At 34.3% G+C, this 121,896-nt stretch overlaps 18 protein-coding genes and 5 pseudogenes across 27 annotated transcripts; 12 read left to right on the forward strand and 11 right to left on the reverse strand.

The window, feature by feature from the left end:
- Positions 1-9,264: 9,264 nt before the first annotated feature.
- On the reverse strand, positions 9,265-13,371 carry LOC142556315 (ethylene receptor 2-like). Of its 4 annotated transcripts, none has more exons than XM_075667752.1 (3): positions 13,042-13,371; positions 10,719-12,598; positions 9,265-9,984 (listed from the first exon to the last, which is right to left on the reverse strand). In XM_075667752.1, exons 2-3 carry the CDS (start codon positions 12,459-12,461, stop codon positions 9,442-9,444), a joined length of 2,286 nt encoding a protein of 761 aa, XP_075523867.1. In that variant the 5' UTR covers positions 12,462-12,598; positions 13,042-13,371; the 3' UTR covers positions 9,265-9,441. The 4 variants fall into 4 exon arrangements, with proteins under 4 accessions (XP_075523867.1, XP_075523868.1, XP_075523866.1 ...); XM_075667753.1 differs by having other exon boundaries at positions 10,719-12,566; positions 13,028-13,371; XM_075667751.1 differs by having other exon boundaries at positions 13,028-13,371.
- A 5,596-nt stretch (positions 13,372-18,967) lies between these two features.
- LOC142504524 (transcriptional regulator SUPERMAN-like) lies at positions 18,968-19,681 on the reverse strand. Its single transcript, XM_075617372.1, has one exon. It carries the CDS (start codon positions 19,679-19,681, stop codon positions 18,968-18,970), a length of 714 nt encoding a protein of 237 aa, XP_075473487.1.
- Positions 19,682-21,889: 2,208 nt separating this feature from the next.
- On the reverse strand, positions 21,890-23,701 carry LOC142556316 (serine/threonine-protein kinase BLUS1). Its single transcript, XM_075667756.1, has one exon. The coding sequence runs from the start codon at positions 23,592-23,594 to the stop codon at positions 22,125-22,127; it is 1,470 nt and encodes a 489-aa protein (XP_075523871.1). The 5' UTR covers positions 23,595-23,701; the 3' UTR covers positions 21,890-22,124.
- Positions 23,702-24,345: 644 nt separating this feature from the next.
- On the reverse strand, positions 24,346-31,450 carry LOC142556317 (uncharacterized). Of its 2 annotated transcripts, XM_075667757.1 has the most exons (7): positions 31,257-31,450; positions 28,981-29,100; positions 27,771-27,840; positions 27,104-27,360; positions 26,765-26,878; positions 26,105-26,156; positions 24,347-24,820 (listed from the first exon to the last, which is right to left on the reverse strand). In XM_075667757.1, the coding sequence occupies exons 2-7, from the start codon at positions 29,074-29,076 to the stop codon at positions 24,405-24,407; spliced, it is 1,005 nt and encodes a 334-aa protein (XP_075523872.1). In that variant the 5' UTR covers positions 29,077-29,100; positions 31,257-31,450; the 3' UTR covers positions 24,347-24,404. The 2 variants fall into 2 exon arrangements, with proteins under 2 accessions (XP_075523873.1, XP_075523872.1); XM_075667758.1 differs by lacking the exons at positions 28,981-29,100; positions 31,257-31,450 and having other exon boundaries at positions 24,346-24,820; positions 27,104-27,536.
- A 5,970-nt stretch (positions 31,451-37,420) lies between these two features.
- Positions 37,421-39,244, forward strand: LOC142556318 (small ribosomal subunit protein uS19-like). Its single transcript, XM_075667759.1, has 4 exons — positions 37,421-37,557; positions 37,647-37,792; positions 38,321-38,378; positions 38,712-39,244. Exons 1-4 carry the CDS (start codon positions 37,555-37,557, stop codon positions 38,958-38,960), a joined length of 456 nt encoding a protein of 151 aa, XP_075523874.1. The 5' UTR covers positions 37,421-37,554; the 3' UTR covers positions 38,961-39,244.
- A 1,464-nt stretch (positions 39,245-40,708) lies between these two features.
- LOC142556319 (pentatricopeptide repeat-containing protein At5g66631) lies at positions 40,709-43,801 on the forward strand. 2 transcript variants are annotated; one of them, XM_075667761.1, is made up of 2 exons: positions 40,709-40,927; positions 41,406-43,801. In XM_075667761.1, the coding sequence occupies exon 2, from the start codon at positions 41,458-41,460 to the stop codon at positions 43,411-43,413; it is 1,956 nt and encodes a 651-aa protein (XP_075523876.1). In that variant the 5' UTR covers positions 40,709-40,927; positions 41,406-41,457; the 3' UTR covers positions 43,414-43,801. The 2 variants fall into 2 exon arrangements, with proteins under 2 accessions (XP_075523876.1, XP_075523875.1); XM_075667760.1 differs by having other exon boundaries at positions 40,709-40,882.
- Positions 43,802-45,191: 1,390 nt separating this feature from the next.
- Positions 45,192-45,805, forward strand: LOC142556322 (DNA-directed RNA polymerase V subunit 7-like; annotated as a pseudogene).
- Positions 45,806-46,101: 296 nt separating this feature from the next.
- Positions 46,102-51,447, forward strand: LOC142556320 (phosphatidate cytidylyltransferase 1-like; annotated as a pseudogene).
- Positions 51,448-51,743: 296 nt separating this feature from the next.
- LOC142556321 (PRA1 family protein D-like) lies at positions 51,744-54,191 on the forward strand (annotated as a pseudogene).
- A 529-nt stretch (positions 54,192-54,720) lies between these two features.
- LOC142556323 (small ribosomal subunit protein uS8z/uS8w-like) lies at positions 54,721-56,637 on the reverse strand. The gene is made up of 4 exons (XM_075667763.1): positions 56,505-56,637; positions 55,659-55,809; positions 55,412-55,572; positions 54,721-54,976 (listed from the first exon to the last, which is right to left on the reverse strand). The coding sequence occupies exons 2-4, from the start codon at positions 55,789-55,791 to the stop codon at positions 54,878-54,880; spliced, it is 393 nt and encodes a 130-aa protein (XP_075523878.1). The 5' UTR covers positions 55,792-55,809; positions 56,505-56,637; the 3' UTR covers positions 54,721-54,877.
- Positions 56,638-56,913: 276 nt separating this feature from the next.
- On the forward strand, positions 56,914-65,394 carry LOC142556324 (acylamino-acid-releasing enzyme 1). The gene is made up of 18 exons (XM_075667764.1): positions 56,914-57,073; positions 58,342-58,517; positions 58,644-58,950; positions 59,574-59,795; positions 60,025-60,234; positions 60,356-60,427; positions 60,583-60,721; positions 61,342-61,493; positions 61,564-61,646; positions 61,740-61,861; positions 61,953-62,031; positions 62,181-62,358; positions 63,582-63,636; positions 63,741-63,863; positions 64,084-64,281; positions 64,370-64,438; positions 64,994-65,070; positions 65,187-65,394. The coding sequence occupies exons 1-18, from the start codon at positions 56,961-56,963 to the stop codon at positions 65,248-65,250; spliced, it is 2,439 nt and encodes an 812-aa protein (XP_075523879.1). The 5' UTR covers positions 56,914-56,960; the 3' UTR covers positions 65,251-65,394.
- Positions 65,395-66,090: 696 nt separating this feature from the next.
- Positions 66,091-67,768, forward strand: LOC142504525 (uncharacterized; annotated as a pseudogene).
- Positions 67,769-71,417: 3,649 nt separating this feature from the next.
- Positions 71,418-73,781, forward strand: LOC142556325 (uncharacterized). 2 transcript variants are annotated; one of them, XM_075667765.1, is made up of 3 exons: positions 71,418-71,560; positions 71,671-71,869; positions 73,237-73,781. In XM_075667765.1, the coding sequence occupies exons 2-3, from the start codon at positions 71,678-71,680 to the stop codon at positions 73,594-73,596; spliced, it is 552 nt and encodes a 183-aa protein (XP_075523880.1). In that variant the 5' UTR covers positions 71,418-71,560; positions 71,671-71,677; the 3' UTR covers positions 73,597-73,781. The 2 variants fall into 2 exon arrangements, with proteins under 2 accessions (XP_075523880.1, XP_075523881.1); XM_075667766.1 differs by lacking the exon at positions 71,418-71,560 and having other exon boundaries at positions 71,568-71,869.
- A 326-nt stretch (positions 73,782-74,107) lies between these two features.
- Positions 74,108-77,933, reverse strand: LOC142556326 (guanine nucleotide-binding protein subunit gamma 2-like). The gene is made up of 4 exons (XM_075667767.1): positions 77,612-77,933; positions 74,979-75,031; positions 74,849-74,893; positions 74,108-74,493 (listed from the first exon to the last, which is right to left on the reverse strand). The coding sequence occupies exons 1-4, from the start codon at positions 77,726-77,728 to the stop codon at positions 74,409-74,411; spliced, it is 300 nt and encodes a 99-aa protein (XP_075523882.1). The 5' UTR covers positions 77,729-77,933; the 3' UTR covers positions 74,108-74,408.
- A 1,575-nt stretch (positions 77,934-79,508) lies between these two features.
- On the forward strand, positions 79,509-80,584 carry LOC142556786 (calmodulin-1). Its single transcript, XM_075668279.1, has 4 exons — positions 79,509-79,592; positions 79,714-79,871; positions 79,936-80,016; positions 80,281-80,584. The coding sequence occupies exons 1-4, from the start codon at positions 79,514-79,516 to the stop codon at positions 80,416-80,418; spliced, it is 456 nt and encodes a 151-aa protein (XP_075524394.1). The 5' UTR covers positions 79,509-79,513; the 3' UTR covers positions 80,419-80,584.
- A 240-nt stretch (positions 80,585-80,824) lies between these two features.
- Positions 80,825-83,848, reverse strand: LOC142556327 (small ribosomal subunit protein eS1-like). Its single transcript, XM_075667769.1, has 7 exons — positions 83,709-83,848; positions 83,548-83,595; positions 83,365-83,470; positions 82,018-82,155; positions 81,746-81,931; positions 81,396-81,596; positions 80,825-81,122 (listed from the first exon to the last, which is right to left on the reverse strand). Exons 1-7 carry the CDS (start codon positions 83,717-83,719, stop codon positions 81,030-81,032), a joined length of 783 nt encoding a protein of 260 aa, XP_075523884.1. The 5' UTR covers positions 83,720-83,848; the 3' UTR covers positions 80,825-81,029.
- A 1,249-nt stretch (positions 83,849-85,097) lies between these two features.
- On the reverse strand, positions 85,098-90,706 carry LOC142556328 (RNA-binding motif protein 25-like; annotated as a pseudogene).
- A 740-nt stretch (positions 90,707-91,446) lies between these two features.
- On the reverse strand, positions 91,447-93,557 carry LOC142556329 (2-methylene-furan-3-one reductase-like). The gene is made up of 4 exons (XM_075667770.1): positions 93,087-93,557; positions 92,416-92,739; positions 92,001-92,160; positions 91,447-91,911 (listed from the first exon to the last, which is right to left on the reverse strand). The coding sequence occupies exons 1-4, from the start codon at positions 93,498-93,500 to the stop codon at positions 91,646-91,648; spliced, it is 1,164 nt and encodes a 387-aa protein (XP_075523885.1). The 5' UTR covers positions 93,501-93,557; the 3' UTR covers positions 91,447-91,645.
- Positions 93,558-94,131: 574 nt separating this feature from the next.
- Positions 94,132-97,071, reverse strand: LOC142556330 (uncharacterized). Of its 2 annotated transcripts, none has more exons than XM_075667772.1 (6): positions 96,967-97,071; positions 95,857-95,997; positions 95,613-95,771; positions 95,344-95,466; positions 95,031-95,174; positions 94,132-94,810 (listed from the first exon to the last, which is right to left on the reverse strand). In XM_075667772.1, exons 2-6 carry the CDS (start codon positions 95,989-95,991, stop codon positions 94,370-94,372), a joined length of 1,002 nt encoding a protein of 333 aa, XP_075523887.1. In that variant the 5' UTR covers positions 95,992-95,997; positions 96,967-97,071; the 3' UTR covers positions 94,132-94,369. The 2 variants fall into 2 exon arrangements, with proteins under 2 accessions (XP_075523887.1, XP_075523886.1); XM_075667771.1 differs by lacking the exon at positions 96,967-97,071 and adding an exon at positions 96,795-96,944.
- A 4,003-nt stretch (positions 97,072-101,074) lies between these two features.
- Positions 101,075-101,827, forward strand: LOC142504526 (uncharacterized). The gene has a single exon (XM_075617373.1). It carries the CDS (start codon positions 101,075-101,077, stop codon positions 101,825-101,827), a length of 753 nt encoding a protein of 250 aa, XP_075473488.1.
- A 1,807-nt stretch (positions 101,828-103,634) lies between these two features.
- LOC142556332 (CRS2-associated factor 2, chloroplastic) lies at positions 103,635-107,180 on the forward strand. 2 transcript variants are annotated; one of them, XR_012822591.1, is made up of 7 exons: positions 103,635-104,453; positions 104,735-104,862; positions 104,991-105,216; positions 105,337-105,464; positions 105,547-105,691; positions 105,929-106,441; positions 107,043-107,180. XR_012822591.1 is itself a non-coding variant. In XM_075667774.1 (6 exons), the coding sequence occupies exons 1-6, from the start codon at positions 103,790-103,792 to the stop codon at positions 106,267-106,269; spliced, it is 1,632 nt and encodes a 543-aa protein (XP_075523889.1). In that variant the 5' UTR covers positions 103,635-103,789; the 3' UTR covers positions 106,270-106,466. The 2 variants fall into 2 exon arrangements, 1 of the variants encoding a protein (XP_075523889.1); XM_075667774.1 differs by lacking the exon at positions 107,043-107,180 and having other exon boundaries at positions 105,929-106,466.
- On the reverse strand, positions 106,642-108,396 carry LOC142556333 (patatin-like protein 2). The gene is made up of 6 exons (XM_075667776.1): positions 108,192-108,396; positions 107,917-108,098; positions 107,641-107,827; positions 107,400-107,561; positions 107,010-107,312; positions 106,642-106,937 (listed from the first exon to the last, which is right to left on the reverse strand). The coding sequence occupies exons 1-6, from the start codon at positions 108,327-108,329 to the stop codon at positions 106,740-106,742; spliced, it is 1,170 nt and encodes a 389-aa protein (XP_075523891.1). The 5' UTR covers positions 108,330-108,396; the 3' UTR covers positions 106,642-106,739.
- Positions 108,397-109,399: 1,003 nt separating this feature from the next.
- On the forward strand, positions 109,400-117,811 carry LOC142556331 (putative serine/threonine protein kinase IRE). 2 transcript variants are annotated; one of them, XM_075667773.1, is made up of 17 exons: positions 109,401-110,081; positions 110,446-110,513; positions 110,637-110,804; positions 110,909-112,153; positions 112,605-112,777; positions 113,414-113,663; positions 113,779-113,871; positions 113,967-114,107; positions 114,193-114,285; positions 114,612-114,807; positions 114,914-114,999; positions 115,522-115,610; positions 116,205-116,256; positions 116,337-116,393; positions 116,502-116,666; positions 117,168-117,248; positions 117,363-117,811. In XM_075667773.1, exons 1-17 carry the CDS (start codon positions 109,715-109,717, stop codon positions 117,450-117,452), a joined length of 3,414 nt encoding a protein of 1,137 aa, XP_075523888.1. In that variant the 5' UTR covers positions 109,401-109,714; the 3' UTR covers positions 117,453-117,811. The 2 variants fall into 2 exon arrangements, 1 of the variants encoding a protein (XP_075523888.1); XR_012822590.1 differs by lacking the exons at positions 115,522-115,610; positions 117,363-117,811 and having other exon boundaries at positions 109,400-110,081; positions 117,168-117,194.
- The last annotated feature ends 4,085 nt before the right edge of the window (positions 117,812-121,896 follow it).

Raw genomic sequence — 121,896 nt, forward strand, 5'->3', positions numbered from 1 at the left:
TAGCTCGTGAACATGTTCGTTGGTAAGTTCATGAGTAATCTTTTAGATGAAAAAATAATAGTTTTGATATTTCATTTATTGATTTTGCATAGAAAAATCTATTAAATTTATTTATTATAATAAATTTACAATTTTAATAAGAATAATATAGTTTTCTTTAAATATATAATTTATTTTTAATTAATTTAATAAAAATTTAAATGTATAATTCATATTTATTAAGCTTATTTAGACTCGATAAAGGCTTGAATAAACTCGTGAGTCATGCATATATTCGTTAAATAAAGCTCGAGCTCGGCTCGATTATAAACGAGCCGAGCTCAAACATTCAAGAGTTCGGCTCGACTCGACTCGATTACATCCCTAATTAGACACATATATTGTTAATGAGATCCTACCTATGTGGGCACTACCCTCACTTCATTTCAACGGGTAAGATCTTGCCACACATATAATTTCAAAAAAAAAAGTGGGTCCTACATATGCATGGGTAAATCTTGGTCATCCATCCTATCATGGGGGCAATGCCCACATATGACTGATACAAAGACATAAACTAATTGACACCTACGCAATTAAACTATAAGTCAGTCTGAATATAATCTGAAAAAGTGAAAATATTTCATGAGTAATATCTCATAACCTAAATGATTAATAATTAACTCCTCCTTTTGGCTAATAAACTTCGATCACAAACTTTATATGTGTATATATATATATATATATATATATATATATATATAGTACTGAAATACGTATGTTTATAAATAAGAATGAATATTATATTATAATTAGTAAAGGAATGGTAATTTAATCAAAGGTGACAATAAGGGCCATGGTCACATGAATTCACGTGTTATGCTTTCTTAATCTTAAATAAACAATGTTTAACAACAATATGGGCATAACGTTCCAATGCTTAAGTCCAATTCAGATATGCCCTTTCACAGCAATAATTAGTATTTTCCCCCATTAAATTAATAGTTGTTGTGAAAAAGTAAAAATTTATGGTAAAAAATAAAAATCTCAAACTCTCAAAATTTACCAAACTACACACTTTATAATATTTTTCTCTCTACTCAATTGTGATTTTCTTCACAAATGAGAGATCTATTTATAGGAAATCTTTACAAATAATCCAAAAATAAAATACATTATTACCTACATCATCACACACTAATTTTCAATATTTACAACTCTTATTTTCAACATTCAAATATTCAACATTCAAATATTCAATACACACATTTTAAATATATTTTTCAACACTCCCCCTTGTGATGATGATCATAATGATTGTCTTCATTACGTGTTTTTATACTGCCTCGTTAAAAACCTTACTAGAAAAAACACATTGGGATGAAAACCATAGCAAGGGAAAAAGATTGCAGTCACATAAACTCCCCCTCATGTTGACACGAACAATTCTTCACAAATTTCGTAGATTGCGCATCCCAATATTATATATATGCTTTCTGAATATTGACGTAGGAAGCGCCTTTGTGAAGAGATCTGATGAATTTTCACTTGATTGAATGTGACGAACATCAATACATTTATTCTTCTCAAGCTCCTTGGTGAATGCGAAGAACTTAGGAGGAATATGTTTAGTTCTGTCGCTTTTTATGTATCCTTCTTTCATTTGAGCAACACATGCAGCATTATCTTCATATAGTATCACAGGCTTCTCGTCGAATGATAATCCGCATGAGATTTGGATATGTTGGGTCATTGATTTTAACCACACACATTCACGACTTGCTTCATGTAGTGCAATAATCTCGGCATGATTTGATGAAGTTGTTACGAGCGTTTGTTTCTGTGAACGCCAAGAAATTGCAGTGCCTCCACGAGTAAAAACATATCCAGTTTGGGAACGTGCCTTGTGTGGATCAGATAAGTATCCAGCATCGGCATAACCAATTATACTTGGATTAGCATCTTTTGAATACAAAAGTCCCAAGTCTGTCGTTCCTCGTAGATAACGGAATATATGTTTAATTCCCGTTTCAGTGTCTCTTTGTTGGATATGTGCTAAATCTTGCCAACAAATTTACGGCAAAAGATATATCAGGCCTTGTACAATTTGTAAGATACATAAGGGCACCGATAGCGCTTAGATATGATACTTCTGGACCAAGAATATCTTCATCTTCTTCACATGGTCGGAATGGATCATTTTCTATGTTTAATGATCTAACAACCATTGGAGTACTTAAAGAATTTGATTTATCAATATTAAAACGTTTAAGGATCTTTTCTGTATAATTTGTCTGGTGAACAAACATTCCACATTCTTTTTGTTCAATTTGTAAACCCAGACAATACTTGGTTTTTCCAAGATCCTTCATTTCAAATTCTTCCTTCAAGTATGACACAACTTCTTGAATTTCCTTATTCGTTCCAATGATGTTTAAATCATCAACATATACAGCAATAATTACGCATCCGGATATTGTTTTCTTAATGAAAACACAAGGGCATATTGAATTATTTACATATCCCCTTTTTCATCAAGTGATCACTTAGTCGATTATACCACATTCGACCAGATTGCTTTAACCCATATAATGATCTTTGTAATTTCACAGAATAACATTCTCTGGGTTTTGAACTTTGTGCTTCAGGCATCTTAAATCCTTCAGGGATTTTCATATATATATTACTATCAAGTGATCCATATAAGTAAGCTGTAACAACATCCATAAGACGCATTTCTAAATTTTCAGATACCGCCAAGCTAATCAAATACCGAAACGTAATTGCATCCATCACGGGAGAATACGTTTCTTCATAATCAATTCCAGGCCTTTGAGAAAAACCTTGTGCAACAAGTCGAGCTTTATATCTCACTATTTCATTTTTCTCATTTCGCTTTTGAATAAAAACCCATTTGTATCCAACAGGTTTTACACCTTCAGGTGTAAGGACTATAGGTCCAAAAACATTACGTTTATTTAGCGAATCCAATTCAACCTGGATGACTTCTTTCCATTTTATCCAATACTGCCGATTTTTACATTCACCAAAAGATTTTGGTTCATGATCTTCATTATCATTTATGATGTCGATTGCCACATTATAAGAAAATATATCATCAATTTCTTCTATATCTTTTCGGTTCCATATTTTTCCAGTATTAATGTAATTGATAGAGATTTCATGATTCTCGTCAGTTTGTGGTTCTGACAGAATATTTTCATCATCATGTGTTTCTTCAGGAACACCATTCTCTATTTTGTGATCATCATGTGTTTCTTCAGGAACATCATTCTTTATTTTGTGATCATCGTGTTTCTCTATAAATTTTCTTTTTCGAGGATTTTATCCTTGAACCGACTGGCCTCCACGCTCAGGCGTTTAATGACATCATGAGTATCTTCAATTTGTTTCTTTGGAATTTCAATTCGAGCAGGGGCATTTGCAGCATGTATATATGATTTAGTTACCCCTTTTGTGTCAGCAAATGCATCTGGTATTTGATTGGCTATTCTTTGCAAGTGTACAATTTGTTGTACATCTTTTTCACATTGTTTTGTTCTTGGATCCAGATGTAACAATGATGATACATGCCATGTAATTTCCTTTTCGGTATGTTTCTGTTCTCCCCCTAACATTGAGAAGATTTCCTCATTAAAATGACAATCAGCAAAACGTACTGTGAACACGTCGCCTGTCTGAGGTTCAAGATATCGAGTGATTGATGGACTATCATAACCGATATAAATTCCAACCTTTCTTTGAGGTCCCATTTTCTTTCGTTGCGGTGGTGCAATAGGCACATACACCATACATCCAAAAATTCTCAGATGAGAAATGTCTGGTTCTTTACCAAATGCAAGCTGCAATGGGGAGTATTTATGATATGCACTTGGTCTGATGCGAATTAATGAAGCAACGTGTAAAATTGCATGTCCCCATATAGAAATAGGGAGCTTTGTTTTCATAATCATTGGTCTAGCAATCATTTGCAGACGTTTAATCAATGATTCAGCCAATCCATTCTGTGTATGTACATGAGCAACATGATGCTCAACAATGATTCCCATAGACATACAATAATCATTGAAAGTTTGGGAAGTAAATTCACCAGCATTATCAAATCTAATTTTCTTGATTGTATAATCGGGAAATTGATTCCTCAATTTTATTATTTGAGCAAGTAATCTTGCAAATGCAACATTTCGAGTTGACAATAAACATACATGTGACCATCTGCTGGAGACATCAATCAATACCATAAAGTATCTGAATGGTCCACATGGTGGATGGATTGGTCCACAAATATCACCCTGAATACGTTCAAGAAACATTGGTGCTTCAGTTTGGATTTTGGCTGGTGATGGTCTTATAATAAGTTTTTCAAGAGAACATGCTTTACATTGAAACTTATTATTCTGAAAGATCTTCTGGTCTTTCAGCGGATGACCATGTGTATTTTCTATAATTCTTCGCATCATTGTTGAACCAGGATGTCCCAATCGATCATGCCAATTGGTTAATATCGAAGAATTATCAACTACCATGTTTGATTCAATCGGACTTATATGTGTATAATGCAATCCAGTAGGGAGCATTGGTAGTTTTTCAATCACATATTTCTTTCCTGATTTATATGTGATAAGACACATATATTTCTTATTCTCTTCATTCATTGTTTGAGTATCATACCCATGGAAATATATATCATTAAAACTCAACAAATTTCTTTTCGATTGTGGTGAATATAAAGCATCATTGATAAAAAATTTTGTACCATTAGGTAACAAAAATTGTGCTTTACCACATCCTTTAATCAAGTCTACAGGACCTGATATTGTATTCACCGTTGTTTTTGTTGGATTTTAGTTCCAAGAAATATCTTTTATCTCGGAGGATAGTGTGCGTTGCACCACTATCGGGTATGCAAACTTCAGCTTTGCTCATAGCATTTTCCATTTTTTGAACTTCAAAAAAATATGCAATGAAATAAAATTACTGGCAATATATATTTAAATATAACACATATCATAATAAAACATTATATGGATACATGAAAAATAAATTATTGTACATTTATATTCTACCACTATATTGTTCATTTTCAGAGAAATCATTGAGAAAATCTGCAGCATCAATATTGTTCATTTCTATCCCACCAACATATTGTTCATTTCCAGATAAATCATTCATAAAATCACCAGCATCAAAATGAGTTGAATCACTCAAATGGTCACTGCGTTCAGTGAAGTTGGTCTCCTTTTCTTTCCCCTTTAATGATTCTTTATAAAGTTTACAAAGGTGTTCAGGGGCTCGACAAATTTTGGACCAATGTCCTGGAGTACCACATCTGAAACAAGAACTTTCATATCTTTTTGAGTGATTCTCATTAACACTTGTATTCTCATGATGTCTTTTCTGTGGATGGTTTGGGACGCTCTTTTGAGATAAATTATAAAAATAACTATCTCTATTGTTTTCAAAACCACGGCCTCGACCACGGCCAATTCCACGTCCACGTCCACGTCCATGTCCACGACCTCGACCTCGACCAAAACCTTGTCTTTGAATTTGATTTTGGTTTCCAGGTTTAAATTCACTTTTACTTACAGCATTTACTTCTGGAAATGTTGTTGATCCAGTGGGTCGGGACTGATGATTTCTCATTAATAGCTCGTTGTTTTTTTCCGCCACAAGAAGACAGGCGATGAGTTCAGAATATCTCGCAAATCCACGTACTCTATATCGTTGCTGTAGAGTAATATTTGATGCATGAAACGTGGAAAATGTTTTTTCAAGCATTTCCGATTCTGTGACCTCATGTCCACAAAATTTTAGCTGCGAGATTATTCGATACATCGCTGAATTATAATCGCTGACTTTCTTAAAATCTTGGAATCTTAACATATTCCATTCATCACGGGCGGTCGGAAGTATAACTTCCCTTATATGTTCAAATCTTTCTTTCAATCCTTTCCACAAAGCCATGTGATCTTTTTCAATTAAATATTCACATTTCAATCCCTCGTCGAGATGTCGACGCAAAAATATAATGGCTTTTGCCTTTTCTTGTGATGTCGATATGCCATTTTCTTTTATTGTCCCACTTAGACCCAATGACTCAAGATGCATTTCTACATCGAGAGTCCATGGCATATAATTTTTTCCCGTGATGTCGAGCGCAACAAATTCGAGCTTTGTCAAATTTGACATGGTGGTACTAAAAAAAATTACGATGCATTTTATTAGTTAATGAATATTGCAATACAAAGTAATGGATAAACAACAAGTACAAGCATTTGTAAAAATAAAGAAAACACACGAGGAGGATATTCTCCGATAAATAAAAGACTCGTGAGTATGATAACCAAAATAATTAAAAATAACCTTGAGAAAGCCATCTTCTTTTTTCTTCGAAAATTTAGTGAAGAATAATTTTTAGAGAAGAAGAGAAAGTTGGAGTGATTGAATGTGTTTATGAGATCATATTTATATGGCAAAAATTAGCCGTTTTGTTACCGTTTATGACCGTTGGTGTATAAAAAAAATAAAGGTATGTATTTGTATAATTTTATGGTAATAATATGGTGTATATAATATTAGACATATTTAAATAATTATGTATATCATATCATATTATTATAATGATGTGTCATAAGATATTTTATTTAAAAATCTTATAAGCTTTTATACTTGTCGTATCCCTTACCGGGAGTGTGGGATGTCGTCTTAACATCATCCCAGGATTTATAACAAGTTTTTGAAAAATTTATTTTTATTATTAATAATAACATTATATTATATATTAAATATATACACAATAAATAAATAACAGTAAAATAAATATTATTACTTTTGTTACCTTTTTCTTCTGTTTGGAGCTTGGAAAAGGATGGAGGACTTTTAGAGCTTCGTGCTGATAACGTGTTGTGAAAAGTAAAAATTTATGGTAAAAAGTAAAAATCTCAAACTCTCAAAATTTACCAAACTACACACTTTATAATATTTTTCTCTCTACTCAATTGTGATTTTCTTTACAAATGAGAGATCTATTTATAGGAAATCTTTACAAATAATTCAAAAATAAAATACATCATTACCTACATCATCACACACTAATTTTCAATATTTACAACTCTTATTTTCAACATTCAAATATTCAACATTCAAATATTCAATACACACATTTTAAATATATTTTTCAACAATAGTGATGCTATGTGATACATCATTTTTTTACGTCAAATATTACATCCATCTCTAATGTGACAAAATTATCATGTAGAAAATCAATAGGTGAATGTCATCTCATTAATAAACATAAAAGTGAACACGGTTAGCGTGCAATATAGCAAAACTATGTCTATATATATATACACACACACACATTATCAGAGTTTTTCAAGTTCAACAATCAAAAATAAAATCCAAATGTTATTTTATTTGGACATCTTGTTTGGGCTACTGGATTTATCCTCTCTTCTCGAGAATCCATACATCGCTTATCAGTGTATGAACAGCTATCTCTCGAGCATAAGTTCGGCTTCAAGAAGAAAAGAAAATGAAGTACCTAACAACGCATCTCTTCAGACCAAGAACTACGAGATCGATCACCTTCTAGGGTACCATTGCACAAGAATTCTATAAATATGTATCTATATGCTAGAGAAATTAACCAAAACGGTCATGTAAGTTTACCCATTTTATTTGTAAGTTAGGTTATGTACATTTTGACTTTTGGTTTTTCTCTAAAAGAGTTCAATGTCAGAAAAAACTCACGTGATATCATAAAATATTGACATGACATCGAGAAGTTTTGACGTGTTTGGTGTTATGTCAGCAATTTGTATAAAAATAACTAAATACCAACTATATAAAGTTAAACCTCATACATTAAACACTTTGGTGTGTTGGTAAAATCTTCTATAAATATCCATATAATATCCGATTTTTTCCATCACTTTCAGTCTCCCTAATTTTCTTTCATCGATCCCTCAAGTATAATTTATTTATTTAACATATTTATTGATATTTATATATTGATATTATTTTCCTTTCATTTTAAATTAAACTAATTGTATACGATTAAAATTTTATAATAAAAAATATAATTTTTTTATATATATAATTATTATGTTCATGTAACACGTGTGCATTGACAACTAATTAAAATAATATTTGAGAAGAGGGTTAAAGACAAAATTTGGTCCGTCGTATGACATATATATAGAAATAACAAATTACGAAAAAATATACAAATTACACGTCCCGAGCTCAAGCCCTTACAAGCTCAGCCTATTTGGAAATATGATTAAAAACCCCCTCCAATAATAATAATAATAATAATAATAATAATCCCTTTATATTTATAGAAAATATACAAATAAGTATTACCCTAAAAATAACACGTTTTGGAAAAAAAATGTATTTTATATCTTTTAACTTCCAACTACTACATTTTTTATATAATATAAAAACAGGGCAACGCGATTCCTCACGTCATTCTTCGTGTCGACAATATTTTTTAATCAACTTTTATATGTACAAAGTTGCATGTAAAATAATCTAGATTGATTTTCATAAATTTAATTACTGTTATTAATTGACGAATAAGGTATGTACGTGGTAGAAATTAATCTTGAACAGCACAATAGACTAGCCATAATATTTAAATATTACTTAAAATGTATTATTATTTTTATTATTTATGCCAACTTGGGAACAAATTTCTGCGGTTTTTGTATGGTTTTTTCCCCTTCATTGAGGTGTTCAATGTAAATTTACTTTCAAACACAGGTTTCAATTCAAAATACCCCATTTTTTTGAGATTTCAAGCCTGTCAATCTCATGTTGGTTTAATTTAAAAGCTAATGCGAATTCCAAAGGGAGTTATTTTGATTTAAAAGTCATCCTCTAGCTAGGCCATGAAAATACTGCAATCATCATGATTTTAATTTCAGAACATTCAGATCCCTTTGCACAAGAAGTTTTTTCAACCTCAAGTGGATATTTGTTAACCATTATATAATTAATTTTAGATTCGATGGTCCATGAGTTATAGTTTTCAACTTATGCCCGTTGCTCCCCAGTCCCCACACTCGACAAAATCAATGCATCCGGCCTAAAGCTCGAATCACGCTCAACTAGTGGCAAAGTGGCTTATCAAGTAACCAAACAAAAGATGTCTCAGATTAAGGCCAGAAAATTCAAAGATTTTATGTGCTATTCTAATTATAGGCATGATAACTTAGATTAGCTTGGAAACGTAAAGACAATGGAAAGTGAAAAGAAGATGAACTTGGTATAGGAAATCGCTATGGACTATCATTGCTGTGTGTGTGACATCTTTGTGCTGAATGACCGATACCATGAGGCATCAGCTATATGAATAGCAAAACATCTCTTATATATTATTCTGTCAAGGCAACGATACCATATGGATTCGCCTGCACCAGAACTGACTCACAAACTTCTATTAGCCTGCACCAAAATATGTTTAAGCTCGTTCGCGATCTCTTGAAACGAGCCTGGTTTTTGAATAACACCGTTCATTCCAATCTGGCCACATTTATCCTTTGTTTCTCCGTCATCACTTGCTGTCAAGGCGATGACCAATGGCCAGCTACGGCTACGAAATTTACGAATCCTTGTAGTAACTTCAAAGCCATTTAAATCGGGTAGCTCCAGATCAAGGAGCACTATTTGACAGGAAGATATAGAAGGACCAAGAGCACTGAGGCATTCATATCCCGATGAAACAGCAGAAACCGTGCATCCCAATTTCTCCAGCAATTTACGTGTCACTGCTCGATTTACATCATCCGCATCAGCTACAAGAACTTTCAATCCTCTAAAAAGGGTGTTCGAATGGACTCGATCCGAAGATTCACCATGTTCTAATAGGCTTGTAACAGCGGAGGACCGGACTTGAAACCGTAAGCCAAGAGCCATGCATTCATCAAAACCTTCAGGATTTGATATAACCCTGATGTCTCCTTGCATCAACTGCCGATAAACAAGTAGGCAAAGTCAGTTGCCAAACTTTTAGAAACAGCTCAAATATATCCGAAACTATTTAACTTGAGCTTGAACATTTTTTCATACATCTGAGCTGAATTTGGTATTGACTCGTTTTTTTCGATCTAAAACTAATCGTGATTATCAGCTTGAGTTGAGCCATACTTCGAGCAAATTTTGATCATTAAACTCAAAAAAAATAAATTGAACTCAACTTCAAACAGAACTCAAGTCCAGAAAAGTTAGTTTTTAAAGTTTCCAGTTGAATTTCAGGCCAGTTTAATAAACTTCGAGTTCATACTCGAGGTCGAATATAAAAAAAATGAATTTGTACCATAACTATGATGTTAACTCTGGTTCTTGTCCGTGTACTCACAAACTGTAGTTGATCGATAACAAATATTTTATAAACATGGTATATATTCTTGCCTTTGCAACACAAAGACAAATTAGTTTGTGGAAACAAAACTGTCAAATTTATATTAGAAGCTAATTACCCTGGTGCCTAATTACAAACAGATCAAAATAAAATTTCAACAATAGGAAACGGCAGTTTCCATCATACATTAGAAAAAAAAACTATATCATGAAATTACCTAACAAAATTGCCGTTTCCATCATACATTAGAAAAAAAAACTATATCATGAAATTACCTAACAAAATCATATTTATGCAATGGGCAGCTTCATAAATCAATAAATAACACGGTTAATGCACACACCTGAACTAGTTTCCTGCAAGCGCTAAAGCTCATTCCTCCCTCCACTCCATTATAGTATCTCTGGAAACCATGTGGAATCACGGGATGTGTGTTGTCTTCTGTCTGGGAGCTGATACGACGAATCCCAACTTCAAGCCTTATATAAACATAGCCATCAGACGAGTTTGTTCGCCCCTGGCCTCTTTTTCGCTCCTTCCATCCCTGACTACCACTGACTAGAAATACCCTTAATGTAAGTGAACCCCCTTGTTTACTTCCCTTCAACAGACTCCCAACCATATGCAAAATGACCTGAAATACTCGACGCTCATCTCCCAATACTTGATTTGGCAATGACTTATCGATTTCGATCACAAATTCATAACCCCTATAAACACAAAGGCACTTGGAGAGGCAAGAAGCTTCTTTCATCATAGAATGCAATGGAAAAGACCTCATTTGCAAAGGGAATTTTCCATTATCTTTGGTCGAAGTATCCACCACATCAGTTATCAAGGCTGAAAGAACATTGCTTGTCTTAATCATGGTGTTGACAAGAAGCTGTTGTTCGGTACTTAATTTTTCGTCTTGTAAAATGGAAAGAAGTCCAAGCATTGAATGCATTGGACTTCTTAATCCTTTACTCATTACCATTTGAAATGCATTTCGGGCTTGACTTGCCATTAATGCATCTTGTTTCGCTTGTTGTAGTGCTCGATTTTGTTGCACTAATTTGTCTCTCATAAGTTGAGATTCTTCGAGAATTGAAGCATGAGAAAGAGCAACAGCAACCTGGTCAGCTACGACCTCGACTATCTCAAGTTCCTCATCGCCCCAAGATATACCCTGCCCATCCGGAAGAACCAAAACAAGAATTGCATAGCATGCCGGAATCATCTCCGGGGTGCCACCTTTGAAATCGGAAACCTTAAGCATAGGCATTCGAATTGCAGCCACAGCACCAGGCTCACCAGTTCCTCCACTGCTTGCCACAGCAAGAACCGACTTAGGATTTAGTACTTTCACTCCATCACTTCTCTTGATCTCTCTCACATCTGGATCGCTAGTTGGGATTGGAGAGTTTCCCGTATTTGAAAAGCTCCCTCCTTTCAATTCATGTGTAAGATTCACTTCCGTTCTACCTGCATTTGGCATCCAAATAGCACAATTCTGCAAATCCAATGTCTTTGACAGCTCAACCAAAGTCGAATACAATATCGTGTGCCGGTCAAGGGATTTTCGAATTTCTTGAGTTAACATCCTAACATGCCAACTAGCTTCTTTCTGCTTCTTAATAATTCCTACCTCCCGATCAAGATCCCATGTCTTCTTCTTCAACATATGTTCTCTCACCTTGATTTTGAGTAACAAGGGGATAAGTGTGATAAGGGTTATGGCAGTGGCAAACGAAACTAAAGCTGTCAGGAATTTGAAAATTGTCAGAGCGAGCATCAACTGAAACGGGTGCGGACCGTAAGTCCATCCGTTTAGCAAATGTGTCATGCCACAGAGGACAATGAAGGATATGAACTGGAAAAGTACCCATTTAAATGGGACATTCGAACAACTAACAAAACAAAGTAGCTCGATCGGAATGGAAAAATAGGCCACTGCGATGAAAAAATCACTAACTTTTTGGCACTCCAAAAGAGTCTCGATGCTCCAAAATCCCTCCTCATCGCAATTGCAACGGGAGAATCCATTTTCAGCAGCAGCTACCAAAATAAATATGGATAAAATCAAGAAACAAGATGTCTTTAACATGGCAGCCGATGCATAGATAAGCTAATCTATTTTTTCCAGTCCATTGAATTTTATCCAGTTTAGCCTCCAATGCAGCTCAATTCACAGGTGCAAGATTGGCCAATTCTATCACGAAAGAACAGCTAGCATTCATTTTCCTGCCGGTAGATGTTTAATCAAATAAAAACCCATCAAATAGCAAATATAAAATATATTTGCTTCAAAATATAAAATTTGGCGTTCGTTAAGTCAAACATCATACAAAAGAATGAAAAAGCATATGATACTTAGGTACATGTTAGGAAGAAAGGAACCTCAGACCCAACAAAGATCTGACCCACAACCTTGCCAGAAACGCAAAAAAAAAAAAATCCATATAAATATATTCAATTTGGTGCTTTTCACAGCTGTGGTAGAGTTAATTATGCAACAAATTCCCACTATGTTTAATTTAACGATATAAAACAGAAAAACTTGCCAAAAACAAGACTTTAAACACAAAAGATGAACCAGTAAAATCAAAACCACGCCATTAAAATCTGAACATCGAAAAAGAACCAATAAAATAAAAAGAAGAATTTTTTTACCTGATGAAATGCACCTATAAATACAACTTGAATCCTTAGACAGCTTTTTACAACCAAGAATTCGAATGGGCTCTATCGAAACAGTATCTTTGCCTATTTTCCATAAAAATCATTTCCCACCAAACCATTCGTGATACAGTTTGTTAAACAGGAAGAAGAGGAATAAAGTTTGAATCTCGGAAAGTTTTACAGAAGGAATATTTGTGTGTGTAGATAGAAAGAGAAGAGAGATCAGCGATTGCTGCTGCTTGCATTGCCAAATAAGAGAACAAGGCAGATTCAATGGTTGAAGAAGAGAGGGTAGAGAAATTATTATCAATTGTATGTATAATGTAATGGAGAGAGAGAGAGAGAGAGAGAGAGAAGCAGAAGAATTCTCAGAGTGGGGTTGGTGAAGAGAACTTGGACACACTTTTGCTAGAAAACGTCTGCCAATCAAAACCTCAATAAAAAAAGAATATTTATTTGCATTTATTTTTTTATTTATTGCAATTACTCATATCCACGTATGACATAATTTTTGGTGTTTAATTAAAATAAAATTAAGAATCTAAAAACAGTGAGTTTTTCATGAATAAATTGAAAACAAAATTTAATTGTTTAAGACATTTGGAAAAATCAGGACTGATTTAATGTCAGATATATACCATTTCTGCTTGTATATGAGTCCTAGATAAAATAAGATGCATATATCACGATTCGTTTTATATATATATATAAATAGATAGCAGCTGATCTTTTTATTTTGGGAAATAAATTGATTTACCTAGCTTGCCCCCATAAATAAATAAATAATAATAAAAACAGTATCATGTACGGTAAAATTCAGCGATACAAAAATTTCTACACAAAAACGAAATCTTATCGCTAATCAATTTTGTGATAATAATTCGAATCCGAATCGATTTATAAAAAATTATTATTTTTTATATATAAAAATATTACTCTGCATTACGAATATTGACCGAATCAAATCATATCACATGATACATTCTCAGATTTTTAACCTTTCAAAAACAGTATATTGTAATAGAGTTTAACCGGATTTTATTCAATAATAATTAATGTAGTATTAAAGATGTTCAAATGGGGAAATATTTTATATTTGACTTTGGAAATATCCCTCTTTCTACAAAGTAATGAATCCAGACTTTAAAGACCATCTCTTTCGCAGTTTGTCTTGATTTATATTTTTTCGAGAGATAGCAAAGTTTTATATTATGATGATAATAATAATATATATATATAATAATAATTATTATTATTTATTTTACTGAATGCAAACTATTTTTTTAGTCAAATATTTTTTTATAATAAATTGGCCAAGGAAATAAAAAAAAGAGTGGCCCTACAAGGTGAAGACCCTGACCCCCTTAAAACGAAGATATACTTTTTTATTCACTTGTCAAATAATTTGACTCACGAATTTATGTATTTTGATTACAGGATTGAGCATTCTCGTACGGGTCGCTGCTTCGGTTCGAATTATGTATACATATTATTATTTTTTTCCATATTATTGACTTAAATATTTTAATGTCTATTCCTTCGAAAATTATAAATTTTTATTGTTAATTTAATATAATCAAGCTTAAGTAGTGAATGACGTAATCAAGTTAATTAAGCTCGAGTATTCAAGATTCAAGAAGGATAAATTAAGGTAGGACATGTGTATTATATATATATCGATGGGTTAGTGCTTTGCAAGCATATATTTTTTAAAACCACGATGTAATCCATAATTGTTATTTTCAATATAATACGTAGTGGGTGAAGTTAGAATTGACACAGCTAATTTACATGCATCCTTATTCCAACAATGTGCAGTGGCGGCATGCATAACAATCTCTTGACCACCAAAAGAATTGGAGCAATCAAATAAATAATATAATTCAAATCCCTTTTTAATCACCCAAACAATAAATAGTACACGGGTTTTTCAAAATGTCATATATGGGTCATTACTGACCAATTGATGGAATTACACATGAGATGAGTGAAAAATGAGACGAACATGAGATGAAAACACGTCCATCGAGTGTATCAAACGGCAAGGATTCGGACATTTTTTGGTCAAGAATTCATATCTCATGCACGGGTGGACGGACTTGACCCCATGAATTTTCGAGGAAATACATAAATTAACTTTTATTATATTTAAGATCAAAACTCGAATATTACTATATATAAAAAAAGTATTAATTAAAAGGTATATTCATATCATTAACTCCTTGTAAATTGTAATGTAATTGTCTGTCGAAGATGCATGCACGGTACAGATGCATTGGTATAGCGATAGGCTGTCGGTCTCCCGAAAGCATAATCAAATTCGTCGTCATGATGTACTGATTGGCCTATGTATTAGTTCCATTGATTCCGCTTGACAACGAATTATCAATTATATTTATATATGAACTTCCTTTTCAACAAGAAATTGCCATGGTTCTGAGAATTACTGTTGACTGGTCCGTATAATATGTTCGCTTAATAAAACTTTTAAAAGCATTGGGATTGAGTTGCTCTTGGACCAGCCCATTAACTTTAACGCGTTAATTTGGGATCAGTCGTTGTTTGTTATTAATGTTGCATGATACCGACCAATCATGACTTGTTCTCCACTCATCAATTCAATGGTCGGTCTTTGTTTTCAAAGTTAGCCGTTGGAATTTCTATATACATTAACATGATACGAAAGTTGTTCGATTAATTCTTGGGTAATATAATGTTTCAAAAAAATGATTATAGATTAATTTTCGTTTACAAATTTGCAAAACTTTGTCAAGTAAAAATCTTTAACGACTGTTCTATCCCAGTGAGATTGGAATCGTATAACATTCAAATTAGTAAAACGAGAATTTGTGGAATTTTTTGTTTTGTTAACCATGTTGTATCTAGGTATCATCCCAGATGGCGATTGAGGTTGGGCGCTTGGAAGAAAGAAATATATATAGGTTATATATGTGGGAAACAATATTCTTGGGAGCTAGGGTTGCGAATATGGAGATAAATTAAACTCAAGACTAAACTCTTGATCTTGACTCTTGTGCTATCTATTTTGTTGTAAAAGTTATTATTTAATTTATTTTCTGTGATATATTTCTTGGTTTTATTGTTTTAGCCGGCTTCGAATGTCTGGTGATTATTATCCTTCATCATCAAAACAGATAGAGGCGTGAAGTTAGTCTTTTTGAATTTATGCTTATTAATGTCGAACTGTCACCTTTCATTCATATATATATATATATATATATATATATATATATATATATATATTTATGTAAACAATTATTTTTAGAACTTTATGATGCAATAGTACTATTTATACTAGATATTAGTGTAACTAATCTCTTCGGCATCTTTAATTACCAAAATGTCTTTTTTCTTATTTATCGATATACCATATATTAAGGCAAGAAAGACTCGAGACCAAATATGTATATAAGTCATGCATCTCTTAGTAAAAGAATAATTAAATAGAAGCAACACATGGGATTTTTTCAACTTCAATTCTCGATCGGCTTTAAACATTAATTGTCACCTTTGTTAAGACAGAAAAACCAATAGACGGCCAAATCACGCGTTTAGCTTAACTAGCGACATGATTATCAACTTTTTTGACCATTTCTTGTATTAAAAAAATTATTAATTATGAAATTTTTAGCTCTTATTAAAATTATGTTAGTTGGAAAGTGCACGTTATATTGTATAATTTAAGTAAATCATAAACGTAAACTTCGCGTGTAAGCTTATTGAATTTCGCAAGACCCCATCACATTATCGAATCATGTGCATAATTGAATTTAATTTTTTTAATAATATTTAAAATATTTAATTTTCGTATTGATCGAGTGGGTTTCCAAGCGCCCAACCTCAATTTTTTTTTGCTATTACTTCATAATAATTTTACCATTTGCAAAAATTATAAATATGTAAATAATAAATAATCTTCAAATTAAAAAAAATATTTGAATTCTGTTTAAAATGATACATGCGATGACTCGTACTGATCACAATGAGAAATTAGCAAAAGAAAATCCATTGGTATAATCCACATAATACACACACACACACACACACACACACACACACACACACACACACATCTGGCTCAACGTGGGCTTTTATATATATTAACGATTGGGGTACATAACGTGATGTCGATTCTTCGATTGATCGACACTATTCTTGTACTTGAAGACCAACTTTTCCCTATCGTCTTTGGTCAAAGCTGCTATATATATATCTGAGTTGAAGGGCTAGTGTGTGACAAGACGTAAGCCCTATATTATGCAATCCTCTGATTTGGCATCTCGCAGAGAATGCAATACATCATTCATTTGCCTGTATGTATTAATGAATTAGATTTAGTGATCTCAAAATAAATACCTCCTGCAACGTCAAAATTAATTATTATTTGTTTCTAAGCTATATCTACAACCTAACCATATACGGCTGTCGTAATGTCAAGATTTTGTCCCAACAAAAATAAAACTCCAGGCAGCCATGTTTCATGGATTAATGAGTAACTTAAATGGTGGTATATGTATATTACCTCATTATCCATACATGATATGTTAAAAGAAGAAATTCAGATGATCATTTTGTTTAGAAGATGCAAACAATACCTTAAAATTGCATTTGGGTGGATAAATTTAAAATTCATGGATTTCGATTATAGTTTTATTGTTAATAACGAAACAATATATTAAATATTAAATTCATATGTTACTTATTTACATCTTATTTACACAAAGTAGAATGAATTTTTTAATGCTCGATTATTGGATGAACTTAAAATTCACACTCATTAACATGAAACACTATATGAATTAACATGCAAGCAGTGAATTTGAAGTGTATATCGATCTTACTTTTCTAAAAACTACAAAAATACATTTAAAATTCATCCATCCAAATGCAACATAATATTGTCAATCAAATTTGAAAAACAGAACAATTACATTTTTATATATAATACACATATACACACACTAATTTAATTATAATTATTCTTTAAATCTTCGTCCATTTGAATGATGGGGTTTAAATATAATTAAATGATCAATAGAGAATAAATTTTGAATCATTAAGCCTCGTTTGGAAGTATTCAAATGAGGTGCTTGATTCCTAAATTGGGAAAGAATGAAGACAGTTCTTTCTCTTTCAATTCTCTGTACATGCTTTTGAAACTGACCAAAATATTTCATTTCATTCTCTTCCATTTTAGGAAATGTCATCATGCCATTTGACACCAAGAACTTGTCGGGAACATGCATACCATCCCATTTTGGGGATGTCATCAATCCACTGGCCCATAATGTGTATTAAAATCACCTAGACTACCAAATAATTAGTTCTAATACTGAATGTTTTTCTTTTTTAGAGAGAAAATTTGAACTTTTATTTGAATTCTTTTAAGGTTGTGTTTGGAAAGATGAATTTGAAATAAATAGATTCAACTATAGTTTTATTGTTTATGATTAAATAATAAAACAAATATTAAATATACATCTTACGTTCTTACACGTGTATTTGAAATTTATGATCTTATTTATCTAAACAATAAAAATACATTTTGAATATATTCTTCGATCTAAACACAACTTAAATCAATTTTCAGGAACACGATAGAGTTTTGAGTGCCTCCTGGAGACTCAGCCTCCAAAGTTCAGGGTGGTCAGAAAAGTTTCATATAGGGCGTAACAATAATTGAGTGAGACCAGGCCAGGTACATAGATAGACATGGCATCGATGGACCTCAGGCACGCTTGCAATTCTTGTGTTTTTAGATATATTAATGAGATATATATATATACGTACACCCAAAAGAACTTGGCTTGGCAAATCTTCGTGTTTCTTTAGATTCGTAAAAGAAAAGCAATCATACACCTAAAAATATAATATGCTCAAGAGAAATCATGATATATCAGAGAATTTTTTTTAAGTGTACCCTAGTCGAAGTTCCAAATCCAGTTCCGCATGAGAGTACTGACTAATCAAGCCAATCTCCAGGTCCAATCTCACCAAATCTTTCTTCACATTTTCACACCCTTTTTCACAAACAAATGAACCAAACTTTTCGACACTGTTAAAGGCTTTCTGACTCTCCATCTTCATCAAATCCCCTGCGCTCGGCTTCATCAAGTTCTCAAACAAAACACCTTCCTCCCTCGATCTCTCAATACTAGCATGATTACTGTCTAAACATGAAGAGAAACGGGAATGTGAAGAAGGGAAGAATGGAGGTAATGGAGAAGTGTAATGAGGGAACCTTGTCCAGTGAGACGACATCAAACTAGGGTTTGGATTCAAGCTAGGGTTAGGATCTAGATTTTGGATAATCTTCAGCGGAGAAAATTGCCTCAATCTTGCTCGGTCCCTTCTGTGAACGTTCATGTGTCCCCCTAGAGCTTGAGCAGATCTAAATTCCCTTCTGCAGAAATTGCATGAATAACATCTTGGAGGCCATGAAAATCCATCTCCAACTGAGTTATCCTCAGCATTTTTATGGTTCTTGAACTCGTGGCAAAAATCCCATTTTCCCTTGAACTTGTAAACGTTCATTTCTTGGATTCTTTGTGTAGTGCTATTGTTGATATTGTTTCTTTGTTGCTGCTTCGTATTTCTGCCCATACAGATTCTTGATCGCTCCATTATCTGTGTATGTAGAATTGTGAATGTGCGAAGTGTCAAAAGGCTACACAGACAGAAGGAAGAATCACTCGGCAATAATTTGTAGTGATGATCGTGATATAAATAGAGAAAGGTAGCGGGTCAGTGTGGGTATATACTGGTTGAGAGATATTATAACATTGTTAGCACCGGACACTTAATTAAGAAATACAAGGAAAATATTTTTTTCCCTAAAACATACTAGGAAAACCTAAATTGTAATTTTTTTTTTCAATTTAATCTGCTATAATAAATCATAGCCAGTAAAGCTTTCTTTTTTTTTAAAAAAAAAAAAGGGCTGACAATCTTTTAATTTTTTTTGGATTTCTTAACTACGTACCTCTAACTCTTCAGTAACTTATTTTTAGAGTGACCCTTGCGCCACATTGAAAGCAATATCATAATTATGTATGTAAATATAGGCTGGAATATTCTTTAAAATTAAATATCATTATTTTAGAGGGCTTGTAACAGTACCGATCAGATGGTGTGATGAGTAATTTACAGAGCGCATCAAATTCTAAACCAGCAAACGAGAATGTGATTGGATGGAATTAGGCAGTGCATGTTCCCTATGTTTGGCCACTACTGATCACTAATTGTAGAACCTCGTCCTCCCAAGTTATGCCATTTCGGGAAACACATATAGTGTATGTCCTTATTCCTCGTTACATTTTGCTTAGTTTTTATCCATAGCATGGACTTTTAGGCAACGAATCTCATGCTTAATTAGAATGTCAAACATAGTTGTTTAACATTTTAAATTGCAACACTTTTTTGGATAGCGAAGGAAAAAACTTCAAACGCCGTTGCTAAAGTTTAACAGTGGATTGAAGATACATAAGTCTTGAAAAAGTATATAAACTTCAGATGGGAAACTCCATCGTTAACCGAAGCATGTTACGGTCTGAATTTATTACCATCTTGTGTATATATATAAATAGACTTGACATAATTTATTGAATGTGTTGAGTGGAATGGTCCCCGCCTTAATTAGATGATAGAAATAATTAAAGGCATGGTGCTTGTTATGTATGTTCTCAGCTAGCTCAGAGCTTTTTTGCCTGTCAATTTGTATGTTATCAGGATTGTCATTTCAAAAAGAAGCATTTATTTCTTTTGGGATATGTGTGTGTGTTAGATTTGAGGGTTTTAGGCGCATGGTTCAATTCTAGTCAAGATATATTTATATCTTATGTTGAGGAGGATACTTGACAACTTTATTATGATGAATGCAAGCCAAAACTGCAAATTATATGAATCGCAATGATTACTAATAAGTAGATATTCACGTTGTTCCCTGACACCCAAAATTCATTCAAAAATCTTTGTCGTTTGGAGAATATTTGTAATACAAACACCTTGGCTAGATCACAAGAGAAAAGTATATCTCAGTGACCAAGATTTGCTTACCATTTTTTCACTCAAAAGAGAGTAAGCTTTTCTCAGAACCCACGAACATACAAAAGATTGTGCCCTATTTAGCTCAGATTTAGTGAATGACTGGTGGCCAATGGAGTGACTCCATCCTAGGCTACTTCTACTTTCACTTTTTTAAGGTAATACTGCCCATATTGCAGGTATTGCCTTCATGGTTTTAAATTTTTTTTTTTTAAATAAAACATATGAATTTAAACTTTTTTAAAAAAGATTTCTGTATGCATAAAATCATTCACAATTTATCTGGCAACCACAAAGAATAATTATGTCAGAGAAAGATTTTATGTGGGTAGTTAATATTACATATAAGTTGACGTTTCGATGATTGAAAACAATTCTTAAAATGTATATATAATTTCATAAGTATATATTATGAGCTTAGTCGATCCCCTTTATTAAATATAATTTCCTTGCACCTAATTCTTCTGACTTTGATTTATAGCATGATATATTGTCATAACTAATGCTTTCCGCTGTCTCATTGTTAAAATTTCCATTTTCCTTTCCTTTTTCTTTCTCAGGAAAGAACTTAGGTAGGCTATAGTAAATAGTAACTACATTTGCAAATAGCAAAACATAAATAAAAACAAAGGCACAATTAATTAATTAGCTTGAAAGCTCATTTGCTCTCTTTTTTAATTAAAGAAAAAGGCAAAACACAGAAATATTTCCCTCTCCATTGGAAAAGAATCGTTCCCTAGCTAGCTTGCTTTAATTGATCAGAGTTTATTTAATAATAATAATAATAATAATAATAATAATATGAAGTGGCATAGGAATGATACTCTGGTATAATAGCATGGGCTAAGCTGAAGAATAAGGCCCATTTATATCCAAATCATAGGGCTATCTCAATGAAGAAACAGACATTAACGATGATAAACCATCAAGTGAAGTCACTGCAACTAAAGGTAAACTATCCTTTCTTACATTCACCAAAATATATCATATCCCAAACTATCTAAGATTTACACCATATGTTTAACTACTTCCTTAGGAGCTGCAATTTCAGAAACTCCAATTCCATCTCGAATGCAAACCTCTTCTTCTTCTCATTCTCCACCTCCATTCTCAACTCCTCAATCTCCTGCATCATCTGCTCTTCCCTGCTGACCCCCATCATCTCTACACTCTCTTCCCCACACATCAATGCCATCATCTGCACAACCTCTTGCATTTGACAATCCAAATTCTTCTTCAAAAGAAGCAAACTGTCCATAACAACTCCCTTGTCGACACCGCCATCATTTCGGCCCCCATCGAAATTCGATCTATTTTCTTGAAGCATTGTTTCTACTTCAAAACTCACCTGTTTCACATCTCTTTGATCACCTTCTATACAGTTCTTGAAAACAGGCTCCAATTCAAACCCTTCTTCATTAAAGTTCCACCCACTGATCCTTCTCTGCTTCCCATTTTCCAGCGAAAAATCACCTACATTTTCTTCGTCGTCGTCGTCATCACTTTTACTCAGTGAAAAAGCCCTCTGCATCTTTCCCACTTTGTACCTTTTTTCAACACTTGCCAATCCCTGCAACACGTTCTTCGCCAAGAAATCATTCCCCTTACAATTCTTGAAAAAAGAATGCTTCAGTAACTTCTCCGCAGATGGCCTCTTTGAAGGATCCTGGTCAAGGCATAAACCAACCATGTCTTTGAAATATTTCGAAAATTTCTTTGCCTTTCCATCTTTACCCTGCTCATAATGATCAGAAAACCGAAACCTCTTCGTAATTTTCATGATCAACGATTTAAAAGGTGGTAGATGAGACAATGGAGGCCTCCCATGTGCCAACTCCATTGCGGTGATACCAAAAGACCATATATCAGCCTTAAAACTGTACCCTGTGTGTGAATGTATAACCTCAGGTGCCATCCAGTACGGCGTCCCGGCCACATCAGTTAGCATCATAGACGAAGAATTCCACTCGTAAACCGAGGCCGAAACCCCGAAATCCGCTAACTTGACCGATCCATTCGAATCGACAAGGATGTTTCCTGCCTTAATATCTCTATGCAAATGGCCTTGCCCGTGTAGATATGATAAGGCACTCAAAGTTTCTTTAAGAACCGTCGCGATGCAGGGCTCGGGCAATCCGTCAGGGAATGAAGAAGAAATAATCGACTGTAGAGAACCACAGGAAATGAAAGGCATCACCACCCAAAGTTGGCTTTCTACAGTGAAGGAACAGTGAGCTCTGAGGATATTTGGGTGGCACAGAAGCGTCATAATCTTGGATTCGCGTCTTACGCTATCTAAATCTGCTCTCGATTTTTCCAAATCGATGGCTTTGATGGCGACAACTGAAGAGTTTAATGGAATGCATATTGCTTTGTACACAATTGCGCTAACTCCTCTCCCGATTTCATCAAGAATTTCGTAGCACTTTGAGTCAAGAGGATACTGATTATTTCCGCCTGAATCATCTTCAGCTCCTTTCTCTTTGTGTTCCATCTTCGTGTTCTTGATTATCTTTTCTGGATTTTGGTGTTTTTCTTGATAATATTCGCACGTACTTGATTTCTTGAGTGAAAAGGGATCAATGAGACGTTGAATATGCGTCTATTTGACAGGTTTATATTAAGAGGAAGAAGGAAGAAATGGATAGAAAAGGGTGAAGGATTACGCGGATTTCTTGTGAAATTCTTTTCTGTAGAAAATAAGCTTGGTTCATGTGAGCTTCTCAACTGTTTGATTTGAAAATAACGTATAGAGAGCAGCTTCTCAACTGTTTAATTAAGCAGCAGGATGAAATATAGAGAAGTTCAGTCTATATTTCTTATTATTTCATAAATAAATAAATTATATTTCAAAACGATGATTGTTACCAATTTTTACGTATAATATGATAAATTAGGCAATAGTGACTTTAAATTACTACCAACTTTAGTTTATTAAAATATTATATTATTTTCCTAAAATAATGATAAATAGTGACTAGTGCTATCATAAATAAAATATTATATGGTTTTTAAAATGTTTTCCAAACTTTTTTTTTTTACACAAGTTGTTATTGGCTAAAAAAAATTTAATTATATTTTTATTCTATGTAAAACTATACGATCGTTAGTATTTATTACTATTATTAATATGAATTAATATATTATTTAAATTAAATAAAAATAACATCAATAAAAAATTAGAAGTGCCCAAATTTATACTTCAAGCATCTAAAGTTGTGAATTATTAATTAACAATCAGATAAAATACACCGATAACAATTTGAGAATTCTTGAAATTTTCACCAGCATATAAAAGAGAAATTTACTTAGGAGCTGAAGAAGCGGGAGACTGATCCACAAACTCCCATTCAGGCCTCACACCATCAGAAAGAGAAACCCCCTGTTCTAAAATTTTCTGTATCCATTTAACCTTATTTACAAGTTCTTCCAAGTCCATTATTGCAGCCTCTAATGTATCGGTCACCACGGAGTTGAGGGCAACCGCGCCACCAGCTTCATGGTTCTTTTGGGGAACTGGGGGTTTTTCTGATGTTCTTCTGTCTTCAGAACCTTGTGTTTGGATGACACCTCCACCATCTCCATGGTTCTCATGGGGAACTTGGGGTTGTTCTAGCGTTCTTCTTACTTCAGAACCTCGTGTCTGCATATCCGATGTTCTTCTGTCCTCTGATTCATCTTTTTTATTGCCAGGCACGGTTTCTTGACCTGCTGCGCGGGCTTTAGAAAATGGAAACATTAAAATCCAGATTAAACTACGAAAGCAGATATCATAATACGATTCCACAAATCTAGTAACGTGAGATCAAATGGCTCGTGTGAAAATATGAGTCCAATGTGTAAGTGGGATATTTTGTTTTTTATCTTTAGTCAACTATTAAATCTTTAGTCAACTATTAAATGGCTCGTGTGAAAATATGAGAGTGTGTTTTTTTTAAATCTCAAGCTCGGAAGAATCTCCACTATTACCAATAGGAAATGTCTCGAACAAAAAAATGCAACAAAAGAAACAAGAAGATCCGATAATTTCCATGACAAAAAAGGGCAATGATGCGAGGCAGAATTTCATACAGCAGCATGAATGAAATACTTTCACGTTGTTGGCACGGTCAGGTGTGAGAAAAACTTTGTTTAGAGAAATTAAGAGCTAAACATAATAAAATTGATTCAATTATTTTGGTCATTTCTGATTGATGTTAAAATTATGATACAGGACGGAATGCAATGATGAAAAATAACAAAAGTAAATTAGCTCACCACCCAAGTAAAGGCCTACCGGATACAGAAACACCACCAGAAATAAGGGCTACGAAACTCACTACTCTTGGAATACACCAAAGAGGTAGAGAGTTGAAAAGGTTAACGATAGATGCTTCTCTGTTCATATAATCAAACTAAATATTGAAGTTCTGTTTTAAACATACTAATGTGCCTCGTACAGATGAGAGACAGAACAACCTTCTCAACATAGGTGACTCCTAGCATTCTTTACGCATTCTCAAGACTAAAATGAAGAGATGACTTCCAGATATCAGATTTGTGCATCAACATTTAGAATGATTATGTTTTTCAAAGAAGAGAAACGTGGTTTCTAGCAACATCAGGTGGGTGACAGAGAAGGATAAGTCGACAGATAAATGTGGACAAAACCATCTACTGAAATTTTATGTTCAGTTAGTTGAGACTCAACAGTGACAGCGGTCATAACCAGAGTGATGTCCTCTTGCGTAGCCCCCGTCCAACAGGCTGGGACTCACACTGTTTAAGACCCCAGCATAATCAGATTCTTGTTAAATTTGACCTCCAAATTCTGTATCTAGGAAATCAGCAGAACAATGAAAGGACCTCAACTTTCTTGGTTCAAGTGTTGTGTTCAAAGTCAAAGACACCCGTGTCAAATTAGTTTTGGTTAATATTTTTAAAACCAAATACACCTAACAAACTAAATCTTTCTGATATGGTTACGTTTTACTGGCAAAAATGATTCTGGATGGGTGATCTTACCTTGATTTAGAGGTTCGATAATCCGAGCACAAACACGACCGTTTTTCCCACCCTGCAATGCTCAGAAAACAAATACATACTTCAAGAAGCTACAGAGGGGTAAACTGAGCATGACGACATAATATAACACGGTTGCACACCTCCCAAAGACTTGAGTTATCAGAAGCAGCGATTGGATCAATCAAAGAGCAAAAATGGAATATTTTAAAAAAAACCAAGAAATGATACTTTCTCACAGCATTATTTCATGTCATTCTCCCAAAATTGAACAGCGTGACAGAACTATCATTTACAATACAAGATAAAGGATAAGAGAGCAATTTAAAAATTGAAACTGGGAATAGAGCTTTTTCAAAAGATTAAAAGCCAAAAATGAAACATACAGAAGCAAAAAAAGCTGAAATGAATCCATAAACAAGAAAATAAAGAGCTGTAAATGCTTCTATTCACATTACTCGAGTTTCAATAAGAATTATACGTGGAAACCACATAAGGAAAAAAACAATATAAGATCCATTGACACAGATATAGGAAACGATAAAAGTTCACTAAAATTAAGCCGCTGCGAATCTGAATTGATCAAGCAATGCACAACTTAAATTCTAATGTCAGACTCAACTTACGCTTCAATAAAAATCAGGCAGTCCAAAAGTAACAAACCTGAGGTGGCACAGTCCAACCACGATCAGGAGACCAATCTAGAGATGGGCGTACATCCTTTAAAAGAACTTTATAGGTTTCACCTTCACCAAGTGGTGGTTGTTTCAGCTTAAGCTAAAGTTACAGTAACCAGAATAGAAACATTAGTTAGTGATTAGTGCACTAACAATAAAAGAAAACCATAAAATCTATTAAAACTTAATGAGAAAATATTTTAGCCCTTAACCTCAAATAAATGCTTTTATACTTCACCCCCAAGAAATTCTTGGATCAGTTGGTAATGGAAATAAAAAATTCATCATAAGCCAAGCCCATGAAAAAAACATCAGCAATTATTACCATGGCCTTGCAATTGCCAAATAACATCATAATTCTCCCGGACCAATAACAATTAGTAGTCCACCAGTCCACTAAATCCCCGACCTTCCATGCATCATCAACAATCACTGTCACCTCTGAAATCTCACTGACAAGAGGCATTTGGCTTTTACGGTAGATGGGTGGGTAGGGTGGCCGTAACATCAATTCGGTTTTTCTTTCTCTTGTTCTCTCCGCTTGATAAGGAGTCATCTGATATAGTTCAGTCCATTCCAGTTCTGCGATTGGAAATTGAAAAGTAGTCATGTCTGCTTATCACCTGAGCGGAGCACACACAATGATTTATTGAACATACTCATATTAAATATTTTTCATCCAACATTTCTCAATTCATCTCTGCGCAGACACATAAGCCTGGCTGGTCACACTTCAGGACTCGATGGGTATTATAGATCTGAAGGTAGTGAAATTTCCAAAATGACAGCTCCAATGATAAAAATAGAAATCAATAAATTCCTCCCCACATAATCATGAAACACTACAATAATAGTACATTTATCACCATCAAAATTACTCCTCCAGCGGATACAAAAAGTTAGGCGAATACACTTATGACGCATTTCATTACATAAAATCTGCTCCAAGGAGAAAATATATGTCAATAAAAGTGTACACAGCAAATACTAACTTTCATCAGGGAAGTCATAATATTCTGAGACATGCCCAATATTCCCTTCTCTCGTGGAGATCTCTATAATCTGATAAAGAAAATTGAAACTATGTGAATAGCAGAAAAGAGTGATGTGGCTTTGCAAATTATAACTTACATCTGGTCAACATTGTTCAATAGAAGACAATTGAATGGAAAAGAATTTCAGACCAAACACAACCAGAAGAGGAAAAGTGCAAGCAACACCCAAAACAGTTGCAACATTTTCTTAATTCATGCTACAAGAATTTAGCTCAGACTTTTTAAATCGAAGGATGAGAGCATAATATAAATAACAAGCATCATCCATCAACAAATATGAGGACTATTCAAAATTTTACAGACACAACCACTCAAAATCTTAAATAAACTTAATTTTAGGATTTCTAATGCTGGAGTTGGACAAGTTTCTACTTATGACGGAATCCATTAACCATTATAATAGTAATAAAATCCTAAGGAAAACAAACATCCTAGAGTGAAATGATGCATAAGATTGAGCAGAAAAGTCCTACCTACATTTGAATTGCAGAAAAAATAACATCTCAGATATCTTAAGAATAAAAAAGCCTTATAAAGGAGCTATTAATCTGTGGCTCATAATGTATGAGGTCAAATCACGAATGTGTAACTCATCTCAGTCGTAGTTCCTGTTACATTAAGGGGAGGATAAAGCATAAGCAGATACAATCAATTAAAAAAATTACAGTTTCTGGTAACAAAAACCTCTTGTTTACTCTCTTTTAAAGGAAAGAACACAGAGTTCCCGTAGACGATAAAGCAAGCTAACAAAGAGAGAAAATGACAATAAAAAAAGAACCAGATGTTAGCAACAAAGAAACGATACGCAAAGAGAAAGTCGCATTATTTCCAATGTCGTCCAAAGGAGTGGATAGTCTTTTATGCTTGAAAGAATGAACCAGAAGCATAATCATAAGACCAAAAATAGGTTAGTTTTTAGATGGTATTTGAAACTAAGAGGTGCTATATATGCGATCATCAAAATGGATGGATTCCGTTTCTTTTGAAGCATCCAACGTGACTATCAAAATACGTGTCCCCGGAAAAGCTAATTATCAGAGTCTAAACTTGAAAGTACTAACCAAAACTACTTAAGGACAGAAGACACGACAGGAGACTCAATACGGATCAGAACAGAACAATCTGGGCTTCACATTCAATACCATACCTTGCATCGAAACCATGCACCGCGAAAACCATCCTCGAAAGTCCTTGCTCCAGCCAGGTCTCCAATTTTAAAAGGTAGATTGATTTTTTCGTCCATGGAAAATTTTAGCAAAGAAGTTTTCCGTGCATCCATCCATAAATACCACCACGAATCAAATTTAATATTATTAAGATTGTAGCATATCTTTGATATGATCTGACATTGATTTACTTATTTCTACTACATTAATCCAAAGATTCTTTATCTTTATTAGAAGATAATTATTCTATTCTAAATTCAGAGAGATGAATGAATACAAATAATCGATCAGATTCGATATTATTTAAATTATCACATATCTTTGATATTATCACATAAAATTGTGTTATGTCGCGTTCGCCTTTCACTTTATTTCTACTATAAAATTCAACGTACTATTAGCCCATCTCCAACCATAAAATCTATTTTGGTGCAAATTTTACACTAAAATAGTGTGATTTCTGTACCACATACAACATTCATCTTCAACCGATTTACGTCAAAAAAAATATTCTCAAAATATTCTTTTTATTTTACATATATTAATTATTATATTTTATTTAATATATTTTTAATTTTGTATTTATATTAAATTTATTAATTAAAAATCATAAAAAAATTAGTTTTTAAATATTATAATTAAAGTAAATAATAAATATTTTAAAAATGAACAATTATTATTTTATAATTTTTATGATTAAATATCTAATTATTCAAATAATAAAATCAATAATATACTATTATTTAAATAATATTTATAACTTTAAATATAAATATTTATAATAAATATAAATAAAAAATCAAAAAAAAAAATAAAAAAATAATAGAAAACAGAACCCTTGCGCCAATTTGGTGCAGGAGGAAGGGGCTGCGCTATTTATTGGAACAATTAACATTGCACCAGCGTTGGAGATGTCCTTAAAACAGAAAATCCAATCTAAACTTCCATGCATTCTATTTCTGAATTATGTCACAAAAATTACCATTTAATTAATGTTTATGTCCAACGACAAGGCAAGGCATGGGATGAATGACAACCATATCTCTGAGGAACTATTCCTGCTGCTTGACATTAAAAGTCAGAGGTTGGGCCTTGGGGTATTATGTTATCTACGAATTTTTATCAACCTCTTGACCTCCACATCTTTCTTTGGAACAATGTGTTGAAAAATTGAGAACTGGACTCGAAAGTTAGTTCAATATGGAAGATTAATGTGATAGTCTGTATATACAAATCTCAGAAATTTTATATCGATATGAGGCAACTAACACAATCAATTTTTCCTCTCTCGTGTTTCCCTAGTTCTCGCCTTTAGTTCTTTTGCACTAAATCAAGCCTCCAATGCATAAAAAAATATCTTATACAAATCACTTCAAATCCTACTCCATTAGTTACTTTCTCTTGCTGCTAATAAACGTCTAGTTTTGAAACCCATGTCCTTCGAAGGATGCAGCATGGAAGTATAGGAAAATAATAGAAACTTAAATTTCAATTTTGTGGCAAGAACATGTCAAAATAAATTAGAGAATTTTATGGCAATTAATAACCAAGTACAAAATTTAAATGACTATCATGCCTCACTTTGATGAAATTGCTAACTACAAGACTACTATGAAGTTGAAAAGAATGGAAAAAATTTGTGTGAGACAGTCTCACGGTTCGTATTTTGTGATATGAATATCTTATTTGGGTCATCCATGAAAAAATATTATTTTTTATAATAAGAGTACTACTTTTTATTGTGATTTGTGAATATCGATAGAGTTGACCCAGATAAATATTCGTGAAACCATGTCAGAAGAGACCTGATTTGAAAAAATGTCCCCGTCAGAAGAAAGAGACCTCTATCAAAGTTTTTGCAATCTACCATTTTAAATTTTAAAAATTGGCTTTCCGATATGTGGCAAATCGTGATAAGGATACATCTTTGAACTTTTTCTGAATCGAATAAAGAAGTATTATATTAGAATTTTCTTTGTTTTTAACTTGAATCCAAGTAAGATTGCAAACAAAAAGGAAGAAAATCATTTCTGCCAACTGTTTTTTCAACGCTTTTTTCCAACAAATTTTGGATCCAAACATGTTATGAAAAACGAAGATGAAACTATTTAAACATATCTGTTCTTCGACAAAATAAATACAAAAAACTCCACGGTTTTTTTTAAAGTATTTTACTGCGAAATATGAAAGAAAAAAAAACTAATGTTGTGTCGATGCATAGTTGAATAAATAACGTCTGAAATTTCAAAAAACCAACCTAAACAGCCAAAGAAGGATTCACAACAGTCGCTCTGATCACACCAGAAATTTCCAGACAAAATACACAAGAAACAGATTTATTGCCTCCGCTCTGATATCTGGATTCGATGAAAAAATAAATAAGATTTGCAGTTAAAACATTGAACATGGCAGGGAAGGCGAGGGGACCGAAAATTAAGGGTAATTTTGGAGCGACGAGATTTGAAGCGTCAAAGTATATTTTAAGAAAAAGTAAAAAAAAAAAAAGGAAATGATATTGTTTTTTGACAGGAAAACTTGTACCATTAAAATAAATAATCAAAGTTCATGACTACAAGATTTATCAACCAACAATAAAAGTTCTCAAACTCTCAAACAAAATGAAAGGGGAAGAGATCACCAAAAAAAAAAACCAAAGAATGAGCGACCATATTCGTCGATGACAAAACATAGCTCAGAACCAAGGGACAATGAAGGTCCAGAAATTTCCTTATATTCGTCGTGTAGGTGCCAACATAGCTTAAATCCTCATCTGAACGCTTGATTGATCGCACTGTACGTCAAAGAAAGTCTAAGGTGACAGGAGTGAAGATGAGCTATGAGGTGCGATAAGTGTAGAAGTGAGCAAGGAAGTGTGACAGGTAAGGAGACGAGCTATGAAGTGTGAGGAGTGAGGAACGGATCTAGGAGGTATGCTAAGGAGTGTTGGATGAGCTAAAGAGCTAAGAATATTCTAAGTAATTGATGATGAGCTGACGAGTTGGGGAGTTGAGGATATGATAAGGAGCTAGGGATGAGTCGAGTAGCTGAGTACGTGTTAAGTAGGTCAATTGTGTTAAGGAGTTGTGAATATGTTGATGAGTTAGAAGTGTGAAGTACATGACCAATTAAATTAACAAAGTGGCGTCTTAGCTTCTCTTTTCATATATTCACATCTCTTATCTGTGCATTATAAACTACGCTCGGGCACTTTCAGTCCTGCACTATTTAAAAACAAAGAGAAATAGATTTTTGGAAATTGACATTTGATCTAAGAGTTTTCATTTAAAATTGTTCTGTTTCAGTTTATGAAAGTCACAAAGATTCGAGAATTTCAAATTTTATTTGTGATTGTGAGGATTTTTTAAAATAATAGCGTTGAAAGAAGTTTAAGTCAACAAATATTTTTTCAAAAAAAAAAAAAAAAACTGTGAAAAGGAAATTCTAATGAGCATTGACGTGGAAAGATGTGCAACCAAAGAACCAAGTGAACACTCATTTTTCTCATTTCATAACATGATTCTGTTGTGAAGTCGTACTTGCGAAAGCGAAAACCCAATATGTGAGACTAAGAATTTAGTTTTTTGTATCGATGAATGTTTATTCTCATAACTTTTAGAACAAGTACAACAATTAAAGTGTGTCTCATAGTTGAGGTTAGCAATGGATGAAATGGTTATTGACATAAATCGTCAGTCGAGTAATTTTATATAAAATGTGGAAACAAATCGAGCAGATGCAGCATATATTTAGCTAGACCGATGATGGACAAAGCTTGTAAACCGATAAAAACTGATTTTGTAAAATAGCTAAATTAACACAAGATTTATTTACGGAAGTTGGAAGACAAAATTTGTTAGCATATATTTTTCATGAATGAAAGAATTATGTTAGAAAATTTTGATTTATAAATTCTATAGGAAAACTTATAAAAGTTTGACCAAAAACCAGGAAAAAAAAAATCCCAAATAATATTCAATTTGTTCCCTTCGCAGCCAATTCCACCGGTCTACGACATACATATACACGCACATTCACAAAGTGGTAACCAAACTCCAAATCTAAACCTACTTATTTCTATTCAAAGTTCTTCAATTGACTCTAAGATCGAGCCCTCCATTTCTGATTATGGTCGACAAGCAAGCAACTCAACTTCAAATTTGTGGAAACCTTGTAATTTTGACACGCACAATTGAGAAAGTAGAGTCTACCTAACGTTTAATTATATCTCCTTTTTGAAAGTAAGGCTTACTTGAATAATATAATTTCGAGTCAATAAAAAATAATAGTTTTTCATGGATGACCCAAATAAGAGATCGTCTCACAAAATACGATCCGCGAGACGTCTCACGTAAGTTTTTGAATGTAAAACTAACACTAACGTTTGACTTTGACAACCCTTGGTCGAAATCAATGACTAGACGCAAAATAAGAACGAGGAACCCATTCTTGACCGCCAACTAATTCAACTTAATTTGCTTGACACGAAATGTTGTGTGAGCAAAATATTTTGCTTTTATCATATTACTTTGATCTGAATGAAAGGAAGAAAACATCGAGATATAAATAAATAGAGTTGTTGTTGTATATGTTCTCGCCAAAAACTTCATTTTTAAAAAATAAAATAAATGTAAATTAATGTTATATTTAATAATGTTCCAATATCATCAATTAATTATTTAAAAAATAATAATAATATCCATCATTATTTCTCTTATTTAAATGTATTGAATTTGAAATAGTATTAAACAAAAATATATTAATATTTTTATGTGTGTAATTAAAGTTACATTAAAAGATAAGAATACAAATATTTATTATTCATTAAAGAAAAATTTATTCGAGAAATTTAAATCTATAATAACACACAATAATTACGAACTATACAAATATTTACAATTATTTTTTTAATTCATTAAATAATTAAATAAATACATATTATAATTAAAAATAACTACCTGAAAAGAAATAAACTACCTTAAAATTTGCTACACTATATTTTTGAGCAAAAAAATAACACCATTTTTATTTTATAATAATATGTTATGATACTTAAAAAAATATTAGAAATCAATAGTCTAATTAAAATATTTGTCAACGTATTTATGAAAATTACTCAAGGTAAGAATAAAACTAATTTACCTAAATTAATTTGAGCAAATCTCATGTTAGACGATCTCACAGATCTATTCTCATAAGGCGAGTTGAATCGATCCATATCTTGAGTGAAAAATATTAATTTTGACATAAAACAAATTTTTTTCATTAGTCAAGTCAGGTAGAAAATCTGTCATATAAATTAACTCATGAAACAGTCTCATAACAATTTTTGTGAATTAATTTTATATTTTCTTACATTTAGTAAAATAAAAATGTATAAAAGAATTGTATGTTTATATCAATATTTTAAAAAATTATTTGCGAACATATTAGACATTTTATAATAAAGAAATATGAAGTGTAATTTTTTTTAAAAAAAATGGAGTGTAAATAACAATATCTTAAATGTTTGCATTGATCATATAATTTCATTTAACTTCGATTAAAGTTTTGTGTTATTTTTATATATTTAGTTCTCTATATTCTCTAAAATATTAAATAAACTATAAAAATTATATAATATTATGTTTTTCAAATTTTTAATGAAAACGTCATCATGAATTTTGGATATATTGACCGTCTATGCATCAATATTATTATTAATATTATTTAATTGCAACTTTATTATAAACATTTTTAAAAATATTCAAAAAATAAGTAAAAATTTTAATCAAATTTTTCATCTAATAAATGCTTTTTTAAAAATATTTATTTATTTTTAAAAAATTTGATGGACCTACCGCAACATCAGTTAGGACTCTTTTTGCCACACTTGTCCCTTCATCTCTTCTCGAGATTTAGAGCAGATCTTGATGATGTTCATTCACCTGAATCCATCCTACGAACTTATTCAGCAAGAATTTGATCTCTGACATAATTGAATTATAACTTTCTTTTTCCAACAAAGTTGCTAACCGCTGCCGCATTGACTCTCAAACATTTGGTAAAGACGCCAAAAAAAATAAGTGCATGAATCTCATCATAATAATTAATTTCAACCGATGTTAGTTGAGAAACAATTGTATTGAACTCATTGTACGTTTAGCCACTGAAGCACCTTCTCTCATTTTAAAGTTCAATAACTTTTTCATGAAATGTTCTTTATTGTTTGCTGATGGCTTCTCGTAAATGTCTGATAAAATGGACATCATTTCTTCTGTGGTTTGTGCCTCTACCACGTTATGTGGCATGTTCTTCGTTAGTGTCAATGGTATTACATATAACACATGTCGGTCAAGGAGCTCACAATTATCATCCTCTATATTTTTCGGCTTCTTTCTTGATAAAGTTTGATGCAACTTCTTGCTATACAGGTAATATTTTAACCTGTAATCGTAAGAACGAAAAATCTGTTCCGTCGAACTTGTTGATTCCTGGTCCCGATCCACCATCTCCTACCATTGCTTCTCTAGCTTTTAGCAAAAAATCTAAAAAAATCTTTTCTGATGCAGAATATCAAACAAAGTTGCAACCACATAATATGCTCGGAATTCAAAGAAATTTTACAATAAGACTCTGATATCAGTTGTAGTAGACTACACCGAAAGAATGATGATTATGACGATAATATAGTACCAAAAAAACTCGGGAATAAAAAAATCAACATGAACACAAAGATTACGTGGTTAACTCAACATAGAGTTACGTCCACGAAGCTAATGCAAATATTTTTAATATGAAGAATTTTTATAAATGTTTATAATAAAACAGTCAAACTTTCACAATTCCGACCTCCGAGTATTACCGAAAAAACAATTTCTCCAACTCACAAAAAAAAAAAAAAAAAAACACTTAACAATCAATATATATCTTCTCCATATGTATTTGATCTCTTGAGCTTGTGAAAAATAAAACCGAGGGAGATGAGCTCTTCATGGAGGAAATTATGCTGCCTTGTTTCACGGAGGAATTTGAGCTACTTCAATTATTAATTTTTGTTACAAACTTTCAACTTACCTTTGAACCGCCCTCCGTACTTAGCACGTACATGTGGACTGATGATGGCACCGGAGCACATCACAACAACATCATCATCAATTTATATAATTGGAAACCAAGTTTCGTTGCGTATATTTCTTAGATTATTTGCTTATTTTACTTGGAAGAAATCAATTAATAGAATTGGCCATGGATAATTAAATATCTCCACAATTTACGTACTAAAATATGAATAGACTGTTTAATTACATGTGGAATTTTATTGCTTCAACATTTGAACTTTTTGATCGCTCTTCAAGAGTTCAACAAAATATCTTATCTTTATTAACCACCAAAAGTTGTTGGATGCATGGTACAAACTAAATACATATGAACTAAATAAATGAAAATTATTAAAAGAATAAAAACAAAAATGAAGCTCGTCACCCTTAAGAAAACGACCGTATATCGACCACAAAACCCTAAATAAACTGAATCTTTTTGTCAAGCTTCAGCACTTGTTAAATTCAAGAAGATCTCGACCCAAGATTTAAGGAAGCCCAAGCTGGCCACGCACGGGAGGCACGGCCACCAGCAAAGTGTTTTTCATTCAAAGGGCAACTGCCGCCGCTTCCCTGACCAGGGATGTAGGTGCACGGAGAACCAGCAGATGGTGGCACTGGACCTCGTGGAAGAGCCGCGAGTAAGGTAACTTGTTTCCTGAGCCTTTCCTCCATGTCCATAGGTCTCCCAGCGTCTACTTGGTGAAAACATGCCGCGAAAAAGAAGAGTATCATGTGAAGGATTACAAATATTTTTGTTTTGAATGAAACCATTTTTTCCCGTGGATTTTGATCGCCACGTCAAGTTTAATATATAGTTTTTCTATGTTTCTTGGAGCAAGAATATTATGTAAGTTGTTGGTTAATTTGGTGGGTATTTATACCCGAAGTTTGAATCAAATCTTCTATATTTTTAGATTCTCGTTTGACTTGTTCACTTGAACAATTTGCTACGCGTTACCAATTTTCAGTAATTAGTTATGTTTATTCAGACATGAAATTATATATATATATATATATATATATATATTTGATTGCTGACATCATGCTAAATAGTTTGATTAATATATAGGATAACCAAGAAACATATGTTGGGTGCTTCGGACTCGGAACATAGAAATCAAAGCTTTGGCCTTGGATTAATCCATGTTAGAAATTGGACAATTCTTAATTATTATAAAAATTGACATAAAGAAACGTTGGAGATTATTGTAAATTAATAAATTATAACCGCTTTGAGCGGTTCTTTTGATAAAATAACAATATTTTGATTTTTTTTACTTGCGAAGAAATTTCAAATATTATCTTTGGAAATAAAAAATGACCATTATGCCAATATTATGGGAATTTAATAAGACGTGGGCAAATCATTGGGCCCTTTCATTTTGGGCGACAACGCCTTCTATTAATCCATTCTCACCCTCAATCCTGCTCCCTAAACCCTAGCGGCGTACCGCAGAGCTTCCTCTCAATTCAACCATGGTAACTAGTTTGGTCCATCTTCGACACTCACGGAAACTCTCAATGTGTGTAAATGGGTCGATTATGTGTATATGCTGTGTGTTGTGCAGGCTGACGTCGAGACAGAGGTGGTGGCCGGGCAGCCCAAGAAGAGGACGTTCAAGAAGTTTACCTTCAGAGGTGTAGATCTCGATACCCTCCTTGATATGTCGACTGACGAGCTCGTCAAGCTATTCAATGCTCGTGCCAGAAGAAGGTATTTTGTTTCTTTCCTTTATCTTTCTTATCTCGTTTATGCATTATATGATGTTTTGCATTGATTTTTTAATTTATGAACTTGAATCGTACGGTATAACAGGCACAGCTGGCGAATCTATATGATTTTGGATGTTGTTAGTGGATGTTCGTTCTTTATTTGACTTTGTGCATTAGTGCCACGCTATAATTTAGGTTGTTGCTGCTTTATGCTGCTCATTTCTTTTTTATCGTGTCAGTTTTTTTTTCTTAAATGAAATCTAGCATTGTTCGTGTGAGCTGGTCCCTTTTATGACATCTTTTATTGTTGTAACCATTAACATTGTTAGACTAACTACATTGAAGGTGTTATAATCTGTTACTGCATTTGATTTGTTGTGGATGATTTCAATCTGAACAGTATGTTCCCCTAAAAATTTGTTTCCTTTTTCAACCTCTTGAAATGCTACATTGGTTATGTCTGTTTCAGCACATTTTATTTGGCATTTAAGATTTGATCCCATCCTTATCTGAATGATGAAATGGGCAGGTTCCAGAGGGGTCTGAAGAGGAAGCCAATGGCTTTGATCAAGAAGCTGCGGAAGGCTGTAAGTATTCCACATTTGTAATGAAACATTTTTTTTTTGAATTAGGAACTCGTTATTTTAGTTCACTGATTTGTGCAATTCATCGAGGTTTTTGTATCACTCAAGTTGTTTATCTTGCGAGTGAATCTGGCACGTTTGTACACAAGTTTTCCAGGCCATTCACATCACTGAATTTTTGTGCCTCTAGCAGTTTCTGGAATTGGAATAGCTAGTTTGCAATTTTTATTTCTTTTTTGATTAAATTGGAATTGGAATAAATAGTTTTCCTACTCTTCAATCTGTGCATACTTGTGGTTATGTTAAACTGATGTGACCATACCATGTCTGTTTTAGAAACGTGAGGCCCCACCAGGTGAGAAACCAGCTCTAGTTCGAACTCACCTGCGAAACATGATCATTGTTCCTGAGATGATTGGAAGTGTCCTTGGTGTCTACAATGGCAAAACCTTTAATCCAGTTGAAATCAAACCCGAAATGATTGGCCACTATCTTGCTGAGTTCTCGATCTCATACAAGCCGGTCAAGCACGGAAGACCTGGAATTGGTGCTACGCACTCTTCAAGGTTTATTCCTCTGAAGTAAAAGAATTCTGCCCTCAAATCAAGAAGCATATAATGTTGGGGCCAACTCTTCCTCATTCTTCTCACTTGATTATTCTAACCTCAATCCATGGAGGGGGATATGAAGGGGAACGACTGCGAATTGTTTCTGAATTTTTTTTTATAATTTGTGACTTCTACATCTGAACTCCTGTCAGTTGAAAATTGGTCTCGGATAATGTGGATCGAGAGTTTTGAATTTGTGTCCAAAAAATTAAATTCGATAATATTTTCATGTTATTTACATGTTTAATTCCTGTCTTTTCAGGATGGTTCTTGTTTCTTTCCAAAACTATTTCGATTTCGAAATGTATACGGTATATCTATTTATTACTTTGTTAGAAACCAAAAAAAAGTTCTAGATAAGCAGGAATAAGATACGGAAACAAGAAGCAGAAATACTATATTTACAATCGGACCCAAATATAATTTTGAAAACTTCTTTTCTTAGTGGCATCAGGGCATAATTTAACACGTAAATTTTAAATGAGACAAATATTTTTTTTGAAATAATTGAATAAAATGCTCGTAGAAATTAAAATGTTTCGAAAGTCTTTTTTCCCTTTTTCCGCTTCGGTCTCAAAAGTGCAATTGCAAATTGGGAACAAAGTGGGGTGTATTTAATTCAAAGTTTTGATAATTATTAAAATTTTTTCAAATGATAGACTTTTATAGATTTGATAGATTTTTATTGACTTTTACAGATTTGATAGATTTTTATTGACTTTTATAGATTCTCACAGATTTATAAACAGATTTATGTGGATTCATGTAGACTTTTTTGCAAGATTTTTATAGATTGTTGTGATTTTTTTTTTTATAGAATTTTATAAATTTTGTAGTTAATTATAACATATTATTTTTTAATAATTTCTTTGAACCAATAATTAATTGACATATATAACATATTCAGTTTGAAATATATTTTCAATATTTATATTAATAAATAAATATACTTAGCTAAAAGTTAAATCATTTAATCCTTATATGTGTAAATATGTGGATTTGTATGCATGTTTGTAAATTTTTTAAATCACATCAATTGATTAATCTGTAATCTTGTTTTTGCATTTATAATATACATATGAAAAGAATATTATTGTGTATAAAAATATCATAGCTTATATATTAATTGAAAATGCTAAAAAGAATTTAAAAATCATGGTTGTTACAAGGCTATTATATTATTAAGAATTAAGCGACATTTTTTGGATCAGTCTTTTATTGTTATTGAATATTACATTAATTTGTATAAATCATAAATTAAAAATCACAAAATCAATTCTAGAATTCAAAATTTCCTATGATATTAAAATAAAAAATTATTAAATGAACAATCAGTTAAAAATGAAAATTTTGAAAAGAAAAGATAAAAATATATATTGAGATACACTTCGAAAATTTGATAGAATGATAAAGATATATGAGAGCAGAGAAGATAAAAAGAAATGTGATGTGAAGCGACAGAGAGAAATAAATAGTTTGTGTATGAGTTAAAAGTTTTAAAAATATATCCAAATCTTTGGGTTGAACCAAATACAATTTTTGACAATTTATAGTTGTTGAAAATTTGAATATCTATAGATTTTTATAGAGTTTCTAAAAGTCAATGTTGAATATCACTTGATTTCTATAAAATATGTAAATGTCTTAATTGAATATATCTAAACTTTTAAAATCTACAAAAATTATTAAAAAGAAATAAATCTTGAATACACCACCTAAAATGTATTCCACCTAAAACCTGTGGGTGTTCATAATTTCAAATTTTTGGTGTTTTCGGAATAAAAAAACAGTGCCACCCTCTTTGTTTGCACACGTCTGAAAACCTATAGTACCCAACAAGTTTTTGAGGGTTTAAAGAGGTGACTTGCAAGGATGCAAGCTGCGTTCTTTCTACAACCGGTTTTGTTGCATCAACTCTTGGGATCTATCTTAATTTTTTCTTCAGTTGTATCCATTTCCAGTGTTATCGAGCGAAAATTTGTTTTCATTAGTTAATACAAATGAATTTCTGCTGCCTTCGTGTGATTGCTTCAGAGAGAGCAAGATTGAATCTTTATTATATTCCCTGTTCACATAGAATTGTGTTTGTTGTTTTTGTCATCTTCTGGGTTTTACGTGTCTTATTAACTTGATTTGTCTTCATTTTTGTGTTTTATTTTTTTCGATATTTTTTCTGATTGTGCGCTCGCGACTGTGTTTGTGTGTGCTTTCTGGGATTTTATTCTCCTTTATTTAGTTTATTTTTTCTTCTCTTCGTTTGTTTTAATTTCTTTATAACAATAAACAATAATTATTATTATTTTATGTTCTCCATTTTCTACTTCTTTCTTGTTTTGTTGTTTTTTGAAAAGCTTTAATATGACCTTTGCTCCGTTTTCTTGTTTTCACTGGCACAGTAAATATCTTCTCTTTGTTTTTTCAGGGAGATGAGAAGGAAAAATCGTTAATTTGCTCGAGATTTGGTTACCTCTGTTATGAATTTTAAGAGACTGTACAGTATTAATAAATTTTCCAAGAATTTTCACTCGCAAGCATGCCATTTTTCTGGAACTACTCGGGATGTGAACAAGGTAGATTTGTACCTCGAAAGGGCCAAGCTCATCGATTCAATAAGGCTGTGTCTCCGTTCATATTCACCTGAAAGCTCTTTTGTGAACCTTTTAAGCTGTCCTGGAGTGGGTTCTTTTGTGGTAGCCAATGCTCTCCGTTCTGCTCCCTCGCCAGACTCTGCGCTGTATTTGATCGAGGCTCTTAGAAAAGTTCCACATTTCACCCATACGAAACACACCCTTCATGCATTGGCCAAGATCCTTGCTAAATCTGGCCAAACAGGTAAACTTCGAGCATTGGTTGACGCTATGAATTCAGGAAAGTTCGTTAATGTGTTTCCCGTTAGTTTCATGGATCGCATGAGATGGTATGTTGCCGCAGGTAATCTCGACGAGGTTATCAGTGTTTGGGAGGAGTGGAGAGCCACCTTAGATAAGCATCCTTGTACTGAGTCATATAATCTTGTGATGAAGCTTTTTGTTGACAAGGGTTTGGATTCAGATGCTGTGAAGCTGTTATGTAGAATGATAGAGGAAGGGGCACTTCCTAATTGCAGAACGTATACAATTATTATAGAGCACCTAGTTAGGTTTGAATATTTAGATTCAGCACTTGAGATTTTTCAGATGCTGCCGCTGATGAGAGTCAGGCGTACTTTAAAGCAGTATTCTACATTGGTTAATGCTTTTGCTCGCACTGACCAGTTAGAAACCGCCAAGATTTTGCTTCACGAGATGCAAGCTGATGGTATATTGCCTGGCCGAGCAATGCTATTGTCTTTGCAGAAAATGAAGGAGTTTGGCTTTCTTGATGACAAGGAGGAATTACTTCTGGAATTGATGCCAGACGAGAGGATTAAGAGTATAGGTTATTCAGTAATTAGCCATGAGGATGATATCGATGATGAGGATGAGGGTTCTGGTAGTGTTAATCAGGACGATGTTGCTGAATTTCAATTGAAACCATGGTTGGACCCAGCTGCTTTGGCAAGTGCCTTGCAGCAATGGGGCCCTGAAGAGGTGTCTGCGTTGCAAGATGCAAACTTTGTGTGGACCAATCGATTAGCCTGCAAGTTAATCAGAAAATTTAATTCACCTGAAACAGCATGGCTGTTCTTCTGTTGGGTTGCTCATCAGCCTGGATATGTTCATGATGTTTACACGATATCGAGGATGATTACAAAGTTGGCTCGCCATGGTTGTGTCCAGTTGGTTGATAAACTCTTGTTTAAGATAAAAAAGGAGGATATGATATTGTCATTCAGCACAATTAGATTAGTTATTGATTTCTATGGGTTTTCCAGAAAGGGTGATGCTGCTTTAAACATTTTCCACAATGCCGAGACCATTTGTGGTCCTTTGTCACAAAACAGTCAACTGGTTCTTTATTCATCTCTTTTGAGGACATTGGCAAAGTGTGAGATGAACACTGAAGCCATGGATATACTTGAGGAGATGATTATGCATGGGATTTTCCCAGATTTACAAACCTTTTCTGGCTTGATTCATCATTATGCACTTCAAGGAGACATGAAGACAGTGCAACGACTTTTTGGGCTGGTACGACAGAGTGAATTGGAGCCTGATGCTTACATGTTCAAGATCCTCATATGTGCTTATTGTAAGTGTGGAAGAGCTGCTCTTGCTTTGAGGGCCTTTGAGGACATGAGGAATTCCGGATTTATGACTGATGCTGCCTCCAAAGAAATGCTTGTAAAGAGTTTATGGAAGGAAGGAAAGCTCAGAGAGGCAGCTGCAGTAGAAGAGGTTAGCGAGGATATTGGTGACAATATTCCACTAGCTTTACCGGGGCACTTGTATACTGTGAGCGCAGCTGATCTTACAAGAATACACAAAATATATTCTCGTGTTTTACAGTAAGCGAGGATAAATTTGAGACACATAAGTCTTGGTGGCATCACGGCAAAAAATAAGACTTTTCAAGACTGTAACATGAACATAACATTTGAGCCAAGCATGCTATATGTCATGAGACATATTTCTGGGTTCTAAAAAATGACAGGAGAACTAATCCACAATCTTTGAGTTGGGCAGCATCGTTCTCTACTCCAGCCTTCACATACAAACTTGATGTATGTGCAATAATATCATCTAATAAACTGTTTTAAGCATGAAATTTTTCTGTTTCTTGAATGGGTATGCTGATTTTTTCTTATTTAATCTATACAGCATATATATCGTGCCGTCTGCACTTGATTCAAAAAATTACAAGAAAGGAGCTAAAATTTGGTTTTCATCATTTAGTGCATATGGATTTCTGCTGCCTTCATGTAGTTGTTTACAAAATAGTGCAAGATCGAATCTTTACTGTATTCTGTTTTCAGTTTCACCTTGGTTGGTTTTTAGTTTTTGTCATCTTCTGGGTATTGCCTATCACCGTTAACCTATGTTGTTTTTTTTAATTGTGTATTTCGATCTATTTTCTGATTGTGCTCGCGCGACTCGTTTATGTGTTTTTTCATTCTCCTTCTTTTTTCTCTCCTCTTCATCTTTATGTTTTTTCATTCTCCTTCTTTTTTCTCTGCTCTTCATCTTTATGTATATTTCTTTATTATTTTTTGTCCACCATTTTCTATTTCTTTCTTGTTTTGTAATTTGTTCGGTATTCAAAAGCCTTTAGTTTGGATTATTACGTTGATATGTAACTCCGGCCTACTTAGAAATTTCTTTGGCATCTTGATTAAAAAGAATCAACGTGATTGTTATGATACCTTTAATATTAGGCTTTAGGCTTATATAATGTTTGTCAAGACCGACAACAACAATCCGGATAAATGAAAATCGTATTATTTGCCATCTGTTTTGTGTTAGCAGTGGCCGAACTATTGTATGGTTTCATGGTGTTTTCGGTTTTCCAGCTGTCAGTAATACTATTTTGAGGGAAAAGAAATGTGACGCTAATGTCAAGCCGTGGCTCCGACTAATCTTAGTCTTTTTCCTCTTTGTAGTAACTGATAGTGGAGGATTCTTTGAGTTTAATCTTTCGTTGCTCATGTCTCAGGTTTTGACATCCTTTTGAATTAAATTACTGACTATGCGGTTAAGTTTTTATAACGAGTCTCTGATGGTTAGAACTTCTGTGAAGATCGGTTAGCTCAGTATTTATCATAGTAATAGACGAATTATTCCAACTGCGTTGAGGGTTTTTATCTAGTTCTAGGTTGGGTTTATCTTCAGCACGGATTCAAACAAAATGTGAAGGTCTGCTGTTTCTTTGGGTTCAGCTAACTATCATGGAGTTCCGCTTTTACCCAAAAAAAAGCGAATATGTTTCAGAACTTAGAAGAAGACTTTGAATGCCATTAAAATATTTGCTTTATACTTTTCTATTGAAAACAGAATTGTAGGAATGTTAAGTTCTAACATGGTGATCAATCCACATTTTATCCTCATTATACCATTTATTTGGTCGTGATATGAACTTAGGTCCAACTTATCTTTCTTGGTGCTTGCGCCACTCCTGTATCCTGCAGTCATTATATAATTTTAGCCACTCTTCTCTTAACGATCTACACGTATTGTAAGACATTTTGCTAGAATCACAAAATCGATCACCACATATTATTGCAACCATACGGCATTATGACGATCATGTGCCACAGCTAACAATTCAGAGTTTTCTCCCACATGTTCTGCACATGATAGTTGATATCCAGACAAAAATGTATTTAAAATCTCAGTTGTCATGGAATGTCGTGATACGGGCTGAGAATCTGGATTCCAAAGGTTTGATGCTTCAAAGGGCCACAATCATTCAGCTCATGAATGATTTTTCCATCAAGAAGCTCGTGATAGGGGCTTGGTTATTTCCTTGCTGTGACAACTATAGACCGAATCGGACAGGTAATTTTTAGGCAGCACTCTGGAGATCTCCATATTTCCAGTCCACTTCAGCTGCATAACTTTCAAGATCAAGGACTTGGAAAGCACTGCCCACAAAATCACGAAACTCGGTGTTTTCTTGCAGTGTGGGTCGATAGCCGAAAATGTATTCTTGTCTCAACCAAAATTGGATGGTTTCGAGTACGTTCCAGGGAGAATCCTATCTTGGGAAATGAGAAGTCGATCAAGCTTGAAAAAGGCATGCTCGCAGAGAAGTATAATGAGGCTGAGAAAGAATTCTGAGTTGTTTTTAGCTTGGATGGTGACCCATTTCTTAGGATGTTACTTCTTTTCTATTTTTGAGAATTTAATAATTTTGTATATGTGAGCAAGAATTACATCATATTGATCCCGATCAAGTCTTGGCTCCGATCCGCCTCTCGTTAAATTTGTTGTTCACTTTTTCCCACGTTTTTCTGCCGAAATCGATCATTCACTCCCTAATTAAATTGAAATTTAGAGTATAAAGTTTCGCATCCAATTTTGTGTCCTTTTCTACTTTATGACCTTCACTTTTTCTACCTTAGATTCTCCAGCTATAAAGGTGATTCCCAACCAGCCAATAACGATAATCCTATTTTCCTGTAATAAAAGCAACACAGCAAACACTATGTTCAGAATTTTTTAGATATTTAATATAGTTATTGTTTTTTTTAACACTTAAAAATGATGGATTAACAAATGTCAAATATATCTCGTTGAAATTAGTTGCGAAATTGATAGAAAGAAGTTGGTAGAGATGTAATGTAGATTGGGATGCAAATCCTGCACATTTAAATTGTGCCAAAAATTAACGATTGAAGCTCCATCTTCTTCACTTTAACCCCAACAATATCTTAATTTTTCTTTTAAATGAGAAGGTCGAAATTCAATATAGCCAAAACTTATGAGGTCATTATCTCAAATCTTTTACGAAATTGCACCAATTAGTCCTCACAATCACACCCCTTCAAACACACCACATACTCAGGAAGCGCCAATCTCTCTCGCTCTTTTTTTCTATCATTGACGCTTCGTTCTCGATTGGTTTTTTGGTACGTTTTCTTATGTTTTTTTAGGGTGTGATGAATGGTCCTCGATTCCTCTTGGCCTCCGGTGAAATCTGTCAAAGGCTTTGTAAATTGTTTTTTCTTTATTGTGGATTTGGTTTAACTTTAATATTTTCTTATCCAGATGCAATTGTTAGCTGTTTTAATCCTTAATTGCTACACGATTGCTGTAAAGAAAATAATTTTATGTCTATACTTTAATCGTATCATGTTTGAATGTACATGAGGATGTGTGTTTCATAAGTGTTGTTTTTAAGAAAATCTTTAGTTACCTTAATTCATTTTTTGTGCTAGAATTGATAGGAAACATGATATATAGTTTATTATATCATAATTAATATTCAACTAAGAACATGTTTTGAAGTTTATGACTTTTTAGCTTGCCATGTAGTTTGTCTATCTGTTCCTTAACTTAATATTCAGTATTTGTTTTGCTTGGATAGGATAGTAGTCAAGATTAAGAACAAAATAAAAATTATAACATGAGGATAAATGTCAGAAGTTTTTATTTGCTATTGTTTACTAGTTTTCCTTATTTTTTATGTTAATCTTCGCTATGTACGTAGTTTAAGCTGAGATAAATAAGGTGAGGGTCAATTTCTCATATGGCTTTGTTTACTCTTGTTGCAGCTACTCAAAGTTCAAGTGGGGCTAAATTTTGTGGTGGTTGGTTTTGATTTCTCATAAGGTTTATTGGGATTAATATATTTATGTGAATCATTTAGTGGAGTTCAAATCTTAGAGAGAAGATGCAAAAGGATTCTGGTTCTGGTTTTCCGTCAACAACTAGCGGGTCCACGTCAAGACGTCGGCGAAGAGGTTCAAATGAGGTTGGTGATTTTCTCGGGAATCAGTTTTATGCACCGTGCTAAATTATGTTAAATGGATATAGTGAGAGAGCTGATTGATTTATTTTTCCTTTTGTTGAATCTGATAAGATTACCTACATAAAAATATTTTCAGCTTTTGGCTTTGTATTTGAAACTTGTAACTTTTAAAATTCTTATTTCTTTTCTTTTCCTTTATATAATTCCAGGTCCCTCCGGAAGTTGATAAAGAAAATGGAAGCCATTTACTTGTTAATGATAATAACAAGTACAAGTCGATGTTAATACACACATACTCATCTGTCTGGATGATTGGAGGATTTGTCTTTGTAATTTACATGGGCCACGTTTATATCTGGGCTGTGGTCGTGGTTATACAAATATTTATGGCAAAGGAGCTGTTCAATTTACTTAGAAGAGCACATGAAGACAGGCGCCTTCCTGGTTTCAGGATCTTAAATTGGTGGGGTTGTCCAGATTTTTTTGCCTCGAGATCTTCTTTCTCCATTAGGATATCATTTTATTATTAAAACGGTGCAAGTTCATGTTTCCCATAACTTGGAGTTATTGACACCATTTTGCTAATTTTTCTTAAATTTATTTGTTCTAGAAGGATCCCCCACATTTAATTTTCTATTGGCTTTTTATCGGAGAATGAAAACCGTGAAGGTTTTGATATGTATTTTTTCAATTCCAGTCCAGGCACCTTATTAGTGCCCATGCTTTTAATTACCTCAAATTCACTTAATGTTCTTGGCTCCAGTGTCATCACATGTCTAAATCAGTATCTTTATTTGTCTTGTGCTGCCTTACTTTTATTTTCCTTGTAGACTGCTTTTGACTTTTATATTGTGATTAACAAAGATTTTGCTGCAGTTATATTATGAATTTTCCCAGTGTTTAACATTCCTCTGTTTTCAGGTACTTCTTCTTCACTGCAATGCTATATGTTTATGGGCGGATTCTGAGTCAAAGGCTTGTGAATACTGTCACCACAGACAAAGTTTTGTATAAGCTCGTCAGCAGATTTATCAAGTATCATATGGTCACCTGCTATTTTTTGTATATTGCTGGTTTGTACTAACTTGACCTTGCACTCTACTGTTATATATATGATCTGATATATCTAATTTTTAATTTATTCTTCTAATATATTATGTTGTACTTGTGTGCCCATCAAATTGATGTTGTTTTGTAAGTATTCAGATTTAAATGACAGACTTTTTTTGGCTGTCAATATGAACTAAATGCTTTCTTCTTTTGCGACATCAGGTTTTATGTGGTTCATTCTCACTCTAAAGAAGAAGATGTACAAGTATCAATTCGGCCAATATGCTTGAACACACATGATTTTGATTGTGGTTTTCACTCAGTCGGCTTTTACAGTGGCAAATATTTTCGAAGGAATTTTCTGGTAACGCAGCTTTGGTTTTCATATGATCTTGTTTACAGTTAAATGCGATGGATGATAATTACTGGTTGATGGTTTTCTCTCATTAGACATAATGGTTTGTGTTGTTATGATGACTCTGATCAAATTCAGCCAGATCACATATATGTACTCTAATATATTTCAGTTGTCTTGCTCAGTTAACTGAATTCTTTTAGAAACTTCTTGTTTTATGACCGTTTGGTAGACACTCATTTCTTTATGCCTGATTTTTTTTATGTTTTGAGGACTTCCATTTTTTCGTAGCTCATATATTTGGATTCTGGGCCTTGTAAATACCCACACTACGCTAATTAATATATTTGACATAATGTTTCTGATTAATTAACTTCTATAAAGAATTTTGAACACACTTGGCATCAATGCAGGTTCCTTCTTCCAGCATCACTTATTGTTATAAATGATATTGCTGCTTACTTTTTTGGTTTCTTCTTCGGGAAAACTCCTTTGATCAAGTTGTCACCAAAGAAAACATGGGAGGGCTTCATTGGGGCATCTGTTACCACCGTGATCTCTGCTTTTGTGGTAGGAAATCATCCAGTTGTTTGCAGACAGTTAAGATGATGGAAAAATCGTTGATATAGTGCTGGAGCTTTTATGGAGTATTTCGCTGTCAATCTTGGCCTGTCCTTTTTAAAATTTTGGGGTGATTAATTTATTTAAATTTTAAATTGTTTTTAGCTTGCAAACTTAATGGGTCGCTTTCAGTGGTTGACGTGCCCTAGAAAGGTTGTTTCTGGCTTACAAACGATCTTCTGTATTTTCAAACTTACTCATCAGTTTTCTAGAAGTTTAAACTTTCTATTGACTGAATTGTGCAGGATTTATCAACTGGCTGGCTTCATTGTGATTCTGGTCCACTGTTTACACCTGAAGTTTTTGCTATAACGGAGTGGTTTCCTGAATGGGTAAGTTTACATCCGATTTTTCTTTTACCATTTGTTTTTTCTTTATGTCCTATCCTTCCAATTTTAGATGTGAAAAGTGGATGTGATACTAATGAGCTGCTACACACTTCAATTTTTCCAGTTTCCTTGGAGAGAGATTTCTATTTTTCCCTGTACAGTGGCATGCACTTTGTCTCGGTCTTTTTGCATCAATTATAGCACCATTTGGTGGTTTTTTTGCCAGTGGCTTTAAAAGGGCTTTCAAGATCAAGGTTTGACAAATGTGGAACGTTCCTATTCTAAATGTTAAAATTTGTAATGTACCCGATCTTTATATGTATATTTTCTCCTTCACAGGATTTTGGTGATAGCATTCCTGGCCATGGTGGGATCACAGATAGGATGGATTGCCAGGTAAGGTTCCGATTTTATTACAAAAACAGATGGTTGCTTTACACAAGTATGCCTCACCACTAGGAAGGCTTGCTTTTACTGTTGCATTGGTACATTTATTTGCCCTTTGTACTAATGGGAATGCATCCTTAGAGCCTAAGTTTGATTTATTTCTCTTTCTTTTTTACGTCATATATTCACCCTTGGAAACCTTATCCATCCTTTTCTAAAATTTATATGAAGTCTTCTACCAGATTTTCACGCACACTTAGTTATACATGCGCACATTCTATTTGGTTTGGAACTTTTATGTGTTCATGTATTTATTTTGACCATCTTAGAAGGTAAGAGGTGATGAAATAATTTAGCAACAATTAAAAGCCAGTCCAGTCATATACATCTGTTTCTTTGCCTTTAGATGCAATATATTTCATCCTCATCTGTCATGATGGGCTGGAGAGTTCTCAATGTCCTGTAACTTAGGAGGATGGCAACTTCTTGTTCCCCTTTTCCTTGATATGGTACCTCTTTACATAAATAGGATTTGTAGCGCTGCTTTTTTATCACTTTCTTGCCATGTCGTTGTATTGCTTTGTCAGAAACAAATGAGGTTGGTCCCCACCTTGAGACCACACGCTCATGCAACCGAGATTTAGACTCCACTAGCATCCACTGGTGCATTCTTTCCTGCTTCACAAAAATAATCAGCCTAAGCTGTTAGTAGAACTCATTTTGTAGCCTTGGTAACATTTTTTATTTCTTCTTGTAAACGATGTTGAACAGTGGTGCTACTAAACGAGAATGGTTCAACAATTTACTCTCACTTCTAGCCAACAATTCACTGAATCATAGCATTTTACCAAATTTTGGTTGCGCTGAGGTTAACGCTCACCTACTTGCAGATGGTGATGGCTGTCTTTGCATATATTTATCTCCACTCATTTATCGTACCTCAAAGTCCTATCGATTGAGATGATCATGGACCAGGTAAAAATATCAGCCACCATTCATCATGTAATCTAAATGTCCATGCATTATGATTTCTCATAGAAACGTTTTCGGTTTGGTGTAGATATTGATGAACCTTACGTTCGAGGAACAGCAAGCTCTGTACACAAAGCTAGGGCAGATCATCACGGAGAAGCAGTATGGAGAATCCTGAAATTGAGGAAGCAACTGAACCAATGCAATTTGTGGTGTTGTTTCTTGTGCTGGCCAAGTACATATTGTCTTATTTCCTTGCATTATTATGATAAGTTTTGATACTACTTTGCTGCAGGTATTTGTAAGTGTTGGTTTCTTTTCCGCCTCTGTAAAGTGGGTGAGGGATGAGTTTGAAATACCACATGCTTCTCAATTTTTAAAACGAGAGGTATTTTCTTGGGGGGCAAAAAAAAAAGAAATAATTCAAGGATTTAAAAAATATTGATTTGCTTATAATTAGGTGTAATCTTGTCATTCATTCATGTATGGAGTCGGGGACGGACGTAACCCTATCAAATGACTAAAATTAAAAATTTATGTGTTAATTTTTAAGATTTCTTTTTTGACAAACTACTCTATTAATTCATTTCCCTCAATTTTATTTCAGGTACATTGGGATAAATTTACTTCAAGTAGAACATAAACGCCCGGAAAAAATTAAAGAAGGAACAAGGATCAAGTAAAAATCATTTTCTTCAAAATGTCAAAAAATAGAGCATTATTATAAATTTTTGAAATATAAATATCATTCTCACATAGATATATTTTTTTTTCTTGGGGATTGCATATTTTTAGAAACAATCCAAAATGCTGTAATAGCAATACAATTACGAGGACCTAAATAAAATAAGATAAGCTGATTAGGATCAATTAATAATTTTAACTCAAAATAATATTGTTTTTACCCTTTTTAGGGGGAATGGAATGGAAATTTTCTCGCATTCTTGTGTCACTGTATTCTCCCCAGTTTCTTCCCAGTTTTACCGAACGAAATTTCCAAGAATTCCCAATGTCATCGCCGCCTCCACCGTCCGGCGCCACCACCTCTGCCGCTGGGCTACGCCCATGGCGACAATTCCTAGACCCATCTTCTCTCAGAATCCCCATCTCCCTCTCCGAGTCCTCCTATCGCCTCACTCAAAATCTGGGTTTCTTCCTTCCAAACTACGCCTCTCCTCATTCTTGCCATCTTCCTCCTGGCCCTCATCACCCACCCGCTCAACCTGATTCTTTTCCTCTGCATCTTTGCGGCGTGGACATACTTAGTTTTGTTTCGCGACGAGCCTTTAACTCTTCTTGAATACGATATTGACCAAAAAATAGTTGTGGGTTTTCTTGCCGTACTGACATTGGGTGCGCTCTTCTGGACTAAAGCTTGGTTAAGTCTGTTCCTGGCTTTGATAATTGGGGCCTTGGTGATATTTTTTCACGCGATTTTGAGGGCGCCTGAGGATTCTTTGGAAGATTCGCCATATGGGTCATTGCTTAATGTTGTGGATAGTCCGAGGGGACAATATGCTAGTGTCTGAAATAGTGGATTATTTTGGTTGGATTCTTGATTTGTCGGGGGTAGTTTAGTTTGCCTTTGGATTTCAGTTTGGAATCGTGTATTCAAGTATACTGTTATCATTGCTTTAATAAGGGAACGTTCTTCAACTCCCTTGGCCTTTACTTTATGGCGTGGTATTGAATCAAAGGTGTAATCTTAGATTGATGAATTCATTTACATATTGTCTTCATGTTTATTAATAGTGTTGTCCGATGGAAACTTGGGTAATCATTTGCTCTGACTTACTCTTTATGACATGAAATTATTGTTCTGAATTGAATCAGTGGTTCAACTGGAATTTAGCTTCTTTTTTTTATGTATTATACTTACAGGATCTCTTAAATTTATGAGATGAAATTAGCTTGTGACATCCGGGAACACGCATATAACCGCATCCCTGATAAAGTTGTATGAATTAAGTAGAACTGACGAAGATTGCACAAATGAATATCCCTGCGCTGACAAGTCAAAGAATGGATGAAGATCTCAAGGTAACATCATGACACACTGCTAAAAATTGAAGAAAGCTGATTAGCTTAGCCATCTCGCTGAGTGTAGAGAAATCTTAAAACTGATTTATTTCTAGCTAATCCTTTTACCATTTGAAACCTGATGCTTGAAAAAATATGCTTTTCTGTGTTTCTTCTATGTCTTTTTGTCCATTTTGTTCATATTGTTTGCTACTCCCAATTATTAAGATTGTGGCTCTTCCATTCACTTGTAGCAACAAAGACACTGTTTAAGATTCCATGTTCAGGACAAAACAAAATGTGTCAATAAAAAACAAATTCGTTCTTGTACTTGGAATCTTCCATACTAGCATGTCAGAATTAGCTACATGAATCTCTTAAGTTCATTGTACTCTGTTTCCATGACTATATCTTAACATCTTTAAATTTTCGTGCTCAACCTATTTACCCCTAGATTTTGTGAGACCACACACCATGTGTCCTATATCAAGTTATATAGCACTCATGATCTAACAAAATTTGTTGTAATATCGACGAGAATGACTTGTAAACTTCACTATTTCAATGGTATCCTAATGAAATGAATTGCCATCGGATATTTTTCGTTGAAATTTATGGAAAATTGTGGTTCAAAACTTGAAATGATGAAAAATGATTTTTTTTCTTTAGTTTATTGTCATTCCTACATTCGCTCCTACTATGTTGATACCTTTCTTGAGTTAGAATTCTTGTCGATAGGAGGCGGTTGTGAGAAACGGAAGCAACACATGATGCTACGCCTTATCCATGACTTGTTGCCACACGAGTTTACACTAAATATTGAATAATCTTTTTTTAGCATCGTTTGAACCTTTTCATGACTCACTCCAACCGATTGGTAATAATGCCCATTTGTTTCATCGACTACGAGTCCCAGCTCTTAGGAGGGAAGCCTGAGAGATTTTCCAGTAAGTTGATTTAGAATGTGAGATAGATGGCAGCACCCGTGCCCTTCAAGAGCAAAGAATCACGCCATGTCAATCGCCAATGACAGGAGATCACCTCAGCTAAAGATGACACTACTACTGATTCTTCAGGGCCACTAAACCTCGATTCTTCAACTCATTTTCAGGGCTTGATATCATACTTAAATTCAAGAATGGAAAAACTCAATAGGACAGTTAATCCGTGGAGAATATCTGCTATTTTAATCTGAGAAAAAGAAGCCTCCAAGAATTTCGGGGTTGCCTTTGTTTTCCTGAAGATCGATGGTTTCAAGATATTAACGGAATTCAGGTATTAGTTTCAGCATTGGCTAACACGTCAGTATCTGCAAACACTTCTCCGATTTCTTAATCTTCGCATGATCTCGGTGATTGAATCGTAGCACAGATAATAAACAATGGGATCAAACTCAGATTCATTTTTTACTTGGTTCTTGACAATTATACCATTAATTGAGTTCTTATCAAAATTCAATCAGGTTAATTTGACCTCCGTATAGACTTTTTAAATTTAATTTCTGTACAAATTTTGCCGTCATTTAGAATGAAAACTAAGGAGTGGTCACCTAATGTAATGATACGTGATACTTGACTTTCTGCACAAATTTTTTCATGTATGTGCGTTTGCTAGCCATTTTGGTAGCAAAAAGGTATTGGGTATGAAAAGATAAAAACACCATTCGAGATGAACACTTGAAAAAAACAAATGTTTCAAAACTTTTGAGCTCAAAATAGTTGATACAACATCGAGAAGTCACTATAAAATCTCTGTTTGAAATCGAATAACAATCAATAACCGAAGAACAAAAAACATCCCGAAACTAAGCAAGTTCGAAACAAGTTTAAGCCCCTAATAAAAGAAGCCAAGAACCTTGCCACCAACATTTTTCCTCCTGGCCTCTTCATGGTCCATGATGCCTGCAGATGTGGTCAGCACAATGTAACCAAACTGCAAGGTTCAATGGAAATCAGGGTAAGACACATTTTAAAGATGGAGCAGAAAATAAAGTACTCAATATATGTATTAAGTAGTGAGACAAAACAACTACAACTGATACAGATATCAGGGCCAGCACCTTCGATCCGGGTTGTGAAGAAGGATCAGTATGAACACTAACTACAAAATCATTAGTCAAACGAGAAGCCTTTTAGCTAAAGCACTATCCATAGGATACAGTACTAATAAACTTTTATACAGATCGTGGTTTTCCATCTTAACACTGTAAATGAACAAGATTAAACTTGCAGAGCAACACATCCTACTGTAATGAGAGAAAACCACATGCCTCAACACAGACAAATCCAAAATTATAATTTTCATTGTTTAAAAATCATAGCTCCCAAAGAATGAATATAAATAAATAAATAAAAATTTACGGCTCACCTGTCTGGAAGGAAGCAACCTCGCAGTCCATCCCTCAATATCCTTGACACCAATATCGAACCGAGGGCTGATCACACCACATTTGTTCAACCTTCCATTAAGTTCGACAACAATTTTACCAGACCGGTGATCATCTACAAACTCAAACTCCCCAATATATCCTGCACGATGCAAAAAAATGATGAATGCATGAAATGAGTCTCACCAGGCAAACATACAAAAATAGATTAGTGAAATATTAGAATACCATGCTTCTGCATCACCAAGAGAAACTTGATAATGACTTTGGACGAAGGTCTTATCATTACTTGTCTCTTTCCCCGCTTCTCCGCATTATACATGCTCTTGAGGGCATCATTAAGCACGCTAACTCTCACCATCTTAACTTACAGAGAAGACTGTACGTAGGCCATACCACATTCAAATAAATTAATGTATAAATCATACCAAACAGGATCAACACGTAAATTAAAGAAACTACTAATTTCAGAGGTAATTTCTTTAAGAAAAAATTGAATTTCACCCTCAAAATACAGTAAGTTGATAAACAAAATCCATGTGCCTGCACTGCTTACAACAAACACAAAACGCAAATGCTGCAGCTTCAAGATTCAAAGGCTAATTTTCTCAACAACAAAAAAAATATACTCAAAGGTATAATGTCTCAGATTAAGACACACTTAAACATAAATGAAATTCAATAAAGTAAAGGAAAGAAGGTCAATGATCTACCACTATACCGTTCAACATTTCATTGACGCTGTCTAATTCAATCAATAGAAAAAAAAAGCGAGCGCACACAAAAAAACAGAATCTAAAAGCTGCCCGGATTCTAACGGTACGCGTTTCCAGAAATATTAGCTTGGACCCAGGGAACGAACAAATTTCGATTAGAACATAAGAAGGTAAAAGAAAGTGAATGGATTAAGCTAACAAAAGACATTGATCAAAGGAGTGGACAAACTTCGTAAAAATCACAAGTTCCTAAATAAAATGATCAAAATAATTCACATACAGAAGGAGTATAAACGTGACCTAAATCAATGAATGAAATTGAGCTATGGTGAGTTGAGGCAGTAGAATTTCAGTTTACCAGACGGCCGAGAATCAGCAGGAAGCGGGCGCCGAATTCCTCTCTCAGTTGTGGATTCTCGAAACCCTAGCACCAATATTTAGTGGCGCTTGATGTGCCCATTGGGTACACAAAATTTGGCCCATTAGTTTTTAAAAGAACGAGAATCATAACGGGCCGTCCCAACTCCTCATATATAACGGTTTTCCAATTAAAATTAACATAAAAATCGAGACCAATTTTGAATCTATTACAACGGTTTTCCAACGAGAAAATATTTTTCATCTTGACATTATACATAAATTAATTAATAATGTTATAAAGTTATTTCATTAACCCAACAGAGAAAAATGTTTTTTTTTTTTTGGCTTGTGAGTTGTGCCTGTGCTCTTTTTAATGGAATAAAATTAAATAAATATTAAATTAAATTATCCTTGACTCTACCACGACTCCAAACAGGAAATCTCGAAACTTAGGATGGTAGTATCAGCACATCGGTCAGTGTTGCACTCCCACTTCAACTCTCCACTCTCTATTTCCCCCAAGAAAATCTCACTTTTTTCTTCACAGCCACTCTGCGTCTCCTCCAGGTAAATGTAATCTCCAAATGGATATTTTGCTTTTATGGATTGATTTACACACGCACTCCGGATGTCCCATTAGTGGGTTTATTCATGAAATTTTTCTTCTGTATCAATTGGTTACTTGTACCGTGTTTACCGATGGTTTGCCAGTGATTTTGATTTGCTGAATTAGTAGATTATGGCCAAGTTCTTAACTTGTATTTACGGGCTTCCTTTATTGTGTGGTGGATTATTCATTTGATTTTATCTGAAAATTTGTGACTTTTGGGTATATAAGCTAACGTCGCTCGAAGTAAGAAAGATTGAATTTTGAATTGATGAGGGCAGTGAATTGTTTCTCACTTTAACATTCACAATGTTTTGTTGGCCCTTGATATTGGACAAATTATTAAGGCATGGATGAGCTTGATGGTTTGTGACGAAGGTTTGTTGTTTCGGATTTTTTTATCAATTGAACAAAACTCAGAGTAATAAAAGGTTTTCTGATGACTGCGTCTTTGCAAAATTTCTTCTGCATTTTATTGGTTTCTTTCTTTTTTTTTGGCTGATGTGGACGTGATTTGGATTTTTCAAAGGAGACAATCAATCTGTACTAGGAAATTGATATTGTGGCATGATATGATCCACAAATACAGTGTCAGGGAACGACACAAAGTATACAAATGGAGACCTTATTTTCATAAAAGTTTTTAAATTTAAGGATAATAGATGATGTATAAATTTAAGGATAATAGATGATGCTAAAAACTTTAAGGACAATTGCTCAGAATTTATATTTGTATGGTCATGACAAATGAAGACTGCATGAAGACTACACTAATCTTTTGTGTAGATGTACATTCTGAATTCTACGACAAGAAAAACTGGTGGATATATTTTAACTTAGAGAGAAATGAAATGGGGTAGTAGATGTTTAAGTCAAGTATAAGCATATGTTAAATCAAACATAAACGTTTTAGTGTATGACATAATTTTTACTTAGTTATTATTGCACATGCCGATACACTAGTCAAAAGTTTTAGACATGTGGCCGTTAACTTTGAAATCTGAGTAGTTTTTCAATATCCGAAATGCGGAAACTGCTGAAATTTTGAAAGCTTGGCACATTATAATTGAATATTTGATTCATAATGAGTAATTGTCTATGTTCTTACATTTGTTCAATTTGCTCCTTGTGATTGTCAACATGAAATTGATATACTTTTACTTTTTAGAAACATCCTGCTTCTTGATTTCTATCCAATTGCTGATTTTTATTTTTCTCACTTTTAAAGTCGAAGATCATCGGTTTTATCTGTCATGGACAATTCAAAATCCAACCCCACCAAAGAACTGCCAGTTGGTTTTGATGCAACTATGCTTGAAGAATATGCTTCTCTTTCTAAGTTACTCCAAGAATTCACAGATATCCCTACCATAGATAAAGCATGGACTTTTAAATCTGACAATGGTAATGCTGGTCAGTTTGATCAGAATTTACCCCTTTTTAAACATTTATTCTAACTATTTCCTGTTGTTTGAATGTGTGCAGCCAAGATGCCTGATTTGCTACTAATGTTTACATGATTTTCTGCAGAAGATGGTTCTCAGGCTATGTTTTCCATTAGCCAACCAAATACTTTGGCCAACAAGAGGAGGAAATCCATATTATCCAGTCACATTCTACAAAAAAATAGTGGTTCTGTAACTTTTCAGTGGGCCCCATTTCCTATCGAAGTTAACGGTGTCTCTGCTATGATACCCTCTCCATCAGGTACAAAGCTACTAATTATTCGAAACCCTGAGGATGGCTCTCCAACACACTTTGAAATATGGGGCCCATCTGATGTGAAGGACTTTGTTGTTGCGCAATCTATCCATGGATCGGTATATACTGATGGATGGTAAACATTCTCTATGTATTATAGATTATTACCCGCGTGCTATTGCTACAAGCTGAGCATTTTGATTAGAAAAGAAGCATTGCACAAAATGAGGGCAAAAAGTATATAAGCAAAAGAAACGTAGAGTGAGTTTATTTAGTTATTCAAATTTTCTTGCATTAGCAATTCACACACACACACACAGAGTTAATACCGCCAAGTTATATATACACACACACATATAGTTAATACCGTCTAACTTGGCATATCGTCTTATTTTTGGATGACCATAAAATTATATTGAAATCAGAAGGATGTCAATCAAGTTTGCAACTTCCCAAATTCTCATTGATACTTTCTCAAGGAACTTACATCAAATTTTTCCGTGCATTTTATTTTTGCAAGGCATGAAGTGATGCGCCATAAATTAGGATAGCATGTGAGGATATGATTCTTTCAAGTTTTGGAAATTGAAGCTGAATGAAAAATAATACAAGAAATCACCAGTTCCTTCACAACTACTAATCTTCTCCTTGAGATTTCTGATTATTTTTGTATTTGCAATTCATGCACATCTTAGTGCTAATGACTTCATTGTGCATCATTTTTCCGTCTTTGAGATATTTTATGTTTTATGGTGACAGGTTTGAGGGAATCTCATGGAACTCAGATGAAACCACTGTAGCTTATGTTGCCGAGGAACCTAATCCCACAAAACCCACTTTTAATAACTTTGGTTTCAAAACCGAAGGTGCCACAGAGAAGGAATGCTGTAGCTGGAAGGGTCAAGGTGATTGGGAAGAGGATTGGGGAGAAACTTATGTCGGCAAAAGGCGGCCAACACTTTTTGTCATTGATGTCAATAGGTACAAATAGTTGTATGGGGCAATCATACCCATCCCACAATTGGAAAAAACATTTCAAAGTTTATTTTTATTTTTTGTAAATATCTACGTTTTACCTCTCCTAAAGTAGTAGATTACCCCCTCATATAAATTTATAAAATACTGGTTCTTTCCCTGGTTGTATATTACAATATAAAACCGGGATATGTTCACTATTCATGCATCATATGCTAAAACGAACTTTGAGCAGTGGAGAGGTACGTGCTGTTGAAGGAGTAGGAGACACATTAAGTGTTGGCCAAGTTGTATGGGCACCATCAACTGAAGGCGATCAATATTTGGTATTTGTTGGGTGGCTTTCAAGTGATAGGAAACTTGGTATGAAATATTGCTACAATAGGCCTTGTTTCTTGTATGCAGTTAAAGCACCATCTTTCAAATTGGAAGACAGCTTAACCAGGTATAACACCCTACTAGTATATCTTATTTTGTGTCACACGATTTACAATTTCGTTGACAATCAGAAATACGACTCACTTACCTGGTTTGCTCTTTGTATGATTCTCTGTTCCCCTTGGTAGAAATCCCGCTGAAGATTTACTCATTATCAATTTGACCATTGGCATCAGCAGTGCATTCTTTCCTCGGTTCAGGTATGCTTAAATAGAATGGTCACTTTAAATAATTATACCTGTTGATATTCCAATGGCTTATCTAGGATCAAGTATGCAGCCATATTTTATTGTTTTGTAAGAATTTCGTGATCATTTTACTAAGAAACTCTCTTGTAACAAATTTCCTAAACCAGCCCAGGTGGGAAATACCTCATCTTTTTGTCTGCACGAAGTTCTGTGGACTCCGGGGCACATTCAGCTACAGATTCACTTCATAAGATTGATTGGCCGTCTGATGGAAAGCTCGGACCCCATCTGGAAATTGTAGATGTGGTATGCTATTTTTCTATTGACTTTGACCTGTCAAATAACTAAAGAGGAGTTTACCAGACGACTAAGAATCTTGGATATTTTTTTGTGATCTTGGTTATATTTCCATTATTTCTAGAACATCCATTCTTGAAATAAATTATAAAAAGTTGAATCTGAGAATATGATGTAGCTTCGGATTTATTATCAGGAGGAGACAATTTTACCATAAAAGCTATGTCATGTTTGTTCATTTTGTAATGATAGGTTGGTAATTTATAATTTAATAATTATAATAATAATATATTTTGGATGTGAATGCATAATATAAAAATAGTTTACTTTTCGAGTAATGAAAACTTGAATTAAAATGATGGTTTTGTGGGGGAATTATAAAATTATGAAAATATGTTTGTTGGCATTTCCCAAAAATGAAAACCTTCCATAAAACACTAAAAAACACATATATCCCTCCACTCTCTTTGATATGGTATTAGAAGATTTTATCTTGATGTGGAGTTTCTGGTGCTAATGCGTAGCCTGCAGTAAAACGACAGAGAACTATTACAGAAAAGGTTGTGTAGTATGAGTATTTTATCCTTTTTCACAGGTGTCTTGGCTCACATCTTTTGTTGCTTCTTTAGGTTCCTGTTGTGATGTGTCCTGAAGATGGCTGTTTTCCTGGGCTTTATTGCTCTAAGTTTCTCAGTGAACCATGGCTTTCTGATGGACATACCATCATTTTATCTTCTGTTTGGGGCAGTGTTCAAGCAATACTTTCAGTGAATGTATTAAGGTAAGTTGGAACTATGCTAATGCATCTCATACTCTTGTGTTTATAACTAATGGTTCCTTATGATTTTCAGTGGAAGAGTGTCACTGATCAGTCCAAATAGCTCAAACTTTTCTTGGGATGTCCTTGCTATAGATGCAGACAATATCATTGCCAGTACGTGTGAATGTGTTTTTATATGACATGAAGAGCTGTCTGCTTGAGTTTGTACCACAAACTAAATGATTATTTTTGTTTTGTCTCGAAAAGTTTGCAGTAGCGTAATTGATGTTCCTCAAATCAAGTATGGCAGTCTCATTCACAAGACTTCTACAGATGCTAAATGGAATTGGCTTGACGTTTTTAGCCCCATAACCAAATGCTATGAAAATGTATGTTTAAGTTTTCTAAGCTCCAAGTTTTTCGAGTTTCTACATACTTTCTATGTAAAGCTCTTCACCATTTTCTTATAATTTGGCGCAGGTTAAGTCTTTAATGTCTTCCTCTCAGGTTAGTATATTGAAGATTCCGGTCAGGAGCATGCCTGAGAACTTTACAGAAGGTGGTTTAAGCAATGATCTCATATTAAACGCTATTAGTGTCGCTTTTTTTAAAAAAAAATATTACATCTTATCTCCGTGGACAATACCTGGACTAACTGTCATTTGGATAGATAAATCACTGAGCCCTTTAACTTGTCATATGCACTAGGTGCAAGCAAACCATTTGAAGCTATCTTTGTATCTTCCAAATCCAAGATGCCTAATGGGCAAGAACCAATGATAGTAATCCTTCATGGTGGTCCTCACTCTGTTTCATTGTCCAGTTTCTCAAAGTCCTTGGCTTTCCTCAGTTCACTGGGTTACAGTTTGTTGATTGTGAATTATAGGTAATCTCAGCATTTCTTTCTTTCTTTCTATTTCCTTTTTTTAAATGTACTTTTTGATGTCCAACCATTATTTTAGAATGCTAGTGAGATAATGAATGTACAGCCTACATAGTTTCCTTTTCATATCTTTTGAGGTGTACTACTCAAAGTTCAATGTGTTGCAACTTTAACCTCTTGATTAGTTGTATACATAATGTGAACGATTTATTAAAAATTTAGGAGCAAAAACATCACTTGTGAATCTGTAGTCAGAGCAAGTTGTTTTGCTAGACTCTTAGGATCCTCTTATTCATGCTCTATCACTTTCTTTCAATTTGGTTGTGAAACGAATGATCAGCACATACGTGCTCTTACTCATCCTCGTGATTTGCATATCTTTTGAGGTTTTCTACTCAAAGGTCACTGTGTTGCAACTTTAACCTCTTGATTAGTTGTATACATAATGTGAACGATTTATTAAAAATTTAGGAGCAAAAACACCACTTGTGACTCTGTAGTCAGAGCAAGTTGTTTTGCTAGACTCTTAGAATCCTCTTATGCTCTATCACTTTCTTTCAATTTGGTTGTGAAACGAATGATCAGCGCATACGTGCTCTTACTCATCCTCTTGATTTGCATATCTTTTGAGGTTTTCTACTCAAAGGTCACTGTGTTGCAACTTTAACCTCTTGATTAGTTGTATACATAATGTGAACGATTTATTAAAAATTTAGGAGCAAAAACACCACTTGTGACTCTGTAGTCAGAGCAAGTTGTTTTGCTAGACTATTAGAATCCTCTTACTCATGCTCTATCACTTTCTTTCAATTTGGTTGTGAAACGAGTGATCAGCGCATACGTGCTCTTACTCATCCTCTTGATCTGCATATCTTTTGAGGTTTTCTAGTCAAAGGTCACTGTGTTGCAACTTTAACCTCTTGATTGGTTGTATACATAATGTGAACGATTTATTAAAAATTTAGGAGCAAAAACACCATTTGTGAATCTGTAGTCCGAGCAAGTTGTTTTGCTAGACTCTGAGAATCCTCTTACTCATGCTCTCTCACTTTCTTTCAATTTGGTTGTGAAATGAGTGATCAGAGCATACCATGAATTGTGTAGGATTGAAGCGTGAATTTATGCCAGGCAAGTTTTTATTTTACATTTGTTGAGCGAGTGGTTGCCTATAAAAAATTATTTTCTCCTGACAAAAGCATATTTCAATTTGACAATGTTAATTCCAGAGGTTCATTGGGATTTGGTGAAGAAGCATTGCAGTCTCTTCCAGGGAATGCTGGGGTCTCAGGTGATTGTTAATTAGGCCAATTGTTTCATTTTTTTTGTGCAATTAACGAAATTAGAGGTGTGTATGAATCTAATCTGTCTTCTTGATACATGTACAGGATGTCAGTGATGTTCTCACCGCAATAGACTATGTTATCGATAAGGGACTCGCGGACCCATCAAAAATAGCCGTTCTTGGTGGTTCACATGGTGGATTTTTGACAACGCACTTGATTGGTCAGGTCGAAATGTGGAAATTTTCACACTTTTATCTTCGGACTTAATGGTTTTTGTGAGTTATATAAATACTTGAAGTGAAACTGTTTAGGGTACTTTTGAAAGAAACTATCTTAGGAAACGAAGCATAGTTTGAGGATGTCTCAAAAACGAACAGGGAACATTCGAATCACCAAGTCATCTTGTGGCGTAGCTTTTGCTCAAATTCTGTCATATTTCTTTCAGGCACCGGACAGATTTGTTGCAGCAGCTGCCAGAAACCCTGTATGCAACCTTGCCTTGATGGTTGGCACATCTGATATTCCCGATTGGTGTTTCTTCGAGGCATATGGAAGTGAGGGAAAAGCTCTCTTTACCGAATCCCCTTCACCAGAACAACTTGCTGTGTTTCACAGCAAGTCTCCGATTTCTCACATATCTAAGGTCCAATATTTTTAGCTATTGTAGATGCTATTGTATTGCAAAGAAGTCGACTAAATACCAACTATTTCTTTTTGGTACTTCTTTACAGGTCAAAACTCCCACACTGTTCCTTCTTGGAGCTAAGGACCTTCGTGTGCCGATTTCCAACGGATTACAAGTAAGATTTGATAGTATCATTAGACTTTGAATTCACTGGTTATGACTGTAATTTTAGACCAGGGTACAAGCAAGGCAACAGTTCATGGGTAGCTCATGAGCAATTCAGCTAAAACTCGACTTGGCTCAAGCTACTTTGATACCCGGACTTCTGGAACACCGAACATAATAGATGATTTGCTTTAGGAACCCCAAATTCAGGAGCTATTTTTGGCCTAGAATGCAAAACACAGCAAGTTGTTCTGGTGAAGGGGATTTTATAACACGAGACAGGTGCTTGTTGAGTTCGAACATATCAAGTCAATATACGAAGAAGAGCTTGTTCGAGTAGCGAGATTTTATTTGAGTCTAGCTGTAGTATAGCACGAGCTTGACTCAACTCTCATATTTGATGCACCCCTAGCCGATGCCATGTATAACGAAGCAGAAAAGGCTAGAATTCATTATTAGAATTTTCCCAGACTTACACAGGCGATTTATATATATGAAGAGGCAATATACGGATGGGTGGTATCTAATTTCAGTTTTCCTTTTTTTTTTTTTCCCACTTACGCAGTATGCACGAGCATTGAAGAAGAAAGGAGTGGAAACTAAGGTGATTGTGTTTCCAGAAGATGTGCATGGCATTGAACGGTAACTCACCATCATTGTATCTATCACACGGCTTTGTTACCGGTTCCGACGAACCACAAATTTTGTTGAGTCGGCCTGGTTTGAAGTCTGACTGTCTGATACGTGTTTTCTTGCAGACCACAGTCCGATTTTGAGAGCTTCCTCAATATTGGAGTCTGGTTCAAGAAGTACTGCAGATAGCATCTGGAAGCAAGTATATTCTTGATGATTTTCAATTTACACATAAACAATTAAAGATACTAAATAAGAGGCTAATATCGCCGAACCCTTTAAATCCTACTAGTAATATGAATTGGTAAAATAAGATATTTTAATTTGTTTCAATTATATGTTCTATGTGCGATGCCTATTATCATTTGTGATAGATATAGAATAAGATTTAAAGATTAAATTTTATTGGTTTGAAAGTAAACCTTTTTAGCTTCTTGTGTATATCACTCCCAAAAATCCTCCATCTAGTCATTTTGAATCTATGGATGTCATTATAAATCCAAATTGATCCATCCAAATACAACGTTATATCATTTGAAAAAGTACATAAATAATTACATATTTCAAATATAAACAAATCGTCATTGTATGTATATAAAATAATAATAATTAGAGCGCTTTAATATAAAACAATAATCAATATAATATTTTTAACCAAAATAATATTATATTTTTAACTTCAATTATTAAAATTATATAATATGTTTATACCTGCAAGTCATGTTTCATATTTGTGTCGAACGTATTTTATACTAAGTATCAATTTTATATCTTTTCAACACCTCGTTTTTTTTTCCCCATTAAATTATAAATCAAAGCATCCTAACTTCGTGGGAAGTGGAAGAAAGTTAGGTTTCATGAATCATATTTGTTAAATGCTTTAAACTGAATAAGTGTATTTTCCATTTTTTTTTCATAAACAGTGTCTGTAATTCGTATTGTTTCAAGAATTATTTAAATGCAATCTTACAGAAACGAAATTAATTCATTCTTTCTTCCAAATTACTGAATCAACATTCTTCACAAGTAGGAAGTATATTTCAAAGACAATTGTGTCTGTTGTATTGGAAAAAGCTGTAGTATGATCCCTATGTGTTGAACAGAATAAGCACAACAGTGATTTTCGTCTTGATGGCGGAGCTGGTACCAATTGGAACAATTATAGCAGTTGTTTCCAACCAGATCATTAAAACAGCTCAGGCTGCCAAGGATGTTTTCGAAAAGGAAAGTTTTAAGGTTATAGCGAAACATCTTTTTGAAATCGATCCCGTGTTAAAGGAACTTCAGTTGAAGCAGCTTGGTGACTCAACTGCCACGAGGCAAGCTTTGGATTGCCTCGAAACAGATGTCAAGAAAGCGAATAACTTGGTAGAAAAGTACAAGAACCAGGCCCGCTTCTACTTGCTAGTGAAGTATAGGCACATTGTAAAGGAAGTACAGGAAAGTCTTTGACTGCTGTCTCTCTCGCAAATATTGAGGTATTATCAGGAATCTCAGACCAGGCGAATAGGTTACAGAACGAGATGCAACGAGCAGAATTTGAGGCGTCTAAATCCCAGCTTCAAATTAATGATAAGCTAAACCAAGGTCTTTCAGATCATGTACTTGATAAAGAATTTGCAAATGATATGTTGACGCAAATTACTCTCGCTGTTGGTGTGCCAGTGAACCCACTAAGTTTAGCAGAGAATTAGCTAAGGGAAAAAGAGGAAGACGAAAATGGGAAAGAAACGGCTGAAGTTTTGTTCTTAAAGCAGGTAACTGAATTGCTATCGAGGGCAGATGCTGCCAAAGATTATGAACAAGCGAGGTAGCAATATTTCCAAAGAGTTAAAAGTTATTGACCGGTACGATTCTCGAGAAGAATATATTCAATTCTTTTGTTGCATAACCAGATATTTGATGGTTGATACCGTTAGCCTCTGCACGGATACCATCTGTGAAAGAGCAGCCCTTGAATCTTGGTTTGAATGTGGGGAAAAACAGATACAGAAACAAGCGAAATTCTTCAAGATTTTTCAGACAGAGCTAACATCCAACTAAGGCAGTCGATCCAAGTGTGGAGGGAACTGAACTATTGTGTCAAGATTAGGCGTTGCAAGGAAAAATTGATATCGGAGCTCAATTCATCTGTTGAAGAAACAATAGAGCAAATAAAAGAGCTCATTAGAGAGAATCATATCAATAAAGATTGGATTTCTATTTCACTCTTGTTATGCTTGGTAGCACGGTTGATGGAGAGGTAAAGAAGGAATTATTAGCAACCTTGAAGGACATTGTCGAAGGTCATGCTATAAACAAGGTTTGTATTTTACACATTGGGCAAAACCCTTCAAAACTATTCATTTTCTTGATAACATTTCTGCCTTTTATCTTATAGGTTATCTTCATTGAGAATCAGGGGATTGAGAAACTAATTCTATGCTTAAGCATGGACTCAAGAATATCAAAGGCTGCAGTGGAGTTGCTATACGAGGTTTTGCTTCATAGGTCAGGCTGGAATATGTCATACTGCAGGATGCTTTCTAAGAACTGCGGTGTGATCCATCTTTTTGTTCCCCTTCTTAAAAATCCAACCGACGAAATAACTAGAACAGTTGAAGAAATTTTGGCTAAGCTTTGTGATGCAGATGAGAATGTTATTCAAGCTGCTAAAGTGAATTGGTTTAGACCTCTGGTTGATAAAATTGTCAAAGGTCTGTCCTGATCAAAATTATTCCTTTCACTAATATATTATGCAAGGGTCTTTAGAATCATCGATTTCATTGTATCAAAATATAAGAATTGAATTGGAAAGTATGAGCATACCGATTATTTCTTTTAGAAAAAATCTATAAATATATAAAATATGTGTGATATTATTTTCTGGATAAATTTTTTTTACACCACGCATTTCTATTTTTTAAAAATTTATGTTCCCTCAAAGCAATAATTGTGATTCCTTGAAATAAATTTTCGAGACAATTTTCCCCCAAAACTGAAGCATGATATATTATCAGCAATTATTATAGATGAAGTCCAACCAATATCTACATACATTCATTCTTTCTTTCCGCCCCATTTTCAAAGGCAAATTCCAAAATGCCAATCATTTTGGGGTTAAATTTAAAAGCTCCATCATTTTAAACACTGCTGTTGCATTACAAAACAACTAATTTCTTTAATTTTAAAATATGTCAATAAAATCAAGAGTTTTTCAATAAATAAACAACTACATTTATTGAAATCTAATTAAAATCAAGTGTTTTTCAATAAATAAACAACTACATTTATTGAAATCTAATTACTGAATATGTTATTTCGTATTCTCCTGTTTAACCTTGTACAATATACACATTAGGCATGCTTAACGGATTGGTTCGGACCGGAACCGACTCGGACCCGGTCCGTTAAGCCCGGAACCGGATCTGTTAAGGATGAACCGGACCCGAAATCATGTACAATTCATTGTTTGGTGGGTTGAACTGGTTCAGCATGTTCTGAACCGGTTCAACCGAAATCGGATCCAAACTAGAACCGGTACTGGAACACGAAATTTTTTTTTTTTAAAAAAAGGCCTTTGGTGCAGCAGTTGGCACTTGGCCCAAAGGCTGAAGATTTCAGTAGCCATTTGAAATTTTAATTTTTAAATTCTGCAAATTGGGGTCCTTTATTGCAAATATAAATTTTTTTAACCCCCAAAAATCACCTATAAACACAAGTTATTTTTTATATTTCACACGTCAAGCTTCTCTCAACTTTACATTTTTCTACAATTAATATCTTTCTTTGCTATAATTTCTCCAAATATATTCAATAATTATGTTATAATTTTATCTATCATCAATATTCTTTTTATTGTTATTTATTTATTATTTTGCAATTTACTCATATAAATAATTCGAATTTCAATGGCATCATCTTCGAACCGTGGTGGTGGTGGAGGCGAATACACTTCCGACTTTGGTGAATATTTTGGCTACATCCCCCGACTTTGATGAAGTCGAACCTGACTACAAGGATGAAGAAGCCATGGAGCTCCTCAACAAAGATGTATGAACGCCATCGTCTACCCGAGCAAGTAACACAATGTTAACGAGCACGACGACAACCCATGCAAAGCGAAGCAAAGTTTGGGATCATTTCGATATTGAACAACAAGGTACGAATAACTCTTTTGCCTAATGTAAAATTTGTAAAACGAGATATTCTTACAAATCAAGTGGTGGTTCCGGTGGTACCGGTAACTTTGAAAAAATATTTAGTTAAGGTACATAAACCTGACCCTGATACGCTAAAACCATTCGGTGGGAAACCAACACAACAACAATTTAATCTTTCAAGTGGTAAAGCTTACATAATTACAAAAGAAATTTCTCGAAAAGTCATCATAAAGTTTGTTACCAAATATTGTCAATCTTTTATAATAGCTGAAGAAAAAGGTTTTGTTTAATTTACTATTACTATTCAACATGGTTTTCACAATATTTCTAAGGCACACACTTAAGAAATATTGTTTTGATATTTATAAAGAATATAAAGAAACATTAAAATCACATCTTTCAAATATTTATTGTAGAGTTAGTATGACAACTGATATTTGGACTAATTTAAAATATGAATCTTATCTTGTTGTTACATGTCATTGGATTGACGAAACTTGGACTATGCAAAAAGAATTTTAGCGCTAGATTTAGAATCATCACATAACGCATACACTATAGCTACATATGTTTTAAATGTTGTTCAGATTTATGTCATACAAAATAAAATAATGTCGATCACGTTAGATAATGCGAGTGCCAATACTCTTGCAATTAAATATCTTAAAGATTCACTAAAACCAATTTTATATGGTAATTTGCTCAATGTTAGATGTGAATGTCATATTATCAACTTATGTGTTAAATGTGCACGTGATGAGAATATGTCCACTGTAATAGAAAAATTCAAATTATGCGGAAAATTATTGCGTGAAAGAAGACATGGACGTGACTGAAAAACACTAGTCGAATCAAACGAAATTAAATTTAAAAGATTTCCTCTTCCTGTTGAAAATATATGGAATTCTTTATATCACTTGCTTCATACTTTATTACGTTTCAAGATTTAGTTACTCCATATTACAATAATATCGCGGTAGAATCTTTAATGCTAACTGACGATGATTGGAATATTTCGAGTAAATAGTGTTTATTTATTAGAAATTTTTAAAAAACAACCGAGAAATTTTCTAATATTAACTACACTACTTCAACTATGTTAATACATTTACTTTTCAATATGTTTCGTAAATTTATTGAATATTACGATAATTCTGTTATGCGTGATTTTTTTTTCAAATATGGAAATCAAAAGTTTAAAATATTGGGAAAATATCTCAATTGTGCGTGGTTTAGCAACATTACTTAATTTTACTCAAAATCAAGGAGGATTAGACGTGTTTTTAAATATTATGCTAGAATTCTTGGGTGTTGATCGATCAAAAGAAGTCAATCATGCATTCTCTCCAAGAATTGTTTGATTTGTATGCTAGTGAACAATGTGATGAACCGAGTGCGCAGCCGGAGGAGATACCGACATATAAAAGCAAAAGTGGAGCACTGAACTTCTTTCAAAATTTGAAACGACAAAAGTTCAAAGGAAAATCGGTGACAATAACCTATTACAATGAGATCCAAATTTATCTAAGCTAATATATTGAGACTACGGAAAATTTTGATTTTTCTGATTGGTGGAAAGTAAATTCTAAACTTTATACAGTGTTAGCTGCAATTGCAAGAGATGTTCTACCCATTCAAAGTTCAAGTGTTGCATTCGAATCAGCATTTTCAGTACGTGAAAGGATCATTGGTGAACAAAAAACTAATTTAAAGTCAGAAGCACTTTTCATGCTAACATGCCTACAAGATTGGTTTGTAGCCGAAAAAAGAGAATATGACTGTTGACGCAATCGATGAATTTCAAAGCTTAAATTCCGATGAAGATCCGAAATATTCAAAATATATTTTAATAAATCGTGATGAATTATAGATTTTCAATTGTAAAATCAATCTTTCAATTATTTTATTTTCATGATTATTCAGTACTGTTTCAACTCAAAATATTAAATAAAAAATTATTCATTAATAAAAGTAATTATATATTAAAAATAATAATATTCGGACAAAGAACTCGGAACCAGTCCAATCAGAACAGGAATCGGTCTAAAAATCATCGAACCGATCTAAGATTGGATTGGTTAAATCTTGGAACCGGAATCGGTTCCGACCGGTTCTGGCACCACCCGATCCGGAAGCAGTTCGGAACCGAAATCCTAGAACCGATAAGCACCCATGAGATTACACATCTTTATTTATTTATTTATTTTTATTATTATATAATATAATAAAGCAAATGGAATGAAGGAAAGTGAAAATCCAGATGAAGCGTGTACAGGGAAGTATCAGCAGCAGCTTTTTCCTTCTCATAAATGATAAACCATTCGTCAAATCAAAATCTTAATCGTTTCTTTAAAAAGGTCCAATTTTTCTGTCTTTCAACGATCTATTTTAACATCCCATTTGAAGAATTAGTTCTTGAGTTATGTGATCTTTGAGATCTTAACACTGTTAAATTTGGTACATATAGGGGATCTATGGGTGCACTCATATCCAAATTCTGGTTCATGCTGTTTCCGGCGAAGGAGTATAAGATCGTCGTGGTGGGTTTGGACAACGCCGGAAAAACGACGACGCTCTACAAGCTTCATTTAGGGGAGGTGGTCACCACCCACCCTACTGTTGGAAGCAATGTCGAGGAGGTTGTTTACAAGAATATTCGTTTCGAGGTATCTCACTTTTATTTTGGGAAAAGAAAAAAAAACTGATTTCTACACTATAAATTTGAGATAATCATCACTTTTATCGATTCGCAATTTTGTGATATTGTCGATATGTTGAAATTCTCAAGTGCTTCCTGAGATGAATATGATGGAAATGGAAAACCAGCTGGGGAATCAGTACTATTTTTGCATTTCTTGATCTTGAAATCGTTGATGATTCGTGTGCACAGCGATATCAAGGAGTTAGCTGCGGCGGTTGTATTTTGGGATGAAAATTTTTATTTTTGGAAAATTAAACATAAAATCTGAATTTTTTTAACGGGAGTTCTGTGTTTGGAAGTTGAGTCCACCTCTCGTTCATGTTGTATGTGTTAAGTTCTTGAAGGGCGAGAATCACAATACAGGAGGAATAGGAGGAATTGGTAATAGAATAGTAGATGTCTTCATTCTCTTCTAGAAACTTGTATTTACAAGTTCTGTGGAAGTTTGTTTAAATTGGAGGTTTTGGCGTTTAAGATTGATTATGTTTGTCCCAGACATAAATATAGATTCTGAGGAACTGCTTAAAGAAGAACAGGAATCTTTCTTCAAAAAATAAGAAAAGGAAAGAAGTAAGTTAAGTTTATCATCCAGGTAAAATCCTTAAAATCCTAGAGACATGATTTTGCTTCGTTAAGTTCACAAAAGCTAACATTGTGTTTAAGTTATAATGATAGTTTGGAAAGGATTATGAGTTGTTTTTACCTGGTCTTTCCTGTTTGTTTTTACTCTACACATCTTGAATACTATATTTTGAGATTGATCATAGTTTTGAAAATGGATCAATATGTGGTGAACATGTATTAACGGACGTGAGTCCAGTTTTGTCTGGTTTAATTTAACGAACGCGTGATTGTGTGTTATCGGACTTTTACTTCTTATATGAGGAATAGCGGAAGAGATCGCGTAGTTAGCTTATGGAGCATGGTACAGTTTTGTCTAAATGCTTTGAGTAACGTCCATTGCTTCTTTGGCACTTAGCGTGTTGATATATAGACGAGTTTATAGAAACAGTTTATCTTAAAAAATAATTCAGGTTAAATAGATATTGGAGATCCTTATGATGGACTTGAAGTTGGATCCAATTACCAGTTGGTTTCAGCACCAGGTCATCAGAGCTAGAGTCGTTTGACTGCAGAGTTTATTTAAAAATTCTTCTCCACAGTTTGGTTTCAACACACACCTCACTGCCACTAAATTGTTCCCAAAATTGCAGATACGAACACTACGTGGATTCTTCAAACTATTCATTCAGACTATTCATTCAGACTATTCATAGAACTTTGAGTAATACATACTGTCATGGGATGGGAGTAATGATTTTCTTTAATCAGGTATGGGATCTTGGTGGGCAAGAACGACTCAGGACGTCGTGGGCAACATACTATCGTGGGACTCATGCTGTTATCGTGGTAATTGACAGCACAGACAGAGCCAGGATTTCTATCGTGAAGGACGAATTATTTGGACTCCTTCCACACGAAGATCTACAAAATGCGGTTGTTCTCATATTTGCAAACAAGCAGGATATTAAGGATTGCATGACACCTGCTGAAATTACCGATGCTCTCTCACTTCACAGTATCAAGAATCATGATTGGCATATTCAAGCTAGTTGTGCTCTTACTGGTGAAGGTTTATACGATGGCATGGGATGGATAGCGCAGAAAGTAACTGGGAAAGCAACTAGCTGAAAATCTGAAATCATGTCGACGACAATATTGGGAACATTTGTAATTTGATGAAATTGGATTCTTAGAGTTGTTTACTTATACAGTATATTCGTGTTTTCAACGAAAGCATTTCGTTACTGGCATTGTTTCGCCTTTCTTTGCTGGTAATATGATTTGGTTCCACGAGCATAATTTATTTTTCCGAACAGCCATGTGCAGTTTTCGAGTAATTTGAAGATGGGCTTTTTCAGAAGAAAAGCTTAGTTTGAAGGTTAAATTATGATGGGTGATTCTAAGTTTACTTTTTCTGAAAATATAAATTTGTGCTATGAAATATATAATATCATTCCATCGTAAAAAATTTTAGCTCCGCACTTTCTGTTATTTGCGTAGCTGGTTAATACGCTTGTTGATGCTCGTGTCATTACAGAAAAAAGAGCAAAAAGAAAGACCAAGAAAGTTAATGCAAGAGAAGAGCAGTGCGATTAAAAAAATAGCAGCTAAAAAGAAGAGAAGAAAGAAGAACCGCACAAATTGTAACATGAGCTATCATTCATTCACAGATATGTTTAAATAGAATTGGGTAGAGAATTGGAATAGTCGTATCAAACACCGCACCATTCATTTTCTGATGTACATGTAACATTGTTCATCCAAATCTGCTGGCATGGGGTGACGGGGTGACAAAGAATTTTAATTTTCTGACAACGCAAACATAAGCTAGTTTAACACGAAACACAGATGTGTCCAACTATCCTCGATGCCTGCTGTAAGAGAGGTTTTAACGAAAACACCTTTTGAAGAATAATAATCCCAGAAATCAGCCGCAAGCATCATAGTATCCGGCACCTACATCCAGAAGAATCTTGAAGCCCTTCAAACCATCGATCCCAGATTGGATTTATCGGACCATTCGTTCTGAAAAGGACACTGAAAATATCATACGACCGACTAAATGGTCGAATAGTACAGCTATTAGTTTTGCACGACACAGGTCACGCGCTTGAGTTAGATTGGATGAAAAATTTATCAACAGGACCATGACTAGATGTGGAGAAAGAGGGAGGCCAGCAAGGCCGTTGCTCCTCCCTTTTAATTTTTCCTATATATTTGTACATTTTCCCATACAAAAAGGAGAAAAACATGATCCATTTTTTTTAACAAAAAAATTTAACTCTTAATTTCACCCCATTAAGTTCCTGGCTTCGCTAGACTGGCCATACTGATTGCACTCGTGAATAAAGACACAGTCACACAAGTTAAGAGTTCTTACACAGGAAGAAGAGGATCTGGTCTTGTCTCAATAGTACTCAGCATCCTGTTAATAATAAAAGTACTGTCAGGCGTTTATATCATGCTAAAAGCAGAAAAGTGGTAAGTCATTTAAAGATGATCTCACTTACTCCTTACAAGCAGCTGATGCTTTCTTCATTTTCTCGAGCTGTTCCAATTCTTCCTGTGCACGTTGTCTCGCATAAGAAATAACTTACAGTAGAAAAAATCCATTTGGTATTTAGTAATGTGATAATCACACTGAAAAAAATCTTTTTGCCGCCAGTTAAACTGTCATGAGGCATATTTTGTAACTGAGTGAAGTCTTTCTTAGGTGGAATTATAACTAACACAGATACTACAGGCAGAAAGATTTGGTGATCCAATTTCTCAACATAGTAGATAGGTGGAGATAGATCACTATTACATATTCTCTTACATACACTTTAAAGAGTTGAGAAAGGCAAATGCCTATCATGAGTAGGATTCCGAACATTCATGAAAGTGAGGCACAAAAGCTGTCGGGAAAAAAGAATCACACGTACTTGCTGTTTGCAATATAACACTTCAACTTTTGCAAGTACTTGCAGTTTACAATAAAATATTTCGACTTTAGCTATGTCGTGACAAATAAAATGATAGAAGAGTTTTAAAAGGACAGATTCGCCAAAATAACATATTACAGCAATCTGGTTTGAGTTTTACAATTTAAAACCAACAAAATTAATAGTATACAAATCAAAGCACTATAATTGCATTCTAAATGTTAATTATTCTACAGCATGGACGTACAAGTAAATACAGGCACAAGTGAAAATCAAATTACCATTAAGAAATCTATATGTGAAGACTGGTATCTGTTTAAAAGTGAATAAATCAAAGTCCATTTGCCAAAAAAGAGTACTCGTATCTGACAGCTATAAGTACACTTTCACCAATTATTCTTTAACATGTATATGGGGATAACAAAAAATACTTAGATACCTTTTTAAAGTTAAAAAAACTAGATTTTTTTGTATTTTCTTGTCAAGCATCATAAAAGATAATCAAGTATCCCATACACTTGCTTAAGCTAATCTTTTGTCGGGTCCTGGGTCCTATAGGTGAGGATACGTACAAGCAAGATTGTGCATAATGAGCTCCACAAGCAATTATTTCGCATGCATTCCCACTTTATGAAAATAACTAATTAAGTTGTCGGAATGATACATTATACATCATTATAGGGTATTACAATTTTCACCCATTGGACATGGATGTACTCATCGTGCTCTTTTCACATTCTAGAATTTTCACGAGTATATAGCCAGATTTTCCAGTCTAAAAGTTTCCTCGGGATTGTCTTTGATACCATTCTATCACTCTCCGAACCCACGAGATGGGTGCTAATGCAAGCGACAATGTACATGACGGGCTCCACTAACAACTACTAAACATTTGTCATCGCTCAACAAAATGTAAAAGTATTTGTCGTCGATCCTTTTAAGTCCAATCCCATTCCTTCAACATTTGTATGTGGAACAAGATAATATATTGTGACTGCGAACCACTATGTATTTGGCAAAAATATCAAAGGTCGATTCTTAACTTATTGATAACAAAAAATTCCCCAACTTCTCTTTCTCAACAGATTTATAATGTGGACTAGTTGGTCAAGATAATTCACACACACGTTGGATAAAGCTACGGGCTTGTCAAACCAAGCATTGAATTTTTAACATTTTTATGGTATTTCTAGTTCCATGTTTGACCGTTTGAGGCTGGATAATACATAAATGTCAAGTTTCTTCGGGCTTAGCTTCATCAATCACACTAGTGAACCAATATGTTCATTAATATCCAACAATGTAGCATAACTCAATCTAACTGCAGATTCACTTATTAGACAGCTTGCGCTTTTGGCTGATCCTCGATTTACTAATTCTAGTTAAAATTAAATGCTCATAAGATGCATAACAGCATAAAGCAACATTTTGCATTGATCACATTCATCACATCAGTGGGTATGTTTTTTTCCAAAAAAAGTTTCTCCAACATTTCCAAGAAGCATGCTAGTAAAGACCACATGTATCCAACAAATGAAAAAAATTAAAAACCCTAAAACTCAATCAAAGAGGTAATCCCAACAACTGTCAAGGGAAAAAGTGGAGTGATCAACGTCAGCATCTGCCCCTTGCTTGTAAATTTATAAGAAGGGTTTGAATGCTTGAAGCTGAGTAATGGTAAATAATACTAAATAACACAAGTATGAACTGACTGAATCGAATTCCATTTTCTCGACATCTTAAAAGAAAGTTTTTACTTCACCCTATTACGTGAAGTCTACACACTTCATAAGGCCGACTTATTATCCCGTACTGGGCTCCAAAAAAATCTCATTTTTTCCAGTACTAATTGTGAGAAATGAAAATAAATTTGGTTCAACAGGAATCAACCATCTCTTTTGGCAAAAAGAGGGATTCCAGAATCGACTCCAACTCCTATCGTGGATCATTCAACAATATTAAGAAAGCTCAAGGTAAAAATCTTACTTCTCTAAAGCTTCATTTTCTTTGTCATTGAATGAAACAGAATTTATTTTGAAAAAAAGGATGAAAGAGAGAAAAATGACCAGAAGATATACCTCAAGATTTCATCTTTCACCACTCAAAATAATATGTGCAGTGAAATTACAGCACCCCAGACACAAGACAAATGAAAAAATTTATGATAACAAAAACAAATAAAGGACCTAAGTCAAGAAAACAATAGAAGAAAAAACAACCTCCAAGAATCGAGTTTCTTGCTCAAGTCTCTTCAATTCAGCAGAAACCCTGTGTTTCCCTCTTGTATCCGCTGCTCCCGTCGGCGATCGAAGCTCACCTGAACTCCCAGTTTGCATTTTTTATATACTTCTGACGTATAAATAAAAACTAAACGCACAATCAGAAAACAAAGGAGACCCACAATTTTTTTTGGATTGAACAAGAAACATAGGAAGAATGAAGCTTTTTCAGTTTGGTCTATTGAGTTCGATTCCGTCCAGGATCAACTAATGTAACGAAAAGTTGTCGGCCTTTTTTTTGTGTGGCTTTTTCACAAAGAATCGTCTTTGTTTGCACTGATTTAATCGAGTCGACCCGAGCCGAACTCTTGAATATTTGAGTTCGGTTCGTTTATAATCGAGTCGAGCTCGAGCTTTATTTAACGAATACATGCATGGCTCACGAGCTTATTCAAGCCTTTATCAAGCCTAAACAAACTTGATAAATATGAATTATGCATTTAAATTTTTATTAAATTAATTAAAAAATAAATTATATATTTAAAGAAAAATATATTATTTGTATTAAATTTGTAAATTTATTATAATAAATAAATTTAATAGATTTTTCCGAATACTGTAAAGCTTGAGTTTGGTTTGTTTATCTTAACGAGCCTCATTAAACGAGCTCAAACGGGCTTTTATCGAATCGAGCTTCGAATAGCTCACAAACGGTTTGGTTCGTTTACATCCCTAATTGTTTGTATGGCTTGATTATGCGATACATGTTTCATATCTACCATCAAAATTAATAATTTTAATATAAACATATTTTTTTTATAATTAATTGACCGTTTCACAAAATCACTCCAATTCTTGTTGAAATATTTTAATAATTAGTGTTTTTTTTTTAGATCTAGTGTTTCTTCATATTTTGGATATAATATAAAAGGGCCAGAAGATGGAGCTAAAAAAGGACTAAAGCCCAGCCAAGAAAGACGGGCTTGTAAAATGAAGCCCGATTTTCAGTCCAATTCGATTATTCCTATGTAAAGCCCGTTGCTTCCAAATCAGGTGGGTTCGTGACAGAAGCACCGTACAAAAAGGATGTGCGTACAGTATAATCTTTATATATGTGTAAAATGAAATAATATAAACTTTATGCTGATTCAATGGCGATTGCGGCCTTGCACGTTCATATATAGTCAAGTAAACATTAACGTACGATCACCGTTTTTTTAAAAGAATCTCAAAACTGGTTGACTTGAAACCTATAGGGAAATAACTCAGATATCAAATTGGAGCTGTAAAATGGTAGAATTAGGTGGAGAAAATCCAAAAGACGAGAGTAAAAGAAACCGAGTAGAGGCCTCGTTGTCAAGGGAGATTCGGTCGACTTCTTAATGTTATTCACATACGATTACATTACTCCGATCCATGCATTTTTTACCTATTCAGCTGATCATGTTTTTCGTTAAGCCCTTTTGTCACACATGCATGCATGCATGTATATCACTCGTTTTCGACATGCAGCTAGCAGTTTTTATCCAATCGTGAGATGCATGTCAGAATTATTAAGGGGATCGGGTCAAAGAAATCAAGCTACTAGCTCGAGCATTTTATTGATGACTTGGCTTTTTCGCTGAGAAATATTCAAGTATTCGTACATTCTCCCACTAGCACAACATTGACCTTGACTACTCCTCGTTTTCTTTTAATATATGATATAATTATTTTTATTTATTATTATTATTTTGTAAACGCGTTTACTACGGCTTTGCATGTCCCATCTCTCGTTACTACATGATATATAAAGCCAGCCAGGATTGAGCTAGCTATACACAATATAATACCCATCGCTCTCTCTCTCCCCCAAAACTAAGTAATTTCAAGTATTTTTTTGTCCATTGTTAACCTATCTCCATGGTGGATGCAGTACTTAATGAAGAACAGATTGTTGAGTTCAAAGAAGCCTTCAGTCTATTTGACAAAGATGGTGACGGTTAGTGCTTCTTCTTTTCTGAGTTTGAGAGGAATAAATATTGTCGACTCGATCGATGAAATGAATTTTTGGTAGCTATATTTATGATGGGTTTGTTCCTAATTCAAATCTACATACGCAGGTTGTATTACCATCGAAGAATTGGCAACAGTGATAAGGTCTCTGGATCAGAACCCCGGTGAGGAGGAGCTTCAAGATATGATTAATGAAGTTGATTCTGACGGGAATGGGACTATCGAATTTGCTGAGTTCTTGACTCTTATGGCCAAGAAAGTCAAGGTATGTACATTCAAACATTTGGTTTTGGTTGTAATAATAATAATGTAGAAAGAATAATTTCCAGGAAACTGGTTCGGAGGAGGAGCTCAAAGAAGCATTCAAAGTGTTTGACAAAGATCAAAATGGTTACATTTCAGCTACTGAGGTGCCCTTCCCCTTCATATATTGATTAGCTTAGAGATAAAATTGAATCAAATCTTGCAAGTGTTGATAATCAAGCTAGGATATTTATTAATCATAATGTAACTCTGACCCATGGAATATTTGGAGGAGCATTAACCTAATATGTTTTGCTGTAAGTAACAATAGTTGTCATGTTAATACAATATCCGCTCTATTTTTCAATAAAAAGACGTTTTGCGCGAAGGTAGATTTCCTTCGTTATTTTTTTGACGAAGTTTTTCCGCAGCTGCGTCATGTAATGATCAATTTAGGGGAAAAATTAAGCGATGATGAGGTTGAGCAGATGATTAGAGAAGCCGATTTGGATGGCGACGGGCAAGTTAATTACGATGAATTTGTGAAGATGATGCTGACTACTGGTTGAAACCATCGACTGATTTTCATGCTAACTTTCTTCTGAGTTTAGTGTTTTTCCAATTGTTTTATATTTGCATTCAAATTGAAGATGAGGATGGAATTTGTATTTTTTAGCGAATTAATTGATTTTGAATGTTTACTTTTTTTTGTTCCATGTGTTAACCTTTGTTTCAAGAAATTGTTACTTCAAAAGCCTATTTTGATAATTATGAGTAATTATTTTCGCATCTCGTCTCTTTGGCGTAGGTTCAACCGGAATTTTGACTAGTTATATATAAAATATACAGTTTCTTATCAAATTTTGGCATGCAAATTTCTGTAATTTTAAATATTACAACAAATGAGAACAAAATTCATCGATGCAAACATAGTAACGATAAGATTAAAGAGTCAAAATTGAGAAAAATTGAATCATAAGATTAAAAGTAATACTTCAATTGCTTCAAAAACAAAAGGCGATATTTTAATGTAGTTCTGGCGAAAGTGCAGGCTAAAAAGGATTGCCGACCAAACAAAAGAAAACAAAATTAACATCCAACGTCACTTTATCAGACTTTCCCTAAACTGGTGTCACCAGTGCAAACGAATAAATGAAAACTTGGGTGGTATCAGCAAAATCTAAGCACCGATGACTTCGGCCACCTCAGCCATAGTCTCCTCAGCAGGCCTCTCCAGCTTGATACCGACGTCTTCACTATAATCACCGTGAACCTTCAAGTTCATGCAAATACAGACAATTTATGATACGATAGAAAAAGACGTATTCGATTCTCGGTTCGTGTCCTAAGTAATAGACATGGTCAACAGAATTTAGATCCCGTATTTTATAGATGTTCTGATGACGACCAGTGCAGTCATCACATTTTTTCTTGAATCATGAACAAAAATATAAAAGATACTAATCTTATTGCTTCAAGCCGATGAGGGCTAACTTATTAATAGTGACATAGGGCTAAAAGGAGATGATGGACAATAAAAACTTGCCTCCATTAACTTGCCAAGGTCGAATTTGGGAGCTTTTAAGATCTTAACCTTCCTAATGTACACATTTTGCAGAGGGTAAATGCTAGAAGTAGCCTTTTCAATCTCTTTTCCAATTGACTCGGGAATGAACTTCTGAACCAAATCCTTGAGATCACAAGATTGTGCCTGGTTAACCATGATTTCCCGCATCTTCCTCCGGATCTAAAGGAAAAACAATCATCCACATAAAATTGATATATTACTGAAACAGAACATTTACTTCAACATAAGCCACACCAAATTGAGGATGAAGGGACATATACATGATGTGAAAAAATTTGAAACAAGTTTGTAATAATTCAAGTATTTACTTGACGAATTTGACTGGAAAGTGCGTAACATGTCCTCTTCTGCTGATTCACACGCTTCTTGGTGAAACCAATGCAAAACATCCTCAGAGTATAATTGTCAGTTGTCTTGACATCAACATGAGCATCAATCAATGACTGCCACTTCTTGACAAGTGACCTCAACTTATCAGTAGTAAAGTCCATACCCTGCAGCTCACCAAGGAAATATAAGGCATTAGATACACAGAATGCACATTATCACAAAAGAGTTTGCATTTTTAGCTCCTTCATACCCAGAAATTTGTGAGAACGTTCTTGCCCTGAACATCTTCAACTCTCAAGCGGATCTTTCTGAAGGCATGGTCTTCATCACCTTGAAGGTCAGCCAAGGACACCTCAACGACACGATGCTTGAGTCCTTCCGAAGCAATCTGATAGAAAGAACAAATGTTGAACATGACACATATAAAATAAAGCGTAAAAAACATTCAACTCCATTAGAACAAGTATTGCATTTCATAATTTCAACAAGCACGAAAGAACCATCGAATAAAAAATAAAAAAGACCATTTTCTCTTCATTTGAGCACTTGTTTGTCTACCTAGTATCTCTTCCTGAGGAACATTAGTTAATACATCAACACTCGTCATACGACAACTTCCTTAAACATGTGCATAAAATAAACAACCCAAAAAAGCTTTTGTTGAAGCACTTGGTAGTGAAGCACGGGTCTTAATATGCTTTAGAGGTTCAAGGCACCCTTTAACGCACTTTTAATGCAAGGATGGGTGAAGACAACTAAAAATTAAAATAATACACATTCATTTTTGTATAGAGATGTAAATATTTGTCATATTTTCTTGCAAATGATTGATAAGAGATTGCTTAGATTGTAATATAACATCCCTCTCACGGAAGCACATTTTAATAAAATATGCTTCTCATTTTGAGATTCGAGCTTAAACTTTACGATATACAAATTGTTTAGTGCAAAATCTGGTAGTTATAAGTTATAACTATAGATTTTACCTTATTTAAGATGAAATAAAACCGTGCATTAGTTCAAAAGCATGTAAAACCAGACTCCAACATCCACATAAGATTTAAATAGACAACTAAGGTATCCATGAAACACTCATGACATGAAAAAAGAAAGATCCTTCGCAAAATGCTTAAAATAAATGCAACATGATAAATACCTTTCCTCAAATTAAGTAGATTAACTTGCTCCAAAAAACAAAAGTAAATTACACTTTTTTGGACCCAATATCCAGACACATGAATCATGATAAAGAGAAAAACAGAAATACCACACAAACAAAGCAAGGCTACAGAAAGAATGACTGAGCTTTTCACAGATAACAAGATGCAAGTAAAATCCAACACAGATCAGCCAACCTATGAGAATAATACATGTGACAAAGTAAACAAAACTTGGAAAAACATTATTTCTGATAAGAAAAAGTGAACGGCAACAGCAGGCTGGCGAAACACAATGATCACATCGAAGATTTGTGAAAATTACATAGAGCTACATCCGAATTTCAAAAATAATAATTCCTTCGACACTAACTCACAAGATGAATAAAAATCAAATCTTTGATATGAAACTTAACAATGTGATACAATAATTATTATACCTTTGTACCCTGAGTACGAGTAACAAGGCTTTTGCCAACATTTCGGGTATTGAATATTGAAGGCGCTTTGATATCATACCAATCTTTCTTGGCGAACGGATCAGTCCTGTTATAAATCACAAACACAATTTTAGCCAAAAACCGTCACTTTATATTAAAACTAGCACCGTTCAGAATACTCACGCTTTCTTCTTGCCTCCCTTCTTACCCTTTGAAATCCTCTTGTTCTTTCTGAAAACAAACATTAAAGAGAGTGATATTATGATAAAATAGTTTCATATATTAAGTGATGAATATACTTACGAGAAATTTTTAAATGAAATCAACAGAAACAGAGAAAATACCCGACAGCCATCGCTGCTGAACTTTAGCTGACAGAGAGACTACTCTGAGTGAGGCTAACTCTACGTAAGACGTGCTCCGCTTCAAGAACCCTAGGAATAATTTAATAATCTATAATATAGTTTTGGGCCTGTTATGTTTCGATTGTTTTTGGGCTTAGTTGAAATATTGGGCTAGCCCTTCTCAACAATCTTTTTCTCTTCTGGGCTTGAATTCCCAAAGTATGAAGAAGGGGCGTATTTAGTGAGATTTCTCTTCTAGTTTTCTTTTCATTATAATTTATTCTGAAATTTCATGTTCATCCAAATTAAAAATAAAAAAGGATTTATAAATTTAGAACAGTTCTTTTGTCACACGGTTTCACAAATTTTTATCAATGATACAGATTAATTTATCATGAAAATTAATATTTTAACATAAAAAATGATAATTTTCATGAGTTGACGCCTCACAAAATTAGTATGTGAGACAATCTAACAATAGTTTTTGTGTAATTATAAATATTATAGTATAATCATTACATGTTTACTATATTAAAATTAGTATAGTTTTGTTCATATATCGAAATATATTGATAATGTAGTACTTTTTTTTCTGCTTCAACGTTTATATGGATGGGGTTCTAATTTTGTCCTGTTTTTTCCCGTAAAAAATAATAGTATACATAGGATAGGGGTATTTTGGGGAAAAAATGTACGTCTCAATAACCAAAAGTAATTATTGCAAGGGTTCCGTTTTGATTGTAAAAATATGAATTTATACATATTCTAATTATAAATTCATTAATTCTTTACAAACATGTATTTTTATCTTAAAATTCAAAATTTGGCAATGAATTATCTTTTATTTTAGTCACTCATTAAAAACTATTATTTTTTATGCTAAAAATAATATTTTTTATTGTAAATATAGGCATAGTGGACCTGTCTCACAAATAAAAATCTATGACACCGTATCACAAAATACTTATTCATATTATACAGATATGCGGTGTATTGATATATAATGCTTGCTGAAGATTACAAACTTGATTGTTTGCCACATTAAATAAATTAATCCCACTTGCATTAGGAAGTCACACATCAAAAATTAAGTTAGAATTTCATGGTTTACCAAGTAACATTCTTTTAACAATTTTTGACAAATGATTTTGAAAATAATAAATGATTTATTGCATCTTATTCTGATAAATATTTAGACAAAAGGTAATAAATTTTAATAACTTTCCAGCTCATTGTAACATTAACATTAAAAGACCAAAAATAAAAATAATGTCCAAGCCTATTTAAGCCCTAACATTACCTGGTCCAGCTATGGGACCAATTTGCTTGATATGGATGCTGCTTGCCTGATGATGCATTAAGAACGTTAAGTCAAATCAAGCGAGAATATGCGTGTCACCCAACCCTTATCTGCTTAAACTGCAATAACATTTTATAAGGTTGCAACAACATGTTTCTGTCTTATCCTGATGAAATGAACCGTAGGTCACACATCGAAAGTAGCAACACTGCGATTTAATTTAACCCTCTCTAAAAATGCAGCGGTAAAACAAACAGAAACAACCAATGGAAACAAGATTATTCTGTTTTTGCCAAATTTCTGCTCAAGCCCTAAGCTTTGGTGCTAGACCAGTCTCTACTTTCTTGATCTCAAAGATGAGCATTCTCCACATCTTTAGCACAAACATTTCGGCTTCATCGTCCAGAATAGATTGGAGACGTTCAAACATCTCACTAGCATTTATGTGTTCCTCAGTGCTGGAAACTATGTAGTCCACTCATTCTCTCGTGCAATGCGTTCTATATAATGCAAACACAAAACTAATAAGCTGCACACAAAATGGTGCTTGTTTATTTCAGGAGAAGAAAATAGAGAAATCAAATATTTCAAACTTAGGGTCTGGTAACATTTATATGTAAGATGGCAGATATTCAAATAAAGTTAGTGTACAGCTCTAGTGTAGTCAGGGAGGCCCCACGGTAAATTCCTAACTTTCAAGAAACCTTCACGGTTATATACTTAGTTGAGTAATGAGAAATTTAGACAAAGTGGGATGCTTGATTGGTTAAATTAAGATGGTTCTATATTCATTCACCATGCAGTGCTAACTTTTTCCAGACACATTTGAAAATAATCGGATGATATTTGATCATTTCACAGGAAAAAGCAAATTCAAAATATATCAAACAAAAAATTTAAATTTTAGACATCGGCAAATTTAAGTCACCTGTTCGTAAATAACCCATTTTATCTCATACGAGAACAATTCATCTTTGGTCTTTGGAATTGCGTCAATCAGCTGCTTAGCATCCAAGAGCTTTTGGTTTTCTGGTGTCTTCAACTTATTTGATCTCTCCCTGTCCGAATGATCCTTTCTGCTATTCTCACGAGTGCTACTAGTCTCCTCGTATCTACCACGATCGCGCTGGCTAGATTTCTCATGATAACGCCTGCTTTTTTCTTTTTCTATTCCAAGTTTCTCTTCTTTAGGTTTCACAGTTGAAATTCGATTTACATATTCTGTTGCCGCGACCATACTGGTAGATGGGCCTTCCAATATGGAAGATCGAACTGTTTGCTGTTCCTCGGTTGAGTAATCAATCGGGACCAGTGGCCTCATCTTCTTTTCCTTGTGTGCATCCTCATCCTCATCCTCGTTAAATACAGAAGGGATTGCAGCTCTTTTCCCAGACGCTGAAAGACCAAAACCCAACTTTCTGGCAGGTGCCTGTAGCTCATTTGTTGCAGCATTAACAGTTTCATCAATGATTCCATTCTGTAATACCACTTCACCTGCAATCAACCAAAGTGATCTAAGACACGAGATGTGGAAGGTGCATTAGCAACATATCATAAAATTGAAAATTTACTTTCATATATTCCACCGCTTGGTAGGAGATCAGAGGTCTGATCAACTGCTTCAATCCGATCTTCAAGATATGCTGCATCATTGGGGAAAATGGTACTCTCATGCCCTTTAGTTGGTCCAGCAGATATAGTTTTCTGAGTCTCCTGCTGTTTTTTTAGCAGTTCTTCCTCCGTCTTCATTTTAGATTCTGCAATCTCTTCTCCCTCTCTCAATCTATCAGCCACGTCCTCTTCCTTCTCCCTTTGTCTCCTTTTCCTTTCTTCATCGCTAGTCTTGTATTTCCTCTTTTTTCCATAGCCATCATCACTATCACGCTCTTGGTCCATTATTTCCCACTTCCTTTCTTGAGACTTCTCTTTCTCTTTTTCACGCTCTCTCTTCCGCCCATGCTCTCTCTCTCTTTCCCTAATTTCCCAATCTTTTTCACGCACTTTGTACCTGCGTTCTTCTTCCCTGCTCTTATATTCTCTATCTTTCTCCCTCTTAACCCGTTCTTGTTCTCGCTCCATCTCATATCTTTCAAGTTCCTTTTCCTTTTCTCGCCTTGATTCACGGTCTCGGTCTCGGTCTCTGCTCTTATCGTGCCTTTTACTCCTATCCGGAGAACCAGTTTCAGTCCTGTCGTGATCACTTGAGAGCTTACTTTCACCAGTCTTCTCATCTTCAATTTTGTCTTCAGCGTCTGCAAAACAAAATTGAAACATGTCAGGGGTGCTTATGGAGAACTAAAGTTTAATGGACAAAAGTGTTTCCATGGGATAATAATGCCCAGCACCCTTGAAAACGAATTCCAACTGAGGAAGTGAAAAAAGGAACATCTTTTCAATTCACAGGCAAAAGCGAAACTCACCATGCTTTGCCACATCTGTTTCTGATTCTCCATCCCTTGACCCAGAAGGCTGTTCTGAGTTTGAGTTGCCAGGACCATCAACAGCTGTTTGTAGAGGTGGGGGTGGGGGTGGCAGAGGTTTGTTCTTTAACCTCTCATCTAGCATGCTAGTAAGCTTTCAAGAGCCTCACCGGTCTGCTTCCATGTCTTCATCAGTTACAATACCAAAATTGGCATCATCAGGATTTTCCTTATTCAATTTTTCCCCGTCAACTTTTTTCTCCTCCTCTAAAGAAGGCTTCACAGACTCATTTTTATCAGAACCTGATGCAGTTGGTTCCCCTGTCCCAGAAACCACTGTTTCTGATCCTTGGATAGTTTTCGAGCTTTCAATTTTTTTCTTCACATAATTCTCAAGATAAACACAAGTTGCTTGATTAACTTTTAACTGCAAATTCATCAAGTCCACAAAATATAAGCCAAAAAGAAGTCCAACATTTTTACGATAAAATTGATAATTTAGAAGAAAGTTATCAGCGAAGTTATTTACATTACGAGAATGCATCCGCGGATATTGAAAAAAGGCCCGATCAAGACAGAGATATTAACTATGCTATCAAGAAAGAGACATGAAGAAGGAAACAATTAGCATGTGATTTTAGTTTATATTTGATATATCACATTGACTTGTGTTTAGTGAGTACTCTGTAGACTAAGATATTTATTTCAACCATCAAAGCCAAATACTTAGCAAGAAGATAAGATTTTCTGGCAATCCAGTATCTTGAAGTGAGAAGATAAGATTTTCTGGCAATCCAGTATCTTGAAGTGAAGATTGCCAGCTTGAAAAAATATAGGACAATTATTGGACAAGTGTCAAATACCATTAACTCCTGTCCATCGACATTTAATTTATTGAGAAGTCGCATTGCACGAAGAACTCCTTCAGCAAACTCAAACTCAAACTCGCAAAATCCAAAGCCTTTCAGAGTCCCATTAGTAGGATCTTGCACCCGTTTCCAACCCTTTACAGGCCCACAAAGCTTCAGAAAAAATAAAAAGTAAGATTTCATTGAAGTGAGCACACAGTACATTGAACTCGATAAGTTAAAAAAAAAATGGCAGCCAAGTATAAAGTACGATTCTTGTACTTGCAACAGAGAAAGCATGAAATCATTTTCCACAGTTGACGATATCTTCCCAACATATACAGTTGTCTGCGGCTTCTCAGTTATTACAGCACTTGGGATAAAAGGTTGCCTAACAACAGGAGAAGTAAAAGGACCACGGATTCCAATGATCGGCGGACGTGCCAGAGACGGCATGACACCAACAAGCGGTCTTGGAGGAAATCCTGGACGTATCATTGGGGCATAAGGAGAGGGATAACAAACGCCTGCACAAGGAGACACGAGATCTAACCTCATGTGTCAGAATTTGTTCGCGACAAAATACAATATTCCTTCATATAGCTGGAACTCATGTGTATAAAAGAACCAATATGATAAATCATCCATTGTTACCAAAAAAAATAAACAGGGTCGACAACATTCACCAGCAGAATATAGAACCTGAAGGGACATCAAAACAATATAACTCGACTTCATGAATCAGGAATAAGTGAACAGATCATACCTCATGTATCCACAGGTAAAACAGAATGTGGATCAAAAACTATCCAATTCCAGGCACCGTATGTGAAGATTTAATTTGAGAAGAGAAAATCAACTTCTCACTCACACTAGAGCGATAAAAAAACAAAACTGAGATAAAGGCATAAAACATTTAATTACATTACCCCATATCAATGGTTTTAGGTGTCATTTTAATAAAATGCATAGAAAACTAAAATCAAATTGGGAACGAGAAGATTGTGATACCTTGATTGACATAGGCATAGCGGCAGTCAACTTTTAATAGAGTCTGCTGTCGGCAATTCAAAAATTAAAATCCCATGAAAGGGATAAACATTCTTATAACTACAACAAGTATCCTCATGATTAAAATAGGAGTACCAGAAATGCGTTGTGTTTCATCAGAGGCAAATCACATTTTGTTCAGCCTATTACCTGGACTTCAGTTAGATGCTTTTTTTTCCCTATTCATTGTTTTCTATGAATTAGAATTACAGACATTATCATTCTAGTACTAAATTGGCACTTAAGCTAAATTAATCAAAGAAACCAAACAAATAAATTGCGTTCATACCAACAAAAAAGGAGTTGAAGCATTGGGATACTCAGTAGTCTCTAATGAAGCCTTCCGACATTTCCCAACGTAATCAATCATGAGTGCACTGTAGGAGAAAACATAGTCATCGATACCCCTAAATCCAACCAACATATAGCTCTCCCCACACCTTAGTGACACTCTTTCTTCCTTTTTCATCAACATATCATATCATACTATATGAATGAAGCTCAAGTATGAATATGCATTATAGTCCTAGTTTCAACATGATGTTAATGCCTATGTGGCATACGATAGAATCAAGTCAATCCACTGCCAAGTTCATCACAGCTTAAAACTTTTAGAAGTGCTAAGTCGTATAACTTTAAAATTCAAAGTTACAGCAAACTTTTATTTTTGAATTAACCATATAATATTAGCTCAAAAAATATTTCATAATATGATGCATATGAAGAACAAGACATCACACACAGCTAAATTAAGAGAGGGCGAGACAGTGTCGGAAACGGAGAAATGACCCACCCGGAGATGGCATCGAAACTTGGGGAAAATTCTGAGGGGTCGGGGGATAGCCATTTGGCAGGGGCATTGGGTATCTTAAAGGCTGCGAGGCCATGGCATAAGGACGCGTAAAAACCTGATGCACCGGAGCCATTAAAAATTGAGGCGGCGCACCACTCCCGAATCCCGAAGCTGAAGCCATCGTCACAAGCGGCATCGCGCTCACCCCCGGCGGCGGAACTCCATGATTCTGATATGGAGGAAGAGGTGAAAACAGAGGCGTGGAGCCGAAAGAGGGAACCGGAACAAGAGGAACAGCGAGGCGAAATGATGGCTGGATCGACGGCGGAGAAGGTGCGCACATATTAGGGGAAGGGGTTAGCGATGAGGAAAATAGATCGGAATGGATGGATGGTTTGGGGGTCGAATTATCTGAATCTGGTTGGTCATTTGTGAGAACGGGATCGGTGGCAGCTGTTTCCGGCAGCGTGGCTGGCTCCGCCATTGCTTCAAGCTGGTTGTTACAATAAACCTGGGTAAGTAAGTTGGGATTGGGATTGAACCCTAGTCCATTTTGTGGCATAACTGTTGCCATTTAGCATTATTAATTAATAATAACAAAGCTTCGTTATGTACTTATTTTTCTAATATATATATATATATATATATATATATATATATATTATTTTAAATCATTGAATCGATTGAGGAATTTATTTTGTGCATATTTAAAATTCATCACGTTGGATTTTTTAAAATCTGAAGTTAAATTGGTTACACATTTTTCTATACTTTCAATTTAGATATATTAACGAAAATAATAATAATAATAATAAGAAAAAAAACTACCAAATGATGAAATTAGACTACTAAAAAAAGTCATTTAAATTAGGATTGAGAGAATATTAAAATACAACATTAAAGTAAGTTTTTCATAATTTTTCCAGAGGAAGATATTAAATTTAATGGGGACAATAAAAACTAGCATTTAATTGTTTGCAGTGCTGACTTAAACATCACGTTTGCATTTGGGTCAACTAGTTTATTTATTTTGATTACAAGCGACTGGATAGCTGAAAGCAATTATATATTTAAATTTAATGTTGATTATATGCATGAATATCCTTACTACTGAGCGAAGAAGAATAAACCAATTTAATTCCCCCGGATTTGATTGAATAAGCGCAGGTGAATTTTTATTCCATGCTAATAAATATAAGCAAGTGTAAAGTGTTTTTATTCACACATTTGAAAATACGAATATATATATATACATACATAGCTATATTATTTTTTTTCTTTTCACGTAATAGATATGCTATCAATATTGAGTCCGAGTATACCATACTTGACCAATGAAATTTCCCTGAATTATATTTGAGTGCGATCAAGAATTTTTGAAATTTGATTCACCCTTTAACACATTGCAATCATCTCTTATGGTGGATCAAACACTCGGACTTTGCCGCGACGAATCCTGCTAATCTCGAATTTATTCATCCAAACATCCTCGCATCAGACAATCTCATTTACACTTCTATGTTCTCTCACTGAATTGGGTATATGACCACCTTACCAGTAGCCCGGTTCGTTTCCAGGTATGAGAATGCTTCGTTAACCTTGTCGAAAGGGAAGGGTCCCTTAGGATCGACTATCGGATACACCTTGCCACTCTCCAGATATGGAGTCAGATCCTTTAAATATTCTCCATTTGAAGTGACCAAGAATCTGAAACCTGGCGGGGTTACAGCACCGGTTAGGACAACTACACTCCCGCCTTCCTTCACTACTTTCACTGCCCTGTCGCTTTGTCCTGTCATGTTCGAAATAGAGAAAAAATGCATACTTATAACTCATCAAGCCATGATCTAGCAAAGATTGAATGGAGATTATTGAACTCACCAACTGCATCGTAAACTACATCATATTTCTCCGGCATGTCTTCAAAGTTCTCTTTAGTGTAGTCAATAGCTAAGTCAGCACCCAAGCTTTTCAGAAATTCAAGTTTTGATGTGCTGGAAGTGGCAGCTATCTTTGATGCGCCAAACACATGTTTTGCAACCTGTGCAAAGATGTACTAACTTTTAGTAGAATTTTTGAATTAATGATTAAAAAACTTTTCTGTCTGAAGACTCGTTTTTTTTTCTTCCTTTTTCATGTAGAAGATAATTTCAGTAGGCAACATCAGACATAGACCGGATGTAATTCAGTAAGCTACAAATCAGAAAGCACAATACTCAGAATCTCCAACATCAATTTCAAATGGAGCTACAATAAAAAAGACAAGGTTCAATTAGAGTTTTATTATTTTCTTTACCTGAATCGCAAGCGATCCAACGCCACCAGCTCCACCAAGAACAAGAATGGATTTACCCTCAGAAAAACCAGCCTTCAGAAGGCCTTCGTATGCCGTCTCAATTGCAAGAGGGAGACTGGCCGCCTCCGCGAAATCAAGATTCTTAGGCTTCAGGGCCAACAATTTCTCCTCGACGGCAGTGTATTCCGCTAAAGATCCGAACTGTTTTGGTCCATTCAGTGGCTTCTCATTGATGTTTCCATACACTTGATCCCCTTCCTTCAGACCATTCACCTGACTTCCAACTTTAACCACTAGGCCGGCTACATCATAGCCTGGAACCGTCTGCGCGGAAAACAAAAGTCGAAAAACAGTTCAATAAAATGTTTCTTTAGTTAGTGACGTACTTGAAATTAAACTAGACCTGATCAGTAAAGATAAAATATTTTTACATTTTACGTGTAACTTTTTATAAAAATTTAATCCAAGTCTCAAATTTCTAAAAGAATTACACAAAAATATACCAATAAATGCAGTTGGGAAGCAATTACCTCCGTACATCAGCCACTGCTCTACTACCAATACATCCAAAACAAGAGACAAAACCAGATTTGACTGGATTATACCCAAAAATAGCATAGAGAGAATGAAACAATAATATCAAGAAACAAAAGGGTCATGTTAAAAATTACAGGAAGAGGTGAATCGGTGGCCTGAAATTTCCCTAATCTCCTCTTGAAATCGACAGGGTTAAGCGAAGCAGCAGCAACTTTAATCAGAACCTGATCTCCCTTGACCTCAGGTACGGTAACATTCGACTCAAATTTCAACACATCAACACCCCCATACTCACTGTATGTCCAGGCCTTCATTTCAGAGGGAACTGAGGAAGAAGAAGCAGCAGCGGTTGAGGTTTCCGCAGATGGAGAAGCTGCAAGTACTCTGAGGTTTCGAGGAGCATCCATGGGTTTTTGGACGAAATGGGTTGGTTTTGCACAGCCTTTTATGCTTAATGGGGAGGATAAAAAAGGAGGTGGATGTTTGGTTAGTGAAGAGTGGAGGAGTGATCTCCATTGGAAAGTTGTAGAAGAAAGGATACAGACCATGGTTTTTCAGCTTATCACTTTCGACACTTCATGCTTCTCTTTATGTGTCATGCACACGGTGAAACAATGCACCAAATCTTCTAATTCTAAAAATTATTTTTTGGTCCTATTAATTTGAGTTTAATTTTTCAGACACACATATATTTGAATAAAAATTTAAAAATTCTTAAACAACTATTTTTTTTACTTCGAAGCTTCTTTTTTTAAAGTTTTGAAATGTTTGTTCAAATCAATCGAGCAACCAAATCTGATTTTGCTTTAATTTCAAGCCACTCATATTACTAAATTTTGGTAGGTAAGTATCGAGATTCATTGTATGGACATAATTTAAAACCACTGGGGATATTATGGTTACTCTACTCTTATTTTTAGAAAATATTTCTTCAAGCTTTAAAAAATAAAAATCGTGATACTAATATTTTATTTTCTTTGTTGAAACTCGTTTCTAAATTTAACCGTAAATATTAATTTTTAACATGTATCTACTATTATTCTAGTAATAATAATAATAATAACTACTACTTAAATATTTCAATCTTCAGATAATTGAGGTTTATTATGTTTTTCTTGAAGTAAAATCAATCGCGCGCTTAATTTTACAATATAATTTTAAAAAATATATATTAAAGATTGAATGTTCATATATATATACACACACATACAAACACACAATTACACAAATAATAAAACACAACGTAGCTAGGGATTAAAGATCATAATCCTATCCTAACACTTTTGTTGTGTTGGCTTTCGGTTTCGATTCGTTTCACGTGCGGCTTTGATTTGGTTTAAATTGTAGGAGAGCGATGAAGAATTAGGCACATATTGATCCAACTTAATTGGAACACAAATCGAACATGACTTTGAATTCAAGTACACAACCTTCTCTGACAACGCCTCGAATTTTTTCTTCTCATCGCCCATCTCTCCTTAATATCACACAAACCATCAACTCCATATTCACTAGTTTTTCCATCAGACAAATCCAGGCCCTCAACCCGTGAAGAAGGATCTTGCCTGATTCGGTCAGCTTCAGCGAGCAAGTCATGAATCAGCATTTCTGTAGTCTTTGTAGTAATTCCTCTGAGATACCAAGAAATAGGAGGGGGTGGAACGATGGATGGCTGTATGAGTTGTTCCAACTGCAACTTTGAGCCGATTCTTCCCCTTCCTTTAGTGCAAGAAATGTAATCTTTCAGAGACTCGGGCTTTAACGGGTGGCACAAGTCTTCGTCGACGTATAAAGGTTCCATTTTCCAGCAACCTTCGAATCTTTGCATGAATCCTGACTTTATTTGTTTAAATTTCATCTGACAAGGGGGAAAAACATTGTAGACCAACACTTATATAGCTAGTAATCGATAATGTGTCAAAATGAAGATACACGTTTGATTTTAAGAAGAGGACAAAACATTTCTCAGAGCAAAAATGCCAAGTGACATGCCAGGGGCCAATCACTGATTCTAACAATTGAAGTTCGAATCAAACAAACAAATGAAATACATTTATTAAATGATGTTCCATTCTTACAGTGTGATCTTCTCTGTTCTGATCTACTAAAACATGAACAGAGATAGTCCCAAACCACCAAAGAAATCTCCAAAGTGCTGCTTGCTCCACTTCCAGTAATTGCCTCGATCCTTCCTCAACTAAAACTTTTCTTGATATTACTTCCTAAGGAAATACAAAAGTGTCTAATTCAAAACGCAAATGGTGCAAAATAAATGCAGATTGTCTGGATTATAGAGAACAAGTTTTTGACACCAAAGCTCATCTTTCCTCTTACGCCCTATAGTTTCATGGCCATTTCTTTCTTTGGTGACACGAAGAGTATGATCATTACCTTAATATTCTTGAAAACTCTTTTGCTATCAGGATCTGTGAGAATGTTATAGACCTTATCTGGTGGCAACCCAACATTGACTTTCATAACTAGGTTGCAAAGTGACCCTTTAGGTACGGTGACCTGCGAGAAAGTTTTTTGCATGCATATACCCGAAGGCATTATAAAGAGCATTCTCGTGGATAAATCAAAGAATCTGTGGTGGAGGGACTGAAATATTACACAGTGAGATATGTCTAGCAACAGCAGAAGCAGAAAACTCCGAATACCTTTATTTCTGGAGGATGATCGACCCACTTTGGATTCTCTTTCCAGGCGTACATTTGTTTTTCTAAATTCAACAATGAAGTGGATAACTCTTCGTTATTCCTCTCAGAAAATTGTAAGATATTTGAATGGTCATCTCTCTTAATTGGTTTGAAATGCAGCTGCAACGATAAGAATGATTTATCTTAAATACAACTGAGTTAAAAGTTCCTTTTTCAATTTACTTTATGGTCAGTGGTAGCCCACCTCAACATACTCGCACACTTTCTTAGGGAAGTTTGAGACCAAGCTATGTATATCAAAACCGGTCAAATTAGGAAGCCCAAAGCTTTTCTTGCTTGAGTCGTCTATGCTCATTCTTGTGGTTTGAATCCCATCCATCACTACCTGTACAATACAAGTGTTGTAAATAATAAGTTTCTTTTCGGAGTCGCTCGACAACACATTTCTCAGTGGTTCAAAGGCATTTTTTATCAGAGTAAAAGGGTCATGAATCATTAACTACAACTTAGCTTCCAATCTATTCTCTGAAAAGGTTGCACAATGTTAATTGAATTTGAATATTGCTTGTACTAAGATATGATTGAATGAACTTGTTACTTTTTCCCATAAACCATGCTTCAAGGTCTCTAAGACTCTAACTGCAAAATATGCCACTTATCTGCTGAAGAAATCACTTAATGAACGTCGTTACAAGAGACAAAGACACAATTATGACATGTGACAAAATTTATCAATTGCTTTTCAACTATCTCCGGTTGCTTTAGATCAGTGAGACTTATCCATGTCTATTCCCTACAACCCATGAACTTCATATTAATGGTCCACGGACATGAAACTAACGAATGTTACTCTATGGATACATCAACTCCACCACAGAGTACTTTAATAACAGCATTCTTACAAGGGCCGACGTAGGACTTCCAACTCCATGAATACGACCTATAAATTTCACAGAGTAATTTTTCCCAAATTCGAATATCACTCTTTGAATCTGAGTACATCAACTTCCCACAGGAAAAAATTTGTGAGAGCAGACCAACTTATAATTAGCATCAACCTCGTGCAAATATTATGGTAAACTGAGGAAATTTCGATTAATCTCCATCAAAATCTATAATAAACATATAATATCGTCCCAACTCCCAATCAGCCAGCCAGTAAACATTTTTATAAAAACTTACAGAAACGGCATAAATCAGCAAACAAACATCACCCAGCAAACAATTATTCATTGATTGCAAGAAACAGCACACAATATGCACATTCAGACAGCAAGCATTAACCTATTGAGCATATATTTATATATATCAAGAAAAACATAAAATGGAAGATGGGTCGAGTAATATCACTAACCTCACTGCTAAAATGGGAAAAATCGAACAGAATGAAAACCACCAAGTCTGAAGTTGAAGATATGATCACGATGCAGTCAAGAAGTCGCGCCGGTAGAACAACGCTTCTTTCTCAGATTTGAAGTCTCGTGTTTCAACACTAAATTTGCAAACATCGCTAGTAAGCTAAACTACATTCCTTATTACGGGGTTTTTTTAAAAACTAATATTAGTAAGTGAGAAACGAGGAAAGACAAAAATGAGCGTTCGCCATGGTGCTATGGTTGATCAAATTTTTTCATTAACTGCTGAAATCATCCGAATCGAATTACATCATACTGTTTTTCATATTTTATAAAAATCTCGATTAAAAATAGTAATCATAAACCGCACTGTATACGCGGTTCGGTTATTTTTTTGCCAAGAACCGCACCAAATTGCATAATATCTCAACTTTCTTCAAAATTATTATTCTTACAAATAAAACTTATCATCTTCTTAATTATTTTTCATATTAATCTTTTATCAGATTATTTATTTCTTTTCTTATAATATTTTGTTTGAAATTTGAAAGTAAAAAAAGAATAAAATAGTGTAAATGTCATTTTTGTTGTGAGATTGTTGTGTTGTTAAATTATTAACTTAGTTTTGAATCTTAATTATTGTTTTATATATGTTTATCTTTATATACTTTGAACTAAATTTTATATTTGAAAACACTATATTATTGTTGTTTTCAAATAAATTAGAATATATGTTCTAATATTTTTCATTAAAAAAATCGTAAACCGATCGCAACCGATTGAAACCGCTAAAAACCATAAAACTAATTCTTCATATAAAACCGCGATTATTTTTTCAAAATACTAACCGATCGCATATGGCAATTCGGTTTGAATTTAAAAAAAAAAAACCGCAAAACCGCACTATGGTCAACCCTAGTTGCCGCATTTGCAAAAATGTATGTTTTGAGATATAACTTTTGGCACTGTAATTTTGATAGAAAAATTTTTTGGTCAATTTGTACATAATGGAGGGCAAAAATAGATATACATATTTTGGTGTCCTTCCTTGACGGTTTTTATTATGTCCTCAACTTTTATAAAATATAATAAATACGGGGTTCAATATTTAGAAATGATGTGGCTAACAAATTAGATGCATAAATTATGGAAAACTTATATTTTTTATTTAAATTACAAAAGTATTTTGAACCTTTAAATTCAACTTTATCTCTATTATTTTTTATTCCCTATTATCATTGAAAAGAGAGAACGTCATCATGTGTGTCAATTTAATTGTATGCGTAGATGACGTGAAAATCTTGAAAGTAAATGTTTTAGAATTAGTTGCTTAAAAACGAAATATTAAGTTTGTAACTTTGGTCCTGAATTTAGACGGATGGGTAGTCCAATTGAGATTAAGATCGAGAAGTCCTAAAGTGTGAAATTTTCTCTATTCTGTTATCTAAAAAGATTGAGGATATCAACCATATAATTAAAGTAGAGGGAATGAAATGAAGGATGACATCGATAGTCTTATGCGTTACAAAGATGTCTGCGAGATTGAAAAAAAAATTATAAAACTATTGTTCAAACAATTATGTTTTATGGCTCGGAACGTTGAGTTATTACAAGATTGCAAATACATATGACAATAGTAGCATAGATTTTCCAGTCAAATCCTTCCCATTTGAATGGATCACTTGGGCCTACTTTTGCCGTCTCATCAACCGTGGCTTGCATGCTGGGATGTCTGCAAAAGGGGTAGCGGCACACCGCCGCTCGAAGGGCAAGAAGCAAAGCCATGGACTTGGACCCAAAGAATGGGAATCTAGGCAAGAACCTAACTTCCATACTAGAGATGTGGACATAGAATTCGGATTTGACAATAAAATCCCTTCCGTGAAGATGACAGAAAACGGAGGAAAGCAAGCTCATCATGTTATTAATGGACACAAGCCAGAAATAAGATGGATTTAAACATTTTTAATAGTAATTATAACGAATTTGAGATACATCTATCTTGGATGTTATTTGAAATCCATGTTTCAAATGCACTAATCCAAATGAAATCTGTATATATTTACAACCCTAATATTGATTAAATATTTTAACCTTTAACTCGGATACTGTTTTTCGACCCAAATGTGGAGGCACAAAACGTAAGCTGAATCTCACCGGTAGAAAAGAAAAGGCCTGACAAGTGATGCAAGTTTTGCATGGACCCAAATTTGGAAGCCCAAATATCAAGCCAACTTCGCATATAACGAAACCTTAATTTTTATATTATTTTACCGATAACGAATAGTTTTAAATTTTTGTTGTCCAGCGATATTTTTTTTATTACAATCTCATTTTGTCCCATTCTAATATACCAAACAAATCCGATTGAGCTTGGATTAGCGGACCACGCCTAAATCGTTGAAAATTCTACCCCGGGCATTTCTAATTTTTTTTATATTTGATAATAATTACCGGTCAGGACTTCGTATTATATATTAATTAAAGAATTTTTCAGGTCTCCTTTCAAATTTAGGATATTAATGTAAGTTATCACCTTTTGTCTTTTTATGTTTAATAATAATAAACTATTTAACGAAATTGATATCACGCAATCGAGCTATAAAAAATACATAATACATATAATATACATGTAGCATCTAATTCATATTTTTATATCATGTTATCTTATATAGATTGATCGTTACTATACTTATTTTTTAAAAGTGGTAGTGTGTTGTTGAATGTTTTTGTTAGGATCATGGATTTAGGTCTAACTTGATCCCAAAATTTAGTTCAACGAGAATTATCCAAATCCATATATGAAACTTTCAATAACTCAACTTCTCACGGCCATGAATGAACATCTAAAACTTGAGTTTACAAGACATGAACGAACGTATCATGTTAAGATTCACAGACAAAATGTTTGAATCATGCACACATCTTTCTAGCTGGTTGAAACAATTTAATGTGATTGATTTACATAGATTTTAGTATATAATAGTTGATTTGGAACAAGGAGAAAATATCAATTGTGGATTCGCACCAAATATTTTACCAGAAAGTATTGACTACGAACAATACGTGGCCCTCTAAACATTAGGATTTGCGAAGCAACGTTTAAAATATTTTGATTTTATATGATTGTCTGTAACACGTGTTGCCCACCAAAGAGTAGATTTACATGCATGGGTCGGGAGTTATTTTATATGTTGAATAAGAACGAACATGATTGATTGTGTTTTGGCAACATTATTACGTTTCAGGACAACACACACGCCTTCAATTTTAGGCAGCACTTTTAAATTAAAATCATGGTAGTGGCTACATGCCAAATACAATTTATAATAATTTTCAAATGAATTTTCCACGGCAAAAAAGCTATTATGCTCCCATTTAAGATTAAAAAAACATGAATCCAAGTGGGACCATTTTACCCCCAACTAGTGTAGTATAGTTGGTAGGTTTGCAACCCAATTTTTGTTTGTTGTTATTTTTAAGTATAGATGTGATATTGGTCTAGCATGTGAAAATATAATATAACTGTTCGTATTATCGACGAGACTACGAAGATATAATATAATTTTTTTGTTGTTTTTATTATTATTAATATAAGATAATGATCAAAAGTTTTTTATTACAATAAATTTATATTTATAACCAATAAATTACATGGAGATTCTCGCTCATGGCCAACAACACACTACATAGTACATACATTATTTTTTCCGAAACTCGAAAGGTCAAAGTTTCTACACAACAAATAATCTTATTTTTTTCATTGTTCATCTTTCTTGGCCGCAGTAATTTCCACGCACTTTCTCATCTCATTTTTTCTTCTTCCCCGAATAAAGTTGAAGTAGTAGTAAAAAACTTTCACACGTATTTGCTATTGAATTGAATTAAATTTTCTTAAATATGTTTAATGTTTGACTCATAACAACTAATTCACATATTCTCAATTAAGGTAAACTAAATTTATTATCCGAGGCATCAACCAGCCAAACACGCCTATAATATCATCATCGTTACTATAAATAATGTGATACAAAGATCATTCAATCCATAACTCTCCAACTCACCTTGTGCTGAAAACTAAGCTTCATCATCCCCCAAAAAAAAAATATGGGGCCAAAGATAAATTCAGAAAGGGAGGGAAGCTTTGATCAAATTTCAGATTTGGAAACCAAATTAACCCAAGATTTCTACAAGCAGCTGAGTTTCACCAATAGTAGTTCACAAGAATTTCACCAAGAGGAAGTAGAAAAAGTAACTACAGAAAATGAAGAGTTTTCTTTCACATGTGGAGGAGCTGATGCGTTACCAATAGCGGCGGAGGATGCGTTTATCAACGGCCAGATCAAGCCGATCTTCCCATTATTCGACCGGGATTTCGATGAATCGGACGCCTTGCACCAAAACTTGCCTATGAAGCCTCCCGTGAAGAAGTTTTTCGTGGAAACGAAGGATATCATCGAGTTGACATCAGCAAACGCCGGCGACGACACCACAGTCGGTAGGCCAGACAGGAAGGCCGTGGAGGTTTCGCCGGAGGTCTGCAAGAAGAGCAACTCAACAGGGTTTTCGAAAATATGGCGGTTCAGAGATTTTTTGCGCAGGAGTAATAGCGATGGAAGGGACGCTTTTGTGTTCTTGAACGAGAATTCCCAGGCGCCGAGTGAGAAGCTCGAGAAAAAGGTGTCAGCAAATAAGGTGAAGAAGGGCAAAACGGCATCATTGTCAGCTCATGAAGTGTATTTGAGGAATAAGGCTAAAGATGGAGAGAAGCGGCGTTCGTATCTACCTTATCGACCGGAGTTGATGGGTTTCTTCACTAATGTCAATAGTGGGTTGAGTAAAAACGTGCATCCTTATTAACAAGATTCGTTTTCTTTTGTTTTATCTCACATTCTTTGCTTTGTATATTTTGCATGAGAAACGAATCGTGTTAATTATATTTATTATGACGTTTCAATTTCAGTTGATATGATGAAAATATGTCAATGTTGATCATGTCGGAGTTGTGTTTTCAGTAGACCTATTTTGTCAGTGATAAATGTAAACACAAGTTTATTTTTAGAATATAAGATAAATCTTTTTTTTCTTAAAAAAAAGATATTATTTTTTCATGAGTAACTCAAAATATAATATTTATCTCATAAAATTTTTTTACAAGTTAATTTGTAAAATCGTCTTGTGAGAATTTTATTTTTGTCTTCCCAAATCCAATGGTATTTGAAATTATTATGAGTGAGCCAAATGAAACCTTATCCCTTGAGGTCATTGTTTTTTTTTACTGATGTGTATATATTTGTATTATGTTATACACACATTCCTCAATTAATATTTTGTACTATATTTTAATTTTAAAGTTTAGCATATGAACTGACACAAGTGAAAGGAAACTTCCAAGCGGGCGATTCGAGCAATGCTAATTAGTTTCTTCAATAAAAGCGTGCGTCGTTATTATAACTCTCCATTAAAATGGTTGGCACACACCAACTCTATTTGAATGCTTTTCCTCAAATAACCGAAGACTGGAGACCACACGAGTTGACCAAACCACCACCATAATGGTCACAATTTTAAACTTACATATATCTAGCAGGGTTAATGGGATTATACTCTGTGATATCATCCTATATTACCTTCACTTTGGATTTAATGATAGTTACTTATATTTGATTTGCATGATAAAGACCTATGATAAAAAACAATATAATACATAAAACTAAGAATGATGAATCGATATACATGGATAAAGAAAAGATGCACGTAGGACTCTAATCATTTATAAAACTTGAATCAAATGTCAGATGAAACCAAAACATATAGTAATTTGTACCAAACCGTGTTTCAGGATAAGTTCTAAAGGCAGTTAATTCAACTGTTCTAGTTTCAAAATTCACGGTTCGATTTCTCACGAACGTTTTTAACTTTTTTGATTGAAGTTTTATTTATTTATAATTTAATGACCGATAACAAATAGATGGTGTATATTTTTTCAAGATAGTGAAGCTAAATAAACTTTTGCATTAAAACAATTTATTGCAAATTTTACAGTTTATTTTTTAAATTTTTTTAAAAAAACTAAGACTTCAAATTAATTTATTTAAATAAAGTAAGTAGTTTCAATTTTTATCAGTCATATTACATGCCAATCGTATGTACGTGTTGCAATTAGCCATGGATGGATATATTTGATTAGTGCGTATTTGTTTGCTTTCTACGTATCAATATTATGTGTATACATGCCTTTTTTGTCGTAAATAAATTAAACATCAATTAATTTGTTGATATTTCTCGACAAAAAAATAATTTAACACATTGACATGAGAAAAAAAAGTTAACATGAATCAAATGACAAAACATTGATCAAAGATTTATGTCAATCACATAAATTAACTATTTTAATGAGAGAATTATTTCATTTGACATTATAGATTAGTAAAATATAAATTGCATTGTTCTTTATTTCATTCATTATAACGATAAAATCGGAACGATTCTGAAACTTATAACATGCCTAAGTTGTTATTTTTCTAAGTTGTTTAGATTCTTTTCCTCATTTTTATGTGAGAATCTAATGATTTTTACGATAAAATGAAAATAAATTTCGTATTTGCAAATGGATCGATCCATTAGAAGTTAGTAGACACGGTTCACAAATGGATTTCCCAAGTAGCCCACGACTACTACGGCATCGTATGAGGTCTGAAAGAAAACGACACCGTTGACCTCCGCGAATTATCTTCTTCTTCGCTTCCTTCTTCCTTCCTCGGTTCCTCTTCAACTGAAATAACCATAACCATACTCTCAGAATCATACATTCTGTGACTGATGCCAATTCTTGCAAATCTATTCAAACCAATACCCACTACCGCACCCCCCTCCACCGCTACCCCTTACTCCACCCCCAAGCCACCCATCCCCACCCCCAAATACCCACCTCCTGTTAAACACCAAAAGAACCACCGCCTACCGCCCTCGAATCCTCCATCTCATACCTCCCTCAGCCCTGCCTTCAAAACCCACCATAGAAACTCCAAGTACTACAAACCCATCAAACCAGGCCAGATTATACCCCTGCCCGATGGTGAAGACCGTGCAATCATAGTCGGTAACTCTGGTATTACGTATCAGCTTCCCGGTGCCCCATTTGAATTTATGTACAGTTATTCCGAAACTCCCAAGGCGCAGCCTTTGGCTATGCGGGAGCCTGCATTCTTACCCTTTGAACCGCCTACCATGCCACGGCCGTGGACAGGGAAAGCGCCGATGAAGAAAAATAAAAGAAATATTAAGCTTTTCGAGCCTTTGGGTGGTGGTGTAAATGATGAGAAAGGAAATGTTGGTGGAAAAAGGTATGAAATGCTTAGGGCTTATGAGCTGGGTGAGTTTAGTGTGAGACCGCGGGAAGAGGTTTTAGGGGAGCCATTGGCGAGGTGGGAGATTAAGGACATGTTGAAACCTTACATATCAAGTAATAAGCAGGTGAATTTAGGTGAGTTTTTTTCTCATCGTTTTTTCTTTAATCGTTAACATTCTTGATTTAGCTTGTTTGATGAAGTGATTTTTGGGGTGCAGTGGGGATAAGGCTTTTCTTTATTTTTTTAATTGAAAAAAATGCGATCTTTATGTTATGATATTTGGTAACGTTTCTGGCTTTGAAGTTCTACAAAAGCTCGAAGTACGATGGCGCTCATTTTCTTAAAACTGTTAAGATTAAATTATTTTACGACAAGATGTGACAACTCTTGTTAATTATGACTTTGGATTGTGTAGGTAGGGATGGGTTAACTCACAATATGTTGGAGTTGATCCACACGCATTGGAGGAGACAACCTGTTTGTAAAGTTCGGTGTTTGGGTGTTCCAACTGTTGACATGGACAATATATGCCAGTGCCTTGAGGTTTTAGTGCAGCATTACATTGAACATTTCTTTTAAGTAATATTTTTTCTGTGTTTGATTGCATGCCTGACATTGAATTGGCCCTTGTTATCTTTTTTAATCAATATTTTTCTTTTCCTATTTTACAGGAAAAGGCTGGTGGAAAGATCATTCATAGGGTTGGTGGAGTTGTATATCTTTTTCGTGGTAGAAATTATGATCATCGTAGACGACCCAAATTACCTGTGATGCTTTGGAAACCAGCTGCACCAGTTTATCCAAAACTTATGCAAGATGCTCCAGAGGGTTTGACTAAGGAAGAAGCCGATGAATTACGGGAGAAAGGAAAAGGCCTACTGCCAATATGCAAATTAGGTGATTTTTTAGCAGTGAAAAGCCTCTAAATTCCAGGAATAAATCCATTGGTCATAGTAATGTTTGCTTTTCATATTTCATAAACTTTGCTTTGCTATCTGTTCCTTTCATTCCCTATAGGTAAAAATGGTGTTTATGTCTCCCTTGTGAGGGATGTAAGAACTGCTTTTGAGGGATCTGTATTGGTGAAGATAGACTGTAGAGGGATGCATCCCAGTGACTACAAGAAGCTGGGAGCTAAGCTGAAGGTTATTTTTCTTACATTGCCTACCAAGATTGTTGAAGATTTCTTTGCTTGTTTTAACTTATTTGTCATTTCTTCATCGACAGGAATTGGTTCCATGTGTGCTTTTATCTTTTGATGATGAACAAATATTGATGTGGAGAGGAAAAGATTGGAAATCTATGTACAGGGATGAGCCTCCTGCTATTAACCTTTCTAGTGGTAATGGTGCCAGATTTGTCAATACATCAGGTACTCGTGGAATATTTGACGGCTCCTAAATGGGATTATGTTCATCGCTATTTCGCTGCTCTTTGGTGTTCCTGTATTTTTTGTTTTAATTGATCATTGGAAACTGGACTTTCTTTTGTAGGGCCATGTAAACTCTGATAAAAATAATTTGAAGTAGTCATGCACCCTGTGGGTTTGATTTGTTTAATTACTTGCATGGTGGAAGAATTTTACTTTTTTTCTTCTTCCTTGAATCAGGTGCTAAATCAGTGAATTCGAGCCCCAAAATGATGTTCTTGTGGCAGCGTGCGATTACATCAGGAAAGGCTTCGGTTTTGGATGAGATTGATCTTAGCCCTGATGATATTTTGTCTAAGGTGGAGAAATTTGATATCACTTCTCGGGCAATAGAGCACTCATATCCTGCCATAATTTACTCGAATATAGAACATGTCAAGTATTTGAAGGACAATAATCATCGTGAAGATGATGCCTTTGATGATGACTATGATAATGTCGAAGTAGAGGAGGCATCGTTTCCTTTAGGATCATTGCCTGTTGACCTGATAGCAAAGCAGCTGAGTGATGGTGAAGGATGAGTTTCGAAAAAAACCAACAAATATCATTTTTTGCTATCAGGATGCTGTAATTCGAAAATGCACTTCTAGATGGACACGCAGCTATTGGTTGAAAGATTTCACGGGGTTGATGCAAATTGGAGAAAAAAGTGATTTGAGACTTGTCTGGAAAGAATAACAATAAGTACTGATGGTATATATCTTATTCAGTATTCACATATGTACATCTCCAATGTATAGAGTTTCAACAAGGATTAATGCACCGCTTGTTGCTCTGAATATTTACACAATTCATGGACTAAAACTTTAATTCTATATTTAAAAAAATATATAGATTTAACCGTTTAAGCTTTGCTACTCTGATGATCGAGTTGTGATATTTCCTCTCGCAGCCGTTTTTCCTTTGAGAGCACTTCAGCTAGCCTGTTGGGGGAAAAAAGAGAAGAAAATAACCTGTAATAATGTCTTTGGAATTGTAGATTAATGAACCGCTAGTATTTAGAGTTGATGTCATACCTGATTAGTGCTTCTTCATTTGTTCCCTGGTTTGAAGGCTCATAAATTCCCGTCTCCAGATTCACTCTGGAAACTGGTTTTTTCAGCAACTTTTCACCAACTTTAACGAGCTGGTGCAAATTTTTCTTCGTTGCAATGTCCACAGACGACATAATTTCAGTTAACGAATCATCCTGAGAGACAACTACTAATGTAATTAGCAAAGCTTTTTCGAGCTAGTTTGAACTTACTTATGTCTTCCATACCTGTATTCTGAGATAATTTTCTTGAGAGTGCAGGGCTTGAAAAACAGTGGAGATATGATAATCAACCATATCTCCGCTAGCTCGGTTAAACACGTCGAATATGGGAGACGAGCCTCCTTGGACCAACCATCCCATAACACCCCATTTGGCTGCTATTTTTGCATCATATTTCTTCTCGGCTTTCGGTGAACCAGTTCCCAGAGATAGAACAAGAAATCTTCCATTTTCTTTCGGATTCAACGGGAAAAAGTCAGTTCTTTCTTTGGTTATTTCTTTTGTTACTTGGTTTATTGCTATCAAAGTCTGTAGGAAAACAAGAAACTTGTTCAGTATATAATCTTTGCATAGTCGAGTGTCGTTTAAAAAAAAGCTGCAAGATATGAACGGTACTGGATTATTAGCAGCAACACCACCATCAATTAGATTGAATTTTCTTTTGTTTCCCCATGAATCTTTGGTTTCAAAATAATGTGCAGGCAAATAAGTTGGAGCTGCTGAAGTTCCTATGCATATATCTGATAATGAAGCATCCATAGATGGATTATTTTTCACCTAAATTCATCACCAACAAAAAGATATGTTAACGAACATTAATACATAATAAATATTAATAACTTAAATAATTGAATACCTCAGAGCTTGAAAATATTACGGGTTGAAGGCTCCTAATATCAAAGGTTGGAATCACAACATCTGTCAATGTTTCGTGCAATTTGGTTTCACCAAGTTTTTCTTTAAGAAGAGAACGAAGATACTTGCCATTGTACGTTGGTCCTGAAAACACCTTCACCAGTTTTAAAGCACGGGACAGTAGATTTCTGTTGATTTTGATGCAAGAAAAAATCAGTATATATACATATATCAAAATGGGTATGTCCGATATTTTTGAATCTGTGAATTTTCTTACTTCTTTTGTGGAAAGATTTTTGGGCAGTGACCAATATAGAAATCCTTAATATCTTTTGCAGCAAAAATGGGACGATTTTTTTCATTTGGTGCCGTGAGCATTGCTGTAACGAGTCCTCCAGTACTCGTCCCTGCGATTACATCGAAATAATCCGCAATTCTTGCATCTTCACCATCCAATTTCTGAGCAAAAATACCATAAAAGTAACATGTTAGAATTTCAAAGTAAGTGCTGCATATCAAGACACCATGTTCAATAACTTAAATGTCACTTACTTGAAGTTGGGATTCAAGAAATTCGAGGATAACTCCTGGGATAATTCCTCTAACTCCGCCACCATCAATGGATAGAATCCTGACTAAATTTCCAGAAACTGATCGTTGAATTTGAAAAAGCTGGGTTGAATCTTCCATCCTCAAAAAAAATATGAATTCTCTAGTAAAGAATGTATCTTGTTTTAACAATCGAATGATGAGATTATCCGGCCCTAAAAGCGATCCGTTCGATTATTTATACAATTTCTAGATACTGAATTAATAGAATGGTAAGTTTCCATATTCGGCTAAATAATGTGGATAAATATCCATATCCATTTTTACATTAGATTAATTTTGGGTTAATTATGGAAGATTGAGTAGGAGGATATCACTTATCAGTTTCTTTGGATATCAATGGGAGCTCGATCGAGCCATATATGAGTATATGGAAGTTTCTATCGGCTAATTCGATTTATTTTCCTTGAGTACAGTATTCTTGCATTGCGTGGCGATGTCACCGTATCGGATATCATCCCTGTAAGATTATTATTATTATTATTTTGAAGATATAAAATTTTGTCATAGTTTTCATGAAAATAAAAGTTTCGAGTCATCCCATCCCATCCCATCCCATCCTCACATATTTTCCTTACCAATTTTTATTTTTTTAAAAAAAATATTGTATAGGTACTGAAAGATACTAAAATTGAAAAATATCATTCGGTTTAATGTATGTTTGGATTAATCATCGAAAAGAATACATACGAAGGAAGTTCTAAAAATACAATCTACTGTATTCTTTTTGAGTAGATTTTTTGTGACACGGTTTCAAGAACATTTATTCGAGTCAAACTATAACCATATTTACAATAAAAAAATAATAATACTTTTGACATATTTTCATGAGTTATCTAAATAAAAGATATATCTCATAAAATCCAAATTAGTTTTGGAATATTACTTTAACAAGCCGAATGTGATTTTTAGAAGATCCTTTAGTTTTATTAATCCAAATGCTTGAAATAATCTTTACTCCATGTTAATAAAAGAGATTCATAAAAGACACTTTTAATTTTTCAAAATTTTACTCTTAAAATACCCTCATCAAATTTAAAAGATCAATCGATTCTCGGAATTACATATTTAAAACTAGCATTATTCAAATTTTAAAAATAAAAAAAATGGTGAAATTAAGCAATTGATTCTCTGACTATAAATAGAAAAATAAACACCAGAAATTCTTGCAGCCAGTAAAGATCGCAATTTTCTTTGTGTTCTTCTTGCAGCGCTGAATCTTTGTTTCTTTTCCCCGTTCCTGTTTGCCAGAAACAAGATTAGAGAGTGTGATTCGAAGAAGAGATTGCTGAAAGAAGAAGATTTCTGGATTTTATTTTTCATACTACAACTGACTCCCTCATAATACGTGTGTTCCTCTATTCCTTCTCCCTCCCGTGGAAATCTCTCGCCATAAATTCCAATCTCTCCAATTCTGGAAATGTCTATCCATGTACTCCGCTCTCGGTTCAGATTGAAAGAGATTCATGACTGATCCAGATTCCGCAAATCCGCCGTTTGCTACGGCAGGAGATCAGAAGAATTCCTCGTCGAAGAAGATCGTGAAGCTCAGAAAAATCCCACAGATTCCCACAAGGCAGAGAGAGAATAGAGAACAGGACGAGGATTTTGATTTTGGTATTGATGACAATGGCGATTCGAAAATAATCAAGGCCACCACGCTAGGTTTGAATCAAATTAGGACGCGATCCTCGCCCTTTCCCTTGACGCTGACACCGGCTAACCCACTGGGAAAGCCCGTTAATTTCGACACTACGACCAAGGATGTGGCTGATTCGAGACCTCGATTATCCTCTACCTCACGACAACCTGCATCGACGTCCGCGTCACATGGTGGATTTTTTGACGTTCTTTGTTTTTTTCACATTCATTTCCCTGTGTTTTGCATGAATTATTATTATGGTGTTCACGGGAACTCTTCCATTTACATTATTAGTTGAAACAGTATTTCATTGAAGTTGGTTAGCTAGCAAAAATCAGAGAGAAGGGTATATGGATAATTGGATTGCCTTCATGCAGGGGTAGAAGGATCAATATGAGCTAGGGGAAAATTAAATTTTAGTTTCATATCTTAAATCTTCATTCAAATTCAAGTTATCGTATGCAATATTAATCGATCAATCAGTGTTGTGCCCAAATATTCTGAAATAATGAAAATTCTGTGATTATCATTCCTTATTACGCACTTCCATTGTAGGTAAAAAGGTACACTGGGGTCAATCAAAATCCTTGAGGGTACCTTCACCCCGGATGTCAGGTTCAGCGGTAATCAGTTTGCTCTTGTTTGGATTCTTCAATTCTTTTAGCTGTTTCGTAAGTTTTTCTAATGATCGTAAATTAGCTTAAATGAAAAGACAGCTGATATTAATGTAATTGTGCTCATTGTAGGGTTTTCATGCAACCTTTGCCAAAGAAATGCAATCTCCACGGTTCCAGTCTATCATCCGCTTAACCAGTGGTCAGATTCCAGATATTAAGAGCTTTTCTCATGAACTCAATTCCAAAGGTGTCCGGCCTCTGCCATTTTGGAAATCTCGTGCCCTTGGTCACATGAAAGTATGTGTACTCCAAATATCGCCTCGTGTTTCTGCTCGTGATAATATCTTCGCGGCTTTCTTAACATCAGCTTATTTTCATCAACGCATAGCATATTTTTCCAGGAAATTATGGCTGTGATACGATGCAAATTTGTTAAGTTAAAGGAAGAAGTTAATGCCGACTTGGGCATTTTTGCTGGGGATTTGGTGAGTATACTTGAGAATACTTCGGAATCTCACCCAGAGTGGAAAGAATGTTTGGAAGATTTGTTGGTAAAAGCCAGGCAATGTGAAAAAATGCCACCCACTGAATTTTGGTTAAAATGTGAAGGCATTGTACAGAATCTAGATGATCGGCGTCAAGAGCTACCAATGGGTACCCTGAAGCAAGTGCACATGCGCCTCTTATTTATCCTCACGCGCTGCACTCGGCTTGTTCAATTCCAAAAGGAAAGTGGTTATGAAGAAGATCGCACACTGGCTTCACATCAGCTAAGTGACCTTGGTGTTTACTCGGAGCATATTACTGGCACGCTGGATGGGAAGCAACTTGAGAATCAAACACAGAATGTCCAGGAACAGGATCAAAGCAATCTGAGTTGCAAGCAAGACAATGTAACAGAAGAGGTCGGCAGTGCAAAGAGCGTCGCTTCATCCTGTGGAAGCTTTCGAATGTCATCTTGGAAGAGACTTCCATCTGCGGCTAAAAGAAACAGGAGAGGATGTGGTTTTTCTGACACCCTCTCCAAGGATAAATCTGATAAACTGCAACATGGAGAAGAAGTAGATAATGTCGAAAGCATAGATTCTCCAACATGCCAGGCTGAACAAGTAGAAGAATCCTTGAAGGAGCGAAAAGTAATTTGGGGAGTTTGGGATCAAAACCATTTGGCATATGAGAATTCGTTTATCTGCCGAATATGTGAAGTTGAAATACCAACAGCTCTTGTTGAGCAGCACTCAAGAATTTGTACGATTGCTGACAGGTGTGATTTAAAGGGTTTAACTGTAAATGAACGACTAGAAAGAGTTGCCAAGACTCTTGAAAAAATACTTGAATCCTGGACACCATTGAGCACGGAAACAGGGGCAGAAAGTCCTGAAGCTGCGAGAATTTGTGGGTCAAGTTTGGCAGGAGATTCAAACGAGTTGTTATACAAACGGAACAGTGTTAATGAGGCTGATAATTCTTTTCTCGTGGATGATGTATCATGTGATGTTCGTGCTCTAACACCTGATCCAACTAAGAACACATCATTTGCAGGGAGTTCGATCCCACAATCACCTTCAGTAACACCACGAATTACACAGATAGAGTTTCTACTCAGTGGACAGAGAACAATATCTGAGTTTGAAAGTTATCAACAGGTAATGTTTTATGTTCCGCATCTTCTGGAAGCTATAAAATATTTTCCTTGGCTCTCCTTGTTTTTAAGTACTCCTGGTTTTAAATGGGGTTCCTTTCCACTGTAGTATCTTCTGTTAGTATACTGGTCGATCCAGATTGATAAATTTGTTTCTTTTACTTTGTTCATCTTTTTATCTCTTGGCAAAAGGTGGCTGATAGTGTTACCTCACAGAATACAATTTTGTGATACAACAGTGTGAATAATTTCATTAGAGAATATTTTATGCCAATTTCATTTATTCTTTGTACCTTCGACTTCCTCGGAACTCGTTTATGTAAACTTTTGTATTTTGTTAACTGAACTTCAGCCTTCAAAGATGCGGACCAATTATTTTTCCTTATGTAGCCTATTTGTTTGAGATTTATTTTTTTGAATAATTTGCCTGGCTGCACCCTGAACTGGTATCGCAGATACACAAGCTGCAGGATATTGCTCAGTCTGTGATCAATGTTAACACTTGTGACTACAGTACATTGGAATTTTTGATTGAGCGCTTAGAAGATCTCAAATATGCCATTCAAGATAGGAAGGTGGATGCTCTTGTCGTCGAAACATTCGGAAGGCGCATAGAGAAACTATTACAGTAAGTTCTATTACACCGAAAGGACATTTGCTTGTCTAGAACTGTAAAGTGATACGTGCAAAGTTAGCATTCATGGTTTAGTAAGGCTTAACTTTGATTAAGTTAGATATCATAGTAAAATCGGGCATGGTTCATTAAAACTCCACACATTTACAATAACCACTCTATTTATCTCTTGATTTTGATCTGGGGTAAAAGCTAGTGCAGATAACATTTGTCCAACAGCGTAATTGATGTCAAAAGTGACAAACAGAGGTCCTGTGCCCAATGTCTATTGAAGCATTACCTTCTTTTATAAATTAATGCCATTTTTTTCATGAGTGAAAACAAGTAACATAAAGAAGCAAATTATGCAAAAGATTGACTTAATAATTTATCGCAATGGAGTTTCAGGACATGGGATTTGATAGTTCAATTCAGTTGAAATTTCAGCTCATCCAGAAATTTATGTTTGTTGCTTCAAGATGCTTGCAGTTCATCATAATATAATTGGGCAAATATCTTGTGAAATGTGCAATCTTAGTAGGGTTCATGATCAAGTGGCGCATAAACTTTTGTGCCAGTGTCCAGTGTATAGTTTAAATTTTTTATTTCTTCTGAATGTGGCTTCCACTAATCTTATTTTAAAATCTTCAGGGAGAAATATGTACTTATATGTGGGCAGATTGACGATGAAAAGGCAGACGTTGTAACTAGCATGGCTGATGAGGATAGCCCAACAGAGGAAGACACAGTTCGCAGTGTGCGTGCGAGCCCTATTAATACATCTACGAAGGATCGAACATCTATAGAAGATTTTGAAATCATCAAACCTATCAGCCGAGGAGCTTTTGGTCGAGTTTTTCTAGCAGCAAAAAGAGCAACTGGTGACTTGTTTGCGATAAAGGTCAGATTCTTTGTCATAATCTAAAGTATTAAAAAGATTGTTCTTTTTAACCGGACCCTGCATACAATAATGCAATATTTTTCTAAAGAATGCCCATGTTAACCAAATTTTATAGGTTTTGAAAAAAGCAGATATGATTCGGAAAAATGCAGTGGAAAGTATCTTAGCCGAGCGCGATATTTTAATTTCAGCTCGCAATCCTTTTGTGGTGAGCAGATGTTATGATTTAAAGCCAGTGCATAAATTGTGTAACAGCTAAACTAAAAACTTTCCTTTACTAATTTATAATCTAACGATGAACAGGTCCGATTTTTCTATTCTTTCACATGTAGGGAAAATCTTTATCTGGTTATGGAGTACTTGAATGGAGGTGATCTTTTCTCACTGCTAAAGAATCTAGGTTGCTTAGAGGAAGATATGGCACGCATATATTTTGCCGAAGTTGTATGGACTTCTAATACTTCATAACTTAGAGTTGCTTCTCCTATTTTTCCTTCTTTAGAGACTGATTTATTTATTTTCTTCGTAGGTACTTGCTTTAGAGTATCTGCACTCCTTGCATGTCATTCATAGAGATTTAAAGCCAGATAACCTGCTGATAGGTCCAGAAGGTCACATCAAGGTCAATATATATGTGTATGGATGTACTCCATAAGCATGGGAATTTTACTGTGAACTCTTGTTTAAAAAGAAATACGCGCTTACAAAAATTCAATAATTTAATAAGAAATTTGAATGGTATTCTATCATCCTACCCACTTTATTTTCTTTAACATTTTATGAGCAACCCATTCGGATGAAAGTAGCATGGATTACAAGCTCCTTCTAGTAGACAGCGTTCTGGAGAAAATGGGAGTGTTTTTAATTGCATTTTTCATTGGAATAGACACTCTAACTTAATTCATTGTTCTATATATTTTGTCATAAATCTAATTTCTTCTGTCACAGTTGACAGATTTTGGGCTGTCCAAAGTTGGTCTTATAAACAGCACAGATGATTTATCGAGACCTTCTGCTTTTATGGGGAATGATAAACCAAAAGCAGCAGAACACTCAACACTGAAAAGAGAACAGCGGAAAACTCTTTCAGTTGTTGGAACACCTGACTATTTAGCACCTGAGATACTTCTCGGCATGGAACATGGTTCAAAATCTTTGCAAACTTTCTCAATGTTCCAAATCTACTGAATCCTATATTCCGTCATGCTTGTCTTGACTTGGTTATGAATTTTTTTTTAATTTTTTTGCAGGTGCAACAGCTGATTGGTGGTCTGTGGGCGTCATCCTCTTTGAGCTCCTTGTAGGTATTCCACCTTTTAATGCAGACGATCCACAGGTATACCACCAGCACATGTTGCTTTAGAGATGAGGTGATCTTGTCATTGTAATGCTTTAGTCGTCTAAGGTTTTTTTTATCAAAGTCAATTTTGAGTTATCTCACTATTGTTAGAGTTTGATTTGAGTGAGTGTGTATAATGGACATTTCTGATCTGGTGATTAAATCCGTATCTAAAATTGACTGGTATTATGTGAAAATACTTTCCAAATAGAACAAAGAAACACCGATTACCTACTTCAAAAACTCTATAACATATATCCGTTCTTTCTAGCTAGTCAAAGGGTTCATTATTTCGAGTGTTTCGACGTTAGCCATCACAGTTTTTTTATTTCTTCATCCAGTTAAATTTGTATCCTTTAAAAGTTCGATAATCGACGTAAGAATTGTTTGAAGACATAACATTTTGCTCCCTCTGCAAATTAAAGCAACCAATGGTTTGATTTTTTTTTTTATCAGTGTTTGTGTATCACGGGCATGTTGATCAATTATGGCATTGATAACTTCTTTTGTTTCACGCAGCAAATCTTCAACAATATTTTGAATGGAGACATACCCTGGCCCAAGATACCAGAAGAAATGAGCCTTGAAGCCTATGATTTAATTAAGAAGTATGTTCTACATGAAACTTGTTGGTACCTTTTGCGTCGGAAACGTTATGTAGTTATTTTACAATATTTTGAATGGAGACATACCCTGGCCCAAGATACCAGAAGAAATGAGCCTTGAAGCCTATGATTTAATTAAGAAGTATGTTCTACATGAAACTTGTTGGTACCTTTTGCGTCGGAAACGTTATGTAGTTATTTTATTTCTAGACTTATGTAAATTAAACTACGAACTCTATCTCTATGGGCCAAGTCTCAAGATTCATATTGTTGGATAGCAAATGAATTATTAACCTAGTTAAATTGGGATTCTGAAGACAAATATTGTGCTATATTATTGTGTCTTCGAACCACTGCTCGTTAGAGCTTGAGATAGGGTTTGTCACAGGAATATGTCCACCTTTTCACCCTTTAAAGCGTGTCCGAAGAATAATGTGGTCGTCAAGGCGCCACTGAACACAAGAACTTCTATTACCATTGTAGTAGCATATGATTTTTTGGTTGCTGTAATTGATTGGATTATTATTCAAATAATTTATTTCTCCCGTCTTGCTTATTTGTGCAACTGAATATGGAGCATATTTGACTACCTTTCAGGTTGCTGATTGGAAATCCCGTTCAGAGATTGGGTGCAACTGGGGCCGGAGAGGTAAGAATACTTGAACTGGGGAAGGGTGTGCAATATAGGAAGAACATAGGAATACAATTTAATTTATCGGTTGTTCTCAGGTGAAGCGACACTCATATTTTAAGGACATTAACTGGGACACACTAGCAAGGCAAAAGGTCTTCACCTATTTCTACTCCCATACGCTGTGACCTAACACGAACCAGATTGTTTCTATAACAAGCTATATTTATCTCAGCAGTTATCATATATCCTCTTATCCACAGGCAGCATTCATACCTTCGGCCGAGGGACATGATACAAGTTATTTTATGAGCCGATACATTTGGAATCCAGAAGAGGAAAATGTTCATGGAGGTAGTGATTTTGATGACATGGCTGAGACTGGCAGTGCTTCCAGCAGTTCATACAGCTACATACAGGATGAAGATGTAAGTTTTCCAAAAGCTCGACTGCATTAATTTCCTAAGGATTTTTTGGAGATCCACATTATCAGGAATTCAACCAAAAGTTTAACGAATTATGAGATGACATATAATCTGTAGGATCCTTTTTTTTCAAAAAGATTCTCACTTTGGCCCTCCTACTTGGATGTTGTATTGCGTGAGTCCCCTGTTATCTGCTGATTATGAGAAGGCAAGAAGAAAAGGAAATAGTTAGCTGGTTTAAATTGATTTTATTAATAATAATTTAATATTTTAGTTGAGTTAGGATGTTATCATCAAAGCGGACTAAGTTAGTGAAACATTGGTTATATCGTTTTGGTCATCCAAAATTATTTACTCTTTGATACTTCACGGTTCTCTTTGGAAATAATATTAAACACCACACAAATGGATAAACTCTGGAAATCTAAAAACAAATGCAGCCCCCAATGTTTGAATTTCATTTTTCTGCAATGAAAACTAACAAACTTTGTGTCTTGGACACAGGGGGATGAATGTGGAAATCTAGCAGATTTTGGTGCTCCAACTCTTGACACGAAGTACTCCTTCAGTAACTTCTCATTCAAGGTGTGAACCTTTCGTGAATAGTATAATGCTAGTAAATGATGAACTGCGGCAAATTTATAATCTTGGTACAGAATATCCCGCTAACCCCTACTAATCTTTGTTTTCTCTCATCAGAACCTGTCCCAGCTAGCTTCCATTAACTATGATTTGCTTACAAAGAGTATCAAAGATTCGGTAGAGACTGAAAAACCATCTGGTCCATGACATGGGGATAAACCTAGCTTTAGCTTCTGCTGAACATGGAACCTGTTCGAATATCGTTTATTGATAGCTACAAGGACGGTTAATGCCAGAATAAGTGAACTTGACGGCCAAGCCACTGACTTGTGTATTGATCATAGATTCCTAACATGCAGAATGGACTGTTGTGTCAAGAAAGGCGCGATCCTTGGATGTAAGAATAACACAGATATTTCATAGATTGAATACATTTTACTTTGAATTGAAAATTTCGTCTCATTTTTTCCTGTATATAGGCATCTGTTTATCTGGACGGTTGATTATTTATGTTACTTCTGCACTTTAAATGTGGTTCAGATTATTTTGAAGATTACGCGATATCACTCTCTGTGTTCCTTTGACTTTCCGGTTCATTTGATGCATGCACTTTCCGTCTACTCTCTATTTTAACAGCTCTTGATTTTAACAGCGTAAAGTGACGAAACTATGCTGTGATTGGGTCTTTCACTCTTTCCCATTTGTTTAGACTGTGTTTTCACGAGGGGGTCAAAATCTGACTTATCGTTAATACGATTCTGGCAATTGCCGATACCACATATTTTGGCGAGTTTATTTACTTGAAATAGTTGTAAAATTTGTTAAAGATCTCACTATTATATATATATATTTAGGATTACTAGAAAAATGCACGTGCGTTGTACGTAAAAACCTAAACTGTTGAAAATATATGTACGAAATTTTGATAATATTTAAATGAATTAAAACATGGCTAATAACATTTATCAACTGAAACAAACTAATCCATAAAAAATAAAAAAATCATGACCATAGACGGTATATGAATAAGAGAAATTATCTTATCCACTCGAAACACTTTCCAATATGCTTCTTGGTTGATTTTGAGAACTCAACAACTCTTTGTCGTAGTTTGTTATAATATGCATATAACTATTTTGGTATGCTCAGTAAGTATCTGATCGTCTTTAACATATATTATGTTATTTACAATCCTTATCCGGGATCTGACATGCTCATAGTTTGCTTTTTTATCACGACATTTTTTCGGTTTTCTACATTGTTTTTATCTGATAATCTTATTTTTCCGACTATCTTTTTTGTTGTTAAATGATTTTTCAGCTTTAGACAATCATCAACTATAAATCCTAAGAAAAAATGCTTTTATTCGCGATAAGTTTTCACTGTGACTAAAAGTATGTATAACTTATATATTCTTCAACAACAAAATCAATGAATGATGTTGCACCTTCTTCAAATATTGTGATATTTGTGATATCATTTTTATATATTTAGTATCAATATTATAAACATATAGCTATAAGGTTAATAAATTTTTAACAACTATTTCTCAATCATTGTGAGAAAAATAGTTGAAATCTCTTCAAATGGCTATATTTTAAAATTATGTCCTCATTTAATTTGACGCAATTCAAGAAAGTCATATTGATCATCATTTTTTGAAAGTTTTGAAATAATGATTGTGTGCATCATGTCATAAGGATGATATAGTTTCAATCTCATTTGTTGCGTTTAGAACATAATATTGTATTATTCATTGAAAAAAAACAAATTTTTTTCTATCGAATTTATATTTTGTTTTATAATATTTTATATCTTGTGGAACGATATACAAAATTAATTATTGTATTTTAAAAATCTTGAGAAGATATACGAATAATGTAATTAAGATATGCATATGAGATATCATTCAAATATATGTCAAAGTATTTGTCTTATTCAATATCACATCTAATAATATAACCATTTAGATTTCATGAGCATTTTATGATAGTCAAAATTAATTTGATGAAATATTGTAGAATTTTATTTGAATTTCAATAGTTGGCTAAATGAATTTATTTGACGAGGAGTTTTCTATGCTACCATCATATATGTTATGAATTAGCTGGTTAGAAACTTTGCCTAAAAAAAGAGACAAAAACAATCTCATAGTCACATCGAAATATATCGAGATAATATTGAAGGAAATAAAGTGAAACTGGCTTAATGTCTCAATAAAATGCACAAAATTGATCTATTATATTGTGTCAACAAAACTTTAGAATTGTTCTCATACCATTATAAATAGAATGAGAATTATGCACAATCTGTTTTTTATGTATTTCTTTTTCTGAATGAAGAATTTTTCTTTTTGAAAACTATTTTACTGAGAAATATTGACATTTTATATGACATTCATATGTCGCACAACCATGAAGTAACAACATAATCAATATATAACACTTAACGTACACATACAATTCTTCAATTTCTTCTTCATTGTGCTTCATTTAAATTTAAATCTGAATCATTCTTGATCTTAATATTTCGCTTTAAATATGATTTAATATATATGTATATGTTTCATGTTACTTAGTTGGACTTAATTTCAAATATCTATAAAAAAAATGTGCTTGAATTATATCATACAGAAATTAGGACATAGTATATAGGACCACGCTTGCCGCTTTACCAAAATCTATAGATAGTAGTAATGGTGCAACTCAAATCTTTTAAACCGCACAGCAGCTCAAGCACCACGGTTCGGCCGCTCTACCAAGCAGGGACAATTATTGCACCCGACAATATCCCTCCAATAATTGCACTCCTTGCAATCAATTGGAATCGAACCCGTGACCTTGACTCTGATACCAATTGTAGGGTCGGGCGCTTGCCGCTTTACCAAAGCTATAGCTAGTAGTAATGGTGCAACTCAAATCTTTTAAACCGCACAGCAGCTCAAGCACCACGGTTCGACGGCTCTACCAAGCAGGGACAATTATTGCACCCAACATAGTAATACACAACATTATTTTTTTTATTTAACATGTAATTTTTTTTTCATCCACTATGTTTGTCTTAACTTTTTTGTTCAAAATTTGACGCATTTCGTAGACTATATGTATGAAAAACCAAGAAATTATATAATTTACAGAAACCATATATTATTCTCTTCGTAGAACAGAAGACCCAAAATACGTGGCTTTGATTGGTATACTTTCATACTTATTTTTATATAAACAACAAGACACATCATATAATATCAGAAAAATCAATTACCACCAACAATACTAACCAAAACGAATAAAAAAATCATAACACAAATAACCTCGATAAAAAAAATGATAACTCAAAGCTTAAAAATAATCTATTTAGTACAATAACAAAGAAATTGAAGTATATACGAGCAATAAAAAGCATAAATCACTCTCAAATTAAATATTAACTCATATTATTCACAATTTGTATAAATTTTCCAATATTTTTTTTCAAATAAAGAGAAGACACCTTATTAATGTCATCGTTTTATAGATATTCATTCCACTTCTTTAAAAAAACACAAATGAAAAATGGTGCCTTGAAATCATAATAAAATCATTTAGAAAAGCAGCCGTAAAAATATAATTCAAAGTCACACAATTTTTCTTAAACCATAGAAAAATATTATATTATTGACAAAATATATATAGCAACAACAAAGCATGCGTTAACTTGTGATATAATTAAAATTTAGAATCATGCATAATCATTGAATTAGAACAAAATCGCATGCCAAAAATCTACTGGATATTATATATTTTAATAATTTATCCATATTTGTCGTTCATCAGAGGACTCTTAGACCTACCAAATTTTGTAGTTCACCTATTATTTTCATAATAAATAATATTACAAAAATAATATAAGCAAAAAAATAAAAACTCAAATTAAAATGCCTTCTATCAATCTAAGTAAAAAAAATTGATTAGAGAATATAATAATGTCGTAAAAAAATTAAATATTGATTTATAGACAAAAGTTTGGAAATACATTTGCCCCAATAAATAAAAAATATTATCTCTTGATATTCTGAGACATACGGTAAAAACGAAGAAATATTTCAATTTTTTTAATATTTTGTAAGTCATTTCAAACTAAGTAATCTAAGCAAACAGAAAATATGTATTATGTGTTTAAAAATTAACAAAATATCTCAACAATAAAAAATTGAAAAATAACCATTTTTGTTGGATATTTGATTTTGTTTCTCTTTTCTTTGTGCAAACAAACAAATCACATAAACAATCCAAACACAATTACATGATCAATACAAATGACATATAACAATCAAACATGTTAACGCTAGGGTAAAAAAACTTCTCTCATTGCAAGAACAAAAAATGATCAAATGGAGCATATTATTTAGTAATATTTATTTAGCAGTATTTATAAAAAAAATTGACTAAATAACTTAAAAACAGTGTTTGAAATCACTTACAGACAAACATTTCTCTCAATCACATATCTCTATTGACACATAAAGAGTCTGAAAATATTTTTATTCTAAATGGGAGAAAGAAATTTTGTATGACATTAATATTTATTAATAATTTATTTTTATTCAGTCCGACTCATCTCTCTTTGTCTTCATATTATTATTTGACGACAATATATAAATTTAAGTAATTAA

Source organism: Primulina tabacum, chromosome 9 (assembly GCF_025594145.1).
Source record: "Primulina tabacum isolate GXHZ01 chromosome 9, ASM2559414v2, whole genome shotgun sequence".
In the NCBI taxonomy this organism is placed as follows: domain Eukaryota; kingdom Viridiplantae; phylum Streptophyta; class Magnoliopsida; order Lamiales; family Gesneriaceae; genus Primulina; species Primulina tabacum.

Coding starts and splice junctions, on each gene's coding strand:
- LOC142556786 (XM_075668279.1), top strand. CDS start 79,514: ATGGTGGATGCAGTACTTAATGAAGAACAGATTGTTGAGTTCAAAGAA. Junction 79,872..79,935: donor TTATGGCCAAGAAAGTCAAG/GTATGTACATTC, acceptor AATAATTTCCAG/GAAACTGGTTCGGAGGAGGA. Junction 80,017..80,280: donor GTTACATTTCAGCTACTGAG/GTGCCCTTCCCC, acceptor GTTTTTCCGCAG/CTGCGTCATGTAATGATCAA.
- LOC142556327 (XM_075667769.1), bottom strand. Junction 81,932..82,017: donor ACGTTCTCACAAATTTCTGG/GTATGAAGGAGC, acceptor GGTGAGCTGCAG/GGTATGGACTTTACTACTGA. Junction 81,123..81,395: donor ACCTTGGCAAGTTAATGGAG/GCAAGTTTTTAT, acceptor ATGAACTTGAAG/GTTCACGGTGATTATAGTGA.
- LOC142556315 (XM_075667752.1), bottom strand. CDS start 12,461: ATGTTAAAGACATCTTGTTTCTTGATTTTATCCATATTTATTTTGGTA. Junction 9,985..10,718: donor CTTGCAGGAAACTAGTTCAG/GTGTGTGCATTA, acceptor GTTTATCGGCAG/TTGATGCAAGGAGACATCAG.
- LOC142556326 (XM_075667767.1), bottom strand. CDS start 77,728: ATGCAAACTGGGAGTTCAGGTGAGCTTCGATCGCCGACGGGAGCAGCG. Junction 75,032..77,611: donor AAGAAACTCGATTCTTGGAG/GTTGTTTTTTCT, acceptor CAACGTGCACAG/GAAGAATTGGAACAGCTCGA. Junction 74,894..74,978: donor GCATCAGCTGCTTGTAAGGA/GTAAGTGAGATC, acceptor TATTATTAACAG/GATGCTGAGTACTATTGAGA.
- LOC142556319 (XM_075667761.1), top strand. CDS start 41,458: ATGAATTTTAAGAGACTGTACAGTATTAATAAATTTTCCAAGAATTTT.
- LOC142556332 (XM_075667774.1), top strand. CDS start 103,790: ATGCCAATTCTTGCAAATCTATTCAAACCAATACCCACTACCGCACCC. Junction 104,454..104,734: donor TAATAAGCAGGTGAATTTAG/GTGAGTTTTTTT, acceptor TGGATTGTGTAG/GTAGGGATGGGTTAACTCAC. Junction 105,217..105,336: donor ACTGCCAATATGCAAATTAG/GTGATTTTTTAG, acceptor CATTCCCTATAG/GTAAAAATGGTGTTTATGTC.
- LOC142556333 (XM_075667776.1), bottom strand. CDS start 108,329: ATGGAAGATTCAACCCAGCTTTTTCAAATTCAACGATCAGTTTCTGGA. Junction 108,099..108,191: donor TTCTTGAATCCCAACTTCAA/GTAAGTGACATT, acceptor ATTTTTGCTCAG/AAATTGGATGGTGAAGATGC. Junction 107,828..107,916: donor AAAATCTTTCCACAAAAGAA/GTAAGAAAATTC, acceptor CAAAATCAACAG/AAATCTACTGTCCCGTGCTT.
- LOC142556325 (XM_075667765.1), top strand. CDS start 71,678: ATGGGTGCACTCATATCCAAATTCTGGTTCATGCTGTTTCCGGCGAAG. Junction 71,870..73,236: donor ACAAGAATATTCGTTTCGAG/GTATCTCACTTT, acceptor TTCTTTAATCAG/GTATGGGATCTTGGTGGGCA.
- LOC142556317 (XM_075667757.1), bottom strand. CDS start 29,076: ATGGACGAAAAAATCAATCTACCTTTTAAAATTGGAGACCTGGCTGGA. Junction 27,361..27,770: donor TTATGACTTCCCTGATGAAA/GTTAGTATTTGC, acceptor TTCCAATCGCAG/AACTGGAATGGACTGAACTA. Junction 26,879..27,103: donor TTGGCAATTGCAAGGCCATG/GTAATAATTGCT, acceptor CTGTAACTTTAG/CTTAAGCTGAAACAACCACC.
- LOC142504526 (XM_075617373.1), top strand. CDS start 101,075: ATGGGGCCAAAGATAAATTCAGAAAGGGAGGGAAGCTTTGATCAAATT.
- LOC142556330 (XM_075667771.1), bottom strand. CDS start 96,845: ATGAATAATTGTTTGCTGGGTGATGTTTGTTTGCTGATTTATGCCGTT. Junction 95,467..95,612: donor ATCATCCTCCAGAAATAAAG/GTATTCGGAGTT, acceptor ACTTTCTCGCAG/GTCACCGTACCTAAAGGGTC. Junction 95,175..95,343: donor GAGTTTTCAAGAATATTAAG/GTAATGATCATA, acceptor GTATTTCCTTAG/GAAGTAATATCAAGAAAAGT.
- LOC142556323 (XM_075667763.1), bottom strand. CDS start 55,791: ATGGTGAGAGTTAGCGTGCTTAATGATGCCCTCAAGAGCATGTATAAT. Junction 55,573..55,658: donor CTTGGTGATGCAGAAGCATG/GTATTCTAATAT, acceptor TGCATCGTGCAG/GATATATTGGGGAGTTTGAG. Junction 54,977..55,411: donor GGTTGCTTCCTTCCAGACAG/GTGAGCCGTAAA, acceptor TGAACCTTGCAG/TTTGGTTACATTGTGCTGAC.
- LOC142556324 (XM_075667764.1), top strand. CDS start 56,961: ATGGTAGTATCAGCACATCGGTCAGTGTTGCACTCCCACTTCAACTCT. Junction 59,796..60,024: donor TTTGTCATTGATGTCAATAG/GTACAAATAGTT, acceptor AACTTTGAGCAG/TGGAGAGGTACGTGCTGTTG. Junction 65,071..65,186: donor GATGTGCATGGCATTGAACG/GTAACTCACCAT, acceptor GTTTTCTTGCAG/ACCACAGTCCGATTTTGAGA.
- LOC142556329 (XM_075667770.1), bottom strand. CDS start 93,500: ATGGTCTGTATCCTTTCTTCTACAACTTTCCAATGGAGATCACTCCTC. Junction 92,740..93,086: donor CCACCGATTCACCTCTTCCT/GTAATTTTTAAC, acceptor TTTTCCGCGCAG/ACGGTTCCAGGCTATGATGT. Junction 91,912..92,000: donor TGTAGTTTACGATGCAGTTG/GTGAGTTCAATA, acceptor CGAACATGACAG/GACAAAGCGACAGGGCAGTG.
- LOC142556318 (XM_075667759.1), top strand. Junction 37,793..38,320: donor AATGCTCGTGCCAGAAGAAG/GTATTTTGTTTC, acceptor TGAAATGGGCAG/GTTCCAGAGGGGTCTGAAGA. Junction 38,379..38,711: donor TCAAGAAGCTGCGGAAGGCT/GTAAGTATTCCA, acceptor TGTCTGTTTTAG/AAACGTGAGGCCCCACCAGG.
- LOC142504524 (XM_075617372.1), bottom strand. CDS start 19,681: ATGGAGCGATCAAGAATCTGTATGGGCAGAAATACGAAGCAGCAACAA.
- LOC142556316 (XM_075667756.1), bottom strand. CDS start 23,594: ATGGAACACAAAGAGAAAGGAGCTGAAGATGATTCAGGCGGAAATAAT.
- LOC142556331 (XM_075667773.1), top strand. CDS start 109,715: ATGACTGATCCAGATTCCGCAAATCCGCCGTTTGCTACGGCAGGAGAT. Junction 114,108..114,192: donor GCATATATTTTGCCGAAGTT/GTATGGACTTCT, acceptor TTTTCTTCGTAG/GTACTTGCTTTAGAGTATCT. Junction 117,249..117,362: donor TCAGTAACTTCTCATTCAAG/GTGTGAACCTTT, acceptor TTCTCTCATCAG/AACCTGTCCCAGCTAGCTTC.